The 116,242-nt window shown below is 39.8% G+C and overlaps 3 protein-coding genes across 4 annotated transcripts; 2 read left to right on the top strand and 1 right to left on the bottom strand.

Moving 5' to 3' along the window:
• Positions 1–25,017: 25,017 nt before the first annotated feature.
• Positions 25,018–43,093, bottom strand: FBXO45 (F-box protein 45; the record flags this gene model as incomplete). Its single annotated transcript, XM_081302013.1, has 3 exons — positions 25,018–29,385; positions 34,413–34,769; positions 42,788–43,093. The coding sequence occupies 3 exons, from the start codon at positions 43,091–43,093 to the stop codon at positions 29,200–29,202; spliced, it is 849 nt and encodes a 282-aa protein (XP_081158139.1). The 3' UTR covers positions 25,018–29,199.
• Positions 43,094–43,387: 294 nt separating this feature from the next.
• On the top strand, positions 43,388–56,748 carry WDR53 (WD repeat domain 53; the record flags this gene model as incomplete). 2 transcript variants are annotated; one of them, XM_081302011.1, is made up of 3 exons in its annotated part: positions 43,388–43,554; positions 49,655–50,150; positions 56,125–56,748. In XM_081302011.1, 3 exons carry the CDS (start codon positions 43,388–43,390, stop codon positions 56,719–56,721), a joined length of 1,260 nt encoding a protein of 419 aa, XP_081158137.1. In that variant the 3' UTR covers positions 56,722–56,748. The 2 variants fall into 2 exon arrangements, with proteins under 2 accessions (XP_081158137.1, XP_081158138.1); XM_081302012.1 differs by lacking the exon at positions 43,388–43,554 and adding an exon at positions 43,601–43,860.
• Positions 56,749–62,633: 5,885 nt separating this feature from the next.
• Positions 62,634–63,401, top strand: LOC308653655 (S-phase kinase-associated protein 1-like). Its single transcript, XM_081302279.1, has one exon. It carries the CDS (start codon positions 62,649–62,651, stop codon positions 63,045–63,047), a length of 399 nt encoding a protein of 132 aa, XP_081158405.1. The 5' UTR covers positions 62,634–62,648; the 3' UTR covers positions 63,048–63,401.
• Positions 63,402–116,242: the final 52,841 nt, after the last annotated feature.

Below are 116,242 nucleotides of genomic sequence, written 5' to 3'. Positions count from 1 at the left end.
AGGCGCTAAACAACTCAGTGAGACCGAGACATGAAAGCATTTCGAAGAGGAGTTGAATGTTAGCGAAAGCTGGAGGACCTGACGTATTTGAAACATGAAATAAACTTTCTATCTAGGATCACCTCATTCTCAAGTTTGTGAAAAGAACAGATTGTATAGACTTTGTTCTATTTTAGGCCCCAACTGGATGATTATCAGCAGAAATGACCTGTTGATACGTTGTATAGCCACTCTGTGCCTCAGTTTCCACATTTGTAAACCATTGATAACAGTATCTTCTTCATAGCCCTGTTATGAAAATTAAATGAATTAACACAGTAAGACCTTGGAACAGTGCCTAGCACCTATTAAGAGCTCAATAAACTGGACATGGTGGCACATGCCTGTAATTCCAGCAGCTTGGGAGGCTAAGACAGGAGAATCCTGAGTTCAAATCAGCCTCAGCAACTGAGCAAGGCTATAAGCAACTTAGCGAGACCCTGTCTCAAAATAAAATATAAAAAGGGCTTGGCTATAGATCAGTGGTTAAGTGCCCCTCAGTTCAATTCCAGTACAAAAATAAAAAGAGCTCAATAAGTGCTCATCACTCATCTTGTGATTGTTGGAGTTTTTGTAACTTAGGGTAACCTCTGATGTACTCCCAATGACTGTGGGAACAAAAGCAGCTTTGGGCAGCAATTTAGTTGAAACAAGATTACTTAAGAAACCCAAAAGGTGTGACACTCCTTTTAGGGGAATTAAAAAGAGCACAACCATTTGGGGGGCCCTCAAGGATTAACCAGTCTGCCACTAATCAAGGGGTCCCTAGAAGTACACTTTTTGCCAGACATGTCTTTAAAATGATCCAGAGGCAGGTGGAGAAAAGATTTAAGAAAAGTTTGTCATCATGAATTGTCAGCTAAGAGGACGAAGGATACCCAGGGATGCAACCAAGGAAACCGACAAGGAGTAGAGGAGGTGCTGGGTCATAGATCACAAGAGAAAGCTGAGGAGGGAAGGAGAGAGAGACATCAGACAGGATGCTGTGGTGGGCATTACCAGAATTCCCACGCAGATGCAAGACACAGACCACAACCCCCTCCCCCATCCAAATCTCAAAAATGGTCCAGAGGCAGAGATCTCCGTTGGCTGATGAGAGACCTTGACATCCTCAGGCCTGCTGCAAATCCATGAAACTAAAACCAGACTAAGACAGGTGCTCATCACAGGAGATGAAGCCTGGGCTCTGGAGTCAGATCCTGGCTGCAATGCTCATGCTGTTCCACCCACCAGAGGGATGAACTTGAGCAAGGTACTTTGCAGCTCTGCACCTGTCCTTCCCACAGTAAGAACGAAATTGATGTTAGCTATTATTATTGCTTGCTGACAATATCATTTGCCACAGAGCAGAGGAAGTAATAAGGGGAACTGTCACTCTGAACCTAAATTTGGCCAAAAGGAGGAATTGGTTGGCAGAGTGGAAGTGACAGGAAACTTGGGAGAAAGCAACTGTCTTCTGAAGAAGCCTGTGATAGTGAGAGACACATTCATTGGATTTTTAACAAGTAAAATAAAATAGTTCAGCTTGAAATGTTAGAAAGATGCTCAAGAGTTTAGTTACCTTTTTTTTTTTTTTTTTTTTACATTTTTCTTTGAGTACTGGAGATTGGACCCAGGGCCTCGCACATGCTAGGCAAGTGCCCTTCCACTGAGCTCCATCCCCACCCAGCCTTAGTAACTTCCTAGGACATTCTTTTTATCTGTGAGATGGTCAGTCAGTGACAAACGGGAAGAGGCTTAAAGAACACACCTGGTTACAGATGTTATTTCTTTGACTGGAAGAGAAAGTGAGCGTAGGCCCAACAGACACATGACCCCAGATGAACTTAAGAAGATGGAATGAATGTCAATCATGCTTCTGAGAAAGTGAAAGCCACACAGGAACTGGGGCCTGTGAGGGGCTTCATAAAGTCATATTCAAAGCAAAAAAGGAATACGCTGCTTGCGGTCAATGTTGTCATGTTGGTGGATGACGAAGAAAGCAGAACTCCTCAAAATTCGTATTTTGCTTCTGTTTTCTCTGTCATGTCAAAGGGAATGTTCTTAGAACTGAAACACCTGGAGGAAAAGGCAACCCATGGTGGGAGAAAAAATTGCAAGAGATCTCTCCAGTATTTCTACATGAATTCCAGGAATCCAACCAGAACAAATTATTTTCCAGAGGATGGGGAGACTTGCAAATGTATTGCCCTCCAGGCATTGTCTAAAGGGTAGACAAGTGCTCTGGAAGCAAGCACTTACTACAATTTTCAAAACAGTGAAAAAATTCAATGCCTCAACCCACAAGCCATTGTGTTTACTGAGCCCAGAACCAAAATGGATTATTAATGAGAGGTTCATGTGCACCTCACAGAGGCGGGGATTCTTGGAGTCAGTGTAAGGGGCTGGAGAACAGATTGATCTCTACCGTTTTGTCCCCAAGGAGGATTTCAACCCAAATATCTCAAATGAATTCTACCAACATTGATTACTTTCATTGGGAACGTGTTTTCTGAAACTAACCCCACTAAAATTTAACTCCTTCATCGTCTTTCCATGCCACTCATTTGAAACATTTCCATTTTTATCCATTTTTATTTTTGGTTAACTGAAATATTGTTCACTGAAATCATTTTTTTGAAATCATTTTTTTTAATTTACACTTTTAAGCTAAGTTTTGCCTCATTGATTGATCTGTATCAGATCTATATCAAATTTTACTTAAGATCCTGCCATGCTAGGTGACCTTAGAGTTGCTCCCTGCACCCCTACATCCATTTCCTTATTCCTGGTGACACCCCAACTTTTGTCCAGTAACCATATCTTCACCATGCAACCCAGGGGTGTTGAAGAAAGTTAGCTACATCCCCAGCTAAAGTAGGGACCATAGCTTAGGACTCATCAGAAAATTTTTGATTGCAGGGAAGAAACAGGACTTAAATGAATCCATTGACTCTGGAAAAAGACTTAGTGGGATTCTGGGAAAGCAAATCTCCCACCTCTTCCTTTGAATAGTGTGGTATGAAGATGTGAAGCCTGGAAACACTTCAGCCATTTTGCTGACATGAGGAAAGTCTGGTTTAAGGACAGAGCCACTTGTAGATGTGGCCACAAAAACTAAATTAAGATCTATTGGTGAACTTTACAGTTATATAAATCATTAAAACACTTCCCTCTATCCCTTTCCTTGCACCTCTTTTTTTTTTCCCCCTCTCCTAGTATTAGGGATGAATCCAGGGATCCTCTACCACTGAGTTACATTTCCCAGCCCTTTTTATTTTTTATTTTGAGACAGAGTTCTTGTTAAGTAGTCCAGGCTGGCCTAGAACTTGTGATCCTCCTGTCTCAGCCTCACAAGTTTCTGGGATTATAAGCATGAGGCATTGTGCCTAGTTCCTTCTCCCTTTTTGAAGACAATATAGTTTTCTGTTCCTTGCAACTGAAAGTATCTTGATTGATACACTAATTGCTATTTTTTTTTTTTTTTGCGGGGTTGGGGGTGGAGTACAGGGGTTGAACTCAGGGCACTCAATCACTGAGCCACATCCCTAGCCTCATTTTGCATTTTATTTAGAGACAGGGTCTCACTGAGTTGCTTAGTGCATCATTTTTGCTGAGGCTGGCTTTGAATTTGCAATCCTCCTGCCTCAGCCTCCCGAGCCTCTGGGATTACAGGTATGCACCACACCACTTGGCTGCTGATTTTCTTTTATGACCCTTATTTATATCAAGTCCAAATTTTCCAACTCAAATTTTGCAGGCCTAAATTTCGTCAAGATTTTACTTTCAAATTTTGGTTAAAAACACGTTAAAATGTTTTCTTTCTTTTTTTTTTTTTTTTAGGGTGGCTATAGATAATGCCAAAGTACCTTTTTAAAGCTAGAATAAAGGATTTTTTAATGTTTTAACCATGAATGTTTAAGAAATGTTTGACTTGATTAAAGTATCATATAATATGTACCTGTATCAAAACATCACATAGTACCCCATAAATATGTACAATTAAAATGTTTTTAAACAATATTTTAGTTGTAGATGTACTTTATTTTTTATTTATTTATTTTTATGTCATGTTTAGGATCAAACCCAGTGCCTCACACATGTGAGGCAAACACTCTGCCACTAAGCTACAATCCCAGCCCACAATTAAAATGTTTTAACTTAAGAAATTGTTAGCTTTATTTTCTATTGTTGTATCTACTAATGATCATGAATTAATATAAAAGATTAAAGATAATTCATATTTATTTATTGGCTAATGTATGACAATAGTCTAAGCAATGAGTTGGTGGTGGGGCATGCCATGGAGTATTACTAAGGACAAAACAATAACTGGCCAAGTGGGCTAGTGGCTGTGTATCTTCCAAAGAGCATGGTAAGGATGAAGAGGCTCAACCATTGGTGTGATGGTCCAAAAGTGCATCCAGTAATCTAGGATGGGATCAGAGAATGGAGGCAAAAAAAAGAGTCTATGTTAGCAGCAAGCAAAGAAGAAAAATGACAGCTGGTTTTCTACCTAGAAGACAGTTCCTCCAGTTCAGCTTCACCCTACCAATCAGGACCCTGGGATGTGAAGGCCCTGTTAGTTTGGGTCCAACTCCATCTCCTCTGCCTTCTGCCTTCAGACCAAAGTAGAGAAGGACCCTTGTCTCTCCACAAAGTAAGAAGTGCACTGGTAGCCAGGATCCTCATAAGAGATGTGCAGCAGACACTGTGCTTCTTTGTTGCACTCCAGCCCAGGCTGCTGGATTGGTCCATAGGGAATTGTCACCTTACCTGTGCCACTCCCCTCTTCTGGTAGTCTGGCAAAGCCTGTGTACCTCTCAGAATCTTGATTATTAATTGTAGAAGAAAATAAGTTTCATTTATTCGCAGAACAAATAAACTGTATTTAAAAAGAGTTTTATCTATAGATATCTTGGGTCCATGAACCCAAGTTATGAAGCTCCAAATAGATGGTAGTTTGGAGTCTGCAATTCAAATGAAAGAGGTAAAAGAATTTTATAAGACATGTGTTTTCAGAAGGGTCAAGTAAAGTAGAAAAATGTAAAGCTATTCTAAGTTTTATTTGTGTTCGAGATTTTTTTTCTTTCTTTTTTTCTTTTTTTTTTTTTTTTTTTTGGTACTGGGATTGAACCCAGGGACACTTAACCACTGAGCTACACATCCATAGCCCTTTTCATTTTTTATTTTGAGACAGGGTCTCGCTTAACTATTGATGGTGTTGTTAAGTTGCTAAGACTGGCCTTGAACTCATAGTCCTCCTACCTCAACCTCCTGAGTCGTTGGAATTACAAGTGTGCACCCACTGTGTGCAGTTTATGTTCAAGATTTTATTTGATTATTAAATATAAGACTTGTTTGGCCAGTTTTATGTTAGCCAACTCAGTGACTTCTCTCACATCTTGATATTAGCCTCAAAATTCACATTTCCCTTGGTGCCTTAAAACTCTTTCATTTGTATATTTAAACAATTTTGGAACTGATTTTTTACTTTCAGATCATACCACTCTTTCATAAGGATACAATCCAATCCTCTGCATGAAATAATAATTATTTGTTTATTTTTGGTGTTGAGGAACCCAGGACCTTTTGCATGTTAAGTACTTGCTTTGCCACTAAGCTACACCTTCAGCCCAATACTTCATCTTATTTGCTTCAACACATCTAGATTCAAGATGTGTTCCCACTACTGATTTTCTATTATGTAGTTGAATGTATAAGTTTATTCATTTGCAGATTTCATACTCAGGCACCACATTCTGGTTGTGCTGCATGGCTGTTCTTACTTTCACCCCTGGCCTCTTGATCACTTCAGACTTTAGTCTCCTTCAGACTTGCCCTACTTTGCTTGTATTCTTTGTGAGGCTCAGCGCCACAATCCAGTGCGATTTTTCTGACTGTGGACCTAGGATGTGAATAATGACATATTACATCACATCATATCAGCACATGCAAATTAGGCAATTTGAGGAAGGATTAATAAAAGTACTGATACACAGGGCCACTAATGTCTCTAGATCTGAGGAGAGGCAGCGATGACCAGAGCCCAGAAAATGAGAGTTCAAAAGTGACATAGAGAGGGCTCCCAGTTCTATGACTTCTGGTTGAGGGAAGCAGCCATTCTGAAGAAACCCCAATAGGAGGGAGCCAGGGGAATAAGTGCCTGCCTCTCATCTCTTGCTAGGGGTCTTCATTAGGCATCACTAGAAGTCAACAGAAACAGGAATGGCTGATATAGTCAGGTCAACTGTTCTGAGCATCCTTTGAGAGAAGGTGGAGAATTGATCTGGAAGATCAAATAGGGCTGGACCACTGTGGTTCTATGCAATGGCAGGAGACATCATGTTACCTGTTTTATTTCTATTATGCTTTTGTAATATGTTTGGGCAACAGTAGCATCTTTGTACAATGTGTTCTTGAAGAACCTTTAATGACTCTCATTCTTAGCCTTACAATTTGTCATACTATAAACAGTATAAATTATTTCCTGAGTTATCAATTGCTTGCTTACACTGAAACTTGACCACAGTCACTTTTCTTCTGTAATATAGTTTTACATAATTTTCCAGCAGAGAACTGGCTGGGGACGTAGCTCGGTAGTAAAGTGCTTGCCTAGTATATATGAACCTGTGGGATTGCTCCCCAGCTCCAAAAAGGAAAAAAAAAATGAAATAGAATTTCCCAGCAGAATTATTCCTATCCATTTCACTTTGTTTTGTTTTTGTTTATTTGATACTGAGGTTTGAACCCAGGGGCACTTAACCCCTGAGTCACATTCCAGCACCACCACCACCCCACCACCCCACCCCCGCATGCACACACATGTTTTTTTTCTTGAGACAGGGTCTCATGAAGTTGTTTAGGATGGAATGTGTGATTCTCCTGCCTCAGCCTCCTGGGTTACTGGGATTACAGGCATGTGCCACCATAACTGGCAACTTTTTATTAACTAAAATAATTTTTTTAAAGAGAGAGTGAGATAGAGAGAATTTTTTTAATATTTATTTTTTAATTTTTTCAGCAGACACAACATCTTTGTTTGTATGTGGTACCTGAGGATCGAACCCGGGCCGCACGCATGCTAGGCGAGTGCGCTACCGCTTGAGCCACATCCCCAGCCCTAAAATAATTTAATATCATCTCACTATTTGCCTTTTCGACCCTTTGTTTGCCAATTATACTATCTTCCAGATAACTTATATGAATATCTTAAAACACAACTTGGAATAATTAGGTCTCATTTAATGATTAGTGATGGAAAACCAATTCAAAGTGGCATAAACAAAAGAAAGATGTATTGGCTCATATAACTAAAAAATCTGGTTTAAGGCGAGATCGAACAATGTTTTCAGGAACCAGTGTGTCCACCTCTCAGCCTGACCCTCCCGGTGACGCTCCAACAGGAGCAGCCTCCTCCCAGGTGGCAGTTTCAGGTCAATGACCTACCAGTTTAGCAATACCCAGGGAAAGAAGTCCTCTTTAGAAAATAGTCTAGTAAAAGACCTAGGTCTGGTTCTTCTGTGTGACCTGGGGTCAAGTACCTCTCTCCTAATCAGTCCCTGTGGCTGGGGAGGGAATGCCCTGATTTTTCTGGACTGAGTCATCTTCCCACTCCTGAAACTCCACCCAAACTACATGAACTAAATCTAGAGGAAGGAGTGGTTCTCAGAAGAAAACCAGTGTGTGCTTTAATCAGAAGAAGAGGGATAAAGGCTGGCAGATAAAAGTGATGACCTCCTGTCTGAACCTCTTTAAGAAGACAAAGAGTTTTTATAAATATGTCAGTAGATGACCCATGATAAATACATGCATACTTCCATAACAGAGTTTCAATAGAATAAAATTCCCTTTTAACAGGCTGGTTGTCTTTTTCTGTAATTGATTATGTTTCCTAACAAGGTCATTAGAGCAACCAGGAGACTTTCAGAGCAGGATGGCTGTGCTGGTAGAACAGAAAGAACACTGGATGGACAGGGAGAAGATTCAGAGGCAGGCCCAGCTCGGTTCTAACAATGGGCATGGTTCTTCATGGGTAAAATGAGGTCATACAAGCCCTCTAAGGTCTATTCTAGTTATAAAAACTTAAAATTCTGAAGGAAGTATCATCAAAGAGGTAGTAAAATGGGAATACCATTTATTTAAGGGAGAAAAGAGAGGGTCCTCAGGCTGTAGCCATGGACCACAGAAGAGAGAAAGAATTGCAGTTCCAAATTTCACAGTTTGAGAGAAGTTTATGTCCATCAAAGCACATGATCAGCAGAGTGAAAGGCAAACCATGGAATAGGATACAATATTTTTAACTCATATATTTGAAAATGGTTAGTATCCAAAATAAATAAAGAATTCCAATAACTCAACAATAGCAAAAATTTCTTGACTTAAAAATTGGCAAAGAATTTGAATAGACATCTCTTTAATGAATACAAATGACCAACAAGCATATGAGAAGTTGATTAACATAACTATTCACTAGGGAAATGCAAATAAAAATTGCAATGGAATATCATTTCATACCCAGTAAGATGACTGCTATAAATACATACACACACCCCAAAACAAAAGCAGAAAATAATAAAAATGTGGAGAAATTGGAACATTTGTGAACTGTTGGAGAAAATATCAAATGGTGCAGCCACCATGGAAAACAGTATGGAGATTCCTCAAGAAATGTAAAATAGAATTACCATATAATCCAAACATTCCACTTGTGAGTATATATCCAAAAGACCTGAAGGCAGCCAGGGGCTACGGAGAGGGCATGATGGGGAATTTGTTTAATGGCTATAGAGGTTTTTTTGCAAGATGAAACAATTTTGGAGATTGGTTGAAACAACAGGAATGTATTTAGCAATTTGGGTGGCTGAAGCAGGAGGATTACAAAGTCAAGGCCAGTCTCAGCAATTAAAGAAGACTTCAGCAATCCCCACTACCACCCCCACTTCCCTGCCCCTGCAAAAAAAAAAAAAAAAAAAAAAAAAAAAAAGAAGAAGAAGGTTGAGATGGTAAATTTTACGTTATGTGGGGTTTTTGGTTGTTGTTGTTGTTTTTGTTTTGGTACTGGGGATTGAACTCAGGGGCACTCTGAGCCACATCTCCAGCCCTATTTTATATTTTTTATTTAGAGACAGGGTCTCACTGAGTTACTTAGTGTGCCTCTCTTTTGCTGAGGATGGCTTTGAACGCATGATCCTCCTGCCTCAGCATCCGGAGCCACTGGGATTATAGGCGTGTGCCACCGTGCCCAGCTGTTATGTGTATTTTGCTGCAAAAAAAATTGAAAAAGATTAGAGCAGGAAGAAACCTTAGAGATGTTCCCCCACATTTCTTTTCCTACAGAGAGAAAAATGGAGTCCCTGAGTATTAAATTATTTGTGTAAGAACAGAGCATAGTTCTATCTCAGTCTTACTGTGATTGTTAATTTTTTTTCATTTTTTAAAATTTGTTCTAATTAGTTATACATGACAACAAAATGCATTTTGATTCATTGTACACAAATGGAACACAACTTTTCATTTCTCTAGTTGTACTGTGATTGTTCATTTTATATGTCAGTTTGGCTGGGCCACAGTGCCCAGATGTGTGGTCAAACACTATTTTGAGTATTTCCTTGAGAATGTTTTTGGAGACATTAACATTTAAGATTAACATTTAAGTCAGTGGGCTTTGAGCAAAGCAGATTACTCTCCCTAAAGTGGGTGGACCTTATCCAATCAGTTGAAAGGCTGCACAAGACAAAAAAGACTGATGTTCCCCCCACACACACCAAGAGGGAAATCTCCATCCTGCTGGCACACATTGCAGATTTTGGACTTGCTAGCTTCCATAATCATGTGAGCAAATTCCTCAGAATAAATTTCTTGGTAAATATACACATCCTGTTTCTTTGGAGAATCTTGAATAATATACCTGCCTTTTCTTCTTCCTTTTTTCAAATATTTATTTTTTAGTTATAGGTGGATACAATATCTATTTTATTTTTATGTGGTGCTGAGGATCGAACCCAGTGCCTCATACAGGTGAGGCAGCCCCCTTTTCTTCTTTTGATCAATTGTGTCTCTAAAATACTAATACTGTCTGGGTGTGTTTCCCAAAGGTTCCTATGTTGGAAGCTTGGTCACCAGTGTGGTGGCATTAAGAGGTGGTAACTCAGTGGTAAAGTGCTTGCCTAGCATGGAGGAGCTCCTGGGTTTAATCCCCAGCAGCAATGGGCACACAAGATGGTAGAAACTTTTAAGAGGTGGAATCTAGTGGTCTAGTGGGAGTTAACTCCCTTGGGACATTATCCTTAGAAGGGATTAATGCTAGTCTTTTGGAGTGAGTTCACTGACTGGGTGGGGCCTTGAGCCTTGGGCCTTGAGAGTTGGGTTATTATAAAAGAGCAAAACTGGTCCCTCCCTGTTCTCTGGCTTCCTCTCTCACTATGTGATCTCTCCTGCACATATTTCCACCATTGTGATGTCAACCCCCAGAAGACACTTACTGGAGGCCAACCTGATGGGACCACTCAATCTTAAACTTTTGGCTTTCAAAGCTGTGAGATAAATAAACCTCTTTTCTTTGTATGTTATTTGTCCTCAGATATTTTGTTATTTTTTTGTTAATATTTTGTTAAAAAAATGGACTGATAATATGTATCTCTTGAAATTTGCATGATACTACAACAACCACATAGATTTTTTTTCTCTGATTACAACAGGAAAAAGAAAAAATCACATGAAAGTGTCAAACTGTCAACACCTAATCCAGAAGTTAATCTTAGCATGACTAATGGTAGAATAATCAGATATATCCCCTGGTTCATGAAGTACCCAGTATCACCTAGGGTATAACTTTGCTAAAAATGTTTAAATTGAGGGCTGGAGTTGTAGCTCAGTGGTAGAGCACTTTCCTAGTACATGTGAGGCACTGGGTTTAATCCTCAGCACCACATAAAAATAAAGGTATTGTGTCCATCTAAAACTAATTTTTTTAAAAAATGTCTAACTTGAATTGAATCAGATCTTAAAATCTAATTTATCACTTTAGGAAATAAAGGGCATAGAAGAGTCAACTAAGAACATTATGACAAGAAATCATTCAGATGGATCCATAAGATGGGATGTTCCCTTCCACTTGTCAACATCATAAATAAAAGGGCCTTACTTACTGTAACAAGCAGATGCAAAGGTAGTCCTGGATTAGAACCTAGTTTGAAATTTAACACCAAAAAAAACAAATAACCCAATCAACATAAATGAGCAAAGGAACTGAACAGACACTTCACAGAAAAATAAATATGATTGGTCAACAAATAAGTGAAAAAATGTTCAATATCACTAGCAATTAGAGAAATGCAAATTGATACTACACTAAGATTTCATCTCACTTCAATCAGAATGGAAATTATAAATATAAGTAACAATAAATGTTGGAGAGGATGTGGGGGAATAGGTACACTCATACATTGCTGGTGGGACTGCAAATTGGTGCAACCACTCTGAAAAGCAGCATGGAGATTCTTCAGAGAACTTGGAATGGAACCACCATTTATCTCAGTTATCCCACTCTTTGGTATATACCCAAAGGACTTAAAAATAGCATACTACAAAGTTACATTCACATCAATGTTTATAGCAGCTCAATTCACAATAGCTAAGCTATGGAACAAACCTAGGTGACCTTCAATAGATGAATGGATAAAGAAAATGTGGTACATATACACAATAGAATATTACTCAGCCATAAAAAAGAATGAAATTGTGGTATTTGCTGGTAATAGATGGAACTGGAAACTATCATGCTAAGTGAAATAAGCCAGTCCGAAAGAACCAAAGGCTGAATGTTCTCTCTGATATGTGGATGCTAACACACATAACAGGTTGGGGAGGGAAGAATAGAAATTCACTTGCTTAGACTAAGGAGAAAGAAGGGAAGCGAGAGGATATAGGAATAGGAAAGAGTAGAATGATCAGACATAACTTTCATATGTTCATATATGAATACACAACCAGTATAATTCCACATCATGTACAACCACAAATGGGAAGTTATACTCCATGTTTGTATAATATGCCAAAATACATTCTACTGTCACATATAATTAAAAAGAACAAATAAAAAGAAGTAAAAAGAACCTAGTTTGTGACAAAACAGTGGTAAAGAACATTTTAGGGACAACTGCAGAAATTTCAAACATGGATTCAGTATTAGTGTTAGGAAAGCATAGCTAATTTATTGACCACTATAGTTTGAATGTTCAGGAAAATATAATGTTTTAAATATGTACACTAAATCATTATCCAAAGCACATGTATGAAGACATGACTTGGTGTGAACATACTTTATATACAGAGATATGAAAAATTGTGCTGTATATGTGTAATAAGAATTGTAATGCATTCTGCTATCATGTAGTGCAAAAATAAAATCAATTAAAATAAATAAATATGTACACTAAATATTTGAGTGGAATGTCAATGTCATAAGGCCTTTAAATATGCTTTTAAATATGTCATTAAAAGCTAATAAAGCAAGAATGAGCTTTCTTCCCCAGAGGCTGTGGACACACAGGAGGGGAGAGCAGCATGCTGAGGTCGCCCTGAACATCCAGGTGAACCCACCACACATGCCTCCTTGGCAAGGAAAGGCCATGGATGGACTGCATTGTTCTCAGCATTTCCTTCCTGCATAGGCTCCCTTCCTGACTCCCTTTTTAAGTTTCTGAGAAACTCCTGTCTTCAAGGGACCACCCCTAGTGGGTTAACCTGGAGACAAGGTACCTGAAGTGCTTGCTGTCACTTCAGAGAAGAAAGACCCAGGTGGACCAATGGGAACACTGGAGGCAGATTTCATATGGATAAAAAGCAAAATGGAGCAGATCTGTTAGGAGAAACAGCAGGATTCCCATCGCTCCACGCGCCCATCACAGGCGGCAAGACTTGACAGGAGTGAGTGGGGGAGGGGTAAGCAGGCCTTGAGGACTTGCCCAGTCCCTGGAAGCCTCAGCTGCCAGGACCCAGGAAAAGCAAAGGTGCAGGAAAGGAGGCCAGGAGTCAGGGACCAGGCACAGGCTGGGAGGGGCCTTGAGCTCATTCTCTGAAATCTAGTTTCCCAGTGCCTCCCCTTTCGCCTCCAGAGCTTCTCGGGCTGCTTCCTGTCTCTTACAATCTGGAGAAACCAATTTCCTGCAGTGGCTGATTTCATTTGATAAGGAAAGGGAGGGGAACTGGAGCCAAAGCGCCAGCAGAAAGGGGAGCTGGGTCGTGACATTTCCTGCCCCATTTCAAACCATCCCGAAAGCAGGGAGATTTAGGAGAGAAGCCGCCAGCCAAATTCTTGCAAGGTTTGTTTTGAACTTTACAAGGACCGCATTGAAAGCCAACAAAGAACAGTGGCCAGCATATTTCCCAGCTCCAGAGAGGAAAGAACAATTCAGTTCAGGTCAACAAACTGGACCCTAGGGCCACTTTGTGCTGAGCCTGGAAGGAATATAAAGATGAATACATGCTTTCCTTGCCCTCAAAGCATTCCCAACCTTCAACTGCATCTGGAGAGCTAAAAATTAGCTACAGGGACTGGGGTTGTACTCACCTAGCACGTGTGAGGCACTGGGTTTGATCCTCCGCACCACATAAAAATAAAATAAAGATATGGTGTCCATTTACAAGTAAAATATTTAAAAAAATTAAATACAAAGAAAAACTCACTATAAACATATTTAGTCCCGAATTACCAGGAAAGAATATGAACTCTCCCCAGATATATAACAATGTAACAAATTATTTATCCCATGTTCTTTCTGGTGGTTTAAATGCAGCTTTAGGTGAGGGGCAGGGAAGTGGCCTTAAACCAATGATCCACTGGTGGTGTCTTCTAGATTAGAATTCTAGAATAGATCTCCCTGTTAGGCTCTTGGTCCCAGGGAAAGAAAGAACCCCCTCTCCTCACAAAGGGCTAGAATCCAAGTCCCTAGAAATAATCCTACTCTCCTGTCTTGTCTCTCAATAGCCCTCAAACCCTCAAGAATCACTTTTTTCCAACATCTAATTCCACATGCCCATGAAACAAAGGCCAAAATGCTGGTAAAAAGGAACTAATAAGGATAAACAGTGCTTTAAAAGTCCTCGGTCAGCTGGGGATGTAGCTCAGTGGTAGAGTGCTTGCCTACCATGCATGAGACCCTGGGTTCAATCCCCAGTACCATAAGAAAAAAATACAAATAAAACAGTTTTTAATTAAAAAAAAAACTTTAAAAAATAAAAGCACTCTGTCACATATAAAAATCTTTCCATATAATTTTTTTACCTTAGTACCTCAATTCTGTATAATTATGGAAGGCATATTATTATTATTATTATTATTATTATTAGACACCAAGGGTTGAACCCAGAACCATGTAACCAATGAGCTACATTCCCTAGCCCTTTTTATTTTTTTATTTCAAGACAGGGCCTCACTAAGTTGCTTAGGTCCTTCCTAAATTGCTGAGGCTGGCTTTGAACTTGAGATCTTCCTGCTTCAGCCTCCTGAGTGCTGAGAAGACAGGCATGCACCACTGTGCCCAGCTTGGAAGGCATTATTAATACCCATTTATAAATATGAAAACGTACTCAGAAAAGGCAAGTGACTTGCCCAAAATCAAGTATATAAAAATCAAGCATATGACCTATGACCTAGTCCCAGCATGAGATGCTACTCTCCCAGGTGCTCTCTATTCTACCACACTGCTTCTATATGAGCACACCGTAATAGTGGATTTCAGAGCCAAGCAGTGAGAAGGTCCCAAGCTTACATTCCTGGGAGATCCCAGCAGCCTTATTCTTCACCACTGTGCTTGGATATCCCCAATCAGTCACGAACTGCCCCCAGGTGTGCAGGTGTGGACAAAGCTGCCAGACAGATTGCAGGCAGGTGTCTAGACTCTCTCCTATTCTGTCAGAGGATTCAGCAAGTGAGTGGGTCCAGCAAGAAAGTGGGGAACAGGGAGATGTGCAAGAAACTGAGAAAGGCCTCTGTCTTCTAGTGGTTGTGGTAGAAGATACACATGATGAGACTGGATAGAAGAGGAAGTAGGGGGCCTGCCAGCTTTGGCCTTGCTTCGGGCTTCCAGAGTAACTGGAAGGTAGCTCTGGGGCTTGATCTATAATCCTGACAGTGGGGAAAAACAGGAAAATGTTGGAAATGGAAGAAGGGATGAGGAGGGTGAAAGGAACTAGAAATTTCATGGCCAAAGCAGAGGGTAATGAATTAGGGAAACAGCAAAAGAATAAAAAGCCAGGTTCTCAAAATTATTGACTTGACCAACTCCTTCCAAAAGAAAAGACTGTCAGCTTTACAGAGAACATGGTATTTGTGGCTCAACTCACCACAGGGTGTGGGTTTGCCTCTGAAATGGGGTTGAGGAACTAGTTAACTTTTTCCACTTAATGGGTTTCCTCCTGCAAGCTCCTCCCCTCAGGGCACCCCACAGCTCCCCACCCTACCCAGCACCTGAAGCGGGCTGCTGCTGCCACCTGCTGGAGGGAACACTGTTGGACCCCCAGGGACAGGGGCTCTGCTGAAGGGTGGCTACTCTCCACAACAAGGCAGAAGAGAGGACTTTAGGAGGTAGGCAATAAAACAGGATTCAGGTACAGCCAGACACCAAAGTAACACTGTGTAGGAAATGTCTGACTTACAATCAGCATACAGGCCTGTTAAAGGGGTCCAGGAACACCAAGGGAAAGGGTAGCCACCAGAGGTAGACTTTTAATGAGGTCTAGACTGCCCATCGGTATCCTCTGGCTCATCTGAACCTTATTAACCTTCCTAAAGCCCCACCCTTCCTTTTTTTTTTTTTAAATGGTGCTGGTGATTGAACCCAGGGCTTTGTGAATGCAAGGAAGCACTCTACCAGCTGAGCTATATCCCCAGCCTCCACCCTTCTTTCTTGCACAGGTTATGGTGCTGTCAAACTGGATTCTTCATTCTCCCCCACTCTCTCTCCTCTCTTTCCCTTGTTCTTTCAGTGCCAATATTCTCTCCTATCTACCCTGCAAACACAGCTCTCTGAAAAACATGCATTATGCAGATATAAAATTATGAAACAAAAGTGATACAAGAACAGGTGAATATTTTTAAGCCAATAACCTCTTAGTGTATTTTTGAATCTTGTACTCTGTGCCTATATTTCATATTTAAAATAATAAATTCATTAAATAGCTTATTTTTATCCAGAAGAAGTAGACTAGAAATCATGGAAACATAGTATATATTTAATGATTTTTAAAAATTCAGAAAATTTGTGGCTGGGCATGGTGGTGCAAGCCTGTTATCCCAGGGCTCAGAAGGCAAAGGCAGGAGGATCACGAGTTCAAAGCCAGCCTCAGCAATTTGGTGAGGTCCTAAGCAACTTAGTGAGACCCTATCTCTAAATAAAATACAAAAAAGGCTGGAAACGTGGCTCACTGGTTAACTGCCCCTGGGTTCTGGGTTCATTCCCTGGTAACGAGAGAGGGAGGGAGGGAGGGAGGGAGGGAGAGAGAGAGAGAGAGAGAGAGAGAGAGAGAGAGAGAGAGAGAGAGAGAGATTGATTGTGAATTAAAATATGATGAAGAAATTTTTATTTTTTACATTTTTTTAGTTGTAGATGGACACAATATCTTTATTTATTTTTATGTGGTGCTGAGGATCGAACCCAGGGCCTCATGCGTGCAAGGTAAGCACTCTACCACTGACCCACAACCCCAGCCCAATGAAGAAATTTTTAAAGTAAAAAATATGTAATAGCAGCTAAGTGACATGGACTAAATAAAATCAATAATCCATTTTCTTTTTTTTTTTTAAGTCTCAGAAGATAAGAATGGTGAGAAAGGTGAAATAGGAATGATTTAAAAGGTAATTGTTGGGGCTAGGGATGTGGCTCAAGCGGTAGCGTGCTCGCCTGGCATGTGTGCGGCCCAGGTTCGATCCTCAGCACCACGTACAAACAAAGATGTTGTGTCCACCGAGGTAATTGTTTCCTGGATATCCACATTCAAGAGAATGAAGTTGAACTACTACTTTACACCATAAGCAAAAATTAATTCTAAATGATCACAGACCTAAATATAAGAGCTAAAACTATAGATCCGTTAGAAGAAAACAAAGACACAAGTCTTTGTGAGTTTGAACTAGATAATCATTTCTTAGAGATGATACCAGAAGTACAACTGACAAAATAAGAAATAAATTGGAATATGTCAAGGATATATCAGCTGAAAGAGAAATCAGAAAAATTATACTCTTTACAATAGCCTCAAAAAATAAAATATTTGGGACTCAACCTAACAAAAGAGGTGAAAGACCTCTACAATGAAAACTACAGAACACTAAAGAAATTGAAGAAGACCTCAGAAAATGGAAAGATCTCCCATGTTCCTGGACAGGCAGAATTTATATTATCAAAATGGCCATACTATCGCTAGGTGCAGTGGCGCATGCCTGTAATCCCAGTGGCTCAGGAGGCTGAGGCAGAAGGATCATGAGTTCAAAGCCAGCCTCAGCAACTTAGCAAGGCCCTCAATAACTCAGTGACACTCTGTCTCTAAATAAAATACAAAAAAATAAAATAAAAAGTATACACAATGGAATATTACTCAGCTTTTTAAAAGAGAATAAAATTATGGCATTTGCAGTAAATGGATGGAGTTGGAGAATATCATGTTAAATGAAGTAAGCCATTTATCATACCACAAATTACACTAGAGCTATAGTAACAAAAACAGCATTGTATTGGCACCAAAACAGACATGAAGACCAACGGAAGAGAATAGAAGACACAGAGACACCCCCACATAAATACAGCTATCTCATCCTAGACAAAGCACCATAAACATACATTGTAGAAAAGGTAGCCTCTTCAACAAATGGTGCTGAGCAAACTGGAAATCCATATGTGATAGATTGAAATTGAACCCCTATCTCTCACCGTGCACAAAACTCAACTCTAAATGGACCAAGGATCTAGGCATTAGACCAGAGACCCTGTGCTTACTAGAAGAAAAAGTAGACTCAACTCTCCATCAGTTCAGCTTGGGAACCGACTTCTTCAATAAGACTCCTAAAGCGCAAGAGGTAAAATCAAGAATCAGTAAGTGGGATGGGATCAAACTGAAAAGTTTCTTCACAGCAACGGAAACAATCAAGAATGTGAACAGAGATTCTACAAAATGGAAGAAAATCTTTACCACCTAAACCTCAGATAAAGCATTGATTTCCAGGATATACAAAGAACACAAAAAACTTAACACCAGAAAAAATAAATAAAAATATATGAAAAAGTGTTCAACATTACTAGCAATTAGAGAAATGCAGATTGATACGACAATAAGATTTCATCTCACTCCAGTTTGAATGGAAATTATAAAGAACACAGTAACAATAAATGTCGGCAAGGATGTAGGGAGAAAGGTACTCTCATACATTGTTGGTGCAACCACTATGGAAAGCAGTATGGAGATTCCTTAGAAAACCTGGAATGAAACTACCATTTGACTCAGTTATCTCATTCCTTGGTATATACCCAAAGGACTTAAAATTAACATAATTACAGTGACACAGCCACATCAATGTTTATAGCAGCTCAATTCACAATAGCCAAGCTATGAAAACAACCGAGGTGTCCTTCAATGGAATATTATTCAGCCAAAAAGAAGAATGAAACTATAGCATTTGCCGGCACACAGATGGAACCGGAGATTATCATGCTAAGTGAAATAAGCCAATCACCAAAAGACAAAGGCTGAATGTTCTCTCTGACATGCGGGCTCCTTGGTAAAACAATTGATACCAGGTCTGCAGCAAGAAAAGTATGAGGTCGATCTAGGACAACTTGTTGTACTACAAATTTATCTTACATGTGTTTGCAATGACCTTTGTATAAGGTTATTCATTGCACTGTATCCATAATAAGAAAAGACTGGAATAAACTAAATGCCTATTGATAAGTACTATGTGAGCCAGGCATGGTGATGAACACCTGTAATCCCAACTATTCAAGAGCCTGAGGCAGGAGAATCTCAAGTTCAGATTGCCTAAATATGCTATTATTTATATGGCTGAATGTTGGGGTGTGTGGGAGGGGAAGCATGTTTGTCAGCAACTTTGCCTAATACCCGGGGCCTCACACATGTTAGGCCGGTGCTCTATCGCTTACCTATATCCCCAGCATCCTTGTCTGAACTTTAGGACTAGACGAGTTGAACATTTTATATTTCACACACACAAAAAAAAATTTGAATTAAAAAAATTTTCAATAAAATTGCTTCTCTCTCATGATTGGCTCCTAATGATATTTACCTAGAAGAAACAAGAAATGCAGTGAATGCTTACTCTTGTTTCCTCGCTACCCACTATTCTAAACAGCTCAACATGCATTTGTTTTGAACTATCTCCCTCTCCATTTAACATATCAGGAAACCCAAGCAGAGAGAGAGATGTCTTGCTTAAAGTCACTCAGGTAGAAAGTGTAGAACTGGGGTTTGAATTCTGGCGATCTTGACTCTAGCATCCATGACTTTAACCACCACACTATGTGCTTTACAAAACTGGGTGACCAACACAACCTGACAAAATACCTTTGACAAATATGCAACACCCCTAAAATTGTTGTTGACCTTACCCTTCATTCCAGTGAACAACCAAACACAGCATTGAATTTACCTCTAGAGAGAAATAGCAGAATTGATAGAGGAAAACAAATTTAACATTTTAATTTTATTTTTAACATATGCATTAGTTTTTTAGGGCTGCCACATGGTGGGGCGGGGGTACCACGAACTGATGGAATCAAAAAACAAAAATTTATTATCTCACTCTTCTGGAAGCTCAAAGTCCAAGATCAAGGTGTCATCATGGTTAGTTCTTGACTATTTTGAACAAGAATTTGTTCCACAACTCTCCCCTAGCTTCTGAGGGTTCCCTGGCAATCTGGCACTTCTTGGTTTCTGCTGGATCACCCAGATAGATCTCTGCCTTCATTTTTACATGACATTTCTTCTGTGTGCATATCTGAATCTTTCCTTTTTATAAGGACACCAATAGGGGTGGGGGGGCTCATTTCACTCCGGTATGACCTCATCTGAACTATTTACATCTTTTTTTAATATTTATTTTTTGTAGTTGTAGTTGGACACAATAACTTTATTTTATTTATTTTTATGTGGTGCTGAGGATCGAACCCAGGGCCTTGCATGTTTGAGGCCAGTGCTCTATTGCTGAGCCACAACCCCAACCCCACTATTTACATCTTAAATGATCCTGTTTTCACAAGGTCTGAGGTACCCAGAGGACGGGATTTTAAAATGGGTTTTAGGGGGCTGGGGATGTGGCTCAAGTGGTAGCGCGCTCGCCTGGCATGCCTGTGGCCCAGGTTCGATCCTCAGCACCACATACAAAACAAAGATGTTGTATACGCCGAAAAAAACTAAAAAGTAAATATTAAAATATTCTCTCTAAAAAATAAAATAAATGAGTTTTAGGATGATACAATTCAATCCATAATACTAGGTTTCATTACTTTTATTCCTGCAGAAATTTTCAATAGTTATTTCTCCTTTTGTCGAAGTTTGATTCTTGGAGACAACAAATCACAGATGCAACTTCTCAGTTTGGGCTTAGCATCCAAATTTCATTGCTGCCCTGATTCAGGGAGGACCAAATCCACTGCTCTCTGGAAGAATCCTAACAAGTATACTAGCATCTTTTTATTTTTATTTTTTAAATTTAGCTTTCTAAGGTCCATTGAAATAATAATAAAAGAGATAATAAGTTTCTTGGGTATTCACTATGGTTGTTGCTCTGCCAATGACTTGCTCTCAGTATAAAACAAGAGCTCTTTTTTTTCTTTTTCCTGGTCACAAAACAGATATTTTTCTTTTTTTAAAATATATATATTTTGGGGCTGGGGCTGGGGCTCAGAGGCAGAGCGCTCACCTGGCATGCGTGAGGCACTGGGTTCTATCCTCAGCACCACATAAAAAAATAAATAAAGGTATTGTGTCCACCTACAACTAAAAATATATATTTTTTTAATTTTATTTTTAATTATAGGTGGACACAATAATTTATTTTATTTTATGTGGTGCTGAGGATCGAACCCAGTGCCTCACGCATGCTAGGTGAGTGCTCTACCACTGAGCCACAACCCCAGCCCCCAAACAGATATTTTTCTACCACTCTCAGGCTCCTCAAATGTTACTCCTGAATGGTGATCTTCAAGTTCGGGGGAGAATTACCTGGAAATGTTGTTTTTTTTTTTTAAATACTGATACTAATGCCTTATTCCCCATAGACTTTATCCATCCTGGGCATCTTATCTTTTAAAAGCTTCCCAGTTATATAGTAACTTGATTGTGATGGAAAATGTGCATGTCAAAACTTAACAAATTGAACAATTTAAATGTAGATAGCTTATTGTATGTCAATTCTCAATAAAGCTGATGTAAAAAACAAAACAAGGGGCTCAGCAGTAGCTAGCGCACTGGCTTGGCCTGTGGGAGGCGCTGGGTGATCCTCAGCACCACATAAAAATAAAATATGGGCTGGGGATGTGGCTCAAGCGGTAGCGCGCTCACCTGGCATGCGTGCGGCCTGGGTTCGATCCTCAGCACCACATACCAACAGGGATGTTGTGTCCGCCGAGAACTAAAAAATAAATATTAAAAAAAAAATTCTCTCTCTCTCTCTCTCTCTCTCTCTCTCTCTCTCTCTCTCTCTCTCCTCCCTCTCTCTTAAAAAATAAATAAATAAATAAATAAATAAAATAAAGGTATTGTGTCCAACTACAACTAAAAAAAAAATAAAATAAAAAATAAGTGGGAGCATTTAAATAAATAAATAAATAAAACGAGCTTTCCAGGTGATTCTAGTGGGCATGCCAAAATGAGAACCATTGAACTAGGTCAACTTCCTTTTGGCAGATGAGGAAACAGACCCAGAAAGGAAGAAGTCTGCTCAGGAAACTGTCATGGCTTACAGCACCTCCAGGATTTGGAACTGGTGGCTTCTGAACTACTAATCCAGTGGTCTTGCCTAAAAACCAAATGATAGAATATTACTGAGCTCCTCAAAAAATTAAAAAGAGGCATTTGAAAAGTTTTAAGTATTAGAATTGTAACTCAGAGATGTGGGGCATGGGAGAGGAATATCTAAATCACCAGCATTTAATTGTAGGCTGTCCTTTCAATGTCTATACTAGGTACACCTCCCTTCACTGGTCCTACTGAATGGTGGAGCTGGTAGAATCAGAGGAAAGCAACTCATTAGCATCCCCGCACCCCTTCTTTCCCAGGGCACTCTACTACTGAGCTACATCTCCTTTATATTTTTTATGTTGAGACAGGGTCTTGCTGAAGCTGACCTTCAATTTGTTAGCTTCCTGCCTCAGCCTCTTGAGTCACTAGGATTATGGGCATGTGTCATTGCCCCCAGCTTCTCATCAGCATTTGTTTCAGTTGACTGTTCACTATCTGAACTATAATCTTATTAGTTCTAACTGCCTTTTTTTCAGTGGGTGGGGACTGGGAATTGAACTCAGGAGCACTCAACCACCAAGTTATTATGGTTATTATAAATTAACAACCACCGAGCCACATCTCCAACCCTATTTTGTATTTTTATTTATAGACAGTGTCTCACTGAGTTGCTTAGCACCTACCTTTGGCTGAGGCTGACTTTGAACTCACGATCCTCCTGCCTCAGCCTCCGGAGCTGTGGGATTTACAGGAATGCGCCACTGCACCCAGCGATAATATGGCCACTTTGATAATATAAATTCTGCCTATCCAGGAACATGGTAGATCTTTCCATTTTCTGAGGTCTTCTTCAATTTCTTTCTTTAGTGTTCTGTAGTTTTCATCATAGAGGTTGCCTGGCACCCGGCTTCCAATTGCCTTTTGATTCTAACTTAGATTCAACATGTTTGCAAGTTAATATATTGACACCACCACCCAATCTATTTCTTCTTTTTTATTCCCCAATAAAAAGAATACCATTATTCTCTACATGTCCACACTAAACTGGGTGCCTCACTCTTGACTCCTTAGATTGACTATTATGACCTGGCCTCAGTTTCCTTGATCCATGCCCTGTCCCATTTCTCCAGTATGCATCATTTTCAGATATACTGGACCTCCTTATGCCTTTGTATCACAGCACATACTACTCCCTCTTCCTACAATCTTCATTAATATAAATCTTAATCAACTTCTAAGACACCACTTAGCTATCTCACCCCAGGTTAAGTTGAATATTCAGTCTCCTATGCCACCCTGGACCTCATACATAATTTCACTAAAGCAACTATTCCACTGTTTCATGGTAGTCTATTTCCACATTTGTTTTCATACTAACTTATAAGCAACTTCAGAATAGACCTTTCTCTGCCCCCTCCATATCCCTATTATATCCTACTAGCACATCCCTAGTAACTGACAAGAGCCTGGTACATAATAGGCACAGGAATCTATTTAATGAATTCTTTTAAATATTGTTTTTAGTCATAGATGGACCCAATACCTTTATTTATTTTTATGTGGTGCCAAGGATAGAACCCAGTGCCTCACATGTGCTAGATGAGCACTCTACCACTGTGCCATGATTCCAGACCCTCATTTAATGAATTCTTTTTTCATTCATTCTAAATTACTGACTTACTATAGGTGGGCAGGGAGATCCTTCATAATTTCAGAAGCTATGGTGCAGTTACAGCTACATGGCCCAGGGAGTCAGTAACAGTTCCATATGATTCCATAGGTACTTAAGTTCACTATTCCAATAGGCTGTATTTGAAAGCATGGATGCATTTAGCTGCTTCCAAAAATTTGATTCAGTCTTTGCTACCACTATGCCTTTCAGCAAATAGCCATCTGTCCTCTACTGCTCTGGAAAATTTGGCCATGAACAATATCATTCTTTGGCCTATTGGGGGGGTGGGGATAGATGTTACTGACAACTCATCCTAACCTTAAGCCTGCTTTCCTTCAAAGTTGGAGGTGGTCAACAAAGGGCATAGATGAATAAACCGGCAGGGAAAAAAAAAAAAACAACAAAATAGCTACATTAAAATTAACAGGTACATCATCTATTCTCATTATAATACACATTTAATTAATCAAATTTAGGATACTATTTTAAAAAATTATTTCAAGGAGTCTTTCTTAAGGGAGATAGGAACTTAAAACCATTCCCATTATTTTATTTCACCTCTCCCAATTTATTTGTAGAGGAAAGGAACTGAATACAGATATCATACTAAGTATCACACCAGAGGATAGGGCTTGACTTCCCTTATCGTCTTCTTATGCTTTCCTGTTTAAAAGAAACAAATTAAACACCACAATAGGGTGACCTAAGGAAACTCCCTAAAGATTCTTGAGTCAATCATTATGAAATCCTATGTACAAAGGCTGAATAATGCATGACAACTTTAAATCCTGCAGGACTGCTTTCAGGAAACTATATTAAGATTAGAGAACATGATGCTGTCAACAATATTCTAATGACTACATTAAATAAAAAGCAATTGGTTTGGGGGAGGATCTAAAAATGAAACTAGGACAACAGACTGGTAAAGCTGTCCCTATCGTCTCTTTCCACTAAACAAAAAAGATACAGAAATTTCACACCTCCTTAATTTTCTGTTAGGAAATTAATTTTAACGTTAATATATTAAGAAACTTTTAGCAACATGCACTGATTCTCTTCTAAGCTTTGTATCTTGGAGGCCACTTGTTAAGCCAGTCCTAGACTAGTATGCTGCCTCTTCTAACTCTTGGCAAACAACCTACATTATCAACTGTTAGCTGGGGTTGTGCCAACAAGGAACAAGACCTACAGAATTACTGTTCCCTGTCTACGTTCCCTTCTAAACATTCTATTGTTAAAAGTCATGGAATTTATAGGTTAATTTCTTCACTACCTTTGGTTACAAGGCACCCCAATTTTTCTGACCAATGTATAAAATTTTTCCTTTCCAAAATGTAAGCAATCACAGGTGGTTAAGCTTTGTTTTAACTTTTTATTAGGAAACTAAAGCAAAACAACAGAATTCCAAAAAATTAAAATACAGAATTCTAGTTTCAATTCTAAACAAATACAAAATCTACACCAAGAACTAAAAATCAGTTTTCCAACATTTACAAATAAAGGGGAATGGCTAAAATGCATTCACAATAATTATTTTTTCTTCATTAGCCTTGGATTTGCATCTCTTTCCTTTCTGCTTCACTTGGACTAGGACAAGGAATTTCTTTCTCATCTATCTTTTGTTAAATATCCTGTAACTGTAGAAGAACTTTTGTCTTTCTATGTAGTTCTTTCTCTGTTCCTCAACATATATGTAAGCCTATTGAGCTTAAAGATGTGAACACAAAGATGAGTCCATCAGAGACCCTGTCCTAGTTTAGGGAGTTAAGACACCAATAAATAATCAATAAATATAAATAATTTTATGCAAAGTATAAAGTCATACAGCATGAGTTAAGTATAGATACATATAAAACTAAGAAAATTTCAAGGAAGGAGAGATTACATTCAGCTAAAGGGATTGAGGAATGTTTTATAAGGATTGCATTTGGCTTGGGTATGGACTCTTCCTTCCTAATAAAGGCTTCAAAGTGGGCCTATCTACCACAGTCCCAACTACGGTGGTCTTGATTTCTGGAAAGTAATCTTTTAACTCCTTAAACTTCTATCTCTTCAAACAGTTCATTTCTTAAAATTAGCCAAAAAATACTAGTTACAGTTTATATAAAGAGTAGTTTGGGGACTTAGGTTAAAAGTTAATAATCATTTCTATAAAGTTTAGGGGTTTGTTATTTTTTAAACTCCCCAGTCAAATCATATGTGAAAGGCAGAAGAGGCCTAATCATTAAGCCATGATTTCATATATTCAACTGGGCAAGACCTACTTGGCTTTAGGTACCTTACCTTATATGAATAAGAATGAAAGATGAAATAAATAGCTTGATATTTAAAAGTCAAAATAATGAAAAAGTAAATGGCAACTATGAAATGATATCTATTAACCACAAAATTCCTTGTATGAAAAATTTTAATGAGTTATAAGCCAATGAACATTATTACAGACTTTAAACCTATTGATAGTCCTTTCTTTCCTATGTAAAATCAGATAAATAAAAACAGTCTATCTCAAGTATGACAGAAGACCATCATCTGAATATGGGTAATGGTAATGTTTGCTTCCACATCTGCATACTTCATTAAAAGAACCAAAGAGTGAGCTCCCAGTTATCCAAGCAACACAGTAAATTCAATTACACATTTTTTCCTGATCATGGTTGCAGTTGAAATAGAACAAATATTACTTTGCCTTTCATCCTTAGCATAAGCACTTTCCCCTTATTTTTTCCTTTACCCTCAATATCCTTGTGAGGTAGTGAAGGGAGGGAGCAAGAATTTTCTATTTTGCAGATGAGAAAAGTAGGTGAGTTTTAGAATAATGGTTCTCAACCTTGGTGGTTTATTGGAATCACCAGGAAATTTTAAAATATCCTTTAGGCCAAATCACATTCTGGACGAACATCAGTGTCTTAGGATATGGGACCCAAGCATAAATTTTTTATTTTCCTATGGTATTGAGAATTGAACCCAGGGCACTCTACCACTGAGCTACATTCCCAGCCTTTTTTTTTTTTTTTTGAGACAGAGTCACCCTAAGTCGCTGAGTCTGGCCTCCCACTTTCAATCCTTCTCCCAATTTGCCAAGATTACAGGTGTGCGCCCCTGAGCCTGGTAAATATAAATATTTTAAAACAAACTCCAAAGTGATTCCAAATACAGGCAAGGTTGAGAACTATTGGTTTAAGTGATTTATATTCAATCTTCAGGTATAACTATCTTCTACCTAAATGCTCTCTCAGCAACAATGAAAAAGAGATCTCCTTGAATATGGTAGCAGTTTGTTTTAATCATCTGGACAGTCATTGCTGGTCTCTAGTAACAAATTGATCCATCAGGATATAAATGAAGATTCTTTATTCTCCTGATGCTCATGCTAACTACGAAACTCCATTTTACAAAACTTGCAAAGGGGATATTTGGGAATTCAAATCTTTGATATAAGAATGGCTTGTTGTTAAATATTTAGGCAATTATTGGACTCTAGGTTCAATATGGAATGAATAACCATGTTTTTGTTTTCCAGTAAGCACCTTCAAAACTTTGTTGTAAATGAACATTTACTAACAAGACAAAATAGAAGTTATAAACAAAATTCTTGGAATTGACCATATCACAACCTGAAAATGCAACAAGTACTTAAAGGTCTTTATCACTTTGTAACTAGTCAATCTTCATCCTGAACCAGTTCTCTTTAATCATTTAGATTTAACCAATTGAGTTGTTCTACACCAAGAAAAAACAATTCCTGTGTCTGCTATATTCTCTAATACATTTAACATATACTTTCACTCTGTACAAGGCAGCTTTTTCTTGACATGGATATCGAAAAGAATCTTTAGCAATCTTTGTTTCGTTTCAAACAACATACCAAATGCACAATAAATACTTGTAAAACTTTCAGGTAACAATAACAAATCTTTGTTCTATGGCTGACATCTCCTGCTTCATAGGGATTTTGATAATTTTAACTCTCAAGGAGCAACCCAAGAACCCCAGCAAGCGCTTGCTGTCCCTAATTTTATTAGATTTAAAATTATACATACAGCAATAATTTAAAAAGTACAAATATTTCACTTGTCTTAATTAATTCTTATATATCTGAAACCATACAATTTATACTTTCATACAGAAAGATGTTTGTTTCTCTTCTAACAAAAGAAAAATCTCAGCTCATATGTGTTGGATTATTAATTCAAAAGAGTGTTAATGAGAAAAAAAAAAGATTTATCAAAATAGGATGTTAAGCTCTCCTCCAATGAAAATTTCAAAACATTGCCAACCTGAAGTTCTCAGCACAAGGTGTTATATTTCAAGTCCCATGGGGGCAATTATCTATAATGAGATTAATAAAATTAACCTGGGTTCAGGTTGGCACTGTTTCAGATGGGTAGGTAAACATTTTTTGATAGCCCCAATGAAGAATTTGAGGCTTGGACTGTTACATGATGTAAACAACATGAAATTAAAAAACTTTAATATCTACAGCATTATAAAGTTAAAAATAAAAGAATCATTAATTAATTCTTTTCCTAGGTTGTATGACTAATATCGTTCATATTTGAGGACTGTAAGAGCACATGGCATTGTTTTCTGTTATGAGACACTTTCTCAGAAAGCCAAAAAAACCCCAAAATACGTATATTACTATTATGTTTAGATCATCTTTACTGATATATGAATAATCAGAAATAGACTTGTCTTCCCTCAATCTTTAGCCAGGAGATTGAGGAGTCTTAACTATAATTTTGATGGTTTAACTAAACAAAAATCAAAACAAGCCAACAACAGACAACAGACTATAACAGTTATGGGAACTGAATCAAAAGTAAGACCAAATGAGCCAATACAACACATCTCCTCTTAAAATCCTCTTCTTTGTAGTTACCCAATTGTCCCTAAATGTTATTTTGATTTTGTACCATGTAGTGGTTTTTAAGAAACTGAAATAGAACAAAGCAACCCTTTGTCCTTTTTTTCTTTTTTACACACATATTGTATATACAACTCTTAAAATAGCTGCACAATTTTATTTCTCATTGTTAGAGAAGTGCAGTCCAAGCAGACCATGCTTCTCAATATATTAAAAATATTAAATAAAACCCAACCAGTTTCATACTTTTCTAATAGTCAAGCTGGCTGGAAAAAAAGGGACTGGAGAAAAAACAGGCAGTTGTAAGATGGGATCAATCTTTTTCACAAACGAATTACTTAAAAATCCTTATCCCTTTTACGGATGTCCCTAAAATCTCACCTTTAAAGTTGGAAATAACACATTGCTAACATAGAGACAAAATCTGTTGCAACATGCATATGTCAACTGCCCACTCAACCAACTGCAACCCTGAGGATTTTTCTGGCCCAGTGGAAAGAGGAAACACTAAGATAATCTGTTAATAGAGTTGCTTCTCCAGTTTACAATTTCATGTGTTTTTCAGGATGTTTCTTGGACATGCACATATGACACTGTCACTTCATGATTCTACTTTCCACAAGTAGATCTCTTCTCCAGTCTGTCTTTCATCCCAAGAAAGCCACTGTCATCCATCCAAGGGTTTTCCAAGGTAAACCAAAGTCACTTCTGTGTTGCCATATACAGCAGAAACTGCTGGATATAAACAGGCCTTTGGAAGTCCTCTAAAGGCAACCCCCAGGAACTCATATCCACGTTCAAAAGCTAAAGTCTTATCTTCCATGTCCAAGATGACTCGAATTCTTTCTCCTATCTGCAAAAAGACATCAAAAGACAGTCAGAAGGACTGGGGTTATGGCTGAGTGGTAGAGCGCTTGCCTAGCAAGTGCAATGCACTGGGTTCAATCCTCAGCACCACATAAAAATAAATATTTAATCAAATAATTTTTTTTAAAAAGGTTAGAAGAAAATACACCAAAGGCATAGCCAGAAGAAACATGACACAAATTAAGAAGTTAAAATATTACTAAGAAAAAAATATTTTTAATGTTATCTAGAAAAATAAGAAGGGAAACCTTTTGGTCAGAGAGAAACATCTAGAAGAATAATATTCTCATCAAAAGTGTTTATTCTGATCACTTTTCTGAGACAACATGGGATCCACATTTAATTACTAACAATTTAAATGTTCCCCCCGAACTGTCCCCAGATTTTATATATTCTTTGCTTAAAGATGTTTCTTAAGCAAGTTAACACTAACATCTGTAACTTGGTATATTTTGCCAAAGGCTATATAAATAACCTTCTCAAATCACTATTGAATATACACACATAGAACGTTATTCAGCTACAACACGGATTAACATGAAAACATTATGCTAAATAAGCTAGACATCAAAAAAATAATTATATGATTCCATTTATATAAAATATCTAAAATAATTAAATAGAGACAGAAGGTAGAATGGAGGTTACCAAGAACCGAGGAGCAGGGAAAATGAGGAGTTACTATTTAGTGAATTTGGAGTTTATGTTGGGGATCACAAAAAGTGTTTTGGGTATAAATAGCAGTGGTGGTTACACAACATTGCATTGTTGTATGCTTACAAAGTGTTAAAATAATAAATGTGCTATGTATGTTTTACCATGATTTAAAAAAAAATCACTGTAATAAAACACTCAATAGGCTTAAGTTTACAAATCAGTTCCAATGTGGAATTTATGTAATCATGGAAAATTAAACCTGTCTATATTATTCTAAAAATTTAGAATTGGCTTTACTGAATAGTCAATTTGTGGTCCAGTTATAAGAGTTCAGACTATTAAACTAAACTGAAAGCTCAATATGTTCATTTCTTTCTCCATTCTGAAAAGCAAAGAAGAATGTTTCATCTTTATAGTTTGCATCTATAAGAGAGTTGCATTTATATATTCAGAGGTAGAAAGTTTGAATATTTACAATAAAAAAATCAAAATTTAATAATTCCTGATTATAATTCCTATCATTGTCATTTACTTTCCTTTGTTGCATTTTTCTGTCACAAATAATTACCAACATCTGCTTTTCCTTTCCTTTGCCCAACATAAAATAAACTCATATCTTACTCTGTGGACCTAAGAACCTCCAAATCATCACCATCAATGTTACTAACAAAACAACACCAACAACAACAAAATGGAAATAATATTTTGTTGAGTAATTGTGTATTTCATTTGCATTGTGCCATTTAATCCTCATGTAAATCCGAAGAGTTACTCATATTTCACAAAAAACACGACTACGAAGACAGGATTAATCCTGATAAAATTTTTAAGTTTGCTTCAACTTTGAGCTACACCATGCAGAGTAGGAAGCAAAAAGTAAAAGTCTTACTAGCTGTGGCATCTATACACAATGGAGTACTATGCAGCAATAAAAAATGACAAAATCATAGAATTTGCAGGGAAATGGATGGCACTAGAGCAGATTATGCTTAGTGAAGCTAGCCAATCCCTAAAAAACAAATACCAAATGTCTTCTTTGATATAATGAGAGCAACTATGAACAGAGCAGGGAGGAAGAGTAGGAAGAAAAGAGTAACATTAAACAGAGACATGAGATGGGAGGGAAAGGGAGAGAAAAGGGAAATTGCATGGAAATGAAGGGAGACCCTCATTGCTATACAAAATTACATATAAGAGGTTGTGAGGGGAATGGGAAAATAAACAAGGAGAGAAATGAATTACAGTAGATGGGGTAGAGAGAGAAGATGGGAGGGGAGGGGAGGGGAGGGGGGATAGTAGGGGATAGGAAAGGTAGCAGAATACAACAATTACTAATAGGGCATTATGTAAAATTGTGGATGTGTAACTGACGTGATTCTGCAATCTGCATTTGGGGTAAAATTGGGGGTTCATAACCCACTTCAATCTAATGTATGAAATATGATATGTCAAGAGCTTTGTAATGTTGTGAACAACCAATAAAAAAAAAATAAATACACGGAAAAAAAAAGTCTTACTAGCTACAGAGGGCACTGAATAAAACTTGAGGATGGCATAGCAACTGGAAACTGTAAGAAGGAACTCCAGAAGCAAAAAAAAAAAAAAAAAAAAACACAGAGAGGGTGAGCCCATACGTCTGATAATAAAGTCTGCCCAAATCCTTTGAGACTACAAGGATTACAGAAGCCAGGGAAACCCCCAGGAAACCAGACTGAAAAGCAGCAAAGGTGACAACATTAGAACTTGAAAAAACTGGGCAATGGCATTAGCTACTTCATACCACATGGAAGATCAAGTTTATGGTTTGAGTCCAGGTAAATTAAATACTTACCATTATAAGAAAACCTACACTCTTCAGAGAATAAAACAAGTTTCTAGAAAAACAAAACATTCCAGAGTTTTGTAAATAATAAAATATATTACCTACATTCCAGTTTCAACAAAAAAATGACTTTGTAGGAAAAGAAAAGGAGGTTGGGGGTAGGGGGTTTGTCAGCAGAAACTGACTCCAAGTAGGCCTATGTGTTACATTTGGCAAAGACTTCAAAGTAGCTATTCTAAATGTGTCCAAAGGATAGTATTTAGTAGTATTTAGTAGTATTTAGTAGTATTTAGTAGTATTTAGTAGTATTTAGTAGTGAATAAGCAGAAAATCTCAAAGAGAAAAGCAAACTCTAAATAAAGAAACCAGCTTGGCATGGTGACACACTCCTGTAATTCCAGCGGTTTAGGAGGCTGAGACAGAAGGATAGCAAACTTGAGGCCAGCCTCAGCAATTTAGTAAAAACAACCCTGGGTTCAATCTCCAGTTACAAAAATAAATAAATAAGAAAGAAATTCAATGAAAAGTCTAGAGTTAAAGAGTATAATATAACCAAAACTCATTAGCCTAGTTCAATAGCAGTTGAGATGGCAGAAAAAAGAAGCAACAAACTTGAAGATGTTGCAACAGAAATGATCTAATCCAAAGAACATAGAGAAACAAGCCTGTGTGTATGTGTGTCTGTACGTGTGTGTACATAACTTCATAGACACAGAGACAAGGACAATATCAAGCAGTCCAATAATTACATTAAATATAAATGAACTAAACACTAGAAAGCAGAGATTATGAGACTGGGTTAGATAAAAATCAATACCACATGCTACGTAGGAGACCCACCTTAATACAAGAAAGAAAAGGGCACCAGGGAGCCCTTTGCAAAATAGTAAACATGAGAAAACTGGACAGGTTATATTAAAACCAGACAAAACAGATTTAAAGGAATCTGAATAGTCAAAGGTCATTTCATGACTACAAAAGAACTAATTAGACAGAAAGATATAACATTTAAAAATGTACATTCATCCAATAACAGAGCCCATAAATCTATGAAGTAAAGCTGACAGAAAGGAAAGAATAAACAAGGTAGCAAGTGTAGTTTAGGACTTCAATACTTCTCTCAGTATAAGAACAGAAAAAAAGAAAAATCAGTAACAATACAGAAGACCTGAACCCTATCGACCAACTTGACCTATCATAGAATATTCCATCAGTTTATATTCTTTCTAGGCACACATGGAACATTCCTCAAAATAGGTCATACATGGGAATTAAACAAGTTAGTAAATTGAAAAAGAAAATTGAAAAAAAAATCAAACAATATGTTTCTGAAAAACACTTGAAGAACTGTCATTATAAAATTACTGCAAAGGTAGTGACAGGAGTTTATCTTTGGTGATTATGAAATCCAGACACCCTTCTATGTAGGGTATTTGCAGAACATAAAAAGACAATGAGGATGGGGCTGGGGATGTGGCTCAAGTGGTAGCGCGCTCGCCTGGCATGCGTGTGGCCCGGGTTCGATCCTCAGCACCACATACCAACAAAGATGTTGTGTCCGCCGAGAACTAAAAAATAAATATTAAAAATTCTCTCTCTCTCTCTCCTCTCTCACTCTCTCTTTTTTAAAAAAAAAAAAAAGACAATGAGGAAAGAATTCTATAAAATAAAATACTTCCAGGTTTTATAACTCAGGAAATGGAATACGTTTTTAGTTTTTCTACTTTAGTATACCTGATAGGTCATCAATGAGACTACAGATTTCAAGCTACACATGGCTCTGAAATATGGAATCTATAGTTCCATAAGACTTCTAATTTCTTATCAGATTACTGTTTTATACTCTATCACATCTATAGTAATAAGGCTTTTAGAAATAGTAATTATAATTTTGACTCCAGAATAAAATGAGTATGCCTTAAGGCTTAGGTGAAAAGAATTAAAAACTCTAGCAGTTTGTCTGAACTTGTCTGTCTCTAGAAATTATTGACACCTCCAAGGGTTTTGAATCCACATTTAATAAGTAGCTAGCAGAGGGTGAGTATGCATGTGTATGTACATAGGTGCATTTGTTGAGCTGAGATACGTAGAAAACAATAACTTGGATATGCCATGATATAGGAAAGATGAAATCTTGATCAAGAACTCACAAACTATAATCCCTGGGCCAAATCTGTCCTGCAGCCCATAAATAAGATCTTATTAGAACACAGTCATGTTCATTTGTTCATATATTATCTACAGCTCATTTGTGCTATAACAACTGTTGAAAGCTGTGATAGAGATTGTATTGACTGCAAAGCCTAAAATACTTACTTTATGACTTTGTACAGAAAATGTTTCCTAATCCTCAATCTAGAACAAAGATGAGTTGTTTATGGTGGAATATGCATTAACAGATATTGAGATACATCATATACACCATTTACTTTAAAATTACCAGAAAAGACATAGCTGCTATATAAAAATTTATAAGCCTAAAACAAATTAAGGTGTGATTGGACAAAGGCCCACACCTGAAAACAGTTTCTCACCTGGTATTTTGGTGCATTGTTGCATTGTGGAAAACTGCCATTGACTTCCCCATTATGTAGTAGATTATTGTCCACCAGATTCCAGCCCCAGCTCTGGTCGTCGCTTCCCAGCAATGCCACATAACCTTGGCACTGCATGGGGGCCCGTTTTGTAGCAATTCCAATCACTGCCACAGTGCCCAGAGGGCCCTCCCACCACACTTCCCATGCATGGCGGCCCTCACTGAAACCGATCTTGGTCCTTGCACCATCAGTGCTCTGAGCGATAGGGTTTCGATGCAAAGTAAAGCCATTCTTCTTAATATAGACATTCCTGGAGCAGTCATTAGTGCTGAAGGCATGTTGGAAAGCACGTACCTAAAAAGACAAGAAATAGACCAAAGAAAAAGAAATTTGTTTTTTCTTAAACACTGAGAAATACCCAAACTTCAGACTATATGTTTCTAAAAAATAAGTTTATATATTTTTAAATAACATAATAACTATTCCAAATAATGGCTAAAGTTTCAGGATGGGATACTAACATAAAACATTGCATAACATTAAGATAACTGCCAAATGCAAAGTGTGGTGGCATAGTAGCACATGCCTGTAATTCCAGCAACTCTGAAGGCTGAAGCAGGAGACTGCAAGTCCAAGGCCAGTCTTTGCAACTTAGCAAGACCCTTTCTTAAAATAAAAAATAAAAAGGGCTGGGGACATAGCTCAGTGGTACAGAAATCCTGGGTTCCATCTCTAGTAACACACGTACACCTCCCCCACCAACTGGAGCCAGACATGCCTACAGTCCCAGCTACGTGGGAGGTAGTGGGAGAATCAATTGAGCCCAAGAATTCAGGACCAGTATGGGCAATATAGCAACCTAACCACAGTAACCCTGTCTCTTAAAATAAATATGTACATACCTATACATATAAATACATAAACACAATTACTGCAAAATGTTTCATTACTGACCAAATTTCAAATTACAGTATTTCTCCAAATGGACTTCTTAAAACATTAAAAAAAAAATACAAGAATCCTTATATCATTAGAGATAATACTGAAATGTTTATGGATGAAATAATGATATCTAAGAGTTGCTTTAAAATACTCAGGAGTGGGGGCTGGGGATGTGGCTCAAGCGGTAGCGCGCTCGCCTCGCAAGCGTGCGGCCGGGGTTCGATCCTCAGCACCACATACCAACAAAGATGTTGTGTCCGCCGAGAACTAAAAATAAATATTAAAAAATTCTCTCTCTCTCTCTCTCTCTCTCTCTCTCTCTCTCTCTCTCTCTCTCTCTCTCTCCTCTCTCACTCTCTCTTTAAAAAAAAAAAAAAAATACTCAGGAGTGGGAGAGTGCATGAGGTAAACATGACCATAGATTTGTCACTGGTCACTGGTAAAGCCTGGTGATGGTATAGGGAAGCTCAAACTATTTTCTCTGCTTTTGCCTATATTTGATCTTTTTATATAAAAAATTTTTCAGGGGGGCTGGGGCTGTGGCTCAATGGTAGAGCGCTCGCCTAGTATGCGTGAGGCACCAGGTTCGATCCTCAGCACCACATAAAAACAAAGTAATGTGTCCGCCTAAAACTAAAAATTCATAAATAAATAAATGTTTAAAAAAAATTTTTTTTCAGGGGCTAGGGTTGTGGCTCAGTGGTAGAGCAATTGCCTAGCATGCATGAAGCAATGAGTTGAATCCCCAGCACCACATAAAAATAAACAAATAAAATAAAGGTATTGTGTCCATCTACAACTAAAAAAAAATTTAAAAAAAATTTTTTTTTGATATTAGCAATGATGCCATGGAAAACAATTATATTTTAGGGCTGGGAATATAGATCAGTGATAGAACATTTGCCTAGCATGTGCAAAGCTGTGGGTTCAATACCCAGCACCACACACACATATTTGTACAAAACATATATGTATATATAAATGTGTAAATATATATTTATGCATAAATACATGTACACATATATTTTCATGTCAACACATGTTTGTATATGTATAAATAATATACAAAATAAAGACCTTAGTTATAGCAGCTCTATAACTTATAAAAATTTTATTAGCCACAAACTACCTTAGGTCCTTAGTTTATTTTCTAGGTATTACTCATACACTAAGACATGACCACTCTGATTTTTCCAAATCAAATAATCTCCTAGATAACATCTAAACTCAAACAGTAGACTTTTTTATAAAGAGATAGTCATTAAGAGCAGTTAACAATAGGATCCTTCAGTAATTACAAATTTTTCTAAATAAATAATTTCTTCTAAATAGTTCCCCTCTACAAAAAAAACCTCCTATTTTAATAATTAAAAAAATTGCCTTCTATATTATTTTAAAATTTTCCTTCTTGGATGAGGATGTAGTTCAGTGCTAGAGCACATATTTAGCAATGAGGGAGGCCCTAGGTTCAATCTCAGCACAGCAATAAATAAAATAAAAATAAAATTACAATCCTTTCTTTATTCAAACTACCCCAAAGCAGTGGAAGATAGACCTATTGCTCTTGTTAACCAGAGAAATCTACACCAGAGTCACAGTCAGCATTATGAAGGACCTTAAAGGTCATTTACTCCAAACTCAGGGGTAAAAACACAAACCTGTCAACAGCTAGGTAATGCAGGAGCCCCCAAGAGAAATCAGGTATCTAGCCCCCTCAGTAAATGTTCAATTCCATTAGCTAGTACTTTACTGTTTCATTGTTGCACTGTACAGCAGTTTTAAACTGCTTCTTTTAGGTACCCCATGTTTTCATAAGGAGGCTGTAAAACAGATGTAGTCTTAATGTTTTCCCTATCTTGTCCATTATTATATACTTGTGAGCACCTAAAAGATCAGAAGTAAAAGTAAATAAGGAAAGAAAATGTCCCCTCACAAGCATTATCTTAATCACTCAAGAGAATAACATCAAGCAAAATAATTCCTCACTATAAAATATTTAGCAGGGCTCAGTGGCACACGCTTGTAATCCCAGTGACTTGGGAGGTTGAAGCCAGAGGACTGCAAGTTCAAAGCCAGCCTCAGCAATTTATAGAGGCCCTCAGCAACTTAGCAAGACCTTGTCTCAAAAATAAATAAATAAATAAATAAATAAATAAATAAATAAATAAATAAATAAATAAATAAATGGACTGGGGATGTGGCTCAGTGGTTAAGTACCCATGGGTTCAATCCCCACAACCAAAAAAAAGTTTTTTTTTAATTATTATTTCCCTATGCTTATTCTTCAAGTCTCACAAATTCCACCTGCTTTTTTTTTCTATCTTTATTCTCTTTGTCATACTGATCAATTAATAACCTCTTCCTCTAATTTCTGTGACATCTTCCTATTTTACTGTAGTGATCCCCAATTATATTCCTTTTATTGGCCACCATTCCTCTGCCCCCTTAAATTCTCCAGTCCTTCACCATGAATTCTTTCCAGGCCTGTCTTTCTAAAACAGCATCTTTATTGCATCTCACCCCAGTTAATAACCTTTAACAGTTCCATATTTAGTACCATATCAATTGCAAATTCTTCTGCCTGGCTTTTTTTTTTTTTTTTTTTACAGGGGAGTGGGGTACCAGGGATTGAACCCAGGGGCACTTACCCACTGAGCCACACCCAGGGCCTTTTTATTTTTTATTTTGAGACAGGGTCTCACTAAGTTGCTTAGGGCCTCGCTTAATTGCTAAGGCTGACTTTGAACTTGTGATCTTCCTGCCTTAGCATTCCAAGTTGCTGGGATTATAGGTGTACAGCTCCTCTGCCTGGATTTTGAAGATCTCCAGATTAGATTCTTATTTCCTTTTCTACTTTCCTTGTATCCTTTCTGCTTGCCTCCTCCTACACATTCTCTAACACCACCTCCATGAAGCTATTCTTAACCAAGGCCATCGAATCTCTTTCTCTTCTGAATTCCTATCCACCATTGTCTATATCATACAACACTTAATTATATAGATTTTACTTTCTAACATACCTCTAACCACTTGATTCTAGTAAAAGTATCTTGCCAAAAAAAATCTAATCTAAATTTATCAAATTTCTGTAGTAAATATGGGGGACAGAAGAACATGCTAAACAACACCATGAAATCAGCAAAATCCAATCTCATGACAAAAAAGTTGCAGAGATGAGATGTTAAGATGCATGGGGCTGGGATTGTGGCTCAGCGGTAGAGCAGTTGCCTAGCATGCACAGGGGCCCTGGGTTTGATCCTCAGCACTACATAAAAATAAATGAATGGAATAAAGGTATTGTGCCCAACTACAACTAATATATATATATATATATATATATATATATATATATATATATATATATAAAAAGAAAAGATGTAGAGTCAATCTGTATACTAAAACAGCCTAAAGAGACACAATTAACAGTTTGCCATGATAGCCTTATATAAATTAAATAAACCATAATAATAAAATTTGAGAATCAGAAATTAGAACACTGCATATTTTATATTAAGAAAATTATTTTCTTTTTAGAAGTGATTAACGGTATCATTATATTGTCTAATAGAAATGGATACTGAAAAAATCCAGATGAAATGGAAAAATACCAAATAAAACAATCCATAGCTTCTGTCTCAGTCTCATAACAACTTGGATTTTACATTATAGTAAATAGCTTTAAGACCTAGTTTAAATCTGAAATTTAGACAATCAGATGACAAGTATTATGGGACTAACTAATGCTATTTGGTGACATGTAAAACATGAATTTTTAAAAAGAAAACTCCTATCTAAAAAGAACATTTTTTTTTTTTTAAAGAGAGAGAGAGAGAGAGAGAGAATTTTTCAATATTTATTTTTTAGTTTTCGGCAGACACAACATCTTTGTTTGTATGTGGTGCTGAGGATCGAACCCGGGCCACACGCATGCCAGGCGAGTGCGCTACCGCTTGAGCCACATTCCAGCCCCTAAAAAGAACAAAATTTAAAAAAGAAAGAAAACTGCTGGGATTAGATGTGTTAGCAGACCATGTGCCAAGCATGCATGAGGCCTGAGTTTGATTCTCAGCAAACAAACAAGCAAATTTAAAAAAGGAAAAGAAAAAAAAAACAAAAGGAGAAAACCAAATAGACCGACAAACTTTAATACTTTTCAATTGCAGTTATCCCAAATCTGTTTCAATCCTTTCGAGTTATTCAGGCTCCTCAGAAATTCTACTTGACTCTGCTCCTTACCCCACTCACCCAGTTAGCTGCCCATCTACATGGATTTGTTGTTTATGATAGCTCTCCCAGTCATCTACTTCTTTCCTCTATACTGTATTTCTGGTATATGCACTAACCTCTGCCCTCTTCAGTTCATCTTATGGCCCCTGTCTTTATTTTTGTGGTACTGGAGATTGAACCCAGTGGCACTCTACCACTAAGTTATACCCCCAGCCCTTTTTATTTTGAGACAGGGTCTAAGTTGCCCAGGCTTATCTTGAACTTGTAATCCTCCTGCCTCAGCCTCCTGAGTATAGGCATGTGACATTGTGCCCAGATGGCCTAGTCTCTTTAAAGCACAGCTTTTATTTTGTCACTCTTCCAGTCAAACTTCTATGGGTTTTCCAACTATAGAACAAAGTTCAAACAATATACTGAAAGCTATATTTCAAAAGGCTCATTTCATGATATACCCAGTCCAGCTTATGTTTATAATCATATTCCTCTTCATTCATTCATTCAATATAACTGAACTGTTTTATATTTTTAACCTAGACATTTACTCTAGCTAGAGCCTTTAACAGCTACCTACCTGTAATTGCTGATTTCTCAAAAACACCATAAATTCTAATCTACCCCAAATGAACTTGTTTGTTGCCAGTCCTCTAAACCTAGCCAAAGTTATTCCCATATTATGTAAGCCAGATACCTAAGAGTCATCCTTGGCACCTCCCTCTTTCTCATCCGTTTCAAATCTATTGCCAAATTCTGCAGATTTACCTTCCTAAACCTATTAATTTCACTCCATCTCCTTCACTATCTACTTTCTAATTTTTTTGTCTATCATATCTCTAAGGTCCCCCCACCTACCTCTCCTACATAGTAATGCCAGAAATATCTCCCAAAAATGCAAAATAATCATAACATTAATCCCCATATCCCTAAATTCCTCCTGATTACAATTTGAAATGGCTTCCCTATAGTCTGGCCCCAGTCCACTTCTTCCATCTTATCTCAAACCAGCTTGCTCTCTATGCTCCAGCCACATAGACATATATTTTCTGTCCCTTATACTCATCAGATTCTCTTAAATGGCTCTTCTCTCTCCCCTTGGCCTATTTATCTTTATCCTTCAGATCTCAGTTCATGCATCACTTCCTATGAAGAAAGCATTCCCTGACCTCCGACCTATGTTAAATTCTCCCATAACTGAATCTCAGAACTCCATGTGTCTCTCCTTCATGGTACTTATCAGATGCAATATTCATTCCCCGACTAGACTGTAAACTCCATAAGACAAGGCATTCATAAGAGTTTGCTTTTTTTTTTTTTTAAGAATTCTGTCTTTATTCCCCCCTCCCCTAATTTTATCATAACTTATTTCCCTCCACATTTTTTATTGGTAAATTAGATTTGTACATAATGGTAGGATTTATTGTTACATTATTTATACATGGACACAATACAGCAATATAATTTAGCCAATATCACTCCCTTGTACTTCTCCTTTCCTCCCCTCCCCACTGCCTGCTCCCTTTCCTCTATTAAACTGATCTCCTTTTGATTTTCATGAGATTCCCCCCTTTCTGAGTTTGTGGGATATTTTTATTCACCATTACATCTGCAAAATTAAGCATGGTACCTCTGATTTCCTCTTGTTCACCTTCTGTTCAAAATACTTCCTCCTCATAGGATATCCAAATCCATCTCATCTTTAAAATTCGGCTCAATAAAACCTCAACTTCAAACCTCCAATTTTCTACTCAATGACTTCTCTAGTAGACAGTATCTGACTTCTTCTGAACTAATCTTTCATCCTTAAGACATTTAAAAATGGTCCTGTAACATCTAAAAGAACCTATGATTAGTAGTACAAGCCTGGAATACCTAAATGCATGAAGAATACAAACCAAATAGTAACACAGGTTGTCTCCAAGGAGGGGAACTGGTTGGCTTCAAGAAAGGGCCCACGGGAAGACCTGGCTTTATATCATTGTGCTTTCATTGAAGCTTGACTCACATGAACACATTATCTAATATTTATAAGATACATATCTATTAGAAGTAAATTATCAAAAAAATCTTAATTTAATATAAGCAAAAATAAACTCTATGAGAAAAACCTTAAAAATTAAAAACAAACAAAAAACCACTCATGAAACTCATACATTTATCAGGCAAAGTAGAACAGAATTGCAATCTTCTGCACTCTCTTATTTGCCTATAATTCCAGCTACTCTGGAGGCTGAGACAGGAGAATTACGGTATGAGACCAGCCTCAGAAACTTAACAAGACTCTGTCCCAAAATACAAAAAAATTAAAAGGGCTAGAAAATGTAGGTTGGAAGTGGTGCACCCCTGGGTTCAATCTCCAGTATCAGGAAGAAAAAATAATAAGAAGAAAGAAAATGAAAAGAAAAAGCTGCTATCCATCTCTGGATCCCTTGTTTATATGTCCTGGAGAAACCTCGGGGCCCTACCTCAACCTGTTACTTGGCATTTTTATTTTATATTATGAAGGTGACAGGAATATGGACAAGAATCTAGGGGGAAGAAAAGGAAGCAGCAAAAACTGGAACCGGCATGTTAGATGACAAATGGAACAGAAAAGAAACATCAAGGTAGAACTATGAAAAAGTTAGCAAGGAAGAAGTCAATAACAGTAGCACAAGGCAGTAGTAGGACAATTATCTGGTGCGGATGGAAGGATGTTCTGTGTCTTTAGTTAGCAGTGTACCTAGGACCACACTTGTAAGCTGGAAATTCAATGGAAGGGGTATAAAGAAAATGTGATTATAAATCAGAGCTTGGAAGAGATTAAATGAATGCAAAGATCTCAGACACTAAGCCCATATTAAAGCAAAATTATCTTATAAAAGTCTATATGGAGACCAAGGAGAAAAATAAGATCAGAGTATTTTAAGGAACAATAGTTGGTGGTCCGTCCTTAAGAGGAAAGAGGGTTGAAAAGTAGAACGAGTGATTGATGCAAGTGGTGGGAAACCACCCACTCTTTTAAAAGTGGACACGAAAGTCGGGTGGGTTAAGCAGCACAACTTCAATCCAAAAGAAAAGAGGATCTTTATGGAGGGGGAATGTGAGGAAGGAGCGGTGGAAAGGCGGGATGGTGAGACGAGGCGTCTGACTCAGAAGCTTAAAGGAAGCACAGAGAGCAGCGCGTTAGACTGGACTAGGGGCAGTAGTGTGACCCGGGGTTCCCTCACCTTGGCCTTGTAGCTGGGCAGGTTGCAGAGGATGTCCGTGCGCAGAGCCTCTTCTGCCAAGCTGCGGGCGCACAGGCTCCGCCACACCTCGCTGTTCTCATCGCCGTGTAGGCAACGGTACCAGTGCTTGCACACCAGGGCGCAGCTCCGCAGCTCCGACAGCTCCAGGTAGGAGAACACCAACTCCAGCACCCGGCTGGGCAGCCGGCCCCCGAGCCCCGCGGACCCGGAGCCTGCGCCCGCGCCGCCACCGCTACAGCCAGCGCCGCCCGAGGCTGCCCCAGCCCCCGGGCCCGGCGCCGCCATCACCTCACCAGCCGGCCCGAGGGCCGCCGCCTTCGCCGCTTCCCCCCGTCTCTGCGCGGGAGGCCAAGCCTCGCCTTGAGACCGGAGCAGCTCGCTCACCGCCCCTTTCAGGGCCAACCGCGGGCGCCTCCACCACTCCCGCCCCTGCCCGGGGGCGTCCGCTGCGCGCCCCGCCTCACTGAGGGCAGAAGCACCGGCTGCACGGGCGTCCCCTGCCCCTCCCCCGCGGCTCAGTGCGGGCGCCGAAACCGCCCGACTCGCCCAGCCTCCTCGAGGCGCGCCGGTGGCTCCGCCATGCGGGTTGAGGGCACGAAGCAAGGGCGCAAGCCCAGCTCGCCGGCTGTTCCTCTCGGCCCCGGATGTGACTGTTCGGCTGAGGCGCCTCGCGTTCTACGCTTAATGGGATTGGACGCGGCTGATGAGGTCATCACTAGGAGCCTAGGAGGAGAAGGGGAACGCAGGTATGAGGCTGGTGCGGGTGGGTTCTGGGTTGCGCTCCGGTACCTTTTCAAGCTCTTTTTGCTCTAATGGCTGCGAGTCCGCTCTCTTGGGCCCCGCTGCTTGGGAAGTTTTCCCGTAGCATTTGGTTCCTGTTAAGTCTCCAAATTAACGTATGAAACTTCTCTTTTCCTGCCAGCCAGTTCCTAGCGATGCACGTTCGGTTTGAGTTGGATCCTTTTTCTTTACCTTGGGTATCTGGAGCCGTCTTTTCCTGGTCTGATTTGATCCGTTTCTATACCTTCGGCGGCTGAGGCGGTCCTTTCCTGGTCAGGCCCTCTTGTTCTTCTTAAATATCGATACTTAACCAGAATTTCTGACCCACCGTGCGCTCCAAAAGTACATTTGAATACCCTCTACGTTAGAATACCTGGCTACATTTGAATACCCTCCTGACACCGCCCCCCGAAAATTTGGATAACTTCAAAGTGCCGTTTGCGAACTAAATAAGTGCCGTATTTTTTGGACAAAATGTAGTATTCCCAGATCCACCGCTTCGTAGATTAAGGCAATGTGTTGGGGGTTGTTTTGTTACTTTATTACTTACTTTATTTATTTTTATGTGGTGCTGAGGACCGAACCCAATGCCTCACATGTGCGAGGCAAGCGCTCTATAACTGAGCTATAACCCCAGCCCTTAAGGCATTAGTTTTTAATTAAACATTACAATAGAGAGAATGACATGGAGACCATATTACAGATGGTTTCGTGGAAGGAAAAGAATTTCAGCATTATTTGGTCATAGTACGTTTTCCTAGAGGACCCCAACCGTTTTCTGACAGCCTTTAAAGAACACATAGGAAAAGAACAATAGTCACAGCGTGAGCCTGGCTCCATACTAGTTCTTTTACATCGTTTTTTTTTTTTTTTTTAAGAGAGAGAGGGGGGAGAGAGAGAGAGAGAAAGAGAGAGAGAGAGAGAATTTTTAATATTTATTTTTTAGTTCTCGGCGGACACAACATCTTTGTTGGTATGTGGTGCTGAGGATCGAACCTGGGCCGCACGCATGCCAGGCAAGCGCGCTACCGCTTGAGCCACATCCCCAGCCCTCGTTTTTGTTTTTTGTTGTGCAGTACCAGGGATCGAATTCAAGGCCTTGGTGGCACTTATGCAAGTACTCTACTACTGAGCTACATCCTTAGCCCTCTACTCTGGTTTTTATATAATCCTCAAGACAATTCAAAGCTGGTAATTATTTTAATAGTAGGGTTCACAGATTCCCTTAGTAGTCATCTTCGGTGTCTTGCAATCTTTACGTAGTAAGAAATCTTGTCTGAAACTTCCTGTGTATAATTTCTTGTTCTCTAATGAAAACAAGAACTACAACCTCCATCCCTTCTGTTATGTAATAACTTGTTTATTTCCGGTTCCTTCTTCCAGATACCTTTTTCACCAAGCTCAGTAACCCTGAGCTTTTGTTTTTACTAATACCAGTGTCACAGCCTTTCAATCATTTTGACCACTATCCCATTTCTCCATGTCATGACCAACTTTAGGAAACAAACCTGTAAAGGAACAGTGACTATTGTTTATAGTAATGGTGATGCTAAGGTATTTCCTGAGTTCCAAATAACAATTTTTGTCTGAAAAGACAATTATGTTTATTTTAAATTTGCAAGAATGAGGTAAAGTTGATGCCTCAGAGAAGGGGATAAAGAATCGTGCAGAATCAACAGATATAAGGCACTGACAAGGTGTGGTGCACTGCAAATGTAGTCCCAGCTACTCTGGAGGCTGAAATAGGAGGACCACTTGAGCCCAAGAGTTTGAGATCAGCCTAGGCAATGTAACAAAACCCTATCTCTTTTTTCTTTCTTTGGGGGTGTGTGTGTGAGAGAGAGGGAGGGAGAGACTGGCGATTGAACCCCCTGAGCTACATTACATCCTAGCCCTTCTTAATTTTTTATTTTCAGACAAGGTGTCAAAAAGTTGTAGAGGCCATCCTTGAACTTGTGGCCCTTTTCCTCAGCCTCCTGAATAACTGGGATTACAGTCCTGAGCCACCACACATGGCAAAACCCTTTCTCTTAAAAAAGGGGGGAGACATGGACATTTGAAGAAGTGGACTAGTGGAGGTATGGCTGGAGAAAAGTGTTGCTAATCAAGATTATTCATTTATTATACTTTGAACTTTATTTTGTCTGAAAGTACAGGTGAGGTAGAGCCTTTGAAGGATCCCATGAGATAATTTTGGTGTTTTTCTAGTCCATCATTTAGGTGACTTTCAGTGGCAGACCATCCCCCAAGTGGCCCAGGTAGAATATCAAGGGAGAAAAAGATTCCTCCTTTTTACAAATCTTTTACCTGCTCATCACCCTTCCCCTTCCCCTCCTGTTTATTGCCCAATTCTGCCCTCTAGCTATTAGAACTGTCACCTGTGGCACTCCACCCTCAAGTTGCTCTCAAGAACAATTTTATAAACTAAGTAATCAGATGGTTTTGGAGGCTCTTGTTGAATCCCTGATCAATATTCCATATGACAAATGCTGATTGACTAAAATTAAAAGCCTCACTTGAATGTATAGATTTTTTTTAAGTTTTTCTTAGCTTTTTTTTTTTCTTTTAGCATTTCCAGTAATACATCTTTTTTTTTTTTTTCCCCTGACCAGGCAAGTGACCAGTAAATATTACCCATGTGATTTCAAGATTAGAAATTTAATTCATTTTAGAGTTTAAGGTAGAACTGTTCTTAGATATTGTGGGTTTAATACAAGAGTTACAATTTGTTCCTATGGAAAAATTTATAGAAAACATCATTGTTGGTTATAATAGTGCTTTTAAGCATAATGTCCACTTATTGCCTAACTTCTCACAATTTGGGGTGGAGCTTAACCAAATGTACTTTTAAAATTGAATTAATTTATTTCAGAAAAGAATTATATTAGGAAGAAAATCTGCTAAACTTTTGTCTGCCAATCAACATTTTTTATTTGGAGCTACTGTGAATAGAATTGTATTAGAGGAAATAAAAGTACTAGAATCCTGTCTCATTCTTGTCTTACCTAAAACCTGAAATCCCAGTAGGGATGCCAAACCTGTATGCATACACAAAAAATGCATATGATAGAATCAGAGTACAGACTTCCTGAAGTTTTTTGGGGGAGGGGGGAAGACACGTATTGAAACCAGGGTGCTCTGCCACTGAATCACATTACTCAGCCCTTTTTTATTTTTTTATTTTGAAACAGGGTCATTAAGGTACAGGGCAGGCTGACCTCTAATTTGTGATCCTCCTGCCTCAGGCTTCCGAATTGCTGGGATTACATGCATGCATCACCACTCCCAGCCAGACTTCTTGATATTAAAGTTGATTCACCATCACAAAATTGAGGCCCTAATTTAGTACAGAAGTGATCAATACTCTAAGAATTAATAGTTAAAATTATTGGTGACTGGGCTGGGGATGTGGCTCAAGCGGTAGTGCGCTCGCCCGGCATGCGTGCGGCCCGGGTTCGATCCTCAGCCAAATACTAAAAAATAAACATTTAAATTCTCTCTCTCTCTCCTCCCTCTCTCTCACTCTATCTTTTAAAAAAAAAAATATTGGTGACTTAAATTGCCTTTTCAGTAGTTAATTTAAATTTCATATTTTAAGTTAGGAAAGCATCTTTGCCAGATGAAGTGTCAGTATGACAGTTCCTGCCTTTATTTAAAATCATAAAGGGGCTGAGGATGTAGCTTAGTGGTAAATGGTGTGCTTAGCACGCACCGGGCCCTGGATTCCATCCTCGGCACAAAAAAAATAAGTAAAGTCATTTGTCCTTTCTCTTGATTTATATGGAGCTTTCGGCAAGAATCTTTGTTATGGCAGAAGATTATTTAACTACCATTTAAGTACTTCTCAGCAAAAATCAAACCACCAGGGCTTCTTTACCTCCCTCTGAGTCATTTCCTCTCTAAGAGTCTCCTTTAGATCTTTGTTTCAGTGTCTGTTTAATTAATTTCCTCTATATACTAATTTAATGCTTTTGCTGAAAAAAAAGTTTTGGTTTTGTCTTTCTCCCATTTTATCCTCTTTGTGAATATTACTGTATGTGATTTTATGACCATGTTTCTGTTACCTTGATTACTAATATGTCTGAATTTTTTTTTTTTTTTTTGCAGTCTAATTAGTGATTGTGCATGTGAAAGAGATAAAGGAGTGTGGCTACAAGTAGGAGGAAATAAGCAGTTTTGTATTGAGAATGCAAACTTTAGGCACCAGGTTGTTTTAAATGATTTAAAAAAAATTTTTTTTTTAGTTGGGCACAATACCTTTATTTTATTTATTTTTATGTAGCGCTAAGAACCAAACCCAGTGCTTCACACATACTAGGTGAGTGCTCTACCACTGGGCAAACCCCAGCCCTCAAATGATTTTTTTTGAAACATTGGAATTTATCTCTGTACCATTGGGCTAAATTCAAGTATCTTATCTGAAAGTAATAAAGCAATTCAGGGAGTTTTTCTTTGGTAACTTCTCTCTTGGACTGTGAAATGAAAAAGTAAATTTGTCCCGATAGATTTGTTTTATTTTTTTCATCTGACCATTAAAGTTGTATAAATTGTCCTGATTTCCTTTTTTAGACCTTAGCAGTAGACAGCTGAGACAGGGCAGTATTATGTGTCAATTCCAGTCTGTATGTCTGGGATTTCTAGAGTAGGATAAATCTAAATTTTATATGTTCATACTATTATTGTATAAGTGCAGGTAGATACTAATATAGTTTTAGAATCCGTGAATACATTTAAAAGCTGTACTAAACTATTAATAGCATTTGGTCATTTTCTGTACTTTCAAAGAACACTAATAAAACTATTGTTAAGTGCAAAACTATTGTTAGGTGGAATTGTTAGAAAAAGCTCTTCATTATTTAAATATTTGGAATCCCATTATATTGGTTTTCATGTATAAATCTCCTTGGACAAATTACTTAACATTTCTGAGATTCAGAGTTTTTGTTTATTTGTTTTTGTGGTGCCAAAAATTGAACCCAGGGCCTTGTACATGGTAGGCAAAAGTTCTACCACTGACCTACACCCCAGCTCAGTGACTCAGTTTTATTATCTGTAAAAAAACAAAACTAATCAGAAGAGTATTTTGAGAATAAATTGATAATAGCCTATTTAATAAGTCTCCAGTGTCTCCCAGTGGCCCACATTTTTTTAACCAGTTCTCCAGATGATTAATAGTGTAATACATGTTTTAAAATTCTAACATACATTAGAATTACTTGGAAGACTTGTCAAACACATTGCTAGGCCCTATCCCCAGAAGTGCAGATGTATATGCCTAGGGTAAGGTCCAATGATTTCTATTCTAACAAGTTCCTTAAGTGATACTGATGTTGCTAGTCCACAAAGTGCCATAGGAAACACTTTGAGACCACTGTTGTAGCATATTTGATGCCATTTTGACCAGCCTAATAAAGATGGGAAAAGTAATAATAGGAATTTGTTTTTGAGTACTCATTATATGTGCTCAGGGTAATATTATATGTGTTTTATATATATTAACATTTCATTTTCTCAATGACTATGAAATAAGTGGGTGTTATTATTATACTCACTTTATAGAGATGGAAAATTAGTCACAGAGAGGTTCAGTAACTTGCCCAGGCACCCAGCTTTACACACCTGGAGAAACTGGCCACAGATTTCACACTCTAAAACATCCCTTTAGATCAATCCCCAATGCCAAAAAAATGAAAAACATTATCCAGATGAAAAGTATAATGTGATGATTGTGCAGCCCTCTTTTTAAAAAAGTTTTCCTAGTTTAAAATAAGTTATATTTAGTGTTTATTCTTATGTCTCACGACAAAAACTATAGAGGATCAAGTTTACTTGGGTTCCTGATGGTAAGGGAAGCCCTCTTAAGCATATGCCTACTAGTATACCTCTGCTTTCAACTATTATGCCCTGCATTCAACTAGGTTTTGATAAACTTGACTTTTAATGTTTTTAAAATTGTCTTTAAGCTGTCTTTTTAAAATAATTTAAATGAAATGCTGCTTATTATATTTGTATCCTACCATCAAGTTCTCGTATAAAACATGATATAGTTTTTTTCCCCTTTCATAGAGTCTTCGGGGCCATTATGGCAGTGAAGTGGACTGGTGGACATTCTTCTCCTATTCTCTGCATGAATGCAAGTAAAGACGGGCTAGTGGCTTCTGGAGCAGAGGGTGGAGATCTCGTGATTTGGGGTGAAGATGGGACTCTTTTAGGACACATGCAGTTCCAAGGGACTGATGATGTTACCAGTGTCTTATTTTCTCCATCCTGCCCCACCAAGCTCTATGCATCACATGGAGAAACCATTAGCATACTGGATGTCCGATCCCTCAAAGATTCCTTGGACCATTTTCATGTGAATGAAGAAGAAATCAATTGTCTTTCATTGAATGAAACTGAAAACCTGCTGGCTTCTGCTGATGACTCTGGGGCAATCAAAATTCTAGACTTGGAAAATAAGAAAGTTAGCAGATCCCTGAAGAGACATTCCAATATCTGTTCTTCTGTAGCTTTTCGACCTCACAGGCCTCAGAGTCTGGTTTCATGTGGCCTGGATATGCAGGTGATGATTTTGCAAAGAATACTTGAGTAATTTCTAAATGTGATTTGCTAGCAAAATGATGGTTTTGGGTTGGTTGTTTTGTTGTTGTTTGCTTTGTTTTTGTTTTGTTTTGTTTTAGCACTGCTGTGAACTGAACCCAGGTCTTTGTACATTCTAAGCATATGCTCTAGCTACATACTCAGGCCCCAGAATCAAGTTATTGATCATGCTAAATATGTTGCATTTTCTATTCTGTACTAACATGTCTTCTCCATTTATGAACCTTAAGCTTTATTTCTAAGTTGAATGCTAAACTGACAAAACCTAGTAGATTTTATTCACAAAGTAATCATTAATCCTTTAGTTATCCTTTCTGTATGCTTTAAAACATTTCTAAAACCTCAGGATTCAAATATTTGATTCTAAACAAATAAAGGGAAGTGCAGAAGGTAGAGTTGATCCACACATTCTCTACAAACTCTGTGTTACACTTTAAAGAAAGGAAAGGAAAGTTGGAGGTCCTGACTCTATTTTTACTTAAAAATTCTGGAGTACATTAAATGAAATAGTGTGCGTTGATGATGACAATCAGAGCATTGTATTCAGTGCTGGGTTTTGAAAGCAACATCACAAGTTAGCCCAAATTCAGAGGAAGACCATCATGAAAGTAGATATATCTAGAAAACACATTATACATGGGAGCTGGAGGTGCTTAGTTTTCTTGAGGGTTGAAAATGGAATATGATAATTTATTTTTTTATACTTTTATTTATTTATATGCGGTGCTGAGAATCAAACCCAGTGCCTCACACACACCAGGCGAGTGCTCTACCACTGAGCCACAGATTCAGCCTTGGAATATGCTAATTTAAATGACAGAAGTCATATAGAGAAACAGATTTTGGATTAATAGAACAGTTTTTGTATAGCTTGAACTTTTCCTTTGTTGGGATGCACTTCTCTTTGAGAAAATACATCTCATCACTGAAGTGAAAATAATCATGACTTCTCTATTGTACTTAGTGCTTGCTGATTTATATATATTAGTTTTAATTCTAATTTTACCCTCCCAGATCATTACTTTTCTGTAAATAAGGAAACTGAAATTGAAATTAAGAGTCTATACTACTGCCTGACCAGAATTCAAACCTTAGTCTCTCTGGCTCCAAACCCTATTTTTTTTTCTCTGTGACACCTGAGGTATTTAAACAGAATATCATCAGGAATGTGATAGGAGCTGGGTGCATTGGCATACACTGTAATCCCAGCTACTTGAAAGACTCTCAGAGTCGAGGCCAGGCTGGTAACTTAGCAAAATGAAAAATAAAAAGGGCTGTGGATGTAGCTCAGTAGTAGAGTGTTCACCTAACACATGTGAGGCACTGGATTTGATCCTTAGCGCTACATTAAATAAATAAATAAAGGTAGTGTGTCCCCCTATGACTAATATATGTGTTTGTTTGTGTGTGTGTGTGTGTGTGTGTGTGTGTGTGTGTGTGTTTTAAAAAAATAAAATTCTGGGGCTAGGGATATGACTCAAGCGGTAGCGCGCTCACCTGGCATGCATGCGGCCCAGGTTCGATCCTCAGCACCACATACAAAAAAAAAACAAAGATGTTGTGTCCGCCAAAATCTAAAAAATAAAAATATTAAAATTAAAAAAAATTCTTAAGGAACAGATGACCTCTAGAAAGTCATTATTTAAAAATGGCTTATATGCCCAACACTATTCTAGGCATTGAAGCTGTATTCTCAATAATATACAGTTTTTTTTTAAAGAGAATTTTTTAAATATTTATTTTAATTTTCGATGGACACAACATCTTTATTTTTTTAATGTGGTGCTGAGGATCGAACTCAGCGCCCCACGCATGCCAGGCGAGCGCGTTACCACTTGAGCCACATCCCCAGCCCAATATACAATTTTTAATGCTAAGACTCTTTGTTTCTATTAACTAGTAAAGGAATTTTCTTTTCACCTTCCTGGTCCGTGGTCTTTGCCCATTCCTCCTCCTCTTTGTACATCTCTTAGGAATCCATGAGACTGATTTGGTGGTGGTTACAATGGCCATCTCTAGCTTCATTAAGCTACCAGCATTTAGTTGGGGGGGGGGGTGGTAGTTGGAAAGTCTAGCGGTGGGGTCAGTGGATGCCCTGCAGTGCTGGGATTACTCCCAATCAACGAAGAATTGCCCCACCGAAGTGTCCTAGTGACTCTGTTGAGGATCATTCTATATGAGGCACAGTTACTCTACAACCTCTAAATTCCTTTCCACTCCTAGATCTTTGACAAAACCCTTTTTAAACCTACATTCTCTATCCTTGGGGTGATAATCTGCCTGTGTGGTTGTGAAGAAGCATTGCACAGCCAGGTTGATACCTGTTTGTTTTTTTTTTTTTTTTTTTTTTTTTTTTAGGGAGGCCAGTTTTAGTGTGTTTTTGACTAGTCATTCTTTCATCTTTCAGCTATTCCATTTTTCATCATTGGCTCATTCATTATTCACTAGGCATGGTAGTTAAATATGCAGCAGTAACCCGTTCTCTTCAGATTAGATGAGGAATGAACATCCAGAATTTTATCATTTTGCCTCCACTTCTAGGTAAGACATTTTAGTGGTAAGGCAGCTGCTAGTTAACAGCCTAGGAAACAAATATTCTGTGAAAGTTGGGTTTAGGTAGTAACCTATTTTGATTTGCCTGGCAAAAATGTTAAAAGTTCACTACAGATTAACTTTTGTAGTGGTCTTTTTTATAGCAATTGCAGCTAAGATCAACTTTTTTTTTTTTTTTAAATTCTGGGGATCAAATTTAATGCTGGCACATGCTAGACAAGTACTCTCTACCATTGAGCTGCAGCCCCACCACCATGTTTTCAAGCAATTCCTTCCTTCACCAAAGTTGAAACTTTTTCTATAGTTTACTTTAAAAAACCTGGTTGTCCAGTATTATTCTAATAAATATATTTCTTTAAAGAGAGAGTGAGAGAGAATTTTTTTAATATTTATTTTTTAGTTTTCGGCGGACACAACATCTTTGTTTGTATGTGGTGCTGAGGATCGAACCCGGGCCGCACGCATGCCAGGCGAGCACACTACTGCTTGAGCCACATCCCCAGCCCCAGTATTATTCGAAACTTTAAGAATAGCCTGCTTTTGGGGAGCCCAAGAACATAGACATGATAGTAAAAGAGCATAAAAGTTATAAAATTATTTGTTTTTATTTAGACAGGTTTAAATAATTAAGCAAATTGCATTCAAAGAGGTAGAGACCTGCCAGACACAGTGGCACATGCCTTTAATTCCAGCAATTTGGGAGGCTGAGGAAGGAGGATCTCAAATTTGAGGCAAGCATCAGTAATGTGACACCCAATCTGAAAATAAATTGTAAAAGGATTGGGAATGTAGCTTAGTGGTAGAGCACCCCTGGGTTCAAAGTACTACAAAGTAGGGAGAAATTTTTGAGCAGGGTCATTTTGATATGTTTGCATTCACTTCTGACAGTTTGCCAGTTGTCCATTTTCACTCCCTTTGACTTTTTTAAAAATATCTTTATTTTGTTAATTTTTTCATGTGATGCCAAGAATCGAACCCAGTGCCTCACAGGTGTGAGGCAAATGCTGGGCTGCTGGCCCCAGCCTCAGCCCTCCCTCTGACTTTACAGTCCTATAAGCCTCAAACTTTTATTCTTTCACTATCTCTAGCTCTCCTGCTTAGGGTGTTAACTGCTCAAACAGCTGGTTGAGAAATGAGCACGAGGTGCTTTGGAGTCTTTGGCAGTTAAGACAAATAAAGAAACATAAAGAGTGAGTTGGGGATGTAGCTCAATGGTAGAGTACTTGCCTGGCATGTATAAGGCCCTGCGTTGATCAGGGATTGAGGGTCAAAAAACATAAAAGGAATATCTAAGCAGGTACCATCCAAATTATTAGTACTTGGAAATAACTATAAAATTGGTAGACTCTAAAATGATTTAGCACGTTTAGATAATTTATATCAAATACAAAAATGTTCATCTGCTGAAAACACATTTGGTGCAGTTTGTTTTAATGTCTTAGGAGGACAGAAAATACAGTCCTGACATTCTAGGGCTGTATGAGAACTGGGGTACCTGCCAATCCACTTAAACTAGCAGATTTCTGTAATGTCAGTTTCCTTGTGTTCAGGTTTTTTAATAGAATAACTGATGATCTTATCAGTTTAGATCTGTTCATTTGACTATCTAAACAAGGCTGTGTTTATCCTACTGTCCATTAAAAATGTGAGTTATAAAATGTCTGTTCTTGAAAGGATTAAGAATGTTTTCTATCTTGGGCGCAGTGGCACAGGCCTGTAATCCCAGCAGCTCGGGAGGCTGAGGTAGGAGAATAGAGAGTTCAAAGCTAGCCTCAGCAATTTAGCAAGGCCCTAAGCAACTCAGCAAGACCCTGTCTCTAAATAAAATATTAAAAAGGACTAGGGTGTACAACAAGAGAAGTGAAAAATCTGTGCTCCATTTGTGTTCAATGAATCAAAGCATTCTGCTGACATGTGTAACTAATTAGAACAAGTAAATAAATATCGAAAAATTCTCATAAGCATATTAGTGGGGGGAAAAAGGACTAGGGGTGTGGCTTAGTGATTAGCATAGATTGATATGGGGGGAGTGAATCTGAATATTATACTGTAAAATTAGTTCTCAAAGCTTTTTTGTTTGTTTGTTTTATTTAGCATTTTGTTTAAGTCAGTCTAGTAGGTCTAAGATCATGGTAGGGAACAACAACAAAAAAGCCAAATATAAAACCAGGATGGCAAATTAATTAGCAGATACATTTGGGATTTCTCCTCTTTCCCAGCTGTTATGTTAGGCAGAAGCAAAGATGAATTAAATCCCTGGAAGCAGAAAATCCAGCATTATATGTCAATTAGTAGATTAGAAATGCAGTATGTATAGGAAAGACGGTGGAATGTGATGGTCATCATTACCCTAGGATGTGACCCTACTTTGTGTACAACCAGAGATATGAAAAATTGTGCTTTATATATATATATATAATATGAATTGTAATGCATCCTGTTGTCATATATAACAAATTAAAATTTAAAAAAATAAAGTAAATATAAATGGTTCAAAAAAAAAAAAAAGAAATGCAGTAGTGCACACCTATAATCCCAGCTACTCAGGAGGCTGAGGCAGGAGGATCTAAAATTTGAGGCCAGCCTTGGAAAATTAGACCCTGTCTCAAAATAAAATAAAAATGGGCTGTGAGTATATAGGTCAGTGGTGGAGTGCTTTCCTAGTATGTGTGAGGACATGGGTAGAATCCCCAGTACTGGAAAAAAAAAAAAGATTTGGAACTAGATATGGGATAGAGAGAGAGAGACTGGGAAATGTAAGCTCCTAGGGTTGGTAATTTGAGTAATGGGAAAGAAAAGGAAAGCCATTCCAGTCAGAAATAATTTCAACAATAATCTAGATTTAGTTTATTTAGGACTTTTTATAACAACCATAGATGAAAATTAACAAATGTCATAATCAGCAGGGTTTTTTTTTTCCCCTTGTTGTTTTATTTTTTAGACAGGGTCTCACTATTTTGTTCAAGCTAGCCTTGAACTTCTGGACTTGCGTGACCCTTCTGCCTCCTAAGGAGCTGGGACTACAGGCAGTGCCACCCTGCTCAGCATATCTTCAGTTTACTTGAAATGATGAGATAGAAAGATATGGAAACTGGTAGCTGCTTAGCAATTACACTTTAATGAGTTCTATTCATATCATTATTTAGGATCTTGTTTTGTAAATTCTACCAACCCTTCTGTATTCTAGCTTTAAGTCCAGTTTTAGGTGGCATTCTACTGGCATGTTGTGGTAGAGTCTGATTTGGTTTTTTAAATATTGCTGGGAATGTATCCAACTGATCATTCTCAGACTACTTTGATGATTTTGTTAGAAGCTGGACAAATACTGTGGTTGAGCAAAATGGCTAGTACACTGTATGACTGTAATTTCATCTTATTTAAAGGTAATGCTATGGAATCTTCAGAAAGCCCGGCCACTCTGGATTACAAATTTACAGGAGGATGAAACAGAAGAAATGGAAAGCCCACAATCACCTGGTCAACTCTTAAATCCTGCTCTAGCCCACTCTGTCTCTGTGGCATCATGTGGCAATATTTTTAGTTGTGGTGCTGAAGATGGTAAGGTTCGAATCTTTAGGGTGATGGGAGTCAAGTGTGAACAAGAACTGGGATTTAAGGGCCACACCTTGGGGGTGTCCCAGGTCTGTTTTCTGTCAGAATCCTATTTGCTGCTTACTGGAGGGAATGATGGGAAGATAATGTTATGGGATGTGAGCAGAGAAGTTGAGAAAAAACAGAAGAGTCCTGCAAAACATACCCACAGAAAGAAAACTAAACGAGCAACTTACACCAAGCAGGGTGGAAACACCAATGCTTCAGTAACAGACGAGGAAGAACACGGCAAAATCTCACCAAAGCTAAATATTGAACATGGAGAAAAAGTGAACTGGCTCTTAGGTACAAAAATAAAGGGACATCAAAATATATTAGTAGCTGATCAAACTAGTTGTATATCTGTCTATCCCTTAAATGAATTTTAAATCCAATAAAAACTGTGGAAAAACCGATTCAGATTTTTTAAAACTTCTGCTTCACTTATCTGTAAATCTGTATATCTTATACTTTATCATGTAAAATCATACCATTTCATTGTATAAATTTTTAAAAAAAGGATTTTTTTCTTTTTTTTTTTTAAGAGAGTGAGACAGGGAGGAGAGAGAGAGAATTTTAATATTTATTTATTTATTTATTTTTTAGTTTTCGGCAGACACAACATCTTTGTATGTGGTGCTGAGGTTCGAACCTGGGCCGCACGCATGCGAGGCGAGCGCGCTACCACTTGAGCCACATCCCCAGCCCAAAAGAATTTTTTTAATATTTATTTTTTAGTTTTCGGCGGACACAACATCTTTCTTTGTATGTGGTGCTGAGGATCGAACCCAGCGCCACATGCATGCCAGGGGAGCCCGCTACCGCTTGAGCCACATCCCCAGCCCTCATTGTATAAATTTTTAAGTCATTTGAACAGAAGAAGATAATTGGATAATATTTCATATAGTAATGACATTAAAATTTGGAGAAAGAGAACTAATATTCATTGAGTATTGACTGTGTACCAGTCATTTTATATATATATAAGAAATGAAATATATTACATATATTTTATTTCAACTCAATGAAATGAGCAATTTCTCCCATTTTACTGGTACAGGAATCAATACCTAAGTTAAGTAACTTGAGGACCCAGGAAAATTTTGGGCACAGTTAGTTGCATGGAAAGGCCTTTGGTTGTCTTGTCAAGCCTTCTGACTTAGGGAAGCCCACATCCCTATCCAAAAGTGGTTACCACATTAGTTGTGACATTTATTATTTCCTTTTTATTTTTGCTACTGGGGATTGAACCCAGGGGCACTTTACCACTCAATTACATATTTAGTCCTTTTTTATTAATTTATTTTTAATTTTGAGATAGGGTCCCACTAAATTGCTCAGGGCCTCACTAAGTTGCTTGTGATCCACCTGTCTTAGCCTCTGGAGTGGCTGGGATAATAGGCATGCACCACCAAGCCCAGCAACCTTAGTTATTTCTGATCCCAGACATTTTTTTTTCTGTAGATGGACACAATACTTTTATTTATTTATTTAATGTAGTGCTGAGGTTCTAATCCAGTACCTCACACATGCTAGGCAAGTGCGCTACCACTGAGCTATAACTGCAGCCCTGATCTCAAAGGTCTTGAGGAGCCTTACCAGGTTGTAAGAAAAAAATCTTTTGTTCTTGGTAAGGCGCAGAGGCCTTACCAATTGCCTATCCTGTGTTTATAAGAAAAGCATTCCAGGGTCAAGTCAGTTTAAAATATTATACAGCAATTCAGGCTATGATGCTGGAGGGAGCAAGAATATTATTGAAGTTATAAATAATCAGAATTTCAGTTGGGTGTGGTGGTGAGTGCCTGTAATCCCAGTGGCTTGAGAGGGTGAGGCAAGAGGATCACAAGTTCAAAGCCAGCCTCAGCAATTTAGCAAGACCCTTTCTTTTTCTAAATGTTCTTTAAGCTTTTCCTCACACTGCCTACCCCTTAGAGTGTTTTTGTTTGTTTTGTTTGTTGTTAGTAGTACTAGGGATTAAATCCAGGGGTGTTCTATCACAAGCTACATCCCCAGCCATTTTTTTTTTTTTTTTTTTTATTTTGAGACAGGGTTTCACTACATTGCTCAGGACTCTAGTTGTAAGGGATGAAAACCAAATTTTAATTGTCTTAAGGGAATTAGGGATATAGCTCAGGGGTGGAGCACTTGCCTAACATGTGCAATGCCCTGGGTTCAATCTCCAGCATCATGAATAAACAAATGTTGACTTAAGGGAATAAAAATCAATTTATTGACTCACATAATTGAGAAAGCCAAGAACAGTGAAGTATGTATTGCTGGGGTTATGCTGATGGGATATGAGTCTATAAGCACGCCACCTTTTGGAAGCCCTTTCCTAGAGATGGCAAGAGAAGCCTCAGCAATTTTGAGCCAGAAACCAGCCATTTTCAAAATGTCTTCATGGAGCCTTTTTTATTTTATTTATTTTTTATATGAAGGGGTTGATTTAGACTTCCCTAAGGTGTCTTCTGAGCTATTTTATGGGGTGAAAAACAACACCATCATAATATTGTGCTTACATGCTTATCCAATGTTTATAATATTATGTTAAATGCCAGCAAGCAGTAATAATCATGAATAACTTCTGGAGATTATAGGAAGATCTTTTGAAATTTACCCAAGTACAACATCATTTTAGCTACTGATTTTGAATATCAGACACCAACTCAGACTGCCCAAACAAAAAGGAAAATTTTACTTTTTACCATCAGGACAAGAGAGGAGGAGGGAGTAAAATTTTCTCTTAACCCAAAGGTAAAATTGACCTTCCCTTCTCTTCAGTCTCTTTCCAGGGAAACCATTAAGAACGAAGACAACCGTACTTTCTGTCTCTTGAGTCCCTATAGTCACTTGGCTCTGTTTCTTTCTACCTAGTGGCTTAAAAAAAAAAAAAAAAAGATGGCTTTTTGGGGTTACATCAGCAACTCTTTCAAAGCCAGAAACCAAGTGGAACAGTGTCCCAGGTCCAAGTTCCAACTTCCTGAGAAAATCAGATTGGTCCCTCTTAGGTGCTTATCCCTGATCCAGTCATCTCTGGTTAAGAGGTGTTATCACATACATGATTATTGCCAAAGGGGCCCACTCCCATATGAGGAGATATTTCCAAAACAAGCTTAGCTCTGGGAGTCAGCTACCATTCAGGATAAATAGGAACTTGACCCCAAAGATTTACAACCAACTATTGATACTTTGGTAGAAAATATTCATTGTGAATATTTATAATTATATAATTCTCAAAACACTGGCCAGAGCAATTAGACGAAAGAAATTAAAGGCATAAAAATAGGAAAAGAAGAACTTAAATTATCACTATTTGCAGGCGACATGATTTTATACCTAGAAGACCCAAAAGGGTCTACAAAAAAACTACTAGAACTAATAAATGAATTCTGCAAAGTGGCAGGATATAAAATCAACACACATAAATCAAAGGCATTTCTGTATATCAGTGACAAAACTTCTGAAACGGAAATGAGGAAAAACACTCCATTCACAATATCCTCAAAAAAAATAAAATACTTGGGAATCAACCTAACAAAACAGGTGAAAGATTTATACAATGAAAACTACAGAACCCTAAAGAGAGAAGTAGAAGGTCTTAGAAGATGGAAAAATATACCCTGTTCATGGATAGGCAGAACTAACATCATCAAAATGGCGATATTACCAAAAGTTCTCTATAGGTTTAATGCAATGCCAATCAAAATCCCAAAGGCATTTCTTATAGAAATAGATAAAGCAATCATGAAATTCATATGGAAAAATAAAAGACCCAGAATAGCAAAAGCAATTCTAAGCAGGAAGTATAAATCAGGCGGTATAGCGATACCAGATTTCAAACTATATTACAGAGCAATAGTAACAAAAACAGCATGGTACTGGTACCAAAACAGGCGGGTGGACCAATGGTACAGAATAGAGGACACAGAGACTAATCCACAAAGTTACAACTATCTTATATTTGATAAAGGGGCTAAAAGCATGCAATGGAGGAAGGATAGCATCTTCAACAAATGGTGTTGGGAAAATTGGAAATCCATATGCAACAAAATGAAACTGAATCCCCTCCTCTCGCCATGCACAAAAGTTAACTCAAAATGGATCAAGGAGCTTGATATCAAATCAGAGACTCTGCGTCTGATAGAAGAAAAAGTTGGCTCCAATCTACATATTGTGGGATCGGGCTCCAAATTCCTTAATAGGACACCCATAGCACAAGAGTTAATAACTAGAATCAACAAATGGGACTTACTCAAACTAAAAAGTTTTTTCTCAGCAAAAGAAACAATAAGAGAGGTAAATAGGGAGCCTACATCCTGGGAACAAATGTTTACTCCTCACACTTCAGATAGAGCCCTAATATCCAGAGTATACAAAGAACTCAAAAAATTAGACAATAAGATAACAAATAACCCAATTAACAAATGGGCCAAGGACCTGAACAGACACTTCTCAGAGGAGGACATACAATCAATCAACAAGTACATGAAAAAATGCTCACCATCTCTAGCAGTCAGAGAAATGCAAATCAAAACCACCCTAAGATACCATCTCACTCCAGTAAGATTGGCAGCCATTCTGAAGTCAAACAACAACAAGTGCTGGCGAGGACGTGGGGAAAAGGGTACCCTTGTACATTGCTGGTGGGACTGCAAATTGGTGCCGCCAATTTGGAAAGCAGTATGGAGATTCCTGGGAAAGCTGGGAATGGAACCACCATTTGACCCTGCTATTGCCCTTCTGGGACTATTCCCTGAAGACCTTAAAAGAGCATGCTACAGGGATACTGCCACATCGATGTTCATAGCAGCACAATTCACAATAGCAAGATTGTGGAACCAACCCAGATGCCCCTCAATAGATGAATGGATAAAAAAAAATGTGGTATTTATACACCATGGAGTATTACGCAGCACTAAAAAATGATAAAATCATGGAATTTGCAGGGAAATGGATGGCACTAGAGCAGATTATGCTTAGTGAAGCTAGCCAATCCCTAAAAAACAAATACCAAATGTCTTCTTTGATATAATGAGAGCAACTAAGAACAGAGCAGGGAGGAAGAGCAGGAAGAAAAGATTAATATTAAACAGGGACATGAGGTGGGAGGGAAAGGGAAAGAAAAGGGAAATTGCATGGAAATGGAGGGAGACCTTCATTGTTATACAAAATTACATATAAGAGGTGTGTGGGGAATGGGAAAATAAACAAGGAGAGAAATGAATTACAGTAGATGGGGTAGAGAGAGAAGATGGGAGGGGAGGGGAGGGGGATAGTAGAGGATAGGAAAGGTAGCAGAATACAACAGTTACTAATAGGGCATTATGTAAAAATGTGGATGTGTAACCGATGTGATTCTGCAATCTGCATTTGGGGTAAAATTGGGGGTTCATAACCCACTTGAATCTAATGTATGAAATATGATATGTCAAGAGCTTTGTAATGTTGTGAACAACCAATAAAAAAAGGAAAAAAATGCTCATATCAAAAAATAAAAAAAAAAGGACTGCCTTATTTTTCTTAAGAGTATATTGGTGGGGCTGGGGATGTGGCTCAAGCAGTAGTGCTCTTGTCTGACATGTGTGCGGCCCAGGTTCGATCCTCGGCACCACATACGAACAAAGATGTTGTGTCAGCCGAAAACGAAAAAATAAATATTAAAATTTCTCTCTCTCCTCCCTCTCTCTCTCTTTAAAAAAATAAAAAGATCCTTAAAAAAAAAGAGTATATTGGTGTGGCGTGTCCTGGTACTTGTCCACCCCACAACCAACATTAACTTTAAGACCCTTTCACAGACCTGTATTGAGCTCTGTGAGGAAAAGTAACTCTGAGGAGATGAAAAAAAAAAAATTAAAAATAAAATGAAAGTGAGCAAGAGATTTAAACAGACACCTCACCAAGGTGGATTTGTAAATGGCCAAAATGTACATGAAAAAGTGCCAGATATTAATAGTCATTAGGTAAATGCAAATTAAAAAACATAATGTAGGGCAGGGGTTGTGGCTCTGAGGTAAAACGAATAAAGATATTGTGTCCAACTATAACTAAAAATATATATATATATATATATATATATATATATATATATATATATATATATTTTAAAGTATTAAAAAAACACAATGTAGAGCTGGGGGTGTGGCTTAGTGGTTGAGCATGCGTGAGACACTGGGTTTGATCCACAGCACCACACAAAAATAAATAAATAAAATAAAGATATTGTGTGGCCTTGTCCAGCACCTTTTTATTTCCTCGTGTGGTCGCCGCCCTGCTCCCTTCAGCCTCCGGACCGCCGTTTTTCTTGAGACCAAACACCATGCCTTCAATTAAGTTGCAGAGTTCTGATGGGGAGATATTTGAAGTTGACGTAGAAATTGCCAAACAATCTGTGACAATCAAGACCATGTTGGAAGATTTGGGAATGGATGATGAAGGAGATGATGACCCAGTTCCTCTACCAAATGTTAATGCAGCAATATTAAAAAAGGTCATTCAGTGGTGCACACACCACAAGGATGACCCCCCTCCTCCTGAGGATGATGAGAACAAAGAAAAGCGAACAGACGATATCCCTGTTTGGGACCAAGAATTCCTGAAAGTTGACCAAGGAACACTTTTTGAACTTATTCTGGCTGCAAACTACTTAGACATCAAAGGTTTGCTTGATGTTACGTGCAAGACTGTTGCCAATATGATCAAGGGGAAAACTCCTTAGGAGATTTGCAAAACCTTCAATATCAAAAATGACTTTACTGAAGAGGAGGAAGCCCAGGTACGCAAAGAGAACCAGTGGTGTGAAGAGAAGTGAAATGTTGTACCTGACACTGTAACACTATAAGGATTGTTCCAAATACTAGTTGCACTGCTCTGTTTATAATTGTTAATATTAGACAAACAGTAGACAAATGCAGCAGCAAATCAATTGTATTAGCATAATATTGTCCTTATTGCATGTGTAGTTTGAGTACAGACTCCAAACCTATGGCTGAATTTCTTTTAGTGTGAGAGAAAGTTTCTTTTTTTCTTTACTCTGAATAAAACTGAACTGTGGGTTCTCTGTAGAAAGTGGCATTTTGGGCTTTCCCTCCTTTTGTAAAGCGATTTCTGCCTAGTTTATTGTCCAGTTAACTTTAGTGAACTTTTAAAAGTTGGCATTGTAAATAAAACAACTTGCAAAAAGTTTTCTGAAATAGAATTAACAAAATATTGTCTTTATTCATGAGTTGGAAACTAGAAAAAGGCTACTTGAAGTAAATGTTCTGAGTTGGGGTTGTTAGGATTTCTTCCAGCCTCCTGGAGTCGAGCAGTACCACTGGGATTGATTTGCCTGTATGTAGCAGGGTTCCCTTAATCGGACCGAAGGACTTGGGTTTTTTGTTAGTTTGTTTTTTATTTTTTAAATCAGTTTTGAATATGTTGCCTAGAGACTCAGTTATTACCCAGTTTGTGGATTTGGAGGGGAGAAATGTAACTAGACAGTTTGATAGCTTTTCAATTAAAAAAGACACTTCATTCATGTGGTATGTCATCTTTTATAAATCAGTGTTCCCATATGGAGAAAACTATTCATACTACTTGCATATAAAAAGTAACTTTTAACATTGAAATATGTGGCAAAATCTAGAAAACATCATAAGTGCAAGATACTTTCAATAAAAAGTAAGTTACGTAAAAATAAATAAATAAAAATAAAGATATTGTGTCCATCTATAACTAAAATAAATAAATAAATAACACAATGTAAAATCACATATCCATTAGAATGGCTAAAATTACAAAGGTGACAATGTTGATGAGGATGTGGTTCTGAAACTCACATTGTTGGTACAAATGCAAAATGATACAGCCACTTTAGAAAACAGTTTGGCAGTTTCTATAGTTAAATGTATGCTTACTCTATGACCCAGCAATTTCACTCCTAGTTATTTTCCTCAAGAGAAATAAAAATTATATTCACAAAAGCTGAATGCTGTGGCACACGCTTGTAATCCCAGCAGCTCAGGAGGCTGAGGCAGGAGGATCACCAATTCAAAGCCAGCCTCAGCAATTTATGGAGGTCCTAAGCAATTCAGTGAGACCCTATCTAAATAAAATATGAAAAAGGGTTGGGGATGTGGCTCAGTGGTTTAGCCCCCCTGAGTTCAATCCCTAGTACCAAAAAAGAAAAAATAAGGGCTGGTATATAAATCAGAGGTAACCCTCCCATTCCCTGGGTTTAATCCTTAGTACTGCCACCTCCACCAAAAAAAAAAGTTTGTGCTTCTTGGAAATCAATCTTGTAACCCACTTCTGCCACCTAGTGACCACTGATCTCTTTTTATTTTTATTTTTTATTTTTGCCATGCTGCAGATCCAGCCTAGGGCTTTGCACATACTAGATGACCACTTAGCAATACTGAGCTACACCCACTGCACTCATCTGCTCATCTTTTTTCTGCTTTGCCTTTTCTGGAATGTCATATAAATAGGATCATATAGCCTCCCAAATCTTGCAGGTATGTGTGACCAAGTCTGGTGGAAGCACAAGGGATTTTTTAGGGAAATGGGGATGTTCTGTGATCGTCATGATTGTGGGTAGTTATGTGACTATAAACATTTTCCAAAACTCATCAAGTTGTAGTTTTAATTACTGAATTATTGAATTTTATTTTTAAATTATATCTCAAAATGATTTTGTAAAAAGGTTGCTTGCATTAAAACTGCAGTTTCAAGACAAATGTTTTAGACATTTTTCTAAATCTATTACTACCCAAAGTCCCTTGTACATAGAAAGTTTGAAACCAGGCAAGTGTAATTCCCATGACTGGGGAGGCTAGGGCAGGAGGATTGCAAGTTCAAGACCAGCCTCAGCAATTTAGTGAGGCCCTAAGCAACTTAGTGAGACTCTGACTCAAAAAATAAAAGGGCTACGGATTTGGCTCAGTGGTTAAATGCTCTGTGTTCAATCTCTGCTACCAAAAAATAAAAAAGTTTGGATCTTTCACTGTCTTTGTTAAGGTTCATCTTGCTCTTCCTGTCCTGCTCTCTTCTTCCTGCCTGAAGGCACGCGGCTTGTCTCCGCCTTATGCTGCCGCCATGTTGTGCTGCCTTTCCCGATGCCCAAAGTGGCAGTCGTTCTGAAACCTCTAAAACCATTATGTGATGCCTGCACATCTTGGAGGTAGAGTGACTTGGGAAATTCAGAAGGTTCAGTCTAGCTGCATCATTTCCAGAAAAGGAATGGAAAGAGCAGTCTGCACCAGATGACACAGAGTGGCTGACATTCATGGGAGTGACAACATAGTAGCCATTAAGAAGTTGTCAGGGGGAATCCAACATGGCCGCCGGCGAGGAAGCAGCGATTCCAATGTCTCCACATTAACGGGATCAGAAAGACCCTTTGGAACAGCGGCAGTCTACCTACTGAGGAACTTCTAGCAAAATTCCGTGAACAGGGGACCTGCCCGGAATTGGTAGGTTTATTAGAAGTGTCAGTTTGTGGCCGCCGGGACTCGGGGCCCGGGAACTGCGGTACTTGCCGGGGAGGGGCTGTTGCCTCCCCGGCCCCGGGCGCCGCTGGAGCCGCGAGCCGGAGAGACACGGAGCAGGCTGCGGCGCAGCCAGAAGCCGGGAATGCCGGGGGCGGAGAGAGCGGCTGGGGCGGCGCTGGCTGTGGAGGCCGCAGCGGAGCGAGGCGCGGGAGCCCGAGGCTGAGACACACCAGAGGGAGCGGAGCGAGTGCCCCGCCATCATCCCGAAATAGCGAGAAGAGGATGGCTGCGGGAAGTGAGTAAGCCGCTCCGTGCTCCGCGCCCCATGCTGCCGCGTCTGAAAACATGAGACAAACAGCTGTGACTCAGCATTAATCCATCCGGCTGAAACATCTGATCAGCCCTTCTCATCATACGGAGGTAAATGCCTACCGAGCCTTCATAAGTAGTGGCCACAGGTTCCAAACGGGGCTTGAGAGAGACAGTAAGGACCCACCCGTTGCATTGGTCGCCCGGCAAAGGGAAACGAACTGTCGCCATTTGCAAGAGACACCACTATGGCAGAGAACTGACGTCACCAGACTGCGGCGGAGGAGACAACTTCATTGAAACCTGCTGCTACAGGTGTGTAACCCCCTAGCTTTCCCTCTCCACACATCGGGGAAACCTTAAGGGACCCTCCCAGTTCTCCCGTGAGTGCTACAGCCAGCCCGAGGGAATCAGAGGTGGTGCGGAACCCGCGGCGTGGGACTACTGCTCCCACCAGGGCTGACTGCTGAGGTCTCTTGCACCAGCTACGGGGGAGTGGCTACCGGAGTGCAAGTAAAATTCGCTGAGGATTCTCAGCCCCAAGCTCTACAAACTTAGGGTCTGAGGGAATGGCAAACTGGAAGAGTGAGCCCAGTCGTTCATGAAAACAGGGCTCCCGGGAGCAGCAGACCTGGCGTGTAGCCAGTATTGTGGTGAGAGGGGCCTGGCTAGAGGAAAAGTGGGAAGTGACTAGACACAAGAGGAGGCCCTAGGCACTCAAAATTGGAGACTCGCCCAGTCTGGGAGGAGCTGCTGCACAGTGATTGGTTCCCGCGTACTGACAGGAGAAACTTGACCTGGTGGGCACAGCGCCACCTACTGGAAGAGAAGTTAATCAAACTCTAAGACGGCATTTATTAGTTTTTTTTTTTTTATTTGGGTTTTTCTTTCATCTTCATTTTTCTATCTCGTGTTTTTTTCTTTCTTTTTCTTTTTTCTCTTCTAATTTTAATTTTAATTTTTTTAATTATTATTATTTTTTTTAAATTTTTTTTTCTTTTTTTAGTTCCTATTTCTTTCTTCTTTTGTCTTTTCATTTTTCTTATCCCCCCTTCCTTGAATTCTACCTGCCTACTCTCATTCTCTTTAGTGACTTCTTCCCTTCTCTTCTAATACCTTTCCTCCCAAGCATCCAATAAATTTATAGGAGTAAACAGTAACTCAGCAGTCAAACAGAACAAGAAGCAACATGAGCAGCTTCAAGAAGCAAGGAAGAAAAGGAGTACAAACAATGCAGGACAGCCTAAATATTCAGGAGGACCTAGAGTCATCAGAAAAATGGTCATATAAAGACCTCAAGGAACACCTTAGACAGATGGAATGGAACCTTAAAGAGGATACAAGACAGCAAATTCAAGCAGCGAAAGAACACATTGAGAATGAATTACATAAACAGATAAAAGAAGAAGTTAAGCATCTTTATCAGGAGATAGAGATTATAAAAAATAATCAAACAATAATTCTAGAAATGAAGGAAACGATAAACCAAATTAAAAACTCAATTGAGAGTATCACTAACAGAGTGGAGCAAGTAGAAGCCAGAACATCAGATAATGAAGACAAAATATACCATCTTGAAAAGAGTATAGCCAACTCAGAAAGGCTGGTAAAAAATCAAGAGAAAAACATCCAAGAGTTATGGGATAACATAAAAAAACCAAACTTACGAGTCATCGGGATAGAAGAAGGTACAGAGATTCAAACCAAGGGAATAAGAAACCTGCTGAATGAAATAATTACAGAAAACTTTCCAGAGATAAAAAAAGGAAACAGATATACAAATTGAAGATGCATACAGGACACCGAGCACACAAAATTACAGTAGACCAACGCCAAGACACATTGTTATGAAGATATCCAATATACAGAGCAAAGAGAAAATATTAAAAGCTACAAGAGAAAGGAGACAGATTACATTCAGAGGTAAACCAATAAGGTTAACAACGGATTTTTCATCACAGACACTGAAAGCAAGAAGGTCATGGAACAATGTATTTCAAACACTGAAAGACAATGGATGCCAACCAAGAATTCTGTATCCAGCAAAATTAAGCTTCAGGTATGACAACGAAATAAAAATCTTTCATGATAAACAAAAATTAAAAGAATTTGCAGCCAGAAAACCAACATTGCAAAGCATTTTGAGCAAAACACTACAAGAAGAAGAAATGAAAAACAACAACCAAAACCATCAGTGGGAAGTGCCTCAGTAAAGACAGAGGGCGAGGGGAAAGACAATCATGGAGAAACAAACTAAATTTTTTTTAAAAAAAGGATAAACAATCAAACATGGATGGAAGTTCAAACCACATATCAATAGTAACTCTGAATGTTAATGGCTTAAACTCTCCAATAAAGCGACATAGGCTGGTATCATGGATTAAAAAAACAAATCCAACAATATGCTGCCTCCAGGAGACACATCTGATTGGAAAAGACATACACAGGCTGAAGGTGAAAGGATGGGAAAAAATATACCACACACACAATTCTCGTAAGCAAGCAGGGGTGGCCATCCTCATATCGAATAAAATCGACATCAAGACTAAGTTAATCAAAAGGGATAAAGAAGGTCATTATATACTGTTAAAAGGAACCATTCACCAACAAGACATAACAATTATCAATATTTATGCACCAAATAATGGTGCTGCGACATTCATAAAACAAATTCTCCTCAAGTTCAAGAATCAAATAGACCACAACACAATAATTATGGGAGACTTCAACACACCTCTCTCACCATTGGACAGATCCTCCAAACAAAAGTTGAATAAAGAAACTATAGAACTCAATACCACAATCAATAACCTAGACTTAACTGACTTATATAGAATATATCAACCATCATCAAATGGATATACTTTTTTCTCAGCAGCACATGGATCCTTCTCAAAAATAGACCATATATTATGCCATAGGGCAACGCTCAGTAAATATAAAGGGGTGGAGATAATACCATGCATTTTATCTGATCATAATGGAATGAAACTGGAAATCAATGATAAAAGAAGGAAGGAAAAATCCTACATCACATGGAAAATGAATATGTTACTGAATGATCAATGGGTTACAGAAGACATAAAGGAGGAAATCAAAAAATTCTTAGAGATAAATGAAAATACAGACACAACATATCGGAATCTATGGGACACAATGAAAGCAGTTTTAAGAGGAAAATTCATCGCCTGATGGTCATGCCTCAAAAAAAGAAAAAACCAACAAATAAATGAGCTCACACTTCATCTCAAAGCCCTAGAAAAGGAAGAGCAAAACAACAGCAAATGTAGCAGAAGGCTAGAAATAATTAAAATCAGAGCGGAAATCAATGAAATTGAAACAAAAGAAACTATTGAAAAAATTAACAAAACTAAAAGTTGGTTCTTCGAAAAAATAAATAAGATCGACAGACCTTTAGCCATGCTAACGAAGAGAAGAAGAGAGAGAACTCAAATTACTAACATACGGGATGAAAAAGGCAATATCACATCTGATGCTACAGAAATACAGAAGACAATTAGAAATTATTTTGAAAACCTATATTCCAACAAAATAGAAGATAGTGAAGACATCGATAAATTTCTTAAGGCATATGATTTGCCCAGACTGAGTCAGGAGGATACACACAATTTGAACAGACCAATATCAATGGATGAAATTGAAGAAGCCATCAAAAGACTACCAACCAAGAAAAGCCCAGGAACAGATGGGTATACAGCGGAGTTTTACAAAACCTTTAAAGAAGAATTAATACCAATACTTTTCAAGTTATTTCAGGAAATAGAAAAAGAGGGAGCTCTTCCAAATTCATTCTATGAGGCCAACATCACCCTGATTCCGAAACCAGACAAAGACACCTCAAAGAAAGAAAACTACAGACCAATATCTCTAATGAACCTAGGTGCAAAAATCCTCAATAAAATCCTGGCGAATCGAATACAAAAACACATCAAAAAAATTGTGCACCATGATCAAGTAGGATTCATCCCTGGGATGCAAGGATGGTTCAACATACGGAAATCAATAAATGTTATTCACCACATCAATAGACTTAAAGATAAGAACCATATGATCATCTCGATAGATGCAGAGAAAGCATTTGACAAAGTACAGCATCCCTTTATGTTCAAAACATTAGAAAAACTAGGGATAACAGGAACTTACCTTGACATTGTAAAAGCTATCTATGCTAAGCCTCAGGCTAGCATCATTCTGAATGGACAAAAGTTGAAGGCATTCCCTCTAAAATCCGGAACAAGACAGGGATGCCCTCTATCTCCACTTCTATTCCATATAGTTCTCGAAACACTGGCCAGAGCAATTAGACAGACAAAAGAAATTAAAGGCATAAAAATTGGAAAAGAAGAACTTAAATTATCACTATTTGCAGATGACATGATTCTATACCTAGAAGACGCAAAAGGGTCTACAAAGAAACTACTAGAACTAATAAATGAATTCAGCAAAGTGGCAGGATATAAAATCAACACGCATAAACCAAAGGCATTTCTGTATATCAGCGACAAAACTTCTGAAACGGAAATGAGGAAAAACACTCCATTCACAATATCCTCAAAAAAAATAAAATACTTGGGAATCAACCTAACAAAAGAGGTGAAAGATTTATACAATGAAAACTACAGAACCCTAAAGAGAGAAGTAGATGAAGATCTTAGAAGATGGAAAAATATACCCTGATCATGGATAGGCAGAACTAACATCATCAAAATGGCGATATTACCAAAAGTTCTCTATAGGTTTAATGCAATACCAATCAAAATCCCACGGCATTTCTTGTAGAAATTGATAAAGCAATCATGAAATTCATATGGAAAAATAAAAGACCCAGAATAGCAAAAGCAATTCTAAACAGGAAGTGTGAATCAGGTGGTATAGCGATACCAGATTTCAAACTATATTACAGAGAAATAGTGACAAAAACAGCATGGTACTGGTACCAAAACAGGCGGGTGGACCAATGGTTTAGAATAGAGGATACAGAGACTAATCCACAAAGTTACAACTATCTTATATTTGATAAAGGGGCTAAAAGCATGCAATGGAGGAAGGATAGCATCTTCAACAAAAGGTGTTGGGAAAACTGGAAATCCATATGCAACAAAATGAAACTGAATCCCTTTCTCTCACCATGCACAAAAGTTAACTCAAAATGGATCAAGGAGCTTGATATCAAACCAGAGACTCTGCGTCTGATAGAAGAAAAAGTTGGCTCCGATCTACAGATTGTGGGGTCGGGCTCCAAATTCCTTAATAGGACACCCATAGCACAAGAGTTAACAACAAGAATCAACAAATGGGACTTAATTAAACTAAAAAGTTTTTTCTCAGCAAGAGAAACAATAAGAGAGGTAAATAGGGAGCCTACATCCTGGGAACAAATGTTTACTCCTCACACTTCAGATAGAGCCCTAATATCCAGAGTATACAAAGAACTCAAAAAATTAGACAATAAGATAACAAATAACCCAATTAACAAATGGGCCAAGGACCTGAACAGACACTTCTCAGAGGAGGACATACAATCAATCAACAAGTACATGAAAAAATGCTCACCATCTCTAGCAGTCAGAGAAATGCAAATCAAAACCACCCTAAGATACCATTTCACTCCAGTAAGATTGGCAGCCATTCTGAAGTCAAACAACAAGTGCTGGCGAGGATGTGGAGAAAAGGGTACACTTGTACATTGCTGGTGGGACTGCAAATTGGTGCGGCCAATTTGGAAAGCAGTTTGGAGATTCCTGGGAAAGCTGGGAATGGAACCACCATTTGACCCTGCTATTGCCCTTCTTGGACTATTCCCTGAAGACCTTAAAAGAGCATGCTACAGGGATACTGCCACATCAATGTTCATAGCAGCACAATTCACAATTGCTAGACTGTGGAACCAACCCAGATGCCCCTCAATAGATGAATGGATAAAAAAAATGTGGCATCTATACACAATGGAGTACTATGCAGCAATAAAAAATGATAAAATCATAGAATTTGCAGGGAAATGGACAGCATTAGAGCAGATTATGCTTAGTGAAGCTAGCCAATCCCTAAAAAACAAATACCAAATGTCTTCTTTGATATAATGAGAGCAACTAAGAACAGAGCAGGGAGGAAGAGTAGGAAGAAAAGAGTAATATTAATCAGTGACATGAGATGGGAGGGAAAGGGAGAGAAGAGGAAAATTGCATGGAAATAAAGGGAGACCCACATTGCCATACAGAATTACATATAAGAGGTTGTGAGGGGAATGGGAAAATAAACAAGGAGAGAAATGAATTACAGTAGATGGGGTAGAGAGAGAAGAAGGGAGGGGAGGGGAGGGGGGATAGTAGAGGATAGGAAAGGTAGCAGAATACAACAATTAATAATAGGGCATTATGTAAAATTGTGGATGAGTAACCGACGTGATTCTGCAATCTGCATTTGGGGTAAAATTGGGGGTTCATAACCCACTTGAATTTAATGTATGAAGTATGATATGTCAAGAGCTTTGTAATGTTGTGAACAACCAATTAAAAAAAAAGGTTCACCTTGCTTTGATTTATCACAGCTCATTTTTCTCTTAAAAAAAGGAATTTTTATTATATTTTAAAACTTAATACTTGCCCATACTTCTCTAGTTTGACATTATGATGTTAGAAATATTAATACAAAGAAGAGTTGTTACTGGGTGTATGTTCAAAGGAAATACCTCCTTCAGCAGATACAGGTCCCCCAGAGACAATGGAGTCACTCAACACAAGGGTCAATAAACCCCTTCCCCAGTTCTCTACCATCAGTTCTCCCTCCTCTATAGCAGTAGTGGAAGTCACAGGAAATAACAGGAAGACTTTATCTTCCTTATGATGTCATGGAGTTTGGTTTGAAAAATGCACAAAATCTAAAATGCTTTAAAAATAAGTGGCAGAGCTAGGCAGGCGCAGTGGGGCATACCTGAAATCCCAGCAGCTCTGGAGGCTGAGGCAGGAGGATCACTGATTTCAAGCTAGCCTCAGCAACAGTGAAGCGCTAAGCAACTCAGTGAGACTCTGTCCTCTAAAATACAAAACAGGGCTGGGGATGTGGCTCAGTGGTTGAATGCCCCTGAGTTCAATCCTCGGTACCCTCCCCCCAAAAAATAAATAAAATAAAATAAATGGAAGATATAAATATTCAGGCTTTTGAAAAATCTAACTAAAGTTGAGGATACATAAACCAAACAATAGATGTAATTCAATTAGAGAAAAGTTTTGTAATTGAGTCATTCCTCTGCCCAAGATAATATCCATTTGCCAAATGCAAGAGAACCTGCTCTAAAATAGCTGGTGTCAAATCCATGCTGTAAGAGGAGATTTAGTTTCTGTAAAACAGGCCATCAGGCATGATAGCAAGTTAATGGTGTCAATTTAATTTTATTAGCTATGATTTGTGTTGGGAGTCTCCCCAGCTCCAAAGACTAACTTCCCCATCCCCCAAGAAGAGCCGTCCAATGGTGAGCCCTGCTGGCTCACATTATACTTACCCACCAATCAGACTAGCCCTGCTGGCTCACCTAATCCTTACCCACCAATCAAAAGCACCCCATGCCAACTGTCAAACCGCCCCCAGCTCTATAAATATGCAGAGCTGTTCCTCAATAAATGGGCATTTTGTCCAACGGCAAGCCTTAATCGTTTTTTCATTGGTGCCAAAACCCGGGATCAAACCAGGGACCTACTCGGCCGCTAGAGAGATGCTTACCTACTCCTTCCTCTCCCCTCTTCCCAGCCCTGGGAGTATCTGGCCCAGGAGGGGTCCCAAAAAGCCTTGGCCAAGGTCTCCCACAGCTCCAGCTCCGTCCAGGACGAGAGCTTCGACTGTCAGGATTCAGTGACAACCAATCTCTACAGCTCGAACCTGCCACTTAGGCACTCCTGATTTTTTGGCTCTAGCGGGGACTTCCCTTTTGCCAATAAATCAGTTTCCTCCTTCTCTGCGTCCTCTTCCCTCCTCCTTACATGGGTAACATGTCCTCTCTGCCGGTCGACTCTCCCCTACAATGCCTCTTGGATCAAATATAGCACCCAGGCCTGGCCCACTTATCCCTTAGACAACCAAAGCAGAGGCCCCTTTTTAGGTCCCTGGATCCCTCCATTCTAAGGGATCTCTTCCAGGCTTTCTTCTTGCTCCGATCCAATCCTGCTCTCTGCACCTCTTGCAAACAAATTCTTCTAGCCCGTCCAAAGGACGCTCAACAGATGAGTTCTCCTTCTTAATTTCTTGGCCTTAAAGGGATATCAGGCCTCTCCACAAAAGGCCCAAATAGCATGTATCTAGGTTCTCTATCTCTCAAGGGAAAAAGGCCACTACAGTAGACAGAAAACAGTTTATTGTGTCTATACCTACACCAAAGACTAAAGATGACTCTCCTTCTTGGGTTTGGCTGAGTACTTCAGGGCCTGGATTACTTTTGAATTTCTCCCTCCTCACCAGGTCGCTATATAATCTGGCCAAGGGCCCCAAGATGAACCCATACTCTCAGCGATAGGGAAGCCCTTTAAAAAGGCCCTCCTCTGGGCACCCACTCTGCATCTCTCAGACCTCTCCCGAACCTTCACCCTCTATGTAAAAATAGGGACAAAATCTGGACATTCTGGGTCAGGAATATGGCCCCACATTTGCACTGGTGACCTACCTATCCAAACAGTTTGACCCCACCATCAGGGGTTGGCCCCCATGCCTCAGAGCCTAGCAGTGGCCCATGACCTCCAGAAAGAAGCACACAAGCTTACCTTTGGCTCCCTGATAACTATCTCATCTCCTCACCATCTAAAGGATTTTCTCACTTACAAGGGGCTACAGTCACTTCCTCCTTCCAGGGTTCTATCTTTCCTTGTCTCTCCTTGAAAATCCCTCCATCTCTTTTCAGCCCTGCTCTCCATTAAACCCTGCCTCATTCCTCCCATCTTCTCACTCACAAGATCCCATCCACAAATGCCTGGAGGTATTAGAGACAATTTTATCCTGCCCTACCACCATTTCTGAGGGACCCCCTGCCCTCTTCGGACCTCGTCTGGTTCTCAGATGGTAGCTCCTTTATATACGAAGGGGTTAATGTAGTGGGGTATGCTGTCGTTTCCCTCTCATCCATCATAGAGGCAAAACCAAACCTCTCCCACCCAATACCACCAACCAACAAGCTGAACTCATAGCTGCCACAAGGGCATGTGAGCTAGCAGAGGGAAAAACCCTCTCCCTAGATAATATGTCTTCCATATCCTGATCTCCCACACAGCCATTTGGAAAGAAAGGAGGCTATTGACCACCAGAGGGACGGCAGTCATTAATCCCACACTTATTTCTGGCCTAATAGGAGTCTCCAGGCTGCCTTCCCAACTGGGAATAATCCATTGCAAGGCCCACCAAACTGACTCCTCCCTTACTACTATGGGGAATTCCAAGGCTGATCAAGCGGCTCCATCAGCCGCCCTACAGAGCTTTACCTCCTCTGCGCTACCGGGGATCGGCCCAAAGATTCCCAACAACTCTTCCAGTTTCTTCACTCTCTATTTCATTCTAGTCCACAGAGTCTCACTACTTTCCTTCACTCCTTTTTCACCCTTTCCCCACATGATAAGACCCTCCTACAATCACTTCCGCTTGTCTGATCTGCCTGAGAACCAATAACAATACTCCATTAAAACCTAAATCTTTTCCCTTCTCATCAGGCCCGCGGTCATACCCGGCTGCAGACTGATTTCACCAACATGCCCCAAGTAAAAAATAAACCTTTCCCACTTCTAACAAGCAGGCCTCTACGGTAGTTGACTCACATAATTCCCCCGTTTTGGGATGCCCACTTCTATCCAATCAGACAATGGCCCAGAATTCACCTCGCAGGTAGCTCAGGGACTGGCTCACATGCTATCACTCCCTTGGCATTTCCACTGCCCTTACCACCCCCAGGCTTCTGGAAAGGTTGAAAGGACCAATCAGTCCCTTAAAGAGACCCTCACCAAGCTCACCATGGAAATAAGACTGGACCGGGTAAAGGTGCTCCCCTTGGCTTTATTGTGCATTAGAGCCTTGCCAAAAAAGCCTTCTAATCTCTCACCTTTCGAAGTCATGTATGGCCGTACCCTTGTTCCTCCCGGACTGCCTACAGAACCCCTACCCATCTCCGAAACCTATGCCCTGCCCCTCCTCTTCCATCTACACTCTGAACTCTGGTGCTATCAAGACTGGCTCCTTCCTGACCCCAGTCTCTCTCAAAACCTTACCTGGTCAACTTATTTACTATTGCCCACCGGGGGAAAAGTCCCCTCTAAAACCAAAATGGAAGGGCCCTGGCTCAGGTGATTATGTGCACACCCTCAGTGGCCAAACTCAAATTACCTAATAACCAACTTACCCCATGGATTCATATTTCCAGGCTTAAGCCCGGCACTCCTACACCTTCATCAGAAGAGCCAACGATTGTAACCTGTCATTAATTACTCTTGTCAATGCTCCCCCTCATTTCTGGCCCCTCCTGGATCCTCTCTTTGACCTATATTCAAGGCAAGTGACCCTAAGGGCCCCCTCCAGCCAGTCCCCCTTCTCTTCCTTACAGACCCCCTACTTGCTTGGATCTGGCCGGTAGTGGGACTGTTGTGTGTTGTCCTTCTGACAAACCACTTAGGTGTCCAGAGCATGGTGAACCCTGAATAAGTGTGATCATAAGAGAACACTTTACAAGTTGCCTTTTGGGCCTAAGGAGGAACATGTGTGTTTTGTTTACCCTCCCAGTTTCGTAAGAATTTCAAGTATCAGTATTTAAAGTTGAGGTGTTTTACATAAAACCTGGAGAGAGCTGATTGCTCTCAAAAAGAAATATGGTAACAATGGGCCACCATCCTCCCTTGGCTGCCTTTGAGAAAGGCAAAGAGAGAAGCAAGCTGGTACACCCAGTTAGGAGAAAGTTTGAAGAGCAGCCTTAATAGAGAGGGGAGGGAGCTAGATTGGACTAGGAATGAAGAGTGGAATTGAGGGTGTTAGGTGCAGGACAGGCTGGTCTGCAGGTCATGCCAAAGTTAGCTAGCTGCAGGATGACCTGGCTTCTCAAACCCTCTGTCTGGTTCTTTATCACCTGTTTGCTTCAAGCCCAAACACCCAAGCCCCCACTCAAGGCTGAACACTTAACCCCCCTTGTGCCAACAAGACAGCTTGCAGACCCAGAGACCCCATTAGATTTGGGCTATAAAATCTCCCTGTGTCTGTTCCTTCCCTTTATCATAAAGTTCATTCAGACTCAGGTGGGTAAAAAATTTCTAATCAAGCTTTTACCAGCTTCTCCTCAGGAATTACCAACTCCTGGCTACTGATGATACCTCCAGTCGAGATCTATGCTGAATGGACTGACATCATCATGGATCTGTGGTGGCAAGGAACCTTCCTTGATACTGGTCTTCTCTGCCCTCCTGTGGGGACTCCTTACTTCCCTCCTCTCTTTCTCCCACACCGCCCCATTTCAGCAGGAAGCAGCCAGAATGAGTCTACGCCCACTCTCTTTTAATAACAAAGAGGGGGGAATGTTGGGAGTTGCCCTGGCTCCAAAGACTAACTTCCCCATCCCCTAAGAAGAGCCATCCAATGGTGAGCCCTGCTGGCTCACATGATCCTGCTGTCCAGTGGTGAGCCCTGCTGGCCCACATGATCCTTACCCACCAATCAGACTAGCCCTGCTGGCTCACCTGATCCTTACCCACCAATCAGACTAGCCCTGCTGGCTCACCTAATCCTTACCCACCAATCAAATGCATCCCATGCCAACTGTCAAACCACCCCTGGCTCTATAAATACACAGAGCTGTTCCTCAATAAATGGGTATTTTGTCTGACGGCAAGCCTTGATTGTTCTTTCAATTTGCTTTTGATTTTTATAATTGTATAAAAGCTGGATACATAAGAAGTTAATTCCTAATGTTGAGTTTGGATGTATTTAAGCAACTTTATTCTAAAAAACAAATTTAGTATAATAATAATTCTAGAAGTCTAATTTTTTTTTAAGAATTAAGTACTCAAGCTTGAATTCATAGTGTCCTGAAAACCCTCTGGAGTGACCTTTAGCTTCTCCAGGTGAGACTAAGACTAGGTCAATGATTTTGCTGGGGAATATGGGAAAGTAGCAAAGTTAGAACCCATAGTTTGTAGGTAATGGGGATATTCTGGTGGAGCACAGAGTATTTATATATATATATATATATATATATATATATATATAGGTACTGGAGATTGAACCCAGGAGTGTTTAAACACTAAGCCACATCCCCAGCCCTTTTTATTTTCCTTTTGGAGATAGGGTCCCACTAAGTTGCTAAGGGCCGCACTTAAGTTGACAAGACCAGCTTTGAACTTATGATGCTTCTGCCTCAGCCTCCCAAGCAACTGAGATTACAGGCATACATCATTGCACCCTGCTGATTTTAGTGTAAATCCTAAAGTATCCAAGTAGTAAAATTAGTCACATTATCAGTAGGAGATATTGGAGTCAAGATGAAGCCCAGGTTTCCGGCCTCAGTGACTGGGTGGATCCTGGTGGCCATAAATCCAGGAATGGAACACAGAAGGTAAGCAGGTTTAACTACTTAGACCCACTTATCTGCCCAGACTGGCCTCAACTAGCCATTCTGATGTTATTACCACCAGTTCTCCCAAGTGTCAGATAGCTGCTGAGACTAATCAGGACACATAGCTGCATGTGACAAAACCCTTTTGGTAATGTGTTTGTTTCCAAAAAAGCATTGGGGGGACTAGGCACATACTTTTCTTTCTCCTTGTATCCGTTAATTCTATTACTGTAAAATTTACTCTTTTTAAAATAATATACTCTAATTTTCTAACTGATGTTACTGTTCTTTATGATGCCTTATTCTTTTGGTTCTTAGAATTTTCAACATTTTTTCTTATTCTGTTTTTATTTTGGCTTTTTTCTTTTCTTTTCTTTTCTTTTTTTTTTTTTTTTTTTGGTAGAACCTATGTGCACTTAAACATGGAGCCACATCCCCAGCCCTTTTTATATTTTATTTTGAGTCAGGGTCTCACTGAATTGCTTAGGGCCTCACTGAGTTGCTGAGGCTGGCTTTGAACTCACAGTTCTCTTGCCTTAGCCTCCTGAGCTGCTGAGATTACAGTTGTGTTCCACCACATTTTTTATTTTTGATAATAAAAATAAAACTAAAAATAAAACTTAGGGTCTCACTAAGTTCTTAGGGCCTTCATAAATTACAGAGGCTGGTTTTGAACTCCCAATCCTCCTGCCTCATTTTCCCAAGCTGCTGGGATTATAGGCATGTGCCACCATGCCCAGCCTAAATAGATTTCTTTACAATTAATATAATTTCAATTTCCAAAAGTCAAAACAAAAATTTTAAATGTTAGTTTCCAGGATCATAAAACCCTTGTTCATTTTTTTCAGAACATCACTAGCTGTATTCTACCATATATCTTGTCTATCTCCATCATTGGAGAAATCTTCAGAGGATGATATTCCCTGCAAAACTTAGGTCCTCTGAGACCAGTACTTTATCACACTGGCCAAAATCAGATTTACCCTTGTTGATTTAAAAAATATCTAGCTGGACCAAAGGCCGAATGCCTTCTCTAATATGTGGATGCTAATTCACAATAAGGTGGGGAGGGACACTGAAGAAAAATAGTGTTATCTTAGATTAAGTAGAGGGAAGTGATGGGAGAGGAGGATTGGGGATGTGGGGATAGAAAAGATAGTAGAATGAGACAGACATTATTACTATATATATATATATATATATATTTGCATGACCAATATGATTCTGCAACATGTACACTCAGAAAAATGAGAAATTATATCCCATCTATGTATAATATATCAAAGTGCATAAATACATTCAACTGTCATGTATAACTAATTAAAACAAATTTAAAAGTTTAAGAAAAAAATTTGGGCTGGGGATGTGGCTCAAGCGGTAGCGCGCTCGACTGGCATGCGTGCGGCCCGGGTTCGATCCTCAGCACCACATACCAACAAAGATGTTGTGTCTGCCGAGAACTAAAAAATAAATATTAAAAATTCTCTCTCTCTCTCTCTGTCTCTGTCTCTCTCTCTCTCTCTCTCTCTCCCTCCCCCCTCACTCTCTCTTAAAAAAAAAAGAAAAAAATTTAAAAATATGCTTAGAAAAATGCTTAATGGCATGGGAATTACTGATGTGTTCATAGTTGGGAAAACATGTTACAAAGAAAGACAAAAAGATTCTATGTTCTTTCTTTTTTAAAAGAGAGAGAGAGAGAGAGAGAGAGAGAGAGAGAGAGAGAGAGAGAGAAAGGGAATTTTAATATTTATTTTTTAGTTTTCAGTGGACACAACATCTTTGTTTGTATGTGGTGCTGAGGATCAAACCCGGGCCGCATGCATGCCAGGCGAGCGGGCTACCACTTGAGCCACATCCCCAGCCCCTCTATGTTCTTTCAAATGATAGGTGTTTAACAGAGGCTTGATGCAGATGTTGAAAAGAAAATACAAGGAGTTTTGTGGTTACATGAAAATTTAAATTATTTTACTTAAAAAATACACACACACAAACATACACACCTAGCTGGGCATGGTGACACACACCTGTGATCCCAGTGACTTAGGAGGCTGAAGCAGGAGAAAACAAGTTGGAGGCCAGTCTGGGCAACTTAGACCCTGCCTCAAAAAAAAAAAAAAGTAAATAAAAAGATCTCAGAATATAGCTCAGTGGTAGAAGATGCCTAGCTTCAATCACAGTACCACAAAATTAGTATTAATAATAATAATACCTAAGATGGGTGTGTGCCAATAATCCTAACTACTCTGAGGCTGAGGCAGGAGGATTGTTTGAGCCCAGGATTTCAAGACCAGCCTAGACAACATAACAAGACCCCATCGAAAACCAAAAACAAACTAAATGCCTTGATCCTATTCCTAAAACAAACAAACAAACAAAAACACTGGTTATCGCTTACAGAATCAGTTTAACATGTTACAGTATAGTGTGAGGATCATCCTTTGAGAATACTTAAATATCTGAATGAAATCTTTTTTAAAAAATTGATTTACATACAGAAAGAAAGGAAGAAAGAAAGAACGCCAGCTAGCCAGCCTGGCAAAGTGTGCAGAGCCTGGAATCCCAGCGGCTCTGGAGTCCAAAGCAGAAGGATCACAAATTCAAAGCTAGACTCAGCAACTTAAGTGAAGTTCTAAGCAACTTAGCAAGATCCTGTCTCTACATAAAATATTTAAAAGAATTGGGGTATGTGGCTCTGTGGTTAAGCATCCCTGGGCTCAATCCCAAGTTCCAGAAAGAAAAAAATGATTCACACAGTGTTGTACGTCTGCAATCCCAGATACTCAGGAGGCTGAGACACCAAAAAAGGGGAAAAAATGGATTTTAGGTGGGTGTGGGGAAAGCTGAGACAGGAGAATCACAAGTCCAAAGCCAGGCTCAGCAACTTAGAGAGACCCTGTTTCTAACTAAAATTTAAAGAGGCTGGGGATGTGGTTTACTGGTTAAGCACCTCTGAGTTCAATCCCTGATACCAAAAAAAAAAAAAAAAAAAGAATGGATTTAGTGCTGGATGCTGTGGTGTGCACCTGCAGTCCCAGAGGGAAGCTGAGGCAGGAGAATCACTTGAGCCCAGGAGGTTGAGGCCAGCTGGGGCAACATCACTAGATCCAGTCTCAAAAGGAAAAAAAAAGTGTGCTGCAGAGCAGTCTTTGTAATAAATGGGATTGAATCAATTGTGTATCCACATGGAGAAGATATGAACCTTAATCTCTTTCTTCACATTATCCAAAAATTATTTTCAAGTGTATTGTAGATATAAATGAGATAGAGCAATAAAACTTCTAAAAGGAAATAAAAATATGACCTTGGGGTAGGAAAGATTTCATACATAAGGCATCAAAATGAAAGGATTGATCAATTGGACAATAGTAAAATTAGAAACTTAAAAATACACACACACACACACACACACACACACATCAAAACATCATTAAGATGGTGAAAAGAGACTGTATGGCTCAGTGGTACAGTGCTTGCCCTAGCACACGTGAGGCCCTGGGTTCGATCCTCAGAAACACACACACACACACACACACACACACACACACACACACAACACACACAGAAAAAATGGTGAAAACCCAGGGAATCAAAAAAAGACCTGAATGATATATGTAACTGATAAAGGACTCAAAATAAGAATAAATTAACTGATCAATCAATACCAATAGTTAAAAGTCAGAGAATTCACTAAAAAAATGGGCAAAAGAGGAACTGGGAGTGTGATTCAGTGGTAGAGTATGTGCTTAACACATGAAAAAGGCCATGGGGTTCAGTATCTAAAACCAAAAATATACAGATGCCTGAGTAAAAGATATGAATAAGCTAATAAATGTCCAAAGAACAATAAATATGAAAAGGTGATCAACTGCCTCAGTCCAGCCGGGCAAAATAACCAGGAGGTGACAAGCAACTTGAAAATTGAAGCGGGAACTGCTTTATTGCGGAACAGCAGAGGTATATATACCTAACTGATTACACACAGCTTGACTCAATTAGCATCATCTAGATACAGCAGTCAGCCAATAAGGAATCCCCACCATCTTAATGGCTCCATGGCATTGCCTCACAAACCACTCCTCCTGGCAAACTGCCAGGCACCATCTTGACTTGATTGCAGCCCCCAACAATCAACTTCATTGGAAACTAGGAGTGCAAATTAAAACACACCTACCAGAAAGGCTAACATTTTAAAAACTGACAATATCAGTATTTGTGAAACTGCAGAGGAACTAGAACTTCATATGGGAATGAAAATGATAAAACCGTTTTCAAAACTAATTGGTATATGTGTAAATCGGATTTTACGAACAGCCTGTGACACAGTAATTCTACTTCTAGATATACCAAACAGGAATGTGGGGCAGCAAAGCATGGTGGTGCACACCTGTTAACCCAGAGTCTTAGGAGACTGAGGCAGGAGGATCACAAATTCAAAGCCAGTCTCAGCAACTTGGTGGGGTGTTGGGACCTTTTACCTCCCTTGGGACTGTGGCTATTATTGGGTGTTGGCTGAGGTGGCCTCATGGATTCTTCCAGAGCATTTCCGTGTGGAGAGCCATTCTGACATGTGATTGGGTGACTCCCGTTAAGGGCCTGAGGCGCTCTGGCTGTGTTGGAGCTTTCCTGACCCTTTCCTGATGAGAGAGCCCATCCGTGTGGGGGTGTGCGTGACCACTGACCCCGGAGGCCCAATCACTGACCCTGACCTTGGAGTGCAGCCCCCCCAACCTTCATTGGATGGAATTCTCCCCTAAATCTCTTGTTCCCCAAATAAAAGGCTACTCCCAGGCGTGTTCGCTCTCTCTCTCTGTCCTGCTAGCCCAGAGTAATCCTCGCTGCCCTGCTGGGCGGCTGGAGGCGAGAACCAGGGAGGTGAGCCGTCTCGGACCTAGCAATATAAATAAGGTAACTGGTTTGTGTGTTTTATTTCGATCTCTTCTAACTAACTTAATGCCTAGAACCTCATTAATGAAACCACTGCGCAGGCCGCGTGGTAGAATTGGTGCCCACGAGGGGGGCATTCTAGATTAGTTAGACTGAGTGGGAGCGCGCGCTAAAAAGATAAGGAAAAGAATAAAGATAAAGAAAAATAAGGAATAAAGATAAAGATGAAGGAAGAAGTGACATTTGGGTCACAAAAGTACCTGGAGATATTGAAGGAAAGAGACGTTAAATTACTTAAAATGGGAAATTCTACTTCTTCGGATAAGGAAATGTATCTAACTATTTTAGACAGTATAATTAATCAGAAAGGAAAACAGATAAAGAAAACTCAGTTATTACAATTCTTAAAGATTGTAGGTGAATATTGTCCTTGGTTTTGTGACCAAGAGTCTCCAAATTTACTTACTTGGGAGAAATTAGGAAGGAAAAAAGTTTGTCTTTTTAAATATATGGGCCAGAGTTCATGGCCCCCTGAAGACCTTTTTTAAAGAATTCCCCACGCAAAGACACCTCGCCAGGAGAATTCCAATTTTATTGCAAAAAACTATGTGCTTATATAGAACTAAAGGGGAGATGGTAGGGCTTAGATAAATGGCAGGCCACCGGTTTATTGGCAAGTTCTTCCAGATATGAGTTCCCGCGCCCAGGCATTAGTTCTCATTGGGGCTAAGGTTCCCCGCCAGCGAGGTTTGAAATTGGCGCCGGCGGGAGAGTTCACAAGGGATGGAACTTTTCGCGCCACTGCAGAGAAGAAGAAGGTAGGAAGGAGAAGTCCTTAGGCGCCATGTTGGGGTTTTTTCTCTGGGGTACGGCTGCCGTTTATACTTTTCCCAACACTTTTAAAAGGCATTCAAAGAGCTGTTAAGTCTATTCAAATGGAAAATCAGCCTGAGGCTAAGTTAATTTCCTTTCCCTTGAGCCGTTTAAGAACAAAAGCACTAGGGACCAAAGTTAGAAATGTGAACTTAGACTCACAGCCCCATGCGGATCAGCCTGCCTTCTCACCGCCGCCGGCATTCCCTCCTAGTGGGAGCCCGGGAATTCCAGGAACGGTTGCACAGTGTGACGTCACTAGCGGCGCCAGCCAGGACAGTCCGCGATTTTTACCGGGACAGGGACAGAGATCACAGACAGTTTTCTTAGGACCTTCAAAGACAGTTGAATTAGATCCTGAAACGGGGCCAGAACAAATTCCTACTGGGATTTTTGGGCCACTTCCTGAAAATACTGTAGGTTTGATTTTGGGGCGTAATAGTTTAAAGGGAGCCATTGAGGTCATACCTGGTGTGATAGATTCAGAATTTAAAGGGCAGTTATATGTTACTGTAAGATCCAATTATGCCCTAAGGCTCACCCCAAAGGATATTTTTGCTCAATTAATATTATTGCCTTGTGTCTCAGAAAGGCACCTGCCGGTAGATTCAGTTTCTAAACCGCCAGACAGAGTATATTGGTCCCAGTTGGTACGGCAAGAACGCCCTTTATTAAAACTTAGAATTAATAATAAAAATTTCCTAGGCATCATAGACACAGGAGCTGATAGCTCGGTATTGTCCAGTCGGTTTTGGCCTAGGAACTGGCCTTTACATGTAGCACCAGCTAACCTAGAAGGAATAGGACAGGTTTCACAGCCTGCTCAAAGTGCCAACTATCTCCATTGGGAAGATTCTGATGGGAACAGTGGAGTATTTAAACCTTATGTGTTAGAGTCTTTACCAGCTAACCTATGGGGAAGAGATATATTAGCCAAAATGGGATTATTATTAGTTACTCCAAATTCTATAAGGTCAGTTGAGGAAGTTAATCAGAGATATTTTCCTGGAGATGATAAGGAGACCTTTCAGGAAGAATATCTGTTTACAAGCCAGTCTCCACGACAAAGATTAGTAAATACTCCAGACCAAAATTTTTACTAGGGGCCCTAAGTACTTCCCCGATCCCTAAGACAGCTGAAAAAAATCACGTGGCTCACAGAGGAGCCTATATGGATTTCTCAGTGGCCCATCTCCGGGGAAAAGCTTAAAATAATTCATAGATTAGTTGAGGAACAACTTCAGGCTGGTCATATTGAACCAACACTTAGTCCTTGGAATACACCTATTTTTGTTATTAAGAAAAAGTCAAGAAATTGGAGATTACTACAGGATTTAAGGGCAATAAATCAGGCAATTCAGCCTATGGGATCATTACAGCCAGGACTTCCCTCCCCCACAGCCATTCCTTTAGATTATAGCTTGATGGTAATAGATTTAAAAGACTATTTTTTCTCTATAAGGTTACATCCTGAAGATTGTGAAAGATTTGCTTTCACTGTCCCAGCAATTAATTTTAAGGAGCCTGTTAAAAGATACTGCTGGAAGGTACTTCCTCAGGGAATGCGTAATAGTCCTACACTGTGCCAAAAATATGTTGACCAGGCAATAGATCCCATAAGAAGTAGTTTTCCTGATGCATATATTATTCATTTTATGGATGATATATTATTGGCTCCTGCTAATCCAGAAGTACTTTCAGAAATTTTTACTCAGTTAGAGACTTCGCTTACAGCAATGGGTTTATGTATAGCTCCTCAAAAAATTCAAAAGGTATCTCCTTTTCAATATCTAGGTCAGATAATTCAAGGACGTACAATCCATCCTCAAAATCTTCAGATAAGAGTTAAGGAGTTACATACCCTTAATGATTTTCAAAAACTATTAGGAGATATTAACTGGCTAAGACCATCTTTAAAGCTAACTACTTCTGAGTTAAGTCCTTTATTTCAGATATTACAAGGAAATCCTTCTCCAACCTCTCCACGTCAACTAACTTTAGAAGCTAAGGCAGCCTTAAAGAAAGTGGAAATTGCAATTAAAAATGCACAGCTTACTAGAATAGATCCTAAAGAAATAATGTATTTATTAATATTTCCAACTGAGCATACACCAACAGGAGCCATATGGCAAAGATTAGGAGTTATTGAATGGATTTATTTATCCCATTCCCCTCAAAAAACATTAATTCCTTTTCATGATTCTATAGCTCAATTAGTAATTAAAGGTAGGACTAGGATTTTACAATTAATTGGATCTGAGCCTGATATCATAATTATTCCATTTTCTGTTCAACAAACTAATTGGCTTTTTCAAACTTCTAGCTCCTAGCAGATAGCTTTTGCAGATTTCCCTGGGCAGATAGATAGCCATTATCCTCGTGATAAGATTGTACAATTTGCATCATTAACATCACTTATTTTTCCAAAGATTGTACGTTCTCATCCAATAGAGGAAGCTTTATCGGTGTTCACGGATGGTTCCAACTCTGGTAAGGCAGGTTTCTTCAGCCGTGTTCACACAGAGGTAATACAAACTTCTTATACTTCTGCCCAAAGAGCAGAGCTCCAAGCTCTGATTTATGCCTTAGATTATTTTTCAAATGAGCCTATTAATATTTATTCTGACAGCTTATATGCAGTCGGAGTTACCAAAAATATTGAAACCTCAGTTATTGGATTTACTTCATCACAGGAGTTATTTGAATTATTTCATAATTTACAAAAGACAGTGCTAATGCGAAAGTACCCATGTTTCATTGGACACATCCGTGCCCATACTAACCTTCCTGGACCTCTAGTTGCAGGTAATGACAAAATTGATAAATTAGTAGCTTTTTGTCAACAGATGTCTTCGTATGACTGTGCACTAGCTTCCCATTCCTTACATCATCAAAATGCTTCTAGCTTATGTAAAAAATTTAGTATTACCAGAGAACAAACTCGTCAGATTGTAAGCCAATGCCCTAAGTGTGTTATTCACACTCCATCTCTGCCATCATGGGTAAATCCCCATGGATTAAAACCAAATCAAATATGGCAAATGGATGTAACTCATATTCCTCAATTTGGTAAGCAATGTTATGTGCATGTCATAGTGGACACTTATTCTAGATTTATTTTTGCCACAGCACATACTAAAGAAAATACTCAACATGTAATTTCTCATTGCTTAGCAGCCTTTTCCGTTTTAGGGTGCCCTATGCAGATTAAAACAGATAATGCTCCAGCTTATGTAAGCTCTTCTTTTCAACAATTTTGCCAAGAGTTTCAAATTAATCATAAAACAGGAATTCCTTATAACCCCCAAGGTCAAGCCATTGTAGAACGAGCTCATTTATCTATTAAGCTTCAATTACAAAAATTAAAAGGGGAGAATAAGATAGTGACTCCCCAAAATAGCCTTAATCATGCCTTGTTTGTTTTAAATTTTTTAAACTGTGACACAGAAGGTCACACTGCTGCTGAGAGGCAAATGTCTCCCTCAGTGACAGGCCCCTTAGGCAGAGTTCTGTGGAAAGATTTACAGACTGGTCAGTGGAAGGGTCCGGACCCGGTAATAACATGGGGCTGAGGTCATGCCTCTATCTTCCCAGAAGGTGCTTTCCGTCCCATTTGGGTGCCTGAATGTGCTATCAGGTGATAGAACCCAGACTCAAGCGACTGAGGATCAACCCGGAGGAGCCACTACCCAGAAGGAGGAGATATCGGAAAAAGATGAAGAAAGACCAGATTGAACCAGCCGAGAAGCTGATTTCGTGGAAAGATGTGAAGAAATTGACAACCCAGGCCTCCCAAATACTTTGACGCCTAAGAAACAACAGGACCCCAGTCTTGATGGTAGCGACAATAATTGCCCTACTGGGCTGTCAGGTAAAAGGGAATCAAGTAGACACTTATTGGACATATTTCCCAGATCCACCCCTGGTACACCCAGCTGTGTGGACTGGAGAATCTATTCCAATATTTACTAATGACTCATTCGTGATGGGAGGATTTACAGATACTCATATTACTCCCAATCATGTAACTAGATTTAATTATTCTGGCTACAGTGCCCAATTACCTTTATGTTGGTCACATGATAAACATGCTGGCTGTCTGAAAGTATCATTTAAAAAAAAGACAGCGATTAGTAAACCTAGACTGACAAATAATTCTATTTATTGGGACTTAAAATCTAATACTAGATCAGTAATTAAGATGGGACTTTCCCATAACAAGCCAGTCATTTCTGCAAAACCTCCACAGATACCCCACTGTCCAAATAGTTCTATAATTGAAATTGGCACCTTTCCTAAATGGATGGATTGTGTAAATACCTTTCCTGTACAACATAAGGTGTCTAAAGCTAGTGGGTATATTTTAGACTGGTCTCCAAAAATTGATAAGAGACAATCACGAAGAAATTCTGCTATGACACCTGCAGGATTTGTTAGTAATATTTTGACTTATAGTGAAGGAGGTATTAAAAAAGATATTTGGCGTTTAATTGCTGCCTCAGAATATTTACATTTTACAGATAAACCTTTACCAAAATTTGTCGGCAAGAACTATAAAGAGGGATCTTGCTATGGCTTAAGAGCCTATGTCCAATCTCCTTATGTTTTAATTATTGGAAATGTAAAAGTTAAATGGATGGAAGATAGATATATTGTTACTTGTAATAAGTGCAACCTAACTAATTGCATTTCTAGGTATAATGAAAGAAAAGGAATGCTGATACTTCATCAGCCCTGTTTTGTTTTATTACCTGCTAATATTTCAGGGCCATGGTATGCTGATCCTGGTTTACAAGTCTTGCAGCAAATTTATGCCCAGCTAACCAGACCTAAACGTGCTATTGGAGTCATAATTGTTGGTGTCTTAGCACTGGTCTCATTTATTGCCTCAACTGTCTCTGCATCTCTGACATTGTCTCAGAATATTCAGCATGCAAAATTTCTTAATAATTTAGCTCAAAATACTTCCAAGGCTCTGCGTAATCAAGTAAATATTGATGAAAGGATTGAGACTAAATTAAACGCCTTAGAGGTGACTGTCATAAACATAGGTAATGAACTTTCAGCCTTAAAATTTAAGGAAAGGCTTAAATGCCATGCTAATTATAAGTATGTATGTGTTACAGCTGCAAAGTACAATGCTTCTCTCTGGGATTGGGAGAAGGTTAAAAACCATTTATTAGGTATTTGGCAAAATAGTAATAATAGCTTGGATATTCTGGAACTTCATCACCATATCCAAGACATTCAAAATAATAGAGCTGATTTTTCAGATCCTTCTTCTTTGGCTAACCAAATATTGAAGGAGTTAAATGGATTCAACCCTGGAAATATTCTTAAGCACTCCGCTTGGTACATTATTGGATTATTCTCTTTGCTGTTAATTCTCTTTTGTATTGTAACTATAGGATGGCGATTCTTCCAATCAAGAATCCAGGGACTCCAGAGAGTGAACCGCTGCCTCATTGTTAAGAAAAGAAAGGGGGAATATGTGGAGAGCCATTCTGACACGTGATTGGGTGACTCCCGTTAAGGGCCTGAGGCGCTCTGGCTGTGTCGGAGCTTTCCCAACCCTTTCCTGATGAGAAAGCCCATCCATGTGGGGGTGTGCGTGACCACTGACCCCGGAGACCCAATCACTGACCCTGACCTTGGAGTGCAGCCCCCCCTCAACCTTCATTGGATGGAATTCTCCCCTAAATCTCTTGTTCCCCAAATAAAAGGCTACTCCCAGGCGTGTTCGCTCTCTCTCTCTCTCTCCTGCTAGCCCAGAGTAATCCTCGCTGCCCTGCTGGGCGGCTGGAGGCGGGAACCAGGGAGGTGAGCCGTCTCGGACCTAGCAATATAAATAAGGTAACTGGTTTGTGTGTTTTATTTCGATCTCTTCTAACTAACTTAATGCCTAGAACCTCATTAATGAAACCACTGCGCAGGCCGCATGGTAGATTTCCGTATATGTGACCTGGCTGGATTGGCGCATGGGCTTTTTTGACTTTAGCCCCACCTAATGGTTTAATCTGAAATCTGCTTAGGCCCCTTAGTGATAGTGACAAAATTGCCCCTTATTGGTTCTCGCTACTGTCTCTTGTTACCCCCTCCTATCACTGTATAACCTTGTCCCTGACACAATAAAGTTGAGATTGCTGCACCTCTATGGTTGACTCAACTCCCAACGCTGTGTGATTCTTGGCCAGGCTGGGTGGCAGGCCAGGTCGCGACACTCATCATCTCACTCAGCCACAGAGACACTAGCTGGTCTAGTGCGCTTCACTACCTCTGTCGGAGGGCAGTTCCCTCCGACAGTGGGGCTCTTAAGGAACATAGCGAGACCCTGTCTCTAAATAAAATATAAAACAGGCTGGGTTAAGCACCCTGGGTTCAATCTCCAGTACCAAATAAATAAATAGAAACAAACCTTTAAAGATGGCTCTGATTTACAGTAAACTAATGGCCTACCAGGACAAAACTCAATTATTCTTGAAAGGAATACAATAAAATCCATATGATCAACATTGGAACATTATAATGACTATCATCCAATAAAAATTATTATACAATGACAAGAATAGGCAAATCTATTTGTTTGGGTTTTTTTTTGTTTGTTTGTTTTTGTTTGTTTGTTTGGTTGGTTGGTTTTGTTTTACAGTACTGGGGATTGAATCAAGGAGGGCTCTATCACTGAGCTATGTCCCCAGCTTTTTTTATTTTTATATTAAGACACGATTGTTAGGTCGGTGGTGGCGGTGGCGACTGCGTGGCCACTTAGAACAACAGTCCGCGCCGGAAAAGAACATCAATCAGATGCCAGCGGAAATGCCTGTCAATCAGCCAGATCTCCTGCCTAACGCCACCGGTCAATCAGCAGGACCCTCTGGCCAATCCTGGAGTTCAGCCAACTCCCTTGACCAACTCCAAGGAGGCAAGGGACCCTAGAAACACCTTTTCCTGTCCCAAGCCCTTCCCTTCCTGCTGTAAGCCCCATAAAAGTCCAGTTTGGTCAAGCTTCCACATGGTTTCTCCTCAGACCCTTCCCTTGTCCCCTCTGTGGGTCTGATCGAGTTCTGCCCAGGAGTGATATCTCAATAAAGCCTGTTCAGTGGCCCTTTTAAATCTGCCTCCTTTGGTCGCTGCCTGCCTCACCTGATCTAACAATTATCTTGCTAAATTGCCCAGGTTGACCTTGAAGTTACAATCCTGATGCCTCATTCTCCTAAGTATGTGCCACTGTATAGGCATGTGTCACTGTACCCCACTTAAGAACAGGCAAATCTATAGGAGACCGGATGCCTAGGGCTGGGATGTTGGAAAAATTATTGCCAAAAGGTCAGTCCTTGTCCCATGCCAATCCAATAATGAGGACATGGTTTTGAAAAAAATGAAAAAAAAGGTTTATTGCTTTGCTATCAAAGGAGAAACACAGGGGACTCCTGTACCAAAGGCTATGATTCTGCCCATCATGGGGAACCGAGAGGTTTTTTAAAGAGGTAATTTTGAAAGGATAAAAGAAATTGAAATTGAAATGTAAAGGACCAGGTTTTGCAAAGTTTCTAAGCTGCACTCAGAACCTGAAATTCCTGTGGCAGTTAAGACAATTTCCGGAACTGCCCATTAGATGTGTGTTGAAATCTTCCCTGACCACCTAGTTACTTAACAACCCCCTCCCAGAAACCATGCAGCTCAGCACGTATACATCTCAGGGCTTCAACCAATCAGTTTAAACGTATACCCCTTCTTAGGACTGACCAATCACCCCCGCCCGACCTGTTCCCGCCAGTGAATGTGCTAATCATGTTTTAGAGTTGTTATTTGATTTTCCCGCGGTATGTGATGATTTGCTAAGGGATGCTATGATGTATGTAAAGTCCCTGCCCTCTCCAAAGAATGTATATAAACTCTGCTTAAGTTGTTCTTGGGGCTCTTTGTTCTCTGCTCTTCTGAAGTGAGCTCTGAGCCCCAGCATGCTGGACCCCCAATAAACCCGTTGCTGTTGCATGGGACGGTCTCTTGGTGGTCTTTTCCTCGACGTTTGCCGGACCTTTTCAATTTGGAGAAAATGAGATTAGGGAAGAGAGATCAGGAAGGAGAAGACCAGAGAAAAGAAGATCAGGGAGGAGAAAGTTAGGGGAAAGAAGATCAGGGAGGAAATCAGGGATAAGAAGATTGGGAAAAAGAAAAAATCATGCAAGTTTCAAAGCCACAAGGATATAGTCAAAGTATCAAGTGAACCTCTGTTACAAATATATTAAGCCACCATTAAGTTGTGACTTTGTCACAGGAGAAGAGGTATCCCTATACAATGATTTATTCAAGTGAGAAGAAGGAAGACAGAGCTCCCATGGGGCAACTGTACTAGTTCAGGGATTTATATAGCTACTGAGAGGAGCATTGATCACTGTCTGTGCTAATCAGGTCTTAGAAAAGTACCAATGTTATTGGTCAAAAATCTATGTGAACCAGGTATTATAAAAGTATCAAGGCTATTGATTCAGCCCATGACCTTCTAATTTACTGTGTCCCTTTAGTCCTTGAATTCGAACTTTCCTATAACCTCCATTTGCCCCACCCATGTTGGGAAAACATATAACAGCAGCAGCACCTCAGAGAAAAACCCCAACATGGCGCCTAACGACCCTCTTTCTCCTCTTTTTTTCTTTCACTGGCGTGAAACGTTCCTGCCGGCACCAATGTTCAAATCCTGCTGGTGGGAAGCCTTAGCCCCAATAAGAATTAACTTCTTGGGCTCCGGAACTGACATATGGAAGAGCTTGCCAATAAATGGGCGACCCGTTATTTACCTCAGCCCTGCTACCTCTCCTTAGACCTATATAAACACACAGCCTTTTGTAATAAAGCGGAACCTCTCCGGTGATCTGTGTCGTGTGGTGTCTCCCATTTGTATTGCGGTGCAGCGTCTTACAACCCCAACATCTGGGACAAAGCCTTGCTGGAATGTTTCTGATTATTTCCACTTACTTGCCTTTACCTTTGAAAAAAGTCTTAAATGGGACTTATTACCCTGACTGCCTGACCATTTTACTATTTATCCTACCTATTCATTGAGACACGTTCCAGTAATCAGGAATACTTACTTGTTCCACAACTAGAATGTGCCTGCCACTATTCCTGGTGCCTCAGAATTATGCACTGAGCAAAGGCTACTGCTGATACTGCCAGTTATCAGTGATGAGTTCTGCTCCCTCAAATGTTGAAGTTTGAACATTAGAGAAGCAGGCTGAGGCAAGCATATAACAGGGTTTACTTAAAAAGGAGTAACATAGACTTCTTCTGGGAGGGAGAAGGAGGCCTTAGCTGGTATCCTGGTGAAGCCAGATTTAAAATTAGGTAGTCAGTGTAGTTAGGTAAATCGGGTCTAATATCGAGTGAAATCTAAAATGGAGGCCATGCTGAGAATGACTCAGGAAAACACAGGACAACTCATGGAATGTTAATGAAGTCCCGAAAAGGCCCTAGGCCAAAGTCCACCTCAAAGAAGTGTTAATGAACAGCCCCCAGCAAACTTGAAGGTGCTGACTCAGAAGTCCTTCCTGACCAGATTACTTCTTTGGCCCACCTGTGTCCCACCCCTTGGGCCTTCCAACCTACATTCCATCACCAAACCTATAAAAAGGGAAACACATTTGCCCGCCAACTGGATTCCACCTCTTGGGTCCCCTTCTTCCTCCTGGAGAAGTCTTTTCTGCTGTCCTTTAATAAACTTCTAATCTCTACTCTGACCTTGCCTCCGGGTGCGCTTTTCTGGGTTATTCTTCAACATCGGGGAAGCAAGGACTCACCACCAGCTGTAAGGGACCTGTGAAACATCAGAGGAAGAGACCACAAGAGACTAGCTCCATGCAATTGGCAAAAGGGGATTTATTGAACCAGCATGCTAGGGCTCCGAGCCCACTCAAGAAAGGAGAGCAGCCCAGAGCCCAGAGCAGAGGTCAAGCAGAGCTTAAGTACACTTTTTGGAGAGGGTGGGGGGCTTTGCATACATCAGAACAAATCATCTTGGGGGCTGGGGATGTGGCTCAAGCGGTAGCGCGCTCACCTGGCATGCGTGCGGCCCGGGTTCGATCCTCAGCACCACATACCAACAAAGATGTTGTGTCCGCCGAGAACTAAGAAATAAATATTAAAAATTCTCTCTCTCTCTCTCTCTCCATCCTCTCTCACTCTCTCTTTAAAAAAAAAAAGAACAAATCATCTTGAGGCGCAGGAAAATTGAACAACAACTTTGAGACATGATTAGTACATTTATTGGTGGGAACAGTCTGGGCAGGGGTGATTGGTCACTCCTAGCGGGGTACACATTTAAACTGATTGGTTTTGTGGCCTGGATACTTACATGCTGGGCTATTTGGAGCCCTTAGCTAATAAACAACCAGGGAATCAATGGAAATATTTACTGGGCAGTTCAGGTATTGTCCTAACAGCTACAGAGATAACAGGTTCCGGGGGTTGCAGAGGAATTTTAACAATACCTGGTCTATTATATTTTTTTTAGCCCAAGCCTTTCAATTTAGAAACTTTACAATGCCCAGTCTTTTACACTTTAACTCAGACTCTTGCAGCTTAGAATCAGCTTAGAAATTTTACCTTTACACGGCCAACAGCAGTAACACTGGTATCCCAAGAAGCAAGGTGTTCTGCCCTTTTTCTATGTCCTAGGCTTTCTTTGTTCTCCAGCCTTCTTTCCCTTATCTTTCTCTCTAAGCACAGGTATGCTCCGAGGGATGGCCAAAAAGTGGTAAACAGGTGCGCTGAAGGGGGAAGTACCGGGTAGAGTAGCCCAGGACACATTAATTAACAACTTTATAACTCCCTGTAGGGAGGGGCGATTCCTGGGACAGGTTACCTTAGCAACCGGTTGGAGCAGGGGCAGATTCTTGATAAGGGTGGAGGAAAGGCTCTGAATGAATTAACATTTCAATCCCTCAGGGGACAGTCTCCAACTTGCCAACTTGGACTCCCTCAAAATTGTCCTGACTCCATCTGACTTGATTTACCTATCTAGACTTGTTGGTAAAGATGGCACCCGGAGTGCTTCTCTTCCGGGAGCTCAGGTCCATGACACACTGAATGGCACGAGAACCGTCACCTCTAATCCCTGAAGTGGCGAGAACTCTCAGCCAATGAAGAAGTAACAGCCCACTCGCCTTGCTCCTCCTCATCCTGTGTTAAGCCCATAAATATCAATACCCTGTTCCCGTTCGTTCTCTTACTCTTACTCTCTCCTCCCTCTCCCCCTTCCCTCTCCCCTCACCTCCCCCCCTCTCTCCCTCCCTCTCCCTCTCCCTCTCCAAAAGGTAAATGGTTGTTTTGGCTCCTTGAGTTTATGGAGCTTTTCCATCGTCCTTTACAAGACTGACTGCCTAATTCTAACTTCAGTGTCACAAAAAACCTTCATAAGGGTAATTTTTGTTCAGGCTCAAACTTACTCAGTTGGAGTATTGTGTTAGGTCAGTGGTGGCTACTTAGTGGCAACTTAGAACAAAGCAGCCCGCACCAGAAAAGAACATCAATCAGATGCAGGCAGAAACGCCTGTCAATCAGCCAGATCTCCTGACTAATGCCTGTCAATCAACAGGACCCCCCTGGCCAATCCTGGAGTTCAGCCAACTCCTCTGACCAACTCCAAGGGGGCAAGGGACCCTAGAAACACCTTTTCCTGTCCCAAACGCTTCCCTTCCTGCTGTAAGCCCCATAAAAGTCCAGTCCGCTCGAGTTTCCACACGGTTTCTCCTCAGACCCTTCCCCTGTTCCCTCTGTGGGTCTGATGGAGTTCTGCCCAGGAGTGATATCTCAATAAAGCCTCCCCCATCTGATCTGACATCTTGGTGCCGAAACCCGGGAAGGAATCTTTGGGCTTCTCCCTTAGGGGATTGAAGCCCATCCCTTCCCCTTGAAAGGAACTGGGAAATTTCTAAGCAGCTCTTTCCCTCTCCCTTCATCTAGCTGACAGGATTGCGGTAAGTTCACATTTCCCCTGACCTTCCAGACCCTTTCTTTCTGTCTGTCCTTGGGGTCTATCCATAAGTCACAGGCATGCCATAGGCCCCACCCATTCTGTTCAGGGCTCCAGGGACTGTGGAGACGTCCTCCTGAGAGCCCCCCCCCCCGCCAACCAGGTTGGCTAACTGCTGGGGCCCATGGAGGCTGTAGGGACGCCTCAACCTCCTCCCTGGCCCGAATCTGTGCAGACAGAATTTGGGACGCCTTTTTCTGCCCCCACTCACCCCCGAGGGTACTGGAAGGTCATGGGAAACACTAAATCCTCTTTGGATCCCACAACCCCTTTGGACTGTTTATATTCAAATTTTGCCAAATTAGGACTTGCCCAAGACCTGCGTCATAAACTCCTGGTCTTTTATTCTACTGTGGCCTGGCCCCAATATGAATTGGACAATGGGTCAAGATAGCCCCCAGAGGGAACGTTTGACTTTCAAGTCCTCACGGATTTAGATAACTTTTGCCACCCGACGGGGAAATGGGTACAAATTCCTTATGTTCAGGCTTTTTGGGATCTCTGCTCCCGTCCTTCTCTCTGTTCTATCTGTTCTACTGCTCAAGTTTTTCTTGCTAAAGAAAATCCTAAAACTCTCTCTCATTGTTCATCTGCTTCTACATTCTCAGAACCCCCTGAATTACTCTCAGCTCCACCTTCCCGTATCCCCCATCCCTATCCACACCAATCTGCCGCCGCAGCCCCTCCCACACCTCCACCACTCTCCTTCCTCTCCTGCTACTTTGATTTCTCTGCCCACCTCTTCCACTGATACCACCCTTCCCCCTCCCCCTCCACCCCTCTCCTCTTCCTCCTCTCCTACAGCCATGATCAGCTCCACCCACTCACCCCTCTCCCATCAGTGCCCACACCCGGTCCCACTGATCCCTCTTATCAGATAACCCACAGTTCCTTTGTCTTCTCAGGGAAGTAGCTGGTGCTGAAGGGATACTCCGAATGCATGTCTCATTTTCACTTCAAGATCTTTCCCAGATTGAAAAATGTCTTGGGTCCTTCTTTGCTGACTCTTCTGCTTATATTAAGGAATTCCGATCTCTCTCCCAGACCTATGATCTTACCTGGCATGACGTCTATGTTGTTCTGTCCTCTACTCTGACCCCAGATGAGCGAGCCCGCATTCAGCAGGCTGTTTGAGATCATGCTGACAAAATTCATTAACAGATATGACTCTCCCCACAGGTGAAGCAGCTGTTCCCCTAACAGAACCTAACTGGGACTATCAAGATGGCCAACAAGGTCGCTGCCAATGACCTAACATATTGTTGTAACAGTGCTCCACTTTATGCTTTGAATATAGCCCTTGCTGCTCTGCCAATGTGGTTTACTTTTAAAATGGACACATTTCTTTCTCTTCTTCTCTTCCAAATCCACCCCTACTCCCTAATACATTAGGGGAAACAGGATTACCTTTCTTCCCCATGCTAGGCAGAGTTATCTGTCCTTGAGCACACACCACCATTGGAATGAAATTATTCAAACTTGAAGATGGCACTGGAAGATCTCAGAAATAACTTAACTCCCAAATTAACAAATGAATTACAACTCCTGACAGATGGAATGTAGCCTTTGAATCACTTCTTTAAAAGCCCCCTTTCTGGGGCTGGGTGCTAGGAGCCACAACCAAATAATATGATGCATGGCACTTTTGGTTGTAAGGTGACGCCAGCTAGCCATTGAGATGATATGATTATGTTAAGATTTACATTCATATGGAAATTGGGCTCCTGCTGCTCACCTTGTCCTGCTACGAGACTCATGTTACGGGACTCCTGGAGAGTTCCCATTGGTTGGGGAAGGATAGTAGGAGGGAATTCCGGGGGAGGTCCTGGGCTCCGGTTCTGGTAGATGGGATTGCGTGGGTGGACCAGCTTGCTTGCCAGACGTGTCCGTGGTATTGGCGGCATTTTCAAAAATAAAGTTTTGTTCCTGCTTGAGTGGCTCATGATTCTGTGTCCAGCCAGACTGCGGCAATTGGTGGCCCGGATGGGGAACGCCTGAAGCTTAGAGGTGAGTAAAATTGCTCGGCCCTGAGGGAAGGCGACAGAATGGGTGACCATTTCAAAAAACAATGTGTTCTTGTTTTGATTCATTTTCTTTTTATTTCAAGCTCCCTAGCCCTAGAATTTTCTCAGGCAAACTGGGGAAAATGGTTGGCTCAAGGTTTGAAGTTATTCGGCCCTGAGAAAGAGAAAATTGATACAACCATTCTCTGCTCCGTTTTTGTTTCATTCTGTTTCGGCTTTGTTTTATCCTATCTTATTGGGTTACGTTACCTTTATAGTAGATTAGAATCTAGTAAAAAACAAACCGAAAGACTGTTAAGTAAATTGTTAGAGGTCCAGACTATGGTAGAAAGAACGTTAGGTCAAGCAAAAGAGAAGGTCTCTCAAGCTAGTCAGACAGAGGAAAATTTAAAGAAAGAAAGCTTAGAGGAAAAACAGCCATCAGGTGGAGAATTACAACAGGAGGCTGCTACTAACTCCGTTCTATCACCAGAGGGCGTAATTCAACCAACAGCTCCATCTACAGCTGAGCGGCCCTCAACTCCCGTAGTTAATGGACGGAATTCTGAGGCAGGACCCAAAGATTAGCATGCCCTGTACTTGAGCAGGCAGGAGGGCAACGAATTCACCGTGCTTTAGATTTCAAAACAGTAAAGCAATTAAAGGAGGCTGTAACAACCTATGGCCCTCAAGCACCCTTTACCATAAGTATGGTCGAATCTGTTACCAACTTGGACATGACACCAGCAGATTGGGCTAACATGTGTCGATCTGTGCTAAATGGAGGACAATATTTGTTATGGAAGGTTGCCAATGAGGAATTTTGCATGGAGACAGCTAGGCAAAATGCAGAAGCTGGTTACCCTCAAAGAAATCTAGATATGTTATTAGGAAAGGGACTTTATGAGGGTCAAAGACAACAAATTGAATATGATCCTGGCGTATACGCACAAATTGCTGTAGATGCAGTTAGGGCATGGAAAACTTTACAGGGGCATGGAGATTTACAAGGTCAATTATCTAAGGTAATACGAGGAACTAATGAACCTTACGCTGAATTTGTAGATAGGCTTATAAAGACAGCTTCTAGAATATTTGGAAATACAGAACAGGCAATGCCATTTATAGAACAACTGGCTTATGACCAAGCAAATCGTTGCTGCAGAGAGGTCATTAGACCATGGTGACATGAAGATTTAAACACATATATTAAATTATGTAGAGACATTAATGAACAAGGGCAAGTCTTAGCAGCAGTACAACAGGCTTTAGATGCCAGGCCAAAAACATGCTATAATTGTAATCAAACAGGACATTTAAAAGGAGTTGCCCCATAGGAGGAGGGTTTAACAAAGCTAGGTATCAAAGGAATAGAATACCGGGTATTTGCCCACGATGCCATAGAGGGAGACATTGGGCTAATGAATGCCGTTCTCAAACCACCATAGAGGGTATTCCGTTATCAAACAATGGACAAGGACCAAGTGTTTACCCACGATATCATGGAGAAAGGTATCAGGCTCCATTGCCAAAAAATGGACTAGAGGGCCCAATGCCCCGGGGCCCAAAACCACAAATATACAGGGCAATGGAGGAACCCAGCAGCACCATCAAGGTAGTGCCCAGGACTCATTATCCATTAAATCCCTCATCAGACAAACTAGAGAGAGCGCAGGGTTGGATATCTGCGCCTCTGCCAGAGCAGTACTAACTCCAGAGATGGGAGTTCAAATCATTCCCACAGAAGTAAAAGGACCTCTTCCCCAGGGAACAGTAGGCTTATTATTGGGATGCAGTTCTTCTACACTAAAAGGACTTATGATAAGTCCTGGGGTAATTGATCCCGATTATGAGGGTGAAATAAAAATTATAGCTAGTTCTCCAAGAGGTATATCAGTAATTTCACCAGGAGATAGAATAGCACAGTTATTAATAATACCCAGCCTGCATGATAAATTTTCCAGTTGTAATGTAGAAAGAGGTTCCAAGGGATTAGGCTCCACAGGTGTAGACTGGGCTATGCTGTCTTTAAATTTAGATTCTCGCCCAATGCTAAAATTAAATATTCAAGGACATGACTTTAATGGGCTGCTGGACACAGGTGCTGACCTCAGCATCATATCTCGTCAAGAATGGCCAAAACATTGGCCATTACAACAAGCCACTCAAATGCTTCGAGGCCTATGAGTGGCAACAAATCCCCATAGGAGTGCTATGGTATTAGATTGGAGGGATCCTGAAGGATGTGAAGGAACTATACAGCCCTATGTATTGGATCATCTTCCCATAAATTTATGGGGACGAGATGTCCTAGATCAATTAGGATTGACATTAACAAATAACATCAATCCTAACGCGCCCACTACTAGGGCAAGACAAGGCTTTAGGAAAGAAAAAAGATTAAGAGAACAAGAACAAGGTATGACAGCACCAATTCAAATAGATCAAGAAATAAATAGACATGGGTTGGGTTTTCAGAAAGGGCCACTGAGACAATCAAAATTACTTGGAAATCAGAAAGACTAGTGTGGGTTCCTCAGTGGCCCCTGACTAAAGAAAAGATACAAGTAGCCCATGACCTGGTCAAACAACAATTAGCGGAAGGACATATACAACTTTCCGTATCCCCCCATAATACTCCCATTTTTATCATTAAAAAGAAATCTGGTAAATGGAGATTATTACAAGATTTAAGAGCCATTAATAATGAAATGGTTATTATGGGACCTGCTCAATCAGGGATTCCCCAATTGTCTGCTTTACCAAAAACCTGGTATGTTTTAGCTATAGATATTAAAGATTGTTTCTTTTCAATTCCAATTCATCCCGAGGATAGTCCACATTTTGCATTTACTATCCCTGCACTGAATCATGAAGGTCCTGATCAGAGATATGAATGGAAAGTACTCCCTCAAGGGATGGCTAACAGCCCAACTATGTGTCAAATTTATGTTAGTAAAGCAATCCAGCCACTTAGAAATCAAAATCCTGAACTACAAATATTTCACTATATGGATGATGTGTTATTGGCACACAAAGCTAAAAACACATTGCTAGAATGTTATGCCACACTTACAAACTTATTGAAAAATTATAATCTAGAGATAGCAATAGATAAAGTACAATTAAATCTTCCAATTAATTATTTAGGAGTTCTATTATCCTCAACCATGGTCCGTCCACCAAAAATTCAAATACGAGTAGATCAACTCAAATCACTTAATGACTTTAAAAGGTTATTGGGAGACACAAATTGGATAAGGCCTTATCTAGGCATACCAACAGGAGAGTTGGGACCTTTATTTGATATTCTAAAAGGTCCATCAGATCCAAATTCACCCCGCATGTTAACGCCTGAAGCAAGAAAAGCATTAAAAATCCTTGAGACATATATGGAAAATATGCATTTGGATAGAATTGATATAAGTTTGCCTTTATTATTTATTGTACTACAAACAATACTCCTACAGGAGTATTTTGGCAAGAAGGTCCATTATTGTGGATACATTTATCTTATTCTCCTAACACTATTCTAACTAGATATCCTGAGGCTGTAGGACAAATAATACTCAAAGGAATAAAAGCAGCAAAGGGAGTGTTTGGGATTTCTCCCAATAAAATTATTACTCCATATACTATGGATCAAATTGATGAGTTAGCTAATAAGTTAAATACTTGGGCAATAATCATGTGTAAATCTAGTGTTTCATTTGATAATCACTTACCATCTAATCCTTTGTTGTCTTTTTGGTCATTGCATCCTGTAGTTTTTCCAAAAATGACAAGAAAAACCCCTATCATGAATGCTCCAAATATATTCACTGATGGGTCAAATAATGGTACAGCAGCAGTAGTTACTACTGATCAAACTTTTACATTTTTAGTACCCAAACAATCAGCTCAAAAGGTAGAGCTTAGTGCAGTATTTCAAGCTTTTATGATGTTTTATTTTAAAGGATGTATTTTTTTTAGTGATAGAGGAGAGAGAGAGAGAGAGAGAGAGAGAGAATTTTTAATATTTATTTTTTAGTTCTCGGCAGACACAACATCTTTGTTTGTATGTGGTGCTGAGGATCGAACCCGGGCCGCATGCATGCCAGGCGAGCACGCTACTGCTTGAGCCACATCCTCAGCCCCTTTTATGATGTTTAAAGATTCTGTATTTAATTTATTTTCTGATAATCAGTATGTAGTTAATGCTATAGTATCCCTTGAAGATGCTGGTAGGATTTCACCTTCTTGTACTGTTTTCTCTTTGTTTTCCGCTATACAAAGTCTAATCTGGGACAGAAAAGATCCATTCTTTATAAGACATATCAGGGCACATACAGGATTGCCTGGAGCCCTTAGTATGGGCAATGAACTAGCAGATAAATCTACACATGACATACATATTTTCTCCACACTAGAAGAAGCTATAAATTTTCATAAAAGGTTCCATGTCAATGCTAATACTTTACAAAAGCGTTTTAAAATAACTAAAAACAAGCCAGACATATAATAAAACAATGTCAAAATTGTGTGACATTTTTACCACAAGTTAATCTTGGAGTCAATCCTAGAGGACTGATACCTAACCATATTTGGCAGATGGACGTCACACACTTGCCAGAATTTGGAAAATTAAAATATTTGCATGTTACAGTTGATACTTCTTCCGGATTTTTGATGGGCTCCCTTCATGCTGGAGAAAAAACTAAAGATGTTATAGCTCATTGCTTACAAAATTTTGCCACTGTGGGCGTTCCAAAACAGTTAAAAATGGACAATGGTCCTGGTTATACTTCTACCTCTTTTAAACAATTTTGCTCATCATTTGGCATTACTCACATAACAGAAATTCCATACAATCCACAAGGACAAGGCATAGTTGAAAGAGCTCATCAAACTATTAAAATGTACTTATTAAAACAAAAGGAGGGAATTGGAAAGGGGTATATATCCCCCAAAGATAAACTTAAAATAACCCTTTTTACTCTAAACTTTTTAAATTTGGATTCATCAGGGCTTAGTGCTGCGGAAAGACATTTGTACCCAAAAAGTGCACATAAGCCTAAGGTACTTTGGAAGGATATTCTAACAGGACAATGGAAAGGTCTGGACCCAGTGATAGTCTGGAGTCGGGGCTCTGTCTGTGTTTTTCCACAGGAGGAACAGCAGCCGATTTGGATTCCAGAGAGATTAACCAAAACAATTTCTACAGAAAAAGAAGATGATTTGACTCAAATCCATAACAGCTGATATCCAGAGCTCCAGCTTGGCTATTCTTACATCTGCGACAGTGATCAACCAGGATGCTTTTTTCAATACCTATTTCATTATTGCTTTTTCCCACATCATAAAGTTCCATTTTATTTTTGAGCTCATACAGACATAAATTAATGTTTTTCTGATCAGTTTTATTTTTTGACTATGGAGTTTTTAAACATTGCAATGGAGATTTCACCTAGGTAAATCTTCAAGGCCTTTACTATTGTCTTATATGTTGTATGTTACATGTGCACATTTCTGTTTTGTGTTGTATGTCTGTATGTGCGTATGTCCATATATCATATATGAGGAGTGCTCATAAAAATATGGATCCCCAATTTTTTTTATTATTCACGTGATTTTAATGGTTTAATTTAATTTGGGTAAACAGCTGTTGAAGACTGTTTTAATATGTGTACAAATAAGCAGGTTAACAGATCTGTTTGTTTACTTTCACCTTTCCTTTTCATTATATTTAATAATTCTGTTCAGGATAATGTAAATTGTTCTAAAAATTGTTTTCTTAATACCTGTTGAAATGTTACATTTTTTTCTTTTCTTAACATCATTGTTAATCCCTATTTTCATCCCAGTGCCAGTGAAGACAAAGATGAAACCAAACTACAACTTCTTCATTAATTATCACAACAAACTGTATAAACTGATGCATCAATGAATAATAACTCAACAAGTAATGCTCAATCACTGAGTCGATTTATTTTGGGAGGAAATGGACATATTGATAGATTCCTCCACTTTGAACTGCTTACAAAACTTGCCTGGACTATGTATCACTTGTATGCATTGTGCTCTATTTGTTGATACAGCGAACTATGGTAGTGCTGGCGTATCTTTGCTGATGTGTCACCAGTGATGCAATTTTTCCTAACGAGCCGTCTATTGACTTGATGTCGTGGCATTTCTGTATCCTCCTCCCTTCTACTAGTGATGGTCTAATTTTGGGGGCTAACTGAGGTGAGGCAAAAAACCTCACCCCCCCACACCGGCACCAAGGCCAAATTTGGGGGCCAACAGAGGTGAGACAAAGAACCTCACCCCCCCATTGGTGCATAGGCCTATCCACAGTTATGGCTATATACTGGACCGGTAGTCAGTAACGGGTATGATTCAGTTGCAGTGGTATCAACCTAAGACAGGAGGCTGACGCCTAGAGGTCAGTTTTCCGATGACGGGTAAGAACCATATGTTGAATTGGACATACCTAACAGGCACGGTCCCTAGCCACATTGCCTGTTGCTTAATTAAACAGAAGGGGGCAGATGCTAGGAGCCACAACCAAATAATATGATGCATGGCACTTTTGGTTGTAAGGTGACGCCAGCTAGCCATTGAGATGATATGATTATGTTAAGATTTATGTTCATATGGAAATTGGACTCCTGCTGTTCACCTTGGCCTGCTACGGGACTCATGTTACGGGACTCCTGGAGAGTTCCCATTGGTTGGGGAAGGATAGTAGGAGGGAATTCTGGGGGAGGTCCTGGGCTCCGGTTCTGGTAGATGGGATTGCGTGGGTGGACCGGCTTGCTTGCTGGACATGTCCGTGGTATTGGCTGCATTTTCAAAAATAAAGTTTTGTTCCTGCTTGAGTGGCTCGTGATTCTGTGTCCAGCCAGATTGCAGCAGCTGGGGATGTGGCTCAAGCGGTAGCACCCTCGCCTGGCATGCGTGCGGCCCGAGTTCGATCCTCAGCACCACATACCAACAAAGATGTTGTGTCCACCGAGAACTAAAAAATAAAAATATTAAAAATTCTCTCTCTCTCTCTCTCCTCTCTCACTCTCTCTAAAAAAAAAAAGATATTGTGTCCGCCAATAACTAAAAAATAAATACTAAAAAAAAATTATCTCTCTCTCAAAAAAAAAAAGCCCCCTTTCTCAATCCCCCCCACCAAAAAAAAGCCCCAATACCCCCTGATGGGCAGAATCACAGCCTCTAGGACAGGAGTCCCCTGTTCCTCTCCTTTATTAGCAAAGCAATAAAACTTTTTCCTTTTTCTCAAAACCGTATCCTCATTATTGGATTGGCACAAGGACAGAGATTTTTGTAGGTTATTATTATTATTACCATTATCATTACTATTGAGTTGTTTTGAGTTCCATACATATTCTGGCTATCAAACTCTTGTCAAATATATGGTTTGCAAATATGTTCTTTCATTCTGTAGGTTGTTTCTCCACTCTCTTGTTGCCTAAGCTTTTTTTTTTTTCTTTCTTAGGTTCTCACTAAGTTGCTTAGGGCCTCACCAAATTCCTGAGGCTGGCCTTGAGCCTGCAATCTTCCTGCCTCAGCCTCCTGAGCAAGTAGGATTACAGATATGTGCCACCATGGCTGGCAAGCTTTTGGGTATCATGTAATCCTGCTATAGTTTAGATGTGAGGTGTCCTCCAAAACCTCACATGTGAAACAATGCAAGAAGATTTAGCTGGGTTCAGTGGCGCATACCTGAAATCCCAGCAACTCATGTAGCTGAGGCTGGAGGATTGCAAGTTTGAGACCACCCTCAGCAATTTAGCAAGGCCCTAAACCATTTAGTGAGATCCCCCCTCAAAATTAAAAATAAAAGGGCTGAGGATGTGACTCAGTGGTAAAGTATTTCTGGATTCAATCCTCATACCAAAACAACAACAACAACAAAAAGGTTTAGAGGTGAAGTTATTGGGTTATAAGAGAGTCTCAACCCAGATCAGTTAATTAACCCCTATAGGGATTAACTGAGTGCTAATTGAAGGCAGGTGGGGTGTGACTGGAGGAGGTAAGTGGTTGGGATGTACCTTTGAAGTATACATTTTGTCCCTGGTGAGTGGTGTGTGTGTCTACTTCCTTTTTTTTTTTTTAACTGTGGTCTTTTTCCTTTTATTTATTTTTTTATTGGTTGTTCAAAACATTACAAAGCTCTTGACATATCATATTTCATACATTAGATTCAAGTGGGTTATGAACTCCTATTTTTACCCCAAATACAGATTGCAGAATCACATCGGTTACACATCCACATTTTTACATAATGCCCTATTAGTAACTGTTGTATTCTGCTACCTTTCCTATCCTCTACTATCCCCCCTCCCCTCCCCTCCCATCTTCTCTCTCTACCCCATCTACTGTAATTCATTTCTCTCCTTGTTTATTTTCCCATTCCCCTCACAACCTCTTATATGTAATTTTGTATAACAATGAGGGTCTCCCTCCATTTGCATGCAATTTCCCTTTTCTCTCCCTTTCCCTCTCACCTTATGTCTCTGTTTAATGTTAATCTTTTCTTCCTGCTCTTCCTCCCTGCTCTGTTCTTAGTTGCTCTCATTATATCAAAGAAGACATTTGGTATTTGTTTTTTAGGGATTGGCTAGCTTCACTAAGCATAATCTGCTCTAGTGCCATCCATTTCCCTGCAAATTCCATGATTTTGTAATTTTTTAGTGCTGTGTAATACTCCATGGTGTATAAATGCCACCTTTTTTAATCCATTCATCTATTGAAGGGCACCTGGGTTGGTTCCACAGTCTAGCTATTGTGGATTGTGCTGCTATGAACATCGATGTGACAGTGTCTACTTCCTAATCATCATGTGCTGAGCTGCTTTCCTCTGCCACACAGTTTCACCATGATATTCTGCCTCATCCCAGGCCCCAAGGAATGGAGTCAGCCATCTGTGGGCTTAGACATCTGAAAGTGTGAGCCCCCAGATAAATAAACTTTTCCTTCTAAAATTGTTCTTGTCAGGTATTTTGGTCACAGTGAAGCCAGATTTAAAGATAGTCAGTGTAGTTAGATAAATCAGGTCTAATATCCAGTAAAATTGAAAATGAAGGCCATATTGAGAATGGAGTCTGGGAAAAGCAGAACAACACTTGGAATGTTAATGTCCCCAAGGCCCAGAACCCATCCCAAAGAAATGTTAATGAAACAGCTCCTAGCAAACAAGGAGATGCTAATCCAAAAGTCCTTCCTGCCCAGATTACTCCTTTGTCCCACCTATGCCCCACCCTTTGGGCCATCCCACCTACATTCCATCACTGTAAAATAACAGAAGAAAGGACCAGAATGGGGGGAAAAGCTGGATGAAGACTTTAGCTATAAAAGAGGGAAGACCTTACCCCCTTCCACGGATTCCACCTCTTGGGTCCCCTTTTTCCTCCGGGAAGAAGTCTTTTCTGCTGTAGTTTAATAAAGCTTCTACTTTCCACTCTAAACTTGCCTCTGCGTGCTTCTCTCATGTTACACTTCAACATTGGGGAAGAAAGGACTAATAAAACAAAGGTAACAACAGTAGTGAAAAAGCTGCCTAAAACAAGTCCCTATCTACTCTTTTTTAAACCTTATTTCCTGTCTTCTTATTAGTATGCTCCCTGGGGAAGAGAATTTTGCCTCATTCATCATTTTGTTCCCAGTGCTTGGAATAGTGTTATTCATTCATTTCTAGGTTTTATCCATTCAATTAATATTTATGATGTTCAATAGATATGGAATAAATTAACATTATTTAATAAATGAGCACATATATGACTTGGCTCTTATCAGTTTGAATGTTGTTATTTTCTTGAGCTCACAAGAATCCTTTTCAACACATACCCATTTGTTATGCCTGAATTCGGGACCCCCAAAAGTCCACCAGAGACCAAGATCGATGTAAACAGCAAGAGGTGTTTATTGCGAGCTAGCTCGGTCCTCAGCGCGCACACAGCAATTGGTGACGCTGAGAGGCCCCAAGCCCAGGGTTTGCAGCGATTTTATACATTCTTTGGAGAAGGCAGGGACCCCCACATACATCATAGCATCTCTTAGCAAATCATCACACACCACGGGAAAAATCAAACAACAACTCTAAAATATGATTAGCACATTCACGGGCTGGAAAAATTGGGTAGGAGTGATTGGTTAGTACAAGAGGGGGATTCATTTGAACTGATTGGTTTAAGCCAAGAGGGGTGTTTGTGCTGAACTACATGGCTTCCCAACACGTTATCAACCATCTTAAACTACTGGGAGGGTCATCTGGCATCCCAGGTATTTCCCTGTCTCATGCTGATTGGTGGCTGCTAGGGGGTTGCTATGGATCCCCACCTAGCCTGACTGAGTCAGGGACACCTGGCACAGAAGATCTCTCCTGTTATTTGTAGATAAACTACGTAGCAGGGTGGGAATGTGCCTAGGAGTGCTCTGTGGGTCTTTCCAAGGACAAAGGTCATGCCCTTTCATTGGACAGGCTTTGCCTGAGGTAGAGGCTGGTTTTTCACATTCACAGTTAGTTACCTGAACATATAGTTTACCTTGCCACCTCTGTTAATTTTTTCATACAATTTCTCCAGCTTAAATACCTTTCCCACTCTTCCCAACCAAGGAACTACATTTTCCTTTAGGACAAAGCCAAGTCCCACCTTCAGTGTAAGTGAAGCCAGATTTAAAGTTAGGTAGTCAGTGTAGTTAGGTAAATCGGGTCTAATATTGAGTGAAATCTAAAATGGAGACCATGCTGAGAATGACTCAGGGAAACGCAGGACAACTCATGGAATGTTAATGAAGTCCTTCCTGACCAGATTACTTCTTTGGCCCACCTGTGTCCCACCTCTCGGGCCTTCCAACCTACATTCCTTCACCAAAACTATAAAAAGGGGTGTAAGGGTCCGGCGAAACATCGGAGAAGGAGAGACCACATGAGACTAGCTCCATGCAATGGCAAGGGGGATTTATTAGGTCTACCACGCGGCCTGCGCAGTGGTTTCATTAATGAGGTTCTGGCATTCAGTTAGTTAGAAGAGATCAAAATAAAACACACAGACAGTACCTTATTTTAATGCTAGGTCCAAGACGGCTCGCCTCCGTTTCCCTGCCTCCAGCCGCCCAGCAGGGCAGCGAGGATTACTCTGGGCTAGCAGGGGAGAGAGAGAGCGAACACGCCGGGGATCAGCCTTTTATTTGGGGGGACAAGAGATTTAGGGGAGAATTCCATCCAATGAAGGTTGAGGGGGGGCTGTACTCCAAGGTCAGGGTCAGTGATTGGGTCTCCAGGGTCAGTGGTTACGCACACCCCCACACGGATGGGCTCTCTCATCAGGAAAGGGTCGGGATAACTCCGACACAGCCAGAGTGCCTCAGGCCCTTAACGGGAGTCACCCAATCACGTGTCAGAATGGCTCCCCACATATTCCCCCTTTCTATTCTTAACAATGAGGCGGCGGTTCACTCTCTGGAGTCCCCGGATTCTTGATTGGAAGACTCGCCATCCTATAGTTACAATACAAAAGAGAATTAACAGCAAGGAGAATAATCCAATAAGGTACCAAGCGGAGTGCTTAAGAATATTTCCAGGGTTGAATCCATTTAACTCCTTCAATATTTGGTTAGCCAAAGAAGAAGGATCTGAAAAATCAGCTCTATTATTTTGAATGTCTTGGATATGGTGATGAAGTTCCAGAATATCCAAGCTATTATTACTATTTTGCCAAATACCTAATAAATGGTTTTTAACTTTCTCCCAATCCCAGAGAGAAGCATTGTACTTGGCAGCTGTAACACATACATACTTATAATTAGCATGGCATTTAAGCCTTTCCTTAAATTTTAAGGCTGAAAGTTCATTACCAATGTTAATAACAGTCGCCTCTAAGGCGTTTAATTTAGTTTCAATCCTTTCATCAATATTTACTTGATTACGCAGAGCCTTGGAAGTATTTTGAGCTAAATTATTAAGAAATTTTGCATGCTGAATATTCTGAGACAATGTCAGAGATGCAGAGACGGTTGAGGCAATAAATGAGACCAGTGCTAAGACACCAACAATTATGACTCCAATAGCACGTTTAGGTCTTGTTAGCTGGGCATGAATTGCTGCAGGACTTGTAAACCAGCATCAGCATACCATGGCTCTGAAATATTAGCAGGTAATAAAACAAAACAGGGCTGATGAAGTATCAGCACTCCTTTTCCTCCATTATACCTAGAAATACAATTGGTTAGGTTGCACTTATTACAAGTAACAAAATATCTATCATCTATCCATCTAACTTTTACATTTCCAATAATTAAAACATAAGGAGATTGGACACAGGCTCTTAGGCCATAGCAAGATCCCTCTTTACAGTTCTTGCCAACAAATTTTGATAAAGGTTTATCTGAAAAATGTAAATATTCTGAGGCAGCAATTAAACGCCAAATATCTCTTTGAATGCCTCCTTCACTATAAGTCAAAATATTACTAACAAATCCTGCAGGTGTCATAGCAGAATTTCTTCGTAATTGTCTCTTATCAATTTTTGGAGACCAGTCTAAAATATACCCACTAGCTTTAGACACCTTATGTTGTACAGGAAAGGTATTTACACAATCCATCCATTTAGGAAAGGTGCCAATTTCAATTATAGAACTATTTGGACAGTGGGGTACTGGTGGAGGTTTTGCAGAAATGACTGGCTTGTTATGGGAAAGTCCCATCTTAATTATTGATCTAGAATTAGGTTTTAAGTCTCCATAAATAGAATTATTTGTCAGTCTAGGTTTACCAATCACTGTCTTTTCTTCAAATGATACTTTCAGACAGCCAGCATGTTTATCATGTGACCAACATAAAGGTAATTGGGCACTGTAGCCAGAATAATTAAATCTAGTCACATGATTGGGAGTAATATGAGCATCTGTAAATCCTCCCATCATGAATGAGTCATTAGTAAATACTGGAATAGATTCTCCAGTCCACACAGCTGGGTGTACCAGGGGTGGATCTGGGAAATATGTCCAATAAGTGTCTACTTGATTCCCTTTTACCTGACAGCCCAGTAGGGCAATTACTGTCGCTACCATCAAGACTGGTGTCCTGTTCTTTCCTAGGCGTCGAAGTATTTGGGAAGCCTGGGTTGTCAGTTTCTTCACATCTTTCCATGAAATCAGCTTCTCGGCTGGTTCAATCTGGTCTTTCTTCATCTTTTTCCGATATCTCCTCCTTCTGGGTCGTGGCTCCTCCGTGTTTATCCTCAGTCGCTTGAGTCTGGGTTCTATCTCCTCCATGTCTGATAGCACGTTCAGGCACCCAGATAGGACGAAAAGCACCTTCTGGAAAAATACAAGCATGCCCTCGGCCCCATGATATTACCAGATCTGGGCCCTTCCACTGACCAGTCTGTAAATCTTTCCACAGAACTCTGCCTAAAGGGCCTGTCACCGAGGGAGACATTTGCCTCTCAGCAGCAGTGTGACCTTCTGTGTCACAGTTTAAAAAATTTAAAACAAATAAGGCATGATTAAGGCTATTTTGGGGAGTCATTATCTTATTCCCCCTTTTTAATTTTTGTAATTGAAGTTTAATAGATAAATGAGCTCGTTCTACAATGGCTTGACCTTGGGGGTTATAAGGAATTCCTGTTTTATGATTAATTTGAAACTCTTGGCAAAATTGTTGAAAAGCAGAGCTTACATAAGCTGGAGCATTATCTGTTTTAATCTGCATAGGACACCCTAAAACGGAAAAAGCTGCTAAGCAATGAGAAATTACATGTTGAGTATTTTCCTTAGTACGTGCTGTGGCAAAAATAAATCTAGAATAAGTGTCCACTATGACATGCACATAACATTGCTTACCAAATTGAGGAATATGAGTTACATCCATTTGCCATATTTGATTTGGTTTTAAACCACGGGGATTTACCCCTGATGGCAGAGATGGAGTGTAAATAACACACTTAGGGCATTGGCTTACAATCTGACGAGCCTGTTCTCTGGTAATACTGAATTTTTTACGTAAGCTAGAAGCATTTTGATGATGCAAGGAATGGGAAGCTAGGGCACAGTCATATGAAGACATCTGTTGACAAAAAGCTACTAATTTATCAATATTATCATTACCTGCAACCAAAGGTCCAGGGAGGTTAGCATGTGCACGGATGTGTGTAATAAAACATGGGTACTTCCTCATTAGCACTGTCTTTTGTAAATTATGAAATAATTCAAATAACTCCTGTGATGAAGTAAACCCAATAACTGAGGTTTCAATATTTTTGGTAACTCTGACTGCATATAAGCTGTCAGAATAGATATTAATAGGCTCATTTGAAAAATAATTTAAGGCAAAAATCAGAGCTTGGAGCTCTGCCCTTTGAGCTGAAGTATAAGAAGTTTGTATTACCTCTGTGTGAACACGGCTGAAGAAACCTGCCTTACCAGAGCTGGAACCATCTGTGAACACCGATAAAGCTCCCTCTATTGGATGGGAAAGTACAATCTTTGGAAAAATAAGTGATGTTAATGATGCAAATTGTACAATCTTATCACGAGGATAATGGCTATCTATCTGCCCAGGGAAATCTGCAAAAGCTATCTGCCATGAAGTAGAAGTTTGAAAAAGCCAATTAGTCTGTTGAACAGAAAATGGAATAATTATGATATCAGGCTCAGATCCAATTAATTGTAAAATCCTAGTTCTACCCTTAATTACTAATTGAGCTATAGAATCATGAAAAAGAGTTAATGTTTTTTGAGGGGAATGAGATAAGTAGATCCATTCAATAACTCCTAATCTTTGCCATATGGCTCCTGTTGGGGTATGCTCAGTTGGAAATATTAATAAATACAGTATTTCTTTAGGATCTATTCTAGTAAGCTGTGCATTTTTAATTGCAATTTCCACTTTCCTTAAGGCTGCTTTGGCCTCCAAAGTTAGTTGACGTGGAGAGGTTGGAGAAGGATTTCCTTGTAATATCTGAAATAAAGGACTTAACTCAGAAGTAGTTAACTTTAAGGATGGTCTTAGCCAGTTAATATCTCCTAATAATTTTTGAAAATCATTAAGGGTACGTAACTCCTTGACTCTTATCTGAAGATTTTGAGGACGGATTGTACTCCCTTGAATTATCTGACCTAGATATTGAAAAGGAGATACCTTTTGAATTTTTTGAGGAGCTAGACATAAACCCATTGTTGTAAGGGAAGCCTCTAACTGAGTAAAAATTTCTGAAAGTATTTCTGGATTAGCATGGGCCAATAATATATCATCCATAAAATGAATAATGTATGCATCAGGGAAGCTATTTCTAATGGGATCTATTGCCTGATCAACATATTTTTGACACAGTGTAGGGCTATTACGCATTCCCTGAGGAAGGACTTTCCAGCAGTATCTTTTAACAGGTTCCTTAAAATTAACTGCTGGGACAGTGAAAGCAAATTTTTCACAATCTTCAGGATGTAACCTTATAGAGAAAAAACAGTCTTTTAAATCTATTACCATCAAGCTATAATCTAAAGGAATGGCTGTGGGGGAGGGAAGTCCTGGCTGTAATGATCCCATAGGCTGAATTGCCTGGTTTATTGCTCTTAAATCCTGTAGTAATCTCCAATTTCCTGACTTTTTCTTAATAACAAAAATAGGTGTATTCCAAGGGCTAAGTGTTGGTTCAATATGACCAGCCTGAAGTTGTTCCTCAACTAATCTATGAATTATTTTAAGTTTTTCCCCTGAGATGGGCCACTGAGAAATCCAAATAGGCTCTTCTGTGAGCCACGTAATTTTTTCAGCTGTCTTAAGGATCGGGGAAGTACTCAGTGCCCCTAATAAAAATTTTGGCCTGAAGTATTTACTAATCCTTGTCGTGGAGACTGACTTGTAAACAGATATTTTTCCTGAAAGGTTTCCCTATCATCTCCAGGAAAATACCTATGGTTAACTTCTTCAACTGACCTTATAGAATTTGGGGTAACTAGTAGTAGTCCCATTCTGGGTAAAATATCTCTCTTAAAAGCCTTGAAAATCATTAGGGGTTTGTATGGAAACTGTGGTTCCGCTCCGGTAAAATTAAAGATGGCGGCCCCCATGGTCGGCATGGAAACTGTTTGTTTTGCTCCGGTAAATCTAAAGATGGCGGCCCCCATGGCCGGCGCGATGACGTCACACTGTGCGACCGTTCCTGGAATTCCCGGGCTCTCGCTAGGAGGAGATGCCGGCGGCAGCGAGAAAGCGGGCTGATCCGCGCCATTTGAATCCTCCGCATGGGGCTGCGAGTCTAAGTTCACATTTCTAACCTTGGTCCCTAGTGCTTTTGTTCTCAAGGGAAAGGTAATTAACTTAGCCTCAGGCTGATTTTCCATTTGAATAGACTTAACAGCTCCTTGAATGGCTTTTATAAGGTCTTCAGGGGGTCGGGAAAAAAGACAAACTTTTTTTCTTTTTAATTTCTCCCAAGTAAGTAAATTTGGAGACTCTTGGTCACAAAACCAAGGACAATATTCACCTACAATCTTTAAGAATTGCAGTAATTGAGTTTTCTTTATCTGTTTTCCTTTCTGATTAATTATACTGTCTAAAATAGTTAGATACATTTCCTTATCCGAAGAAGTAGAATTTCCCATTTTAAGTAAATTAACGTCTCTTTCCTTCAATATCTCCCGGTACTTTTGTGACTCAAATGTCACTTTTTCCTTTCTCTTATCTTATTTCTTATTTTCCTTATCCTCTTTATTACTTTTGTGACCCAAATGTCACCTCTTTCTTTTCTTTATTCTTTATTCCTTACTTTCCTTTATTTTCTCTTTATTTCTTTTCCTTATCTTCCTTTTTATTTTTTCCCTTAATCTTTTTAGCGCGCGCTCCCACTCAATCTAACTAATTCAGAATGCCCCCCTCTTGGGCGCCAATTCTACCACGCGGCCTGCGCAGTGGTTTCATTAATGAGGTTCTGGCATTCAGTTAGTTAGAAGAGATCAAAATAAAACACACAGACAGTACCTTATTTTAATGCTAGGTCCAAGACGGCTCGCCTCCGTTTCCCTGCCTCCAGCCGCCCAGCAGGGCAGCGAGGATTACTCTGGGCTAGCAGGGGAGAGAGAGAGCGAACACGCCGGGGATCAGCCTTTTATTTGGGGGGACAAGAGATTTAGGGGAGAATTCCATCCAATGAAGGTTGAGGGGGGGCTGTACTCCAAGGTCAGGGTCAGTGATTGGGTCTCCAGGGTCAGTGGTTACGCACACCCCCACACGGATGGGCTCTCTCATCAGGAAAGGGTCGGGATAACTCCGACACAGCCAGAGTGCCTCAGGCCCTTAACGGGAGTCACCCAATCACGTGTCAGAATGGCTCCCCACAATTAGGGATCCGTTCCAGCGCGCTGGGGCTCCGTGCTCACTCAAGAAGGGAGAGCAGCCCAGAGCCCAGAGCAGAGGTCAAGCAGAGCTTAAGTACACTTTTTGGAGAGGGTGGGGGGCTTTGCATACATCAGAACAAATCATCATGAGGCACGGGAAAATTGAACAACAACTCTGATACATGATTAGTCCATTCATTGGCGGGAACAGGCTGGGCAGGGGTGATTGGTCACTTCTAAACTGGGTACACATTCAAACTGATTGGTTCGGGCCCTGTGACAAACTGCACAGGGCCCTAGGCTGAATGGCCAGTAGGGCGTTGTCTTAACTATCTCAGGAATCTGGGTGTAACAGAGGAACTTAATAATACCTAATCTTTTACATTTTAATTCAAGCTTTCCAGCTTAGAAACTTTACCCTTTCAG

The sequence above is a fragment of the Spermophilus citellus genome (assembly GCF_964194105.1).
Source record: "Spermophilus citellus genome assembly, chromosome: 7".
NCBI lineage: Eukaryota > Metazoa > Chordata > Mammalia > Rodentia > Sciuridae > Spermophilus > Spermophilus citellus.
This window is presented reverse-complemented; position numbering and strand designations above follow the sequence as displayed.

Excerpts from the sequence above, each read along its gene's own strand:
- LOC308653655 (XM_081302279.1), top strand. The coding sequence starts at position 62,649 with ATGCCTTCAATTAAGTTGCAGAGTTCTGATGGGGAGATATTTGAAGTT.